Source organism: Myotis daubentonii, chromosome 13 (genome assembly GCF_963259705.1).
Source record: "Myotis daubentonii chromosome 13, mMyoDau2.1, whole genome shotgun sequence".
Classification (NCBI taxonomy): Eukaryota; Metazoa; Chordata; class Mammalia; order Chiroptera; family Vespertilionidae; genus Myotis; species Myotis daubentonii.
Genome location: NC_081852.1, coordinates 22,392,894 through 22,510,963, shown reverse-complemented (window position 1 = coordinate 22,510,963; position 118,070 = coordinate 22,392,894). Strand labels below are relative to the sequence as shown.

Sequence of the window (118,070 nt, the reverse complement as noted above, 5' to 3'; positions counted from 1 at the left end):
ATTTAAAGTGTTAAAAGAAAAAATAATGCCAACCTAGATTCTGTGCCCTGAAAAATTATACCTCAAAATACTTGCTCGGACCAAAAAACAAAACAAAAAAGATTAAAGGAACTTGTTGCCAGTAGACCTGCCTTGCCAAAAATTGTAAAAGTTCTTTCAGAGAGAAAGACAATGATATATGTCAGAAACTCAGACCTACATACAGAAAGGAAGAACATCAGAGAATGAATAAGAAAAGCTAAAATAAAAACTTTTATTTCTCTTATTCTTAATTGATATAACAGCTAACAGTTTATTCAATATAATAATACAATGTACTTGATTATGATAATTATATAGATAAATCCTTAAATTTGCTTATGTAGAAGTAAAATAAATGACTATCCATGAAGCTGTAGAGACCTATTTTAAAGTGGACTTGGATTAGTTGTAAATGTATATTGCAAACTTTAGAGCAACCACTATAAAAGGTTTTCTTGTAAAGTGTTATTGATGTACTAATAAAGGAGAGAAAATATCTATAATAATAAAAGCATAATATGCTAATTAGACGGGACAGCCAAACGACATTCTGGATGTCCTTCTGGACGACCTTCCGGATGACCTTCCAGATGAAGCCGGGGCTGCGAGGGCCAAGCCCCTTGCACGAATTTCGTGCATCGCTCCTCTAGTAATTATATAAAATGCTCAGTTGAAACCACAAAAAGCAGAAAGACAAAAACAGGAACAAAGAGCAAGGGCAGCCAAAAGAAAAACAGTACTAAACATAGTAGATATTGATCCAAATATATTATTATTTTTATTCTGCGTGGTCCTAAACAATAGGTACATGTCGTTATACATTTGCTGAAACCACTCCAAGAGTGAACCCCAGTGTAAACTATAGACTTTGGGTAACAACATGTCAAGGTGGTTTCGTCCATTGAAACAGATGTCCCCTTCCAGGACAGGATGTTGGTTATGTGCATGTAGCCGGGGAGAGGGGAGAAGAGGGAGGATGTGGGAACACGCTGTCCTTTCTACCCAATTTTGCTGTGACCTTAAAAATGCTCTAAAAAATAAAGTTTATTTAATAAAAGAAAGCAATTTCAGAAGTGTTTAAAGGAGATTAGAGAAAAGGTAACAAATACTGAATACAGGCAAAGAGGATTCAATATATAAGTATATAGGAGTCTCCAAAGAGGAAAACTAAAACAAGGAAACAGAATCAATGCCAAAAACTGCAATTCAAAAACATGTTTTTGAAATAAAGTAAGTTTTGAAACTACATTTTAAAAGAACACACCTTGTACCTAAGATTAACAATTCAGAATGACCCACATCACAAAGTATTCTAATGAAATCACTAAACTTTAAGAAAAAAATACTTTGAGCATATAGTTAAAACAGTAGGTGAGTTATAAGAGAAAAAATTATACTATCATAAAATATTTCTGCACTAATATTTCTCCAGAAGCAAATGGGAAGTATTTTTAAGATACTCAAAGATAGAAAATATGAGCCAAGGATTGTATAAGCACTAAAAGTGACTTTTAAGTATAAAGAGCAAAAAAATGTTATCCATATGCAAAAAGAGATAATTTTGGTCCCATGAGACCCTCCTTGAGAAATATACTAATGAATGAGCTTTAGTTAAGCAAAATGACTAAAGAAATATTTAATATAAGGACTAGTGATAAGTAATGAACAAGTAGTTATTTATAGAAATAACACTAAAAGGAAGAGATTTATGCAACGGCTTGCTGTGCAATTCAAACAAGGTAGATACAGTTAATTATTTTTAAATGGAGGTAGAATGGGGAGACGATATGCACAAAGGTATTTAACTGCTCTTAGTGATAACATTGGTTGTAGTAGTATTACAATTATTGTTCCAAGGGTGTTTTGTATGAGTGAGGGATAAAGTAAAATTATGGGTTATTCTAATTATATCATTTCTTGTGTCCTTGAGAATCAAAATTCCTGGTGCAGAAGAGAGGAGATACAGATGCAATATAGAAAAGGTTGAATTTTACAATTCCGTGGTTACGAATTACAAGTATCAAAATAAATTTATAAAATATTTTCTCTTCTAAAATAAAAAAGTACACACACATAGCCCTGGCCAGTGTGCTCAGTGGTTAGAGTGTTGGCCCACACACCAAAGGGTGGAGGGTTCGATTCCTAGTCAAGGGCATGTAACTGGATTGCGGGTCTGCTCCTTGACCCCAAGTGGGGCACTCATGGTAAGCAACCAATCAACATGTCTCTCTCACATCTATGTATCTCTCTCTCTCTCTCTCTCTCTCTCTCTCTCTCTCTCTCACACACACACACACACACACACACACACACACAATTTCCCTCCCTTCCACTCTCTCTGAAAAGCAATGGAAAAAATATCCTCAGAAGAGAATTAACAACAACAACAATAAAAACGTCCACACACAAGCACACACATAAAACTTAGTTCTGGGCCCTGGCCAGCTATCTCAGTCGGTGAGAATCATCCAGATACACCAAGGTTGGGGGTTCAATCCCCGGTCAGGGCACATGCAAGAGTCAACCAATAAATGTGTGAATGAGTGGAACAACAAATTGATGTTTCTTTCTCTCCCCCACCTTCTTCTCTCTCTAAAAAATCTATACAATTAAATTTTTTAAAAATAGCAGTGATCATCCATAGCACTCAGATTGTTTGTAATACCTTTTCCACAGAGAGAAATCAGGGTTTCTCGGGGAAGTTGCTGTTCCTGGTTTGGGGCTGTACAAAATGAGCCCAAAACATCGGTCACACTAGATAAAGAGGCAGCTATCAAGCTACTAAGCATTAGAAGGACTCAGAGCCAACTTGAAGAGGCTCCCCCAGCCAGAGAAGGGACAATTTGAGCTTCAAAAAGGATAATTATTGCAATTGATTAAAACCCACCAATCTATGAGTTAAAATATTTAAAATGATTTTTTTAAAAAACTAATAGGTCATCCTGAGAGAATAATATGAAACCAATTCATTATCTTAATGAATCATTTATTCTGCCTTCCCATATAAACTGTACCGTGGATAATCAAATAGTAATGAGGTCATGCGTCTCTTTATAAAGGTACTCCATCTAATGAATGAAAAAGAAATTAAAGAGTTAGAATATCACCATTTTATAATCCTCAATCAATTGATAAATTTTGCATTAAATATTAATGCTAACATCACAAAAAGAGAGTCAACCGACATTATGTGCCTCCTGGTTAAAGAGGACAGAAGCCCTGTAATCTCACCAAAGATATTGAACCCAAGTCCGATCAGACCTCTGGTGCTACCCCATGGCAGGAAACACAAAAGACGAGCGCCATGTGTGAAGGGACTGAACCACAGATATTCACCAGCTAAATCCAGAGCATGAGAAAGCACAGGTCAAACAGTCCAGTTCTTCCACAGATAACATGAAACGAAAGGAAGGGATGGAGAAGGATTCTGTATATTAAAACAGACTTAAAAGATGTATAATAATTTTTAATGAGCAAGACTAACCTATAGTTTCTAGAGATGTGCATGTGGGTGATAAAACTACAAAGTAACTTAAGGAAGTGATCGCTATAGAAGTTGGGATAGGGACCGCTGCTTCTGACCACAATGGAGTAACAGGGACCAGACTCACCCTCCTGCGTGCAATAACTAAAATACAAAACCAAATGTATTTTAAACACCTGGTTTCAGACATTGGCTATCTGACTGCACAAAACAGTGATCCCTGAGAGAGGGGAAACAGATGAGGCGGTTCTTAAATTGCCCCAGCTTGCTGAAGCCTGGAGAAAATACTCAGGCCAAAACAGAGAGAAGGAACGCAACTGTCTTCCTGAACTGAGACAAAACTCAGAATTCAAGGAGGCTGTGTGGCTAGAATCCACAGGGCAAAGGAGAGAGAGGAGCACACAGACAGAGCTCCAGAGCTCTGCAGAGGGCATCTCTTGAGTACTGATGAGCACGTGGACATAAGGAACTCCCCAAATCTGGAGAAAGAACCACTCAAAAGGAGCAAGGTGAAAAATACCTAGAGTTCACATAGAACCAGGTGACGTCTGTGGCTGCACCAACCAGAGTAGAGAAGGCTTGTCATTCCTGAGGCATTAGTGAGGCAAAATCAGCCCTAGAACAAAAGCTGCTCTAATCCCATCTGACAAGAGCTTAAAAGAAAGTCTCAAAGTAATCAAACTCTTTCCAATTAACTGAACCCCAGAAATGAACTCAAGAATATTTGTAGGAATGCAAAATATACAGCACCCACAATACCTGGAGCCAATTAAAAAGATTATCAGGAGCCAAGCCAGTGTGGCTCAGTGGTTGAGCATCGACCTATGAACCAGGAGGTCACGGTTCCATTCTCAATCAGAGCACATGCTCGGGTTGTTGGCTCGATCCCCAGTGTGGGGCATGTACGCAAGAAGCAACTGATCCATAATTCTCTCTCATCATTGATGTTTCTCTCTCTCTCTCTTCCTCTCTGAAATTAATAAAATATCTATATTAATAAAAGAATATTATTCTAATTAAACCAGGAGACCTTCCGGACACACCCATGGCAGTGTGGCTGAGGAGGAGGCGGTTAGGAGTGATCATTCCAGCAGGGGTTGGCGGGGGGAAAATGGGGGCAAGCAGGGTGGCATGGGGGGACAGTTGGGGGTGAGAAGGCCAGCAGGGGTGGGTAGTGGGGTGAGAAGGCCAGTGGTGGGGGGCAGTTGGGGGCGGGCAGGCCAGCATGCAGAGTGGTTAGGGGTGATCAAGCAGGCAGGCAGGAGAGCGGTTAGGAGCCAGCGGTCCCGGTTGCGAGAGGGACATCCCCCCAAGGGGTCCCAGATTGGAGAGGAGAGGCTGCAGACAGGCCTGAGGGACACCCCCCACCCCAGCCCAGCCTGAGTTTCATGCATCGGGCCACTAGCATTTAAAAAGAAGAAACTGCTGAACTGTTATATTTTTTAAATTACCAGGAAAATATGATCCATAATAAGAAGATGCAGCAATGATATGCATAGAATTAATCAAGGACATAAAATCAGTTATTATAATTACAGTCTATATATTCTATAAAACTGAGAAAAGATTGAGCAAGTGGAAATATGAAAAATATACTTTTAAAGATCCAAATGAACTAGAGGTGAAAACTGCAACATCTGATATTTTATAAACACACTGGATAGGAGGAACAGCATATTAGATATTGCAGAAGAAAAGATTAATAAACTTGAAGACACTGTAATAGAAATTATACAAAATGAAACATACAGAGAAAAAAAGACTGGATTATTTTTTAAAAACTAAAAACACAGAAACAAACAAAAACCAGAGCATCAGTGAGCAGTAGGAAAATTTCCGGCAGCCTAAAAATATGCAATTGGAGTCCCCAAAAGGGAGAAAAGAGGAGGGATGAGGCAAAAAAAAAAAAAAAAAAAACCCAAAAAAACAATTAAAGAAATAATGGCTGAAATTTTTCCAAATTTTATCAAAATTATTAAACCATAGATTCAAGAAGTGAACAGGAAGAAAACTCTACCAAGGCATATCATAATCAAATTGCTTAAAACCAGTGATTAAGATAAAATCTTAGTCCTGCCGGAGTGAACCAGAAGGACCCGGTGCGATTCCCGGTCAGGGCACGTGCCCGGGTTGCGCGCTGGATCCCTGGTGCGGGGCATGCAGGAGGCAGTTGATCAATGATTCTCTCTCATCATTGATGTTTCTATTTCTCTCTCCCTTTCCCTTCCTCTCTAAAATCAATAAAAAAAAATATTAAAAGATAAAAAAGACAGAAAGGATATGAAAAATTGTTAACAATGGTTATTTTATTGATGTTGAGATTAAGAATGATGTCTACTTCTGTTTTTTTCCAAAATGCCTACAATGAATATTATTCACTTTTGTAATCAGGAAAAAAGAAATAAAACCAAAAATACTTAGAATGGAAATACCTTACCCAGAAATTGTATAAATGGTCCTTGGGGACAAAATCCATACCTTTGGATCCATCTCACTGCCTTTGCGTCTTTGGATTGATTACGTTAGTCCTACCCATTCCTATCCAAATTGCTTCATGGTATGTGCTAACAACTGGAAGTAGGCATTCAAATAATTTAATATAGAGAACTGAATTAAAGACAGCTAAAACCACATTTTATGAATCTGTTGTTCTAATTAATAATAATATTTGGCTGAGAGTCAGGGGATGATGAACAGTTATTCCAAGGCCAGAGCTGACAATCAGCTACCCTGGAGGTTTCTCTATGAGGCTCTGATATTTTCCAAAAAATCTTGTGATTGTTTTGTAAACAGGGAGACTGCGCTATTGCATTTCAAATTTTGTAGAAAGACCCCTGTGTTCTCAGTATTCCAAACAGAAATATCACGTGCCTCTAAATTTCCTCTGACACAAACCGTATGCCTGAACTAGCAGCACCCCCAAACAAGAACAAGCCTGAATGAAGACAGCCACAAGCCTCGAACCGCACCCAAACTCTGTACACCACGGGCGGAGAATCAACACAAGGAAAATTCCAAGTTTGACTAGAAATCTGAGGCCCTGAAAAAGGCACAGCGTACTACACACTTAACTGCTCACAGAGCAAGCAAGAAAGTGAAAAACATACCATGAACATCTGTTGTTTGTGAATGACTGGAGTTGGGTCAAGTAAGATTAACCACATAGAATATCAGCCTTATAGTGTTTCCCAGGAAAACACCTCATGCATTCAAAAGAGTAGCAAAGGAACCACAGTACACTTTTTTTAAAAAAGGATGCCTAGTTTGAGTATTGATTTTTTTTTTTTTTTACATTTACAAACGTGAAAAAGAATGCATTGTGGCACATGGGATGTCTCACTAAGTATAATGCAGAGTTTAGTTCATGATCACGGAATTCAAAAAATTGGGATTTTATCTAACTTTGAAGCAATATAAGAAAATTTTAAATAGTCCCAGTTGAATTCAACTGATTCATTAATACCCATAACCATTTTAAGGCTACATAAGTGTGCGCTAACAGTAATCTGAACATTCACTCTGGCTTGGAAAATAGAAATATGTACATGTGGAGGTTCGACTACAGAATTTATTCTTTAAAGAATGAGAGCCTCTGAGAGGTGAACATTTGCTCCTGCGGGTTATGTACCATAATGTCCTGGACATCATTTTCATTACAAATGACCGTATGGGTTACCAACGCAAACATATATATCACGGCAACACTCTGCAGTAATGCATGCAGTCCCTTACGCCAGCGCAAAGATGGATAATGCGGTCCTGCAATCATTTCCTAGACAGAGGACCACTAGCAATAACCCTTCATAGCCCCGGTCCCCGGCGGCCCCTTTAGAGCAGGATTCCGAGAGCCTGCGTTTCAGCAGCCACTGTGGGAAGAAAGAAACACTCTGGAGCAGCGCAGGCAGCCCTGCGGTTCGGCACTGGCTGGTTCTGGGCCGGTGGTGTCTCATCCCGCGAGCAGCAGCTGCCAGGGCCGTTGGCAGGGCCGTTGTTCTGAAGGTTCCTCAGGATCTTAATGGTGACCACCCCTCTAGCTCTAAGTAAGCTTCTCCTTGCTTCCTTGTCCTATTATTTGAGAACACTGAGTTTTATGATCATCGGCACAGGACAGAGTGGCGCACACCCTCATGGCGTGAGCTGGGTGAAAGGAACGACCAGAGAGGCAGAACCGTGAGAGGCAGAACGGTGAGAGGCAGAACCGTGAGAGGCAGAACGGTGAGAGGCAGAATGGTGAGAGGCAGAATGGTGAGCCAGAAAGACAACGGGGCCTCCTGGAAAAACTGCTCTCCAAGGCCAGGCTGCTGCGACTTTGTACAGAGAGCTCCGTCAGCAAACAGTGATGACACAATCTGTCAGTCATAGCTCTATGAATATACCTGAAGAGTCTAGACAGGCCCATTTAATATGCCTCTTTAAAGAGTATCCTTTTATGAAAATAAATGTGCAAATAAAGACATTGGGCCATTTTTGTTTCTCCACATAAAACCAATTCCAAAAATTCTTATGTTGAAATATGTGGGAGTCTATTCTAGCCTGTGATGTGATATGCTACACACACACACACACACACACACACACACACACACACACACACACACACAGTGATGGAGAGTGATTAACTGGGCCAGTGAGGTGGAATGGAAAGAACTTAGAATCTCCGCCACAAAGCCCCAGTTCTGATGCCTGCCAGGCCACTAACCAGCTGTGTGACTCAGGGCCCGCAAGACAAGGTTAGAAGACAGGTCTGTCTGAGGCTGTGAAGTAAGTGTGCCTCTTGCCAGCGATATTCTCGGAGAAGGCTGGAGAGGGAAGGGAAGAAGGTGCCCCAGGTAAATTTCAGTGATTTTTGTGATGGGCTGTTCTTCATCTTTTCTCGTTCAAAATGCTGATTTCAATGCACATCCCTTAGTTTGAAAAATGTGATTGGCTCTCTTGGTATACAAGAGGGGAAATAATGCTGCCTCCCTGTAGAAAGGGAGAAGTGATTCCGCTGACAGTGGAGCTAAGGGGGGATCTGCTCCAGCAGGTGGGGAAGGGCCGGTCTTTCTGCTCCAGGGTCTCCCCACCACCATCCATAGAGCATGCACAGTTGTCAGGGGAATCTTCCAAAAATGTGGCTCTCAGACTGTCCACCGCCCTATCCATGGGAAGCTCCAAGATCTCACTGCTTACTGACGTCAGTACCAAGCCCTCACCCTTGTTTCAAGGCTCCCCGTATTAGGTCTTCCACCTACGGCAGTGGTCGGCAAACTCATTAGCCAACAGAGCCACGTATCAACAGTACAACGATTGAAATTTCTTTTGAGAGCCAAATTTTTTAAACTTAAACTATATAGGTAGGTACATTGTTATTAACTTAATTAGGGTACTCCTAAGGCTTAGGAAGAGCCACACTCAAGGGGCCAAAGAGCCGCATGTGGCTCGTGAGCCGCAGTTTGCCGATCACGGCCTTAGACCATCTACCTTCCCACCTTTTGATTTGTGTATCATAGTCAAGTACTGCCTATTTATAAATGTTTGAAAAATAATAAAAGTAAATAAAATTGGGGTGGGCGGGAGTACCTGGTTAAACTAGTTTTAAGAATACTTTGGAAAACCAAAATGTAAGAATCAGTGTTAACTTAAGAAAAGTGTTCAGTGATTACTCCTGACTCTTGTTAACTTTATTTTCATCCTCACCTGAAGATATTTTTTCCATTGATTTTTCGAGAGAGTAGAAGAGGGGGAGGAGGAAGGGGAGAGAGAGAAACATCGACATGACAGAGACACATGGATTGGTTGCCCCCCCTAAGCAAGCACTCTTGACCAGGAATTGAACCCACTACCCTGAGGTCTGTGAGCTGACGCTCTAACTACTGAGCAAAGCGGCCAAGGGTGTCTTGTTAACTATTTTTCATTATTAATTTCAAGGTGATTATTATACCGATTGCCATGTCCTGAGTTATCAGGTAGATTGCAAATTTCCTGAGAGACAAGAAAATGCCTCTTTGTACCTCTCATGTGACCTAGCCTGGTTTCTTGATGAGAGTACATATTAAGAAATATTATATTCCATTCCAAAATAAATAAAATGCCCTAGCTCGTTTTGCTCAGTGGATAGAGCACTGGTCTGCGAACTGAAGGGCACATGACGGGTTGTGGGATCACTCCCCAGTAGGGGAAGGGGCGTGTAGGAGGCAGCCAATCAATGATTCTCTCTCATCATCGATGTTTCTCTCTCTCTCTCCCTCTCCCCTTCTCTCTGAAATCAATAAAAATATACATAAAAAGAATATCTTGTGGGAAAACATATTTGCCAACGTAATATCTGATAAGGGCCTAATCTCCAAAATTTATAGGGAACTCATACAACTTAACAAAAGGAAGATAAACAATCCAATCAAAAAATGGGCAAAGGACCTAAATAGACACCTTTCAAAAGAGGACATTCAGAAAGCCAAGAGACATATGAAAACATGCTCAAAGTCACTAATCATCCGAGAAATGCAAATCAAAACAGCAATGAGGTACCATCTCACACCTGTCAGACTGGCTATCATCAACAAATCAACAAACAACAAGTGCTGGAAAGGATGTGGAGAAAAAGGAACACTCGTGCACTGCTGGTGGGAATGCAGACTGGTGCAGCCACTATGGAAGATAGTATGGAGTTTCCTCAAAAAACTAAAAATGGAACTCCCATTTGACCCTGTGATCCCACTTCTAGGAATATATCCCAAGAAACCAGAAACACCAATCAGAACGGATATGTGCACCCATATGTTCATAGCAGCACAATTCACCATAGCTAAGATCTGGAAACAGCCTAAGTGCCCATCTGTAGATGAATGGATTAGAAAAGTGTGGTACATCTACACGATGGAATACTATGCTGCTGTAAAAAAGAAGGAACTCTTACCATTTGCAATGGCATGGATGGAACTGGAGAGCATTCTGCTAAGTGAAATAAGCCAGTCAATGAAGGAAAAATACCACATGATCTAACTCATTCATGGATAATAAAGACCATCATAAACTTATGAACAATAATAGATACAGAGGCAGAGCTGCCTCAAACTGATTGTCAAACTGCAGCGGGAAGGCCAGGGAGGGTTGGGGGACAGAGGGAGTGGGTAAGAGATCAATCGAAGGACTTGTATGCATGCATATAAGCATAACCAATGGACATAAGACACTGGGTGATAGGGGAGGCCAGGGGATTGTCAAGGGTGGGGGAAAAAATAAGGACACATATGTAATACCCTTTGTAATACTTTAAGCAATAAAACAATAAAAAAAGAATATCTTTAATTAATTAAATAAATAAGCATTCACTCGAGTGTCTCCTTTGTGTGTAGGGGGACTGGAAGAGGGATCCTTCCCTTCTCTTCCATTTCTTTCTTTCAGCCTAGAGTCCTTTTTTTTAGTATCCTATATAATAAAAGGCTAATATGCAAATAGGCCAAACGGTGGAATAACAGGTCACTCTGACGCACACTGACCACCAGGGGGTAGACATTCAATGCAGGAGCTCCCGCCACCACCACTGCACTAAGGATGTCAGACTGATGGCTTAGGTCCGCTCCTAAGCCATCAGCTGGACATCCCCGAGGGCTCCTGGATTGCCATGCACCGGGCCTCTAGTTAATGATAAGATCTATTTTTTAAAAAATATATTTTTATTGATTTAAGAGAGGAAGAGGGAGAGATAGAAACATCAATGATGAGAGAGAATCATTGATCGTCTGCCTCCTGCACACCCCACACTGCAGATCGAGCTGCAACCCAGGCATGTGCCCTGATGCGGAATCAAACTGTGACCTCCTGATTCTTAGATTGATGCTCATCCACTGAGCCACGCCGGCTGGGCAAGATCTAATTTTTAATAAGGGCCATCAACGATGCCTAGAGATCAAGTGGCCATGGTCATTCAGTGATTTGTCCTCGGTCCTCCAGGAGAATTCAGGGCTTGAGTTCAAGTACACGGGCCTATGCCCACCCATCAGAGCACTGAGCTGTTGTGTGGCCAAAGTTCTCTGAATGCTTTTATTTAGATATACTTTCCAGAAGAAACATGTTTCTTGTGCAGCAATCTTAATAAATGCAACTGGGCTCTATGTCTTGGCTTTGAAGCAATGAAAAATTAATTACCATACTTTACAAGTAATAGTTTCCACTCACAGCACTCCCTCAGATGTAAATATATCATAAATAGTTACTATTACACAATGGCTGGTGGATTGGGCAGCCTGTCGTCCGTATCGTTTTTTCAACAGACATGTTATTTCTTCTGGGGAACAAACAGATTTGTTTTAGATCAGAGAGTCAACTGACAGATGGCCTTTGTAAAAACACACCACTTGTATAAATAAATTATAGTTTTACTATGGTATTCTGCTTTTGTAGACTTGGAAAATCAATGCCCCCATTCTCTGGAACTGATCTAAATTATAGAGAGCAATTTTGTTTAGGTGCGAGGCTACACTGCACAGATCTCCCAACACAGATGCAAAGGTCCAGGCTCCCCGGCTGCGTGCTGCCACTCCCCAGCGCAGTGCTGCAAAGAGCTCTGCCTAGAGTTTGATCTCCCAGAGAGCTCGGCACCCAACAGACCCAGGCACCAACTGGCACACTCCCCGTAGCTCCGGGTTCTGCTTCCATTAAATTTAATGACATTATGTGCCTTATTTTCCTAACCACAACTTTATGTAATTGGAGGTGACAATATATTTCTCTTAAAAACCTAAAACATGTCATTTTCCTTTGCAAAATAGTTCATGGGTTAAACACTAAACATTTGGCAGATTCCTTTAAAATCCAAATCAGCCTTAACTCTGAGCCTACTATAGTCTGAGTCACTACCCATCTTATAAAGTGCACACATGTAACACATACATCAAATATTTATTTATTCCTATACAGATGTATATACATAGATACACATCTATAAACACGTTCCCACTCATTTAAATCCCCTTTTCCAGGACCAAAGGGTCAGGACTTAGTATCCAAAGCGCTAGGAGCAGAAACTATTACTTGCAAAGTATGGTGATGTTGTAGTTGTTAGGACCAGGACTAGTAAAGTGCTTCCTTTGTTAGGGAGGAAGATGTTTGTTTTAGCCAGCCATACTAAGAATGGGCCTTGTTAGCATAATGATTGCCTGTTTCTTTAAGGACATTATTTCTTTCCACAAATGAGTAAGATCCTAATGCCACCGGTTCTGATCATGGAAATAAATGTTTAGCGTCAATCATGTTCGCTATTTAAAATATAACAGCAGGAGCCCTGGCCGGTGTAGTTCAGTTGGTTGGAGCATCCTCCGGTGCTCCAAAGCGTTGTGAGTTCGATTCCTGGTGATGGCACATACCCAGGTTGCGGGTTATGCTGCGGGTTCCACCCCTCTTTGGGGCATGTATGGGAGCAGCAAATCAATGTTTCTCTCTCCCGCCCTCTCTAAAATCAATAAAAAAGCGTATCTTCAGGTTAGAAAAGACTTTGCATATTTCTAGCTAATAAAAAATGTTAAGTCAGATTGCCTAGTATTTTCCAGGCTACAAGGTACATTTAGAAGCTGTACTTATGTCTTGGAATAAAAGAGTACCATTTAGCTAGGTGCTTTGTCTGCACGTATAACCTCAGGGCCCAACTTGCTATCTAGAGTTATGCCAGTTGGTGCCTTGATGGAATTAATATAACGTCTAGCATTGCCTAACTTTGGAGTTGGTGGAAACATTAGCTGCGTATATGGAAAAGCACCAGAGTCTCTGCCGCTAATTACCCAGGTGGCCTTGGGTGAGTCACTTCACCCACCTGAATACCAGACCTCTCCCTATAACATAAAGCGCTTGAACTCTGTGACCCCTTCTAAGAAGGAGAGGATCATGAACCTGACATTCTCCTTAATTCTTACATTCAAAGAAGAGCTTAAACCAATGATCCCCATCTGCTTTTATAATACTCCCAGGAAATCTCAGGTTACTTCAAAGAAGATGAGAAACCTCAAACAAAAAGACTCTGGATATGTAAATCGTGTACACATATGTCAGATATCAATACATACCCACATGGCATAGTCTTTCTGGAAGAGCCCAGGGTCAGGAAATTAATAGGCTGATTGCATAACAAGACTTCAGAAGGGTAAAATGATCGCCAATTATAATAGGTGCCATAAACTACATTAGGACTAATCATGGAAAATAAAAACCCACTCACTTCACACATCATAAATTTGGCTCATGAGAAATAAAAGGTTTGGGGGGGACAAAAATCATGAAGCTATTTTTAAATAGGTGATTTTGTGACTGAATTACGAGTAGACTTAATAGAATATGAATCTAATTGCATGGTTGATTAATTTGTTCAGTATCTAAATCATGCTACATGCCTGTCTCTAAGTGGAGAAGAAGTCCATCCTGCATCCCAGTAAAATGTTTACTAGACATCCTTGTTGCTAATGGAGTCAACACACAATCAATACATTTATTCATAATATTATCCACACATACAGGTCAAAGGTTAAGGAAGTATTTCCAGTGCAACAGTAATCAAGCAAACATCCTATAATTAGTCTTTCTGCTGACTGCTTGAGGATATGTATTGGGAAAGGTCCAAGGATATGTATATGTAATGGTTCAATAATGTGACTAATCACAAAATTCCTTTGTTGAAACAGAATAAACACATCCATACCACCAGACTAAGGCAGGGATTAAGAGCACGAACCTGCCACTTCCCAACTGTGAGCACGTTTCTCATCCGTTCTCTGCCTGTTCCTTCATCTGCCAAAGGGAGAAAATAGTGCCCACCCCATAGAGTTGTTGTAAGGATTAAATGAGCTGGTAAGGGGAAAGCTCAGTGCACATAGGAAGTATTCAATACGTGTTCATTATTGTCACAATTATTCACCTTGCCAGAGGTTCCCTGAGCTGGAAGCCACTACAAAACTCAAGATTACTGATGAGTTGATAGTCATGTTGACTATTTTTAATTTTAACTACACAATATTATCTGTGTTAAATTTGGTTCATGTGTCAAATGTTCAATATTAAATAGCTATAATTTAACTACATTTGCATATTAGGTTGCCTATTTGTCCCATATACATCCTGAGAAGTTTGGAGTTGGTGGAAACAACATTAGCTGCGTATATGGTAATGCACCAGAGTCTCTGCCGCTAATTACCCAGGTGGCCTTGGGTGAGTCACTTCACCCACCTGAATACCAGACCTCTCCCTATAACATAAAAAGCTTGAACTCTGTGACCCCTTCTAAGAACAACAGGATCATGAAGCTGACATTCTCCTTGATTCTCTGAGTTGCATAAATCACTATATCATCTATTTAAAGAAACTAACCTGTAGGACATGGGAGAATCCTGACAAGTTTCTTAGACCCAGGTTTTCTCAGAATAGCACTAAACAAAATGCTAGGATGAAACGAGATACATAATATGCACATAAAAATGACCACACCTGTCATTTGTATTGGGAAATTATAGGGAGAATGTGAATCTAATATACATTGATAAATTATTAAACGATATCTCAGTCAGCCTGGCTGATTGGATCATTTCTCCAGCACTCCCAAAAGGCTCCTGAACCCTCCTGAATGTTGGCCTGGAGGCTAATGATGATCAAGAATGGGCACCAGAAATCTCTGTAAGACGAGAGTGAGGCGCTTCCTATAGGAAGAGGAAGTTGAAACCATTATAAGATGCCCAGGGGATCATTTGAAACCCTTTAAATATAAGTCTTGGGCAAAGAGGGCTTTCTCCCGACTAGATTTCTGACCTAGAGAGTACCAGGTCAAAGACAAAGACAGTGAAGTCATCTAGAGAGAGGGTAAAGAGTAGGAAGGAGAGTGGAGGAAACCTCACTAAACTGAGTCCACTGAGTCCAGGAGAGTTTGAGAAACCAGATGAGATTTAAACAGTGTGAGGTTTACTTGTACCTTTATGATGCATCCATGATCTTTGGGGTAAGTCAGCTGACTTCCCAAACACTTGTTTAAAATGCACGTGGTCTAAAGCGCTATCTACTAAACACCTCAACAGCCCTGATCAACTAGTATGAATCCAGAAGGCAGTGGGCATTCGGGTTCTTCCCACTCAAGCAATTGGAGGCTCTCAGTCACCCCAAGATTCCCCATAGCCTAAACATTTACAAATTTATAGGGGCAAATATACACAATACTACCAAACGGGAGAAGCTTTAAAACACATACATTTGCTCAATGCTTAGAGAATTGTGGGTTTCTCTTTTATGGATAAACAAAAATTTTGCCTCTCACAGTCCTTTATTAAGAAGAAATCAGAGGAAGTGTGGATAGTCCATAGCAAGTTAGGATTTCCCACTGAAATTAAACAAATTCCTTTGACTCACCCCTCTAGCCATAGAGCCCTGGCCAACATCTCAGGTTACAAAGAAGAGACTGGCTTCCAGAAGAAACAAACCAACCACTAATCCCATTATCACACCTGATATTGTCAAAAACATATTTAAATCAAAATATATCAAAATATTTCCTAGAAACTAATAAAAATTGGTCCTTAGGACAATAGCCTTGTGTTAACACTTAGTAAGAGTTGAAATATTACAAATTGACATACTGTAAAGCAACTGAATTAAAAATCATGTCCATGCCGTTATAATCACCAAAACATACATCTGCTGCTCCAAATATGACGCAACGCTGGATTCTAAATCGGTCTTACTTTATAAAAAAGCCCACAGGCGTGGACATAAATTCTCAGTTCTTGTGGCTGTGGCCACCCTGGGCTGTCGTCCCAGTGATGGACACGAACGTTACTGTATTTATTATGACTAAAGGACACGAGCCCATCGAAGGTGGCAATTTTTGCTTTCATCTTCTCAGGCCTTCCCCAGAACTGCCCGTGATCGCCCACACCTTCTTCCACCCAAGGTGGATCCAGCAGCCTCTGGATCGCGACCACAGCGCCGGTCCCGGCTCTGGGAGAAGCCTGGTCCTAGCCAGGGGCCCTCCGAGCGCCCGGCAGGTCCGCCGGCGCCGCGGAGGCCGCGCGCTGCCCTCATTAATGCTCCTGCAGGACAATAGCTCATCAAGCCCCACGGAGAGCCCTGGACCCGTCGCGGAGCCTGGGCTGGCGGGGGATGAGGCAGAGCAACTCCTCCTAGAGGTGGTTATGTGGAGAAGGAGCAATCCCTTCTCCCTCCGCCTCCTCCCCCCGCTGCTATCCGCGGCCCGGAGAACTGCTGCTTGCCGCCATTGACACGCACAGATAGGACCTAAAGAAAGGCGAAGAGTCCTGCCCCGCACCGGCGCCGCGCGGGCCGAACCTGCGCGCGGGGAGGGCGCGCCGAGGGCACCGGCGCCCGGAGCAGGCGGCGCAGCACCAGGTGAGCCCGCCATGGCGATGGCATTATTGTTCGGGGGTCCTCGGGGTCTGGAAACAAAACCGGCCGCGGGAACCGTGCAGGGGCCGGAGAGAACCCCCCGCCTCTCCCCGCTGCCCAGCCCCTGCGGGTGCACCCGGGATAGTCGACTCTGCCCGCAAAAAGAAAAATGTATAAATCAAGCTGCCCAACTTGCTTCCCAGGAAATAAGGCGGGGGTGGGGGGCGGTCAAGAAGCGGTGAAATTCCTGCGGCCGGTGAGGAGCCGGGCATCGCGGGCGCAGAGGGAGGGCGGAGGAGGGATGCGCGTCCAGCGATGGGCCCCGGGCGAGGCTGGACGCGGAGGGCGCGGGCGGCTCCTGGGGATGCAGAGTTCGGGGCGCAGGAGGAGGAGGGAGGCGCCCCGCCACCGAGGGGACCGGCGCGCGGGCCGGGGGCTGCGCCGGGGCCGCGGGAGCCCGCAGGGCCGCTCGGGGGCCTCGGAGGGTGGCGGGCCGGGCGCCGGCTTTGCGGGCTGACAATGGACAGAGCGCGGAGGCGCCGGGCGGAGGGAAGGGACCGGAGCCCCGGGGGCGAGGACGCCAGAGCCGGGAGCCCGGCCGGCGCGGAGGAGGGCTCGGGGCCGGGCACTCCCCTCCGGTTCCCTTTCCGGGGCGCCCGGTGCCGACGCGCGACGCGCTTTCCCCGGGAAATGGCGGCTCCTGCGCGGTTCGCTGGGGCAGCCCCGGACTCCGGCTTTGCGCGGGAAAAGATGATAATAATAAGGAAAGGGGTTAAAAGTAAAGTGGCTGCGGTGCGATCGCGTGCGGGGGAGGGGGTGGGGCGGCCCGCGGCGGGCGCACCGGCCGGCCCCCCCTCCCCGGGCCCCCAGCCCTCTCGCCAGGAGCACCCCACTTCCAGCCTCGCCCGCCTGCTGCATCGTGCCCGCGGCGTCCTTTCCCGCCTTTCCTCGTGGGGGCGCCCTCCGCTCCTGCCCTCTTTGTTCCGCACAACAATGGCCAAAAGGGCATGGAGCGGCCAAAAGGGCATGGAGCCCCCAAAGGGCCACGTGCCCCTCCTCCAGGAGCTTCCAGTCGCTGATCCGGCCACCACGGGCTTGACTTAGGCCCGTTCGCTGCTGGGTTTATCGGTAACAGCCCATCGAAAGGGCAAGAGAAAGGGGCCGAGAACCCCAAGCGCGGTCCACGTGTGTTTGGGGGGTGCAGCGATGTGACGCCTCACAGGCCCGACGGCACAGGCAGCCCTGGTGCCCCAACAGCCCCGGGGGTCTGAGGTCTCCAGGGGATTCAAAGCAGGGCCCCCGGACCGCAGGCACCGGAGGGGTCGTCAGTCCCCCAGAGCACTTGCTTTCCACATTGGTGTTCATGCCGAAAGGCAGTTGTACCCTCGCTGGGCTGCGCAGTTGGTGAGAGAAAAAGAAACATTCCTAAGAGCGGAAATGTGTCTTCGCTTATGTTGTTTCTCGTCTAGAACCAGTTCCTTTGTGAAACACAAACTAAGCTACTCATAATTCTCCATTTGTTCATATTTTATTGAAAGATATCTCTTACCATTCTGGAAAACGCTCATTTCCATGTGACGTTCGGAGTGCCATCATTGGGAGTCGCGTTCATGGAGTTTTAGAAAGGCTTTGGCCCATGATTATCATATAAATAAACAAACAAACGCACTATCTGCCATTCACACCTTTAAAAACCTCTTTCCTCTCTCTAAACTTCCTTTAAAAATATGCCCAATTCTCCACTCCAGTGTTTCCTACCCTGTCACAGTTCCTCCTCACCTGGATCCATTTATTGCCATACTTTAGGCATTATTAATAGTTTCCTCTCTTTTGAAACTCTATAAAATAATTTATTTCCTTGGATCCAGAATGTTCCAAGATTCTGACCTGACTCCCTCATCCTGTCTTCTGTCTGGTTCCCAGGAATTCTAAGGCGCCTTCAGTCTGCTCTTTCCCAGTGGGTGGAACACCCTGCCATCTATTGTCTGAGAAAACCAGGTCTGTTTTCACTGCCTCCTGCCGGCAAAGCAGGAGGGAATCCTGTCTTAGGCAGCTTTAGATGAAAGATGTCTGTAACTTGTTCAGAGGGAAGTATGTACAGAAATCCAACCAACTTTCTTAAGAATGTTTTTGTGTGTATTGCACAGAGACGAGCAAAGAACTTACGGTTAGAGATCCTTCAACAAGCATTTATTGAACACCAATTACTCAACACCTCTGAATACGGGAAGATATGCAAATATGAAGTCATCATGGGTCTGCTCTCAGGGTTTTCAACCCCAAACCTAGGAGATAAAATATATATGCAGGGAAAACAAGGTCAAAAGTTATTAATATTGGCAAGCTGGTGGGAACACTGGTGCTTCATGTCCTGCTGACAGGCATGTAAATTGGTGTAGCTAAGTTGAAGGGCAGTTTGGCACCCTGAAAATCTATAACGTGCACATTCTGTGACCCAGCATTCCCATTTCTTGGTATGTACCCTAGAGAAGCAGGCACACACCAGCACGGATTATGTAATTCCCTGTCATTGCAGGGTTTTGCTAATTCTGAAATTGAAAACATCTAATGGCCAACGATAGGGAATGGCTACGTAACCTGGTCCATCTGTCTTCTGGAAAATTAGGCAGCAGGTAAAAAGAATGAAGTAAGTCTATCTATACAGAGACAGATAGATCACCAAGACATACAGTATTAATGGAGAAAAAAAAAACATTGCAGAACCATACATACTGTATAGTACCATTTTAAAAACAATGAAACTATGCATTTCTGTCAGTAAAAACGCATACATAAATGGAGAGGGAGTGTGTAGAATGAGACACCCACTCAGAGACAAGAATTGGAGGACTTGTCGAGGCATTTAGTCATATTCATACCCACCCATAACCATGATTAAAATATTGAAATTTGCATTAATTTATAAGTTGATTGGATAACAAAATACAATTAACAAGTTAAGAGTAACTAATGATGTGCAATAAAAGTCACAAGTGAGATGCTCCAACAATTTTGAAAGGGAGGGGAGAATGCTAGGCTGCAGGGGAGGGCTTGCACTAGGCTCCACAGAGAGTGCAGTGGGGTTGGGGGACAAGGCAGGTGAAAGGAAGCCTGGTGCAGACTCAGAGCTCCAGCTCGTTCCTCCTCTTTCTTCTCAGGTTTATATAAATCCCCTTGCAAGGCTGATTTCTGCCCTTCTAAGGTCCATATGGAGGAGTGAACTAAATGAACAGGTCACAGTTTCTTTCACTGCGATGGTTCTATGAATGTCTTCAATTAGATTTAGAAGAAAAGAACGAGCCAGTAGAATTCTAACAATGGTATTGGAAGGTGGTGATTTTTAAAAGGAAGGGATGGTGTGGCTCAGTGGTTGAGCATGGACCTATGAACCAGGAGGTCATGGTTTGATTCCTGGTCAGGGCACAAGCCCGGGTGAGGCAGCCAAACAATGTTTCTCTCTCATCATTGATGTTTCTATCTCTCTCCCTTTCCCTTCCTCTCTGAAGTCAATAAAAAATATATATATAATTTTTTTTAAGGAATGTAGTGAAAACTTTAGAATGGGGAGGTTTGTTTTCTCCTGGATGCACACTGGGATACATATTGGAAATTAGGCTGCAGAGAAAGATAAGGGTTGAGAAGGTAATACATTTTCCTAAAAAAAAAAAGTCTCAAAACTGCTTTTAAAACAAATATTTAAGGCTGGTTTCATTTATTCATTCACTCGCTTTAAGGAATATTTGTTGAACGTTGATTATGGACGTAACACTATGCTAGGTGCCACGGGTAGCAAAACCCACAGCAGAGGACAGGAAAACAGCCCCAGGCCTAGGGCGCTGGTTCTCGATCTATCTCACGCAGACTGTGTGGTGCTTTCCTGACCACCGCCCTCCCATGCCACACCTTTCATTGTGGCTAAAATTAGGAAGGGGAACCCACTGACCACTCAAGCCCCTTTCAATGTTAGATTATGATCTTGTGAAATCCCAGGATTCTAACATTGCAATGCTTGTGAATTCTCAGGCAGATGGAATTCGGGAAATATAGGATTAGACGAGGAAGGGCCCAACAGTGCCCAGCCTTAAGAAAAAAACAGAAATATTCGCTGTCATGATAGTTCTCAGTAGATTATGTGTGTCTCAGAGTTTTTCCAGGGTTAAAATTGCATTACCACCCCTTTTTGCCACTCCTAAGATCAGTGGTGTAGAAAGATATTGCTGAGTTTTAAGTCTCGTGTTCATACACATACTGTCAGGCACTGTAATATGATATATAGTACAGTTGACCCTTGAACAACACTGGTTCAAATCCTCTTATATGAGAATTTTTTTCAATAAATACTGTAAATGTATTTTCTCTGTTGACATAAGAATGTCCACAGCTGTAGAGAATTTTTATAAGAGTTTATTTGAGCCAAATAGAGGGCATGCCTGGAAGCAAGATCTCAACAGTCTGAGAAAATGCTCTGGTCCGACTTCCTTACGATTTTCTTAATAAAATGTTCTTTTCTCTCGCTTACTTTATTGTAAGGATATAGTATATACTACACATAACATACAAAACAGGTGTTAATCGGCTGCTTATGTTATCAGTAAGGCTTCCGGTCAACAGTAGGCTGTTAGTAGTTAAGTTTGGGGGAGTAAAAGTTATATGTGATTTTCGACTGTGCTGGGAGATTAGCACCCCTAACCCTGACATTTCAAGGGTCTACTGTAGTGGCTTTTGAAATGGAGGGACAATGTTAGCATTCCCTAAAAATTATTCGCTAAACCTTTATTTTGTGGAAATAAGTCATAATAGCCAGTGCTTATTAAATGCCTGCTACCTGCCAGGTACTGTTCCAAGCACTTTACATGTATTAACCTGCTTAATTCTTATTAAATGTATTACATAAGATACTTATTAAATAATACCTAGTCCTATAGGTATATACTGCTATACCCATTTTACAGAAAAGAGGTTAAGAATGTGCCCAAGGTCGCCCACTACACAACTGGTGGGTAGTGGAGGTAGGACTGCAGCCCAAGCACCCTTACTCCTCAGCCCTATGTCCTTCCGTCCAGGTGGTGAGAACAAGAAGCCGCCAGCATTCCAGTGACTCTCAAATGCTGTTTAATATTATGCAAATTTTATTTTAAAATTCCTTATTTGCATCTGTTTTGTCTGACTATGCCAAAAGAAAGATAAGGAGCATCAGATTGAGCCCCTAGCGCTGTGCTTTAAGCCGTCTTGTCACAAAGTATTAAATAAGATAAATTTGGTGGTTTCTCCGAAGCCTTTAATGTTCATTTATCCATCTCCCCATCCATCATACTTTGCCCGATTTCTTTGACTGACATTGCCAATTTGGACTTGGAATAGAGTAAGTAATTCAAGTCAGAATTCTCTCGCTTTGACAGAAGTGTGTGTGCAGTTACGGGCAGGGCCACCAGGCTCAGTACAGGGACGTTTACTTCAGCTGCGGATGTCGGGAGAATTAGCTGCAGCCACCATATTGTTTAGCCCAAAAGCGCCCGCCACACATGGCCTGACCAAATATTCGGGGGTTGTTTCCGGAGGAGAGGCAGTCCTCATGACATAGTTTAGGTGCCTAAGTTTGGGGTGTTTCCATGACAACAGGACAAAAATACAACAAAAATAAGACCAAACTTACCCTGGAAAACCCAGGCCCTGTGTTTACTGGCCCGCAAATGGTATATACACAGAATTATGTAACTGGGGTTTTGTGCTGCCTTCATTGCTCAATAAAACCATGAAAATTAAATAGTGGTGGTGGACTACAAAAAGGTGAATTCCAGCAGCTTATAAAATACAGAACATAAACTTTTAGATCAGATGATAATTCACTGGGTTCGACACCAAAGTGCTAAACTTCCACATGGATCAGTCTTCCCGAAATTCTTTGAACTCAAGTGTTGCCCCTTTGCAATTAACATGGATTTCCCCCCCACCCCCCACCCACCCCTGCTGCTATGGAGTAAACAATGTAGATCATTGTCTCCAGGTGGGAGGAGAAGCAGTCCCAGAACAAAATAAAGCCGTTTTCAGGCCCAGTTTTTCTTTTCCATGGTTATGGTGGGTGATGAAATAGTGACTTCAAAGGAAAGCTCACCTGGGTGTGACTGAATTCTACCCGTTGTTCCATCTCTGTGAATGTAGGTAACAGATGGGGGATCAGTAGGAGTGACAGTTTGAGCATCTTCATAGAAAAGCATCATTTTTCCTGTTGGAAGGGCCCTCCGAGGTCAGCTGGTGCAGCGGTTCTCAGGTGCAGCTCTGCAGAGCTCAGAGCTCCTCAGAGACTCAAGGCAGGAAATGTGGGGACCAAGCCACTGAGGTTCCCAGGCACCTCCCAGCTCCAACCAGCACAATCCCCTTCCTTCCATCTGCTTGATATATTAGAGCTCCTGGAAGGTTTTGTTTGAGCCAAAGGGAAGTTATGAAAAATCAGCTGATTTGCTGGTCAAGACAGAAATGGACCCCTTCCCCCTCCCACACATCCCCGCTCTGGTCCATGGCACCTTCCATTCCCCCACCATGATGCCCCCTAGACGACTAGCCAGATCCGCCCACAGGTGAAATGACGTGGTATGGCTAGTGGTTGCTTGGTGCAGCGGATTCAGTGAGCCAGGGCCCAGAGGCTCTTGGGATTCACACGGCCGTGACCAGGAGCAGCTCTGCCTGCCACTAGCATAAAACAGTGCAACTGAAGCCACAGTCCCCCAGCCACTTGTCTCCACAGTGCAACCACTGCCTGAGGACTGACAGGAAGGAAGGCAGCGTAGGGAAGAGCAGGCAGGTAGAGGGATGGAGAAAGGGGCAGCTGCCTCTGCTTAACCCAGAGCACAGTATGTTGTAGCTTTGAGAACCCAGATTTGCCCCACGCTTCCCCCCGCCCCATATACTCAGTTGCCCAGCAATCATGGGTGTCTCTGGACTGCTGCCTGGTACTGGTACCCCCACTCTCACCCCCAAAGGGCCCTCCCAGATCCCCTCACTCCCACCTGAGAAGCTCCTCTTGGCTCAGAGAAGCGAGACAGGCCGCCGTTTAGAACAGTAAACCTCACTGTTAATATGAAACTTTGATTTCGAGAAAACAGGTTGCTCACAGTTCCTATTTGCCAATTCCCAAAAAGCAAAAAGACAAGAGACCAGGCTGCACCTAGTGAAGGGTTTTGTTTTTATTTTTATTTTGTTTTCCATGAATAAATAGATTCAGGAAGGCAAACCAGTTCATTTTCTTCTGGGATGCATTACTATAACTCAGATTCAAGGAGCACTAAAGTTATTTTTATACAGTCATTTCTCATCCAGCTCTTACCACAAGTAGCCAAATATATTTATACTAGAGGCCTGGTGCACGAATTCATGCACATTAAAAGGAAATTAATTAGAAGAAATATTTTAGAGGCTGGGGAGGGACCACAGGAGGTTGGCTCCAGGGCGTGTCCAGCCTGTCTTGCCCATTCCCATTCGGGCTGATCAGGGCCAGCCAGTCAGGGACAGCCAGCCGGGGAGGGATTGCAGGAGGGCTCCAGGGCGTGTCCGGCCTATCTCGCCCAGTCCCAATCAGCCAGACCCCAGCAGCAAGCTAACCTTCCGGTTGGAGCCTCTGCCCCCTGGTGGTCAGTGCATGTCATAGCGACTGGTCTAGAGGTCGGCTGCTCAGTTGGACACTTAGCATATTAGGCTTTTATATAGAGAGAGTAGAAAATACTATAAGGCTAATAAAAAGGAAACAATGTATATCAACAATGTGTGCTTTTCTCCTAAGAAATAGCAACACACCAACGAAGACAAGACGTGTTAAAGTCACTGCATACTGCAGTAGCCGCAGACGCCTAAATCCACCCCGTATTGTAGGCTCCCACCCTCTGCTCTGCTGCCTCTAAAATGCCCCTCCCTCTAAAAGCCCGAGATAGCCACACATTCTCTGCCTCTGTGTTAGAAAGAATGTGTCGGCAGTTGAGCTTCCTACTAGATTATTCCAGGACATGACTTGAAATACTTTTTAAAAAGGGAATGATTTGTAATCCAATGGTATAATTTAAATAAATTGGGTTAATGCTTGGTTCTAACGTTCATGGATGGTTAATTTGGTTAATTTGATCCTCATGTCATTTTGATGAAATTGCATTTGATAGAGCTCTTTACATTATAAATTGTTAATGTGCTTTAACAGATAGGACGATAAAATTATTGACTGTTCTCATTCACTTAAAGGTGGCCTTGGAAGAAAATGGTTTGGAAAGGATCACTTGCGCAATAATGATTTGCCCTTGGAGTTCATAAATGGAAGTGTAATAGAGCAAGTGATTTAGCTAGTATTACTGCAAATGGTTTTTACAGCTACAAAATAATACTAACAAACTATTATTTTAATACAGCACTTAGGGTAACACACCAAAATACATTAGAATTCTATTAGTTGCAAGGCTAAGAGATTTTTTTTCGTACCCTTTAAAAATATATTTCTACATACAGTGAATATATTTATATTGAATTCCCTATATGTCCTACCGAGTTCTATTTCATCTCATTTTATTCTCCCTCAGGATAACTTCCAACTGACAAGAGTAAAGATGCTTCATTGCAGTGTCTACTTCGTTTTTTCATAAATATTTACAATATAAAATATTCTGAAGCACAATGTTATACAGATTAGGGAAATGTCATGGGGACTAAAAATGAATAAATTTCAACGATTTTAAAACAGTACACGAATCCATTAGGGGATGACACTATGAATTTCATGTTCGTATACATTTCAGAAAGCAGTAAAGTTCTTTTTAAATTACATCATTAAAAAGCCATAAGACCTGTTATTTCTAGATTTAAGACGATGTGTATATGAAAGCCTTTTGATTCGTTTACTTCTGAAGAGAATGATCTCAAAGAGAGCTTTCAAATAGCGCTCTCATAGTTCCAGGTCCTTTGTCAAGATGGACCATCAGCCCAACTACACCTCACCTGTGACTCGCGCGCCTATAAGCACGGCTCCCAGTCTCAAATGACTGACTGCTCTCTCTTTTTTAAAGTCGCTTTGCAGCCAGACCATTGTGGCTCAGCGGGCTGAGCATCATCCTGTGCACCGAAAGGTTGCTGGTTGGATTCCAGGTCAGGGCACATGCCTAGGTTTCAGGTCTGGTCCTTGGTCCGGGCACATGCGGAAGGCAACCGGTCGATGTTTCTCTCTCATCGATGTTTCTATCTCTCTCCCTCTCTCTTTCTGAAATCGATAAAAACACTTTAAAATAACAATAAATAAATAAATAAATAAATGAATAAATAAATAAATAAATAAATAAATAAATAAATAAATAAATAAATAAATACAGAAGCTTGACAGCAGAAAAATGGTCATTTAAATCAAGATTGCTGGCAACTTCCAATGAACCATCTTGCTGATTGGCTAGGGTTGTCACATTTCTCATCAGTTAAGATAGAATAAAAATTTCAAGAAGTTGTTTGAGAGGTTAAAAAAATAGTTTACTCTTTATCAGCTCTTTATGCTTGAGAAAGAATTTACTGAAATTAAAAGAAAACATGGGTCTAAAGAAACCAGACTGTTTTGTCTTTTCGTGCTGTTTCCCACCAACAGCAATTCATTCGATCATGGCAAATGCTTAAGAGTTTTGCTTTTTTTTCTCTCCTCCCTTCTGGGATTACAGTATAATTTTAAATATTGTTTACAATAAGACCATACGCTATCATCAGACAAATACAGAGACACTGAATTTGATTCCATTATATTAATGAGTCTTACATAATCTCTTGATACAAAATTTTATATTCCTCAATTATCTCAAGACCAATTAGTTTCCAGTGACTCACCTGGTAATGAAAGTGATCTAAATTTCTTAATATGACATTATTACTCAATTATAAAACAGTTGAGCGTTTTCTCTTTGCCAGCATACTCATTTCTAGGCTAATTCCCAAATGATGTTTGTTAAGATGTTAAATTAAAATGACACTTTCCGTTTCCAGTTCAAGAATGATGTACTGAACACATGTGCTTTCCATCTCTAGAGCCCGCCCTCAAAAAAAAAAATAATAATAATAATGGTAAAGAAGCACAAAGAAAATAAACACTTTAAAAGGGAGCAGGAACTGGTGTTCGTCAGCAGCAGATGGGAGATTTCAACGCATTCGTGGAAGACTGAAAGGGCACAGAACCATGTAGGCCAGTGGTTCTCAACCTTCCTAACGCCGGGACCCTTTAATACAGTTCCTCATGTAGTGGTGACCCCCAATTTCATTGTTACAAATAGAACATAACTAAAGCATAGTGATTCATCACAAAAACCATATGTAATTATATATGTGTTTTCCGATGGTCTTAGGCGACCCCTGCGAAAGGGTTGTTCGACCCCCAAAGGGGTCGCGACCCACAGGTTGAGAACCGCTGATTGTAGGCACGATCACAGGGAAGCCACAGCTAATATGAAAGCAGGAGGGTGCTGCACGGAGGGTGGGCAGAGTGGAAAATGGGGAGTCATTAAAGATCTGTCTCCAGAGCAGCCAGGTGAATTGGCCTCTCTCCCTCCCCTCCTCCTCGTTGGCCTTCTGACAGTCTGGCATGTCCGACATTTATCCCCCAAACTAACAATCTGAGGTTTCCTCTCTAAAGAAATTGGACAACTATAGAGCAGGTCTAGAGTTTCCAGGATGGATATGGCCCCACAAAGGAAGGCTCGCCATCCTGGCGTTCGGGGCTCTTGGTGCCTTCCTACGAGGGCACCCTAAGGTTGCGCCGGCACGTTGGCATGTCCTGTGAGAGCGCCCAGAGGCCCCACACAGGAGCCTGCCTACCGAACAGTAGCCGAGGACAGCTTTCCTATCTGCCTATGATAACCTTGCCTTTCATTCTTAAATATGCATGCATGACCAGAGGTCACCAGACGTTTAAGGAAAGCCAACATGAAAGAGAAAGATGAGACTACATAGGACAACTGACTGGATAAAATGATTTCGAGGACAGAAGATAACATAAACATAACCAGTTGCAGAGAGATTGGGAGATATGGTGCATTCATAAAAGAATAGGATGCTATGAAAGTGGAACAAAGAACAACAAAGAGTTCTTGGAAATTAATAATGTGATTACCAAAATTAGACATTCAAAGGACTGAAAAGGTAGAAGGAAAAGTATGAGATTTCGAGAAACGATCCAGAAGATCCAGCATCTGCCATACAGGCATCCTAGAGAGACAAGTAAAGAGAGAAGTGAGAGAAATCAAGAGATGAGGGAGCCTGGCCAGTGCGGCTCAATGGTTGAGCATCGACCTATGAACCAGGAGACCACAGTTTGATTCCCAGTCAGGACACATGCCTAGGTTTCGGGCTCAATCCCCGGTGTAGGCCATGCAGGAGGCAGCCGATCAATGATTCTCACCATTGGTGTTTCTATGCCTCTCTCCTTCTTTCCTCTCTGAAATCAATAAAATTATTCTTTTTAAGATGCGGGGAAATAAATACAAAAACAAAGTGTCAGGAGTTATGAAAGAAGTGAATCTTCAGATTAAACAGGCTTCTGGCCAAGTGCTGAGCAGGATGGGTGGGGTGGGGAGGACCCACACCTAGACGTAGCCTTGTGCAATTATAAACGTAAAGAGAAAATCCAAGTGGGTAAAAAAGCTACGGTCCATTTACACCACGGAATGTTGTGCAGCTGTAGGATCTCTTACCCTTTGAGACGGCATGGAGGGACCTGGAGAGCATTATGCTAAGCGAAATACGCTTCGGTCAGAGAAAGACAAATATCACATGATCTCACTCATGTGGAATATAATGAACAAGATAAACTGACAAACAAAACAGATCCAGAGACTTGAAAGTATGGAACAGACGGATGAATCTCAGAGGGAAGTGGCGTAAGGGGGTGGGGAGAGATTAACCAAAAAACTTCTATGCATAACCCATGGACACAGACAGTAGTGCAGGGGGGAGGGGGCAATGGGAGGAAAAAGAGGATGTCTGTAATACTTTCAACAATAAAGATAAATTTTTTAAAGAAAGATCTGGTAGCTTGGAGGGAGGGCACCAAACTTCTCCATAATGCAGGATACTAAAAGTAACGGACCAGTGGCTTCGCAAGGTTGAAACAGTATGATTTCGATGCTAAAAGTTATATACCCCACCAAAGGATAATCCAAAGGTCATTCAATAAAAACAGTTCCAACTTGTCAGAAAACTTGTCAGAAAACAAAGTTGACTTCTCTGGACTGACCGTCTCATGAAGTGGATCCCAAGGACACCAGGAGAAAGCCAAGACAGGCGGTCCCGGGACAGGCTGAGCAGGGAAGGCCGTTCCTCGAGGACCACAGGGTAGAACAACCATTCCACACGGGGCCCGAGGTCAGAGGGCGTCAGGATAAGTGTCCCTGGAAGAAAGTGGTCCCCAAGAACAATGTGCTTGAGAAGCTGGGCGAGACGGTAAAGGCACGTTTCTCTTTTGTCAACAGAACAAAGAAAGGACATCTGATCCTCATTATTCATGGGTTCCATAGTCTCACATCCCACCTACTCAATAAATGTGTCTGTAACCCCCAAACCAATACACTTCCCACGGTGCTTTTGCTGTCATTCAGGGATACGCACAGAGCAGAACGTCCATCGCGCACCTTCCCAGCTGAGGCCAGACAAGGCCACGCACTGTTTCTTGTTTCATCTCTCACCACGTAAACTAGAGTCCTTGTCATGGCTCATTTAGTGTCACGTTTTGCACGGCTTTGTGCTTCCTGTTGGTGATCTCGCTGTTTACAGTGGCCCCTGGTGTAGTGCTGACGAGCTGTGTAGGCTCCTGAGCACAGCAAGGCTGGGGTGTGCCTTCGGAGAAAACACGTGTTAGATAAGGTTTGCTCAGGCCTGAGTTCAATGTTAATGAATCAATAATACTTATTAAATAAGGTGTCCTTGTATAGAAACACACGTAAAACAAGGTTATGTATCGATCCATGGAGGAGGAGGTTGTGACCAGAGGCCCATAGCAACCTGCCCCTGTTTCCCCCAGGAGCAGTCAGCCGTTCACTGCTCACGGGCCCAGGGTTTCTGGCTGATGTGTAAACAGAACCACAGCAGTCCCCTCTTACCAACAGAAGATGCAATTTCAGGCACAGTAGATGCCTGACACCGCAGATAGTACTGAACCCTATATACATAGTAGGTCCCACATAACATCATCGATAGGTTCTTGGAAACTGCAACTTTAAGGGTGTGATGATAGGCTACTTGATACAAACGAGTTAAATTCCTACAACATCTTTTTAGTCACAAAAACATCACCAAACTTCTAAGTAAAGACCCAAACACTTCTAATATCAAACATTGGAATAAAAATGTGAGCTCTGTAGACATTTAAGAAAAATTAGTGAAAACAAGATCATTTTCCAACCTGCTTATTCCAGTTGAGGGTTGCAGGGGCAGAGGCTGTTCCGATAGCTCAGGGCACCAGGCAGGCACCTGCCATCACAAGACGCGGCACACCCCACTCGCTCACACTGGGACATTTAGATACGCCAGTTCGCCCCACGTGCACACTTTGGGGATGTGGGGAGAAACCAGAGTTCCCTGAGAAAATCCACGTAAAAAATGGGGAAAAAGTGCAAACTCCACACAGACAGGGGCCCAGGGCTGGGAATTGATTTTTTTCTCATCGGTGTTAACAGTGAAATGACTTCGAATGAAACGACATTATTCAAGGACCCGCTGTACTCTGTTTCCCTACACATTAATACCCTTGCTGAAGTCTTCGTAGAAGCTCAATGCTTTCTGACGCAACACGTTGCCATCGGTTGGGACATGTCTGTTCATATCTTCCACCCACATTTTTAAAAAATAATTCTTTATTGTTGAAAGTATCACATATGTCCCCTTCCTCCCCCATTGACCCTCTCCAGCCTGCTTCCCACCCCAGGCCCTCACCACCCCGTTGTCTGTGCCCGTGGGCCATTCATAAATGCATACAAGGTCCTTGGTTGATTACATCCCACCCTCCCCTGCCTTCCCTCCAGAGTTTCCGCACTCTGTCCCATGCTTCCATGTCACTGGGCCCACTCTGTTCATCAGTTTATTTTGTTACTTCGTTTCCACATGTGAGTGAGATTATGCGATACTTGTCTTTCTCTGACTGACTTATTTCACTTAGCATGATACTCTCCAGGTCCCTCTATGCTGACTCAAAGTCCACCCACAAATTTAATGCCTTTTCCATCTTAACTAAGTACTTATCACACACTGTGGCTATAACTTTTGCAGTTTGAGGTGCAACAGCAAAACTAACACAAATTTGTTTTTCCTTCACAATATCACCAATAGAAGGTTGATTCTTATCCTAGATCTTAGCAATTTCAACATACAATTTTTTTCCTTAAGATAAGAATTTTCACCTTTCCATTTAAAAGACCCAAACTTTAGCCCTGGCCGGTGTGGTTCAGTTGGTTGAGCGTCATCCCATGCACCAAAAGGCCTCTGGTTCCATTCCCAGGCAGGGCCAGTCAGGGCACATGCCTGGCTGTGGGCTTTATCCCCTGTAGGGGGGCATGCAGGAGGCAGCTAATCAGTGATTCTCATCATTGATGTTTCTCTCTCTCTCCCTCCCTCCCTCCCTTACTCTCTCCATCTCTCCTTCTTCCTCTCTCCCTAAAATCAATAAAAACATTTTTAAAAAAAGAAGCACTTTACAGCTTCTGTGGCATATCTGAATTACCAGCATCTCTACTCTTGTACGTTGGGCCATTATTAAGTAAAAGAAGAGGTACTTAACCGCAAGCCCTGCGATGCTGTGCCAGTGGATAGGATAACCGGGCTGGCAGCTTCTACATAACTAACAGGTGGGGAGCTGTGTATACACCATGGAGACGCTGAGAAAGGGATCATTCACGTCCCAGGCAGGAAGGCAAGAAACCTCGAGAGATTTCATCACTACTCAGAGCAGCACACAATTTAAAACCTATGAAATGTTTATCTCTGGAATTTTCCATTTAATATTGTCTATTTAATTGGGGGTCTTTTTAAGTCACAACTTTTTTTTTTTTAGTTAACCCTCACCCGAGGATATTTTTCCATTGATTTTTAGAGAGAGTGGAAGGGAAAGGGACAGAGAGAAACATCGATGTGAGAGAGACACATCGATTGGTTGCCTCCTGCAGGCAACACCCAACCAGGGCCGGGGATCCTGCAACCAAAGTACGTGCCCTTGTCTGGAATCGAACCTGGGACCCTTCAGTCCACAGGCCGACGCTCTATCCACTGAGCCAAACCAGCTAGGGCTCCATTTAATATATTGAGGTTGACCATGGGTAACTGAAATTTCTGAAAGAGAAACCAAGGGAGGTGGCCTCCTGTACTACAAATACTGTGTCAACTGTAACTAGTAACTCAGAGGCGGGGTGCTATACCAGGAAGATGTGAAGCCACGTAAAATGTGGAATGATTTTGCACAACATGTTTTCAGAATAAAGGGAATCCACTTCCTGATACTGAGACACAGGGTCCTAGTGTTGGACCACAGAGGAGGGAATGCGAGGCTAGCACCCGACTCAGTTCTGAAGGGCGCAGTATTTACAAAGTCCTAATCATGTAAGTGCTGCTTACGGGCATTGAATTTCCAAATTAAACCTAGAGACAAAAATGAAGATTTCATTATGATTACAGAACAAAATATAAATATTATGAACAATCAAAAGTATAGAAGACAGCCCAGCTGGCATGGCTCAGTGGTTGAGCATTGACCTATGAACCAGGAGGTCATGGTTCGATCCTGGTCAGGGCACATGCCTGGATTGCACACCACCAGGGGGCGTGCAGGAGGCAGCCGATCAATGATTCTCATCATTGATGTTTCTATCTCTCCCCGTCTGAAACCAATAAAAAATATATTCTTTAAAAAAGTATAGAAGACAGAGGTAGAAATGAGGTAGAGAGGAGTGAACCAGAGAAAGGTTAAGGGCACACACGTCCACATCTTATATAACAGTGGCTCATGAGATAATACCTAAAGTTGGTGGAGCCAGAGATAGAGATTGAAGTGTATGATTTGACATTTCCAAGGTAATCAGTGGAAGAAATAAAAATGAAAATATACTGTCAACAGTTGGAAAAGGGGGGAGAAAAGGGAGTTAAGTTCTCATCCTTAGCATTGATAGACGCTCTAAAAGTGAAACTTAGGAAGAAGAGGTATAACCATTAGAGTTTTGGAGATAACCACCAGAACTAAAATTAAAAATTGTTACATGAAATGGCCTCTGGAAGTGAGATTGGGGTAGAAAGAGTGAAATGAGAAATTGTTGCTTTTTATTTTATGCATTTCTTTTCCTTTTTTATTCACTTGGTTATGTGCAAATATTACTTAGATTTAAAGATGAAATCAACTCAAACATTTTAAATAACTTCTTGTTTTCCTTGCTTCGGGGTGACCTTAAGCAAGTCATAATTATATGTTTTAGTTTGTTGTTGGTGGGCACTAATAAAGAAGCTTCCAAACTTTCTCAGTCCACAGGGGACAGCGTGTCTGAGTCGTGCTTTCTGGGAGCTCCTAGGCCAGAAGAAATGCCTATTAGAAGTTCTGGTTATTTAGTGATTAGGTCCAAACAACTTAAAAAGTACATATGTCTTCACAACTTAGTAGCTGTTTAAAATAATATTAAACATGAACTAGAAGGAAAAAAAGAATATCTTTATCCCGCTCTTAAATAACCACAATGAATGACAAATAGGATGTGTGCACCCGTTGGACACAGCACGGTTTCTCAAGCCTGAGGATCAGCTTGGACCCTGCCACTCTCATTTCCTGTGCCATGTTGGTTTTCACCTGACACTTGCTCTTACTCAGAGTGGCGGCCCAAAACTCAGCTTTACGAAGGTATGGCACCATCAAAAGGAAGACAATGCAAACTACCACAAACCACTGGTAGAACCACCACGAGCTGGTAGTTGTGGGGTTCAGCAGAGGTCGAGTATCAGTGTATTTTCTTTGAAAGCTTAAGCACTCGCTGATGAGTCTCAGGGTGCCTTGTACACTGTTTGGGAACTGTGTCCCTCTCATCTACTTGAAATTGTGAAACTTTATTGAAAAACATTTGAGGACAAGGGCCATGGGTATTCTACAATATCTAATGTAGTTTCTTGTTCAATAAGTGCTCCAGCCCTAGCTGGTTTGGCTCAGTGGATAAGAGCATTGGCCTGTGGACCCAAGAGTCCCAGGTTCAATTCCGGTCAAGGGCATGTACCTTGGTTGCATGCTCCTCTCTGGCCCAGGCCCTGGTCAGGGTGTGTGCAGGAGGCAACCAATCGATGTATTTCTCTCACATCGATATTTCTCACTGTCTTTTTCTCTCTCTTCTACCCTAAAAAAATAAAACATAAAAAACCAATAGAAAAAAAATCCTCAGGTAAGGATAAAATAAATAAATAAATGCTCCATAGCCTGGCCAGTGTGGCTCAGTAGTTGAGCGTAGACTTATGAACCAGGAGGTCTCGATCCAATTCCCTGTCAGGACACATGTCTGGGTTATAGGCTCAATCTCCAGGAGAGGGCATGCAGGAGGCAGTGGATCAGTGATTCTCATCATTGATGTTTCTATCTCTCTTCCTTTCTCTCTGAAATTAATAAAAAAAACTTTAATAATAATAAAGGCTCCATAAATACTTTCATTTGAATCCATGATGTCATAGGTTATAAGACGCATACTGATTTCTAGAAATAGTAGAGTGCTAAAAAAAACATTATAAAATCAATAAAATACAGCAGTTACAGGCTGCTGTGAGTTTATTGCCCATGCCTGAGTCAGTGCTACAGTTTAATATTTACCCTTGTGATATCTGTCAAGTCAAACTCATCAGTGTCTCTGTGGGCTTAAAACCAATCATAGAAATAAACCCTAACACAATGGCGTTTGACTGTGTCTCCTTCCCCAGCACACTCAAAACCAATCTTGCTCTTCCAACTGCTGTCCTCTTGGCGGTGAAAGGGAATGAGCGGTCGGCACTGCTTTCTCCCCTGCTTTCCCTGAATTTTGAGTTTTATGTTCCTGTCCCCCGCTGTTAACATGTTTCAAACTCTCCCATTCACTTTGCAGGTAATTACAAAACTTGGTATTCTTGGCTCCTCGGATATGAAAGGACAGCTATTGCAGATCTAGGTTGTATTTTTCTGATCTTATTCCCAATTTCTCGTAAGAAGCCCAAAGTAGCCTGGAGGCTGGAGCCACCCAAGCATGGCCACATGGTCTCCAGGGGTGCCCACATAGTGCCTGTAACCACTCAGAGACCCTATTTTTCAAACATGAAAACAAACATAATGAGCTAGAGTCCTTACGCTTTGCTTAATTACAGTAAAACTTGCTGTAGAGCAGAAGGTAAATAAATGTAAACATTTAAATATTAATGTTTGGATGGAAAGGAAAGTCGGGTAGAAAGAAATTTCACACTGCAATAGTTCTTTTCTCTTTAGGTGGGTGGCCCCTCAAAGATTCAAATTCACAGGAAGCAGATCAAGTTTTTGTCACATGACCTCCCAAGAAAGGATAGAGTCCGGGGAAAGAGTGGCCAGAATAGAAGGATGCCAGAGATTACGATTTCTTACACCTCCAGGCAGAGTCCAGCTCAGGCTGGGGGCGGGGCGGTCTTCAGAAAGCAGGGTCTTCTCTCAAGGAGTTCGGGGAGGGAGGCGGAGAGGCAGACACTTCCTTCAATCTGTGGGATCCAGTAGGGGGATATGTCAGCTCCCTCCAGCCTCCTCCCTGCTGCCCTAGGATTCCTTTATATGGTCCAGTTTTTACAATTACGGGGACCGCCCAACCCTTGGGGCCTAGGAGTTAAGTGCCTGGTTGCTTAAACTCAGCACAATGTCTGAAAAGATGGGCTCCCCAGGTACAAAGAACTCTCCAGGTCTATTAAACTACATACAACAGCCCTGGCTGGCGTGGCTCAGTTGGTTGAGTGTCGTCCCATGCACCAAAAGGTCGCCAGTTTGATTCCTGGTCAGAGCACATGCTCAGGTTTCAGGCTCGATCCCCAGTAGGGGGCGTGCAGGAGGCAGCCATTCAGTGCTTCTCTCTCTTCCTCTCCCTTCCCCTCTCTAAAATCAATTTTTTAAAAATGCATTAAAAGCACATGCAACAGTCAGTGTCACACTTAGACTTCAAATGGAGCTGCATCTTCAACTCCGTTTTAAGGCGCTAACATAGAGGAGAGTCTGGGAGACAAAGAAAGAGTCTTGCTATCCATGCTATGTTGGGGGCGACCCCTACATGTAAATATTCAGCTTATCTGTTTGTCTATTGGGCCTAACCCTGGTTTTCCTTACTTGACTGTTTTGAAGTCATGAGTGTTTTTGGCATCAGTGCCCTGATGTCACCTGTTTTCTGTTGCTGGTCCCAGTTCCCAGCTGTTGAGGTCTGTGTGACTCCTCTGGCCTGGCACTGGGAAAGCCCCTCGCCTTATCCTGCACACCTGCTCATTCTCTGGCCATTTTCATTTGAGAAAAATGAAGGAGAGGGAGGGAGGTCCTGCCTTTGTGGCCTTGTCCCCTGTGCATGGTTCTCTGTTGGTAGGAGAGACCTGACCAGCCAGCACGCACCTATCCACAGGGCATGTCCACCTGGGATGGACTTTCTAGGTGGTTCCTTGGCAACCAGACCTACTGTCCTTCCCCCCCCCCCCCCCCCCCACTTATCAGTAACTAAAAAGAGCGCAAAATTGGCTTAGTGGAGCCACCAATACGAACACATTTTTATGAACATGCACAGTCTCTTTATGCTCATTTCTTTTCTTTCTTGTTTTTTGTTGGTGGTGGTGTTTTTTCTTTTGTGGGGTTTTGTTGTTGTTGTTGGTGGTGGTGGTGGTGGTGGTGGTGGTGGTGGTGGTGGTGGTGGTGTGTGTGTGTGTGTGTGTGTGTGTGTTTAAGAGGAAGGGAGAGGGGGAGAGAGAGAAGCATCAATGATGAAGAGAGAATCATTGATCTGCTACCTCCTGCACGCCCCCTACTGGGGATTGAGCCTGAAACCCAGGCATGTGCCCAAACCAGGAATCAAGCCATGATATAGTTCATACTTCAACCCTCAACCACTGAGCCACGCCAGCCGGGCTAGAACTCATTTCTTAAAGGGCCTACACTTCTTTTCCAGAACCATTTGAAAGTTGAAAAAAAAATAGGAACATTTAAGGCCAGAAAGACCTTCAGGATCTATTAGTCACTGTCCTATTTTACAGATGAGGCCCACACCGATGACACCCAGCGTGCGCATAGCTAGTTATTAGAAGTGGGACCACGCCCTGGGGTTCCTGTTCCCAGTCCTGGGCTCTTTCCACTGTACTGGGAGCCACCTCCATGTGGAACAGCACCACCAACTAGCAAACCTGCCAAGTAGCTCTCTCTGAGGGCAAGGACCATTCCACATTGCGTTATGGGTCCCCTGGCCCCGGGACAGTGATGACCAACAACAGGTACTCAGGACATTTACTGATGCCTGACCTAAGTTTCCGTAACTTAAATCGATGGTTAAAGTCCTAATATGCAGCTGATGGCTTCCTCCACGAAAGGACACCTATCTATAAGTCTACTTCTGAGAGTTAGCAGCCTTGGACAGCCGAGGCACGGACAATGTAGCTCTAAAAACGGTGATATTGCCAGAACCGGTTTAGCTCAGTGGATAGAGCGTCGGCCTGCAGACCAAGGGGTCCCGGGTTCGATTCCGGTCAAGGGCATGTACCTTGGTTGCGGGCACATCCCCAGTGGGGGGCGTGCAGGAGGCAGCTGATCCATGTTTCTCTCTCATGGATGTTTCTGGCTCTCTATCCCTCTCCCTTCCTCTCTGTAAGAAATCAATAAAATATATTTTTAAAAAAACGGTGATATTATGTTATTGCCGCGTCTTACTGTGAAAGAGATAATATTCTAAGACTGTTTGCTCATCTTAGAATGAATACCTACATCTTTTGGTGGCAAAATGACACATATAGTGGGAGCATAGTAAGTACACATGTGCATTTGAAATTAATGTATGTGAAATATGTAATAACATACCTCAAACTCTCATCCTTTAACTTGGGGATAGGAGGGTGTTGAGAATGGGGTTTGTTGCTGATTCCATAGTTTCATTTAAAACTCCTCAGTCATAACAGAGCAATCAGATACTTTAGAAAATTGAACACTATGTTCATTCTTCCATCCGGATTAAATAAATCCCCGTTTTGTGTCTTTGACACTAGCCATGCATTCATTTAGAACTTTCTTCCATCATATTCTTAGCCACTTTCTTAGGCCTTTTCGTTGCCATCTTGGTTGTCAGTAAGCTGACCTAACCAAAATTTGAAATGGCTGCCTCCACAGGTAGAACCAACTTCAGCTTCGTTTTGACTTTCTCATTGTCCGTCCCCAAACGAAATGGCCACAGAGGATGATGTTGCCTTTGGGGCAGAGAGCTTTGATTCATTAAAACATTTCCTACAAGTTTTCTGGCTTCTTTTCTTTGGTCCTGCTTGCTTGTCCTTTGTAATTTGCTTTTATTTATTCTGAATTATATTCTATTTTGGTCACGGTACTCCCTTGACCAACAAGTTAAGCTCTATCACAATTCTCTGAGTTAGTTTTAGCCTTTTAGAGACTCTTTCAGAAACATAGAATTGTTTTATCTTCACACAAAAATAGCTTCCTGAAATACACATGTCTCTGGAGGGCGGGGAGGAGGGGGCATTGTATTGAAGTCACCTCTTCCTGCTGATGCTGAAGTTTCTCCCCCAAATTCCAGGGAACAGAAGCTTGGACTGCATTCTCACTTTTCATTTGTGGCGTTTGGTTACTTTGCATTAACATATCCAATACAGTGGCCTCTTCTGGCATGTTTCGGTTTTTAAGAATTATTGGAAATCAGCCGTGAGCTGTAGGTCAAAGCTATGAATAAAGTACAGTGGGGCCTTGACTTACGAGTGTCACGACTAACGAGTTTTTTGAGATACCAGCTGTCTCTCTGCCGATTTTTTGCATTGAGTTGACAGAGTAATTTGAGTTAACGAGCTCCTTAACGAGCTCGGTCTCGGAACGAATTAAACTCGTAAGTGAAGGCCCCACTGTACTAATGTATTAAAGCAGGCCGAAGCAAATCGGAGAAAAGAGGACTGTGTTAGTTTAGTTATTGCTGCTGTAACAAGTCACCCTCAAATTTAGTGGCTTAGAACCAGACAGACTTACTCTCTCACAGCCTGGAGGTCAGAAGCCCTTATACTGGGCTAAAATGGCGCCGGCAGCTTCGGCCGGTTTGGCTCAGTGGGTAGAGCGTCAGCCTGCGTCCTGAAGAGTCCCGGGCTCAGTTCTGGTCAAGGGCACATGCCCGGGTTGCGTGCTCGATCCCCGTGGGGGCCAGGAGGCAGCCGATCAAAGATTCTTTCTCATCGTTGATGTTTCTACTCTCTCCCTCTCCCTTCCTCTCTGAAATCAATAAAAAAAAATTTTTTTTAAATTAAAATAAAATGGCGTCGGCAGGTCTGGTCCTTTCTGGAGACTCTGAGAGGAGAATTCGTTCCCTTCACTCATACCGCTCCTCACTCTCATCTGCTGCCCCCCTCATGGAAGAACCTTTGCAATTCCTTTAGACCTGCCCAGACCATCCAGGATACGCTCCCAGCTCAGGACCCTGAACTTAATCCCATCTGCAGAGTCCCTTCTGCCACATAAGGCGACACATCCCAAATGGTCTGGGGGTGACGAAGTGGACGTCGTTGGAAACCATTATTCGCTGACTGAAAGGCCTTGGCCTCTCTCTGGTGACAGTCTTTGGCCTCTCGTATTGCGGTTGGGCTGGCTTGATGGAGTGGGAGAGGTTTGTGGGTGGGCCTGCTGATGGCCTGCCTGCAGCACCCTGCGGTGACAGCCGGTCTCAGCCACCTCCCGGACCGTCAGGCACCTCACCTAGTGCTCTAGGACCGCTCACTGTTCCCAAGATGTTCTCCAGCCGCCCTCCTCACCCTGCTTTCTTTCCTTTCCAGCATTGCGCTAGCGCCAGGAAGCCACTGTGTCAGCAAGCTGAGAGGGAAACTGAGGCAAGATGTCGGGCCGGAGCGGGAAGAAGAAAATGTCCAAGCTGTCCCGGTCAGCCAGGGCCGGGGTCATCTTCCCGGTGGGGAGGCTGATGCGTTACCTGAAGAAAGGGACGTTCAAGTACCGGATCAGCGTGGGTGCTCCCGTGTACATGGCGGCAGTCATCGAGTACCTGGCAGGTAAGGTGCCTCGAGGGGCAGGTGGTCCGCTCGGCCCCTCACACAGGCTGGGAGGGTGCTGTCTCAAGGCTGCTGTGGGTGGCAGCGGGGTGGGGCTTGCCTGCTTGCTGATCAGTTTCTGCAGGCTCTAGGGGAGAGAAAAGGGCATAAGACGGACAGATGATCAGCACGGGAGGCAGAGAACCCCCAGGAAGGTGGCTTTTGCAGCCCAGCCCTGAAGAAGGTGTGTCTTGCGTAGGCAAATGCGATGTGTGAGAATCTAGGTTCCCAAAGAAGAGAACCTACGGGAGGAAGGGGGTGCTATTTGTTTTATAAACGGGGGTCTTCACTTTATAGAAAGTCCTCCTTAAACATCGGTTCTCCGGGGCATGAAACCAGGACTCGGTGTCCATAAATAACATTGACCAGAGCACCAAAGGCATCTTCAGTTGGTTCCATGACGCCAGCATTCTAATTTTGCTCCTTTACAGAGGTGGTTCTCTGTCTACAGTGATTATGTAGGAAATCGTTTCCCGTATTCGTTGTTAAAATTACTTTTTTACTAAGAGATGAGAGTTTTGCTGTATGGGTTCTTTATATATTTGAGAGCTTTCTACTTCGTTGTTGTTATTGTACTCTTATGTCATAAACAGAAGATATACCTCACAATTTCAAGGAGGCTTTAAAATATATATAGCCAGCCAGAGTGGCTCAGTGGGTTGGAACAGGAGGTCACAGTTCAATTCCGGCCTGGGCACACGCCCGGGTTGCATTCTTGATCCCCAGTAAGGGACATGCAGGAAGCAACTGATCAATGATTCTCTCTTGTCATTAATGTTTCTATCTCCCTCTCCTTTTCCCTCTCTGAAATCAATTTTAAATTTTTTTAATTTTTAAGATATATAAATATATAAATATACAAATCTATATAAATAAGTGTGGTTAGTTCATTGAAGGGGTCCTCTTAGCCACTGGCAATAATGTCTTGGACTCTGCCCATGGGGATTCCCTAGACACCAGATCCTTTGGAAAGTCCACCAGGGAGGAAAGCAAACTTCCCCAAGCCACCTACCTGGAAGCTGAGCCCCTTGCAGCCGCAGCATGAAAACCCCCAGGTGGGCAGGGCTGGACCCAGTTTCTCTCCCAGGTCCCTCTTCCCCTCCTGCCTCTCCCTCAAGCGCAGTCTCTTCCTCCTTAAATGTACGGTCCTGTTCTGCCCTCCTGGTCCCCATCACTCACTGAGCACCGTTACTGATGAAAGGTTTGCCTTGATCCCTTCGTGGAAACTTCTCCCCCTGACCTTCAGTCGGACACACCGACCGCAGCACCATGAGCCTGTCCCTTACTGGGCAATGAAAGCCCTCCTGGGCTAAAGGTTTTCCAGGAGGATCCTTCAGGAGGTGGGAGAGAGGCTGGAGGGCTCTGAAGGTCGACTGAGTCCAGGGAGATAGAGCAGTGCTGTTCAAGGTGGGATCACTGGGGATCTTGTTGACAAGGGCCGGGGGGGGGAGGGGGGGCTGGGGGGGGCGCCTGAGGCTCCGCCCTTCTAACGAGCTCCCAGGCGATGCCCATGCTGCTGGTTCCAGGGCTGCTCAGAGGAGCAAGGTGGCAGCCAGTCTCTCAGCAGCAGGCCTACAGGCGTGGGCGATGCTTGTTCAAAATGCAAGTTCCTGGCTGCACCCCTCCCGGTGGCCTGATTGCCTGGGTCTGGGGTAGAACCCAGAAGCCTGATGGGAAACCTGCTGGCTCTGGGATGCTGGCTTCGAGAAAGATGAATGAAACTTTAAAACAACCTGTTAAACTCGTGTCACCCACCGAGGCTGGAAACCACTTGGGTGACCCAGAGATCCCACAGCCTCCCAGCAGGAGCTGGGCTTCCCTGAGACCCTCCGATCCCAAGCTGTGCACTTTCCGCTACACCACCGTGACCCATTGTAATGTGTGTATAATCAAAGTAATTAAGTACTTTCTATGTCTCCACTTGGCAAAAGGCACACTTCGTGCATAATAAAACAAATGCGGCATCTCTGTTCGTCTTTGGTTCAGATAAAAGCTTACATTTTCCCATTTATTTATTCAACCAATGTCTGGTAAGCATCTACTTGTCAGTACACACACTAAGTCCTCAGGCTGCTCTCTGGTCATAGAATTGGACCGTTGCTAGGGTTTTTCATGTGTCTTGGATTAGAGCCCCCAGCCTCCACAGCAGTCACACTGAGCCAGCAGGTCTTTAAGGACTTATAGTACCTCCCAGAGTAGAGCGTCCTTCTGTTTCTCAGTGAATGGAGTTCTCAGAATCTTCCATTCACTCACAAAGTTACTGAGCACCTACTGTGGGCCAGGTGTGGATGCTGAGGATAGAGCCTAGACCAGGACAGGCAGGAATCCCTCCCTCCAGCAGAATGCATTCCCGAGGAAGGAGCAGGCAGACAAGTGGAGGGTGTGCTGCATCAGGCGTGCTAAGTGCTGGGGGACAAATAAAGTGGATACTACTGATAGGGTGCTCCAGAAAAGGGAAGGGGAGGGGAGTCGTAAATAGAGCCACCCCAGAAGGCCCATCTGAAGGAAACCAGGGAGTGGGCCTGCAGATGTCTGGGGGTGGGCACCCTAGCCTGGGGGAAGGCAGGTGCTGGGAGTGGGGGGAACAGCAGTGGGGCCAGAGGGCTACAGCTGGGGGCGGGGCTTGGGCTGTAAATGAGGCCCCAGGGAGAAGGGGCTGGAATTGGGGGAGGGGTGGGGATAAGAGCTAGCAATAGCAGCTCTGCAGGGTTTGGAGCAGAGGCGGGAGTGATCTGATCCTGGGGGAGGGTTACAGGGTGGAAGCAGGAGAAGCAGCTGGAAGGCTACGGCAGAGATCCAGTGAGTGGGCAGTGAAGGCACCGAGGAAGAGTAGAGCACTGATACTAGCCATTACTATCCGCCCCCTCTCTCCAGCCAGTCCCAGCATCCAGCATCTTCCTCAGTCAAATGGAGAAGGTGAGCCTGGCCCGTGGTGCTCAGTGGTTGAGCATAGACCTGTGAACCAGGAGGTCAAGGTTCAATTCCCGGTCAGGGCACATGCCCGGGTTGCGGGCTCGATCCCCAGTGGAGCACGTGTAGGAGGCAGCCAATCAATGATGTTTGCTCTCTCATCGATGTTTCTATCTCTCTATCCCTCTCCTTTCCTGATGCCTGAGTCTCACCCCCAGAAATTCTGTGGTATGTTCTGGGCATCGGGGTTTCTCAAAGCTCCCCGAAATGATCTGACGGGCAATAGAGTTGGGAATTAGTAGGAGTTACCAGATTCGGATGGGAGGGGTTGCGCAGGGGGAGATTGTCAGGTTGGGGAGGAACAAGGATGAAGGTTAGAGGAAGTATGTGGCACTTCCAGGAACTAGAGGAAGTTCCGTGTACCAGGAACAAGCTGGGAAATGGCAGGGCCGGGGGTTGGTGGTGGGAATGAGATGGAGTGGGGAGCAGGCCATTGAGGACCACGATGAGCTATTGAGAATAAATAATTTACCTTTTTTATGTTGAGAAAATGTTTCATAAAATATTTTTAATTGAGAGGACAAAGAAGTCTTAAAGCAGGGTTAAATTTCAGGTCACCTCCTGAAATCATTGTGTGACATAGGAACTCATCATTTACACATCATTTCCAGACAATTAGGTCTATCCATTTACCACCAAGCATTTTTACCTAATGATTCTCACTTATCACATTTGTGGTTTGAAGAGCTCACGTGGGCAGCCAGAGCCACACGCGTGGTTGTGCAGATTGTACACTGCGCAAGGACACACATTTAAGGGCGTGCCATTCACAGCGTGGCCCTCAGATAACTACCTTTACTATGAGCATTTCCAGCAGATGGCAGTAAAGGGTCTTGTTCAGATGAAATCGGGGCAGGACAGTGTCTTGAGGAAGAGGCATCTTTTTCTAATTTGCACAAAGGCGCCTTTGGCCTAGTGATGGCCCTGTTGGCACCGATCTGGAGGAGGACAAAACGGGGACAGGGAAACCATTTCGACAGTCACTAGTGTTTTCTGGGCCGGAAGAGAAGAGAGCCTTAACTCAGATCAAGGCAACAAGCGTGGGGAAGAGGGGCAAAGGCGTGTGAGCTTGAAGAGGCCGGGAGGAGGGAGGGCGGGGAGGAGGAGAGATGACTCTAAGGTCTGTGTGTGGATGGAGCTGCCAGTCCCAGGGGCTGTGGGAGGAGCAGGCTTGGGAAGGGGGTGATATGGATGTGGGGAGTTGGATTTACCTGTGGGACACCCAGGCGAGGAGGCCCAGGTGACATCTCAGCAGAGCTGGAGGTGCAGATCTGACCACACGGCAAGGTAGGTGGAAGCTGGAGCCAAAAGTGGATGGGGTTTCCCCAAAAGACTCATGGCCTAAGCAGAGCAAAGGGCCCAGACACAGCCCAGGGGCGCCATCATCTAGTGGGCAGGTGTACACGCAAGTTGGGGCCGGAGAAGGAGACGGTCTTGAAGGAGTGGCCACTCCGGGCCCTCTGTTCCAACCCTCCGTTTCATGTGCTATTTCCCATCTGCTGGGGTCGGGATGCCCGGTGTCGATTCAGTTCGTGTCCAAAATGAGAGGACACAGCTCTTCCAAAATAATTTCTTTTGGCTACAGAAATCTTTTTTTCTTTTACTACCAGATACTCAGGTGCATTCCAGATGGTTACTATTGCTGGAAACCAGACTTCCAAGAAGTTAGAGGTTTGCTATGAAAGTCTATAAACTTCCAGGGAAGTCGCCACCACTTAATGGAATAATGATCTCCCCACAGAATTTCCAGTGGAACAAATGTGTGCCATCTAAATCCAGTTTTCCTCCTGATGGCCAATAGAAGGAGACTTGTGTTTCCAAAATCAATAAAGTCACTCAAGGATGTAGCAACTATAACGTGGAAGAGATGTGAGAATGAATTTGCAGTGTTGTAGCACTTTTCATTATGGAAATGCCACATAAATATTTAATTTTAATGCTTATTTTATAATCCACTTGAATGCGTTTGTCGGAACAGCATTTGAAAATATTAATAATGATTATGTTGTTTCAAACATTTAAATCAGCGGTTCTCTACCTGTGGGTCGCGACCCCTTTGGCGGTCGAACGACCCTTTCACAGGGGTCGCCTAAGACCATCCTGCATATCAGATATTTACATTATGATTCATAACAGTAGCAATGCTACAGTTATGAAGTAGCAACGAAAATAATTTTATGGTTGGGTCACAACATGAGGAACTGTATTTAAAGGGCCAGAAGGTTGAGAACCACTGATTTACATGGTGGCATCTCTGTCCCAGGGAATGTTCAGATGAAACATTCAACAGAGAAAAGAACTCCTTGGTCTAGATTTTCTGGTGTATCATGAAGTTCTCCTCTTTAAAGAAAAAAGGAAGAAAAAGGAAGCTCTACCTTTGCTTTTTCACGAGAGCACATGGTCAAGGTTTTCTTTCTAGAATGGATTTTGGAAGGGCTGGTCCGGGAGCTCAGTCGCACGCTTCGTGCCGCCTGCTGAGTCATTGCGGTGACTCTCTCCTGTGCTGCACTTAATTCTGGCAGATTTCCCATCTGCGGGTCTCATGTCCGTGGTCTGTCCGTCAAGCTGAAAATAACCTGACCTTCAGGGGCTTCTTGCAGGCCCCAAGCATGGAGGGTTTCCCCATGAGCCCTGCTTCTCATGCTGACGACTGAGTTAATGAACTTGGGAGGGTGCTTAACTTCTTCCTCTAAATGCAGGGACAGAGGCAGGAGAGTGATGGGCCAAGATGCCAAATTACATTTGATTTCTCAGAAGCTTAACATTGGGAGGCTCCTTGGCCCCCACACCCATCTAGGAAAAAGGGGAGTGGAGTGCACCTTCTGCCCAGGCATGGGCCCCCGAGATGAGCAAGTGCAGGAAACTCCGTTTTATTGCGCACGGTGGGGTGCTGCCCATTTTAACCTAGAGTCATGCTGCAAGCCTATTTTTTTAAAATATGTTTTTACTGATTTCAGAGAGAAGAAGGGAGAGGGAAAGAGAGAAACATCAATGATGAGAATCATTGATTGGCTGCCTCCTGCACGCACCCTACTAGAGATCAAGCCCGGAACCTGGGCATGTGCCCTGATGGGGAATCGAACCGTGACTTCCTAGTTCATGGGTCAATGCTCAACCACTGAACCACACCGGCCAGGCCAGCAAGCCTATTAGTGAAAGCTTTGTGACTGCATTTCTTTTTGATGGGTACACTTTTTTAAATAAAGAAAGGGTTGGGCAGCAGTCTGAATGCAGCAAATCAGATTATCCAATATGACATTAATTTCAAATTCTCTGCCCCACTGTCTCAACAAATATGCTCATACTTCTCCAACTACAGTGCCCCCTCAATCTCTGATTCAGGAAACATGATCCCTGTATAAATGAATTGTTGGTAAACACAATATTCATTGCTTAATAACCTGGAAGGCATGCTATGAGATGAATTTGCAGTGATTTAGCACTTTTCATTATGGAAATGCCATATAAATATTTAACTCTAATGATTATTTTATTCTAATTTTTGTTAATTACATTTGCTTAGTTAATATGGCATACTTATGCAAAGTTTTTATTTTATTGCCATATATTTTATAAATGATGGGAATTTCATGTGCTATTTTATTTGAAATTAGGTTGATTGTAAAGACATACATAATCCCCTGTTAATTTTAAGATTTAATATTTATGCCATTATACCAGCAAATCCCCAACACACACACACACACACACACACACACACACCTGTGCAAACACCTCACAACAAATTTATGCGCACATGCACATACGCACACATTTCCCCCATGTGTTAGTGAAACAACTCAATGGCACATTGCTGTTAGCTTTCTAAGGGAAGGACTTTTTCTTTATAGGCTCATTCATTCTTTTAAAAGCAGACAAGTTTGATTTAGCAGAACATCCTAAAATTGAGGAAGAAGGAAAAATAACAAAATAAGAGGAGAAAGGAGAAAGCATACAGATGGTATCAGACAATTCTATAGATTTTTTTAAAAAAAAAAAACTTGACTCGAAAATTTGGTAGCAGGTGAAGTAGTATTAGGAAAATTCCTTTCTGTCACCTCTTTCACATTTACCACATAACATGTTCGTTAAACTCAGAGCTAGGCCAGGCTGTGAGGGGTATGAGGAAACCCCTGAGCCCCAACGTACCTTCCTTCGCAGGCCTCATAGGACTCCCCACTAGGAATTCACTTCTCGGGTTGAGCATTTCCTCATCCCGTAGTGTAAGTGAGCTCTTCCCATCCACTTTCCTTTAGGACAAGAGGGACCTGGGGCATCAGGTGAAGCAGAAAAGAGGATTCTGAAAGGGGTCCCACTGGGGACCAGAGACAGACTTCACCTACATCACTGTTCTCTTCAGAGATGCCCATGCTAGGGTTTAAACAAGAGTGTATTTCTCTCTCATAAAAGAAGTCTATAGAACAGTGATGGCGAACCTTTTGAGCTCAGCGTGTCAGCATTTTGAAAAACCCTAACTTAACTCTGGTGCCATGCCACATGTAGAAATTTTTTGATATTTGCAACCACAGTAAAACAAAGACTTATATGCTTGATAGTTATTTTATATATTTAAATGCCATTTAACAAAGAAAAATCAACCAAAAAAATGAGTTCGCGTGTCACCCCTGACACACGTGTCGTAGGTTCGCCATCACTGCTATAGAACATAGTCCAGGTTGGTAAGGAAGCTCCACAGCCATGAGATACCTCAGCTGCTTCTGTCTTATTACTCCATATCCACGGCTCTTTCTTGGTCAAATCCCAGCCATCACGTCCTCAGTCCAGCAATAGAAAAGGAAGGGGTACCATACAACACGACTGCTTGCCTTTCACTGGCCAGGGCTTAGTCACATGACCACCTCTATCAACAAGGGAGGTTGGGAAAAACTGTCTTCATTCCTTCCCATGGATATGGGCTCAGAAAAAAAAAAAAATCAGATCCATATACCAAGGAGAATGGGGAGGAATTAATGTCAAGGGACAACTAGAAGACTTTGTTCCAGGATCATAGGTCAGGTCTTGCTAACATATCTTACTTGTCTAAGACCTGAATTCTTTTCAGCTTTCTGGATTTCTCTCCAGGCCCAGACTTAAAAATCACAAGTGAATCAATGTGATCAAACTCAAAGACCACTCCCAAGGAAAAGCTTCAGGGAGCTCAGACCCCATTCTGTGACTGCCTATTAACTCCCCCTTGTCCTTTCAGCGGAGATTCTAGAATTGGCTGGCAATGCCGCGAGGGACAACAAAAAGGCCCGGATAGCCCCGAGACACATCCTGCTGGCCGTGGCCAACGATGAGGAGCTCAATCAGGTACCTCGGCCGCACGGACACGTGCCACCAAATGGGTTTGTCAAACACACGACTGCATGTGGACAAAGCTGGCTGCACATCATTCCTGCTCTAGTTCCCGACACATTTGCACCAAAATAGGGTCTTTTAGGTCCTAAAAGAGAAGAATCGATTCTTCTAGGGTATCATTCAGCTTCAAAATACAATTGCCTCTGGAGTAGATCCTGTTATATATTCTGGGTCTGGCCAGGCCTTCTTTTCCTCAAAGGAGTGCGGAGACCAGTGGTCCGCTGGGTCAGCCCCAGCTTTGACCTTTGAACCTCATTTTGTCAAGCTGCGCTCCCCATGTGTGAGGCTCTTTATCCTCTGTTATGTCTGGAATTCCAGAGCCCTGGGCAGCATTGCTGGTTTCAACCTCTCTACCCTTTCATTTTGCTTGGCTTGTTGTGTTTTCTGCACAAGATCACAGGAGGCCTTGACGCCTACAGAGATACTCTCTGCAAGAGAAACAGAAAAAGCCAGTTAGACGGTGTATTATGCAACTTAGGGGAAACAAAGGCCAGACTTAACCTTGTTTTGCCAACAGTTAGAACTGTATTAAACCCAGAATCAGCAAGCTCGTAGCTGACTGAACTGATGCGTTTCTCTCTTCAGCTGCTGAAAGGAGTGACCATTGCCAGCGGAGGCGTCCTGCCCAGAATCCATCCCGAACTGCTGGCCAAAAAGCGAGGGACCAAAGGCAAGTCGGAAACTATCCTCTCCCCTCCCCCGGAGAAAAGAGGAAGGAAGGCCACGTCGGGCAAGAAGGGGGGCAAGAAATCCAAGGCTGCCAAACCACGGACGTCCAAAAAGGTGAGCCAGGCTGCGTCCGTTAGCCAGGGACTCTGGGAACAGCAGGAAAGCTGAACCGTCGAAGATGAAGGTGTAGCCACATCTCCAGAAAACGGGGGACTCCACAGCGTGGTGCCGGGAGAAAGTGCCAAGCACGCGCTCCAATCACCAGGCAGGGTCTACCAGCGGTTTCCACAGCATGGGTGGTCCTCATGTTTCCAGATCCCTGCCGTTGCCCCCACTAAAACCTACGTGAGAGCCGACAGCCCGGCACGCTGCTCTTCACTTCTCTATCGCTCCATGTTGCCACTGAAATATCTATAGTCTCCCCTAGATAGTCCCCTAGGTCCGGCCGAGGGGGTTCCAGGTGTGGCGGAGAACCTGATGCGCTGAGCAGATACAGCCAGAGATGCCGTTTGCAGAGTAATACTTTCAGGCGCTGCCCAGCACAGTAACTGCTCTCCACGTGTGGTTCTTTCTATTTGAATTTAACTTAATTAAATCAAATTTAAAAGCATTTTCTCGGTTGCACGAGCTGAGTGCTCAGTTGCCCTGGCAGCACAGACGCAGGACGTCCCACAATCACAGGACGTTGGACATCGCAGCTTCAGAGGCTGTCCGTTGCCCTCCACAGGCCTCATGACAACACAGAGGTCATGTAAGCGCTCCCTGCGCTGCCTCGGTGTCCCAGGGGAAACCGGGGACAGGGGGTTGAGCAATGTGCTGGAATGACCCTCCCGGCTCTGATGCTTGTCATCGTAAGTGGAGAAGAGCAAGAATCACATGACTGTGCGGGTTTGAGTGAGAACTACAGGTGCGCGTGAACCCTTGAACGCGTCGCATTTTGGGCAGCACCCGTTTCTTTTCCTGATATTGCGACCCTTTGCTTCCCTCCATCAGGAGCAGTAGAACATAACGCTCACCACTGCCTTTCATGCCCACGGGGGTGGTGGCCATGGGAAGAGCTTTATTGAGCCACTTTGGGCCTTTTCTCCAATGACTTCCCACCTGTTCCTCTGATTTCTACCCACAGTCCAAACCAAAAGACAGTGATAAAGAAGGGACTTCGAATTCCACCTCTGAAGACGGGCCAGGAGATGGATTCACCATCTTGTCTTCTAAGAGCCTCGTTCTAGGGCAGAAGGTACTAAAGAGAATTGTGCTGTGCTGTGCTGTGCTGTGCTGTAGTAAAACATGATTGCATTTTCAAATCCTCACCTGAGGATATGTTTATTGATTTTTAGAGAAAGGAAGGAAGAGAGAGAGAGAGAGAGAGACATCTATCGATTGCCTCCCATACTCTCTGTGACCGGGGATGGAATCCACAACCTAGCTTTGTGTCCTGACCAGGGATCGAACCCGCAACCTTTCGGTGCATGGGATGACGTCACAACCAACTGAGCCTCCCCCAGGGCCATGGTTGCATTTTTATAACCTGCTGTTTACAAGCAGTGACGACTCCTTCATCTCTGGTTCCCCTAATATGACTTTCGCTCTGGCCTTGAATGATTCATTTTTGAACTAACGAGTAAACAAGATCTTTCGTGCTGAGAATTGTTCATGCTGATGTTGGCCGGCCAAAAGTAAGCATGGAGAGTGGATAGTTGGTCAGTAGATAGGATGGCATTACTGGGTTTGCTGGAAATGGCCCAGGCCCAGTTATTTCTGTGCTCACCGAAATGCTCAGAGCCAGCTTTCTCAAGCAGGCTTTGGGCGGTCCACGTCACATGGCTCACTGTAATTCATCAAAGAAAGAAAATAGAAAAATGTTTCCTGAAAACCCCTGGTGTTAGAAATGAATGATTTGCCAGTAATTTCGTCTGCCTGCCTTCCTCGGCTGCAGGAAGAAACAAACGGGCCAAACATTTGAACAGTCTCCAGCAGCACAACGGCGGCCCAGCCAGACCTGCAGATAATTCGTTCCCCCAGCATAAAAGTTTACCAAACAGACGATTATGTCAGATCAACTGGGGCTGACATAAGGTCCACAAGGAAACAGTTGATCGTATCTCTGGTAGCGCCGTGTTTGCAGCCTGACGGCAGTACAGTGTGAATCTCATTGACGCGGTTGGGACGAGCATGTTATGGGAAGAGTGTAAAAGTGGCAGGTTCCTGCGGCATCACTGATGGGAGCCCAGAGCGAAGAGGTGGAATTCATGTCCCCTCTGGGGGCCGTCCACAGTTACGAGGCGATGAGCTTTCTCTCACTTCTTTAGGGGATCGTGAAGTCCTCGCTCAGTGGGGAGGCGATGAATAATGCCTCCATCCCACTAAGCCCTGGGCACATAGGGCAGCATTTCACAAGTGTAGCCCCAAGGACGTGGTCCACTAAAGGCAAGGTGGCCAGACATACGCAGGTCAGGGTCCTGGAGGCCATCACTTCTCTCAAGCGAGGTCATCAGCTTTGCGGCCCTGCCCCGAAGGTCTGCATTGCTCTGGGAAGGATGCAGGAGAGAGAAGGTAGAGGAGAGAGTCGGGCTTCCCTTGCAGAAGCTACTCAGAGACTATGTCAACGACCAGCAAGGCTGCCAGGATGGGGAAAGGCAGGCATAGGCTGTAGGGAAAGGAGAAGAGGGGAGGGGGGTCCCGTTTCTGCTCCTGGGAGAGGAGATTTGTGCAAGCTGCTAACCTCAGAGCGAACATCAAATCCTCTGAGCTCAAAGCACCTGTTGAAAACCAAACACCGGGAAACTCGAGACGTTGCTCCGTGTACAGCCCTTTGTGTTGACATTCGGTGTTAGTAACTGAGAGAATTAACAGGTATGATGTGAAATATGAAGATGCTTAACAGGATCTAATCTTTCCCACACTCTCTGTCCTTTCTTCCTGACGCAGCTGTCCCTGACCCAGAGTGACATCAGCCACATTGGCTCCATGAGAGTGGAGGGCATTGTCCACCCAACCACGGCCGAAATTGACCTCAAGGAAGACATAGGTAAGGTCCCCAGACTTTGGTAGAGGCGCCGCGGTACAGCCCACTGTTCGGGCAAGCTCTTCTGAGGCTGGCCCTTGTCCGCTGGCTGTCCCCTGCTTCGGGTGCTTACCTTTATATGTAGCTGAACAGCATTACCAGAGAGTCACTAATTTTGTTTTAAATCTGCATATATTTTTGAAATTTTCATTGAAATGATAAAAACGGATCATTAGTGCACAGCTTGGTGAATTTTTCTTAAAGTGAATACATCTTTGCAACCGGCACCTTGATCATGAAGCAGAACCTTACCAGCACCTCAGAAGTCCCCTTCTCCCCTCTCCCAGTCACCATTCCCTCCAAGGTGACCACTATCTTGTCTTCTAACAGCACAGATGGCGTCATCTGTTTTTGGAGTCTTTATAAATGAAATCATGCAGTGCGTCTTCTTTTGTGTCTGCCTCCTTTTGCTCAACTTTGTATTTGTGAAGTTCACTCATGTTGTTGAGTATGGTTGTAGTCCATTCATTTTTCTTTGATGTATAGTATTCCACTGTAGGGATATATCCCAATTTGTTGATCCATTCTACCATTGGTGGCATTCAGGTGGTTTTTGGTTTAGATAATAATGAGTAATACTGGTACAAACATTGTTGTAGATGTTTTGGGTTAAATTCTACATATATTTTAAGCTTAAATATTGAGAAAACCATCAATAAAAATGAAATGGGCACCTAGGAAAAGTTCATTGTCTTAAGTCAGGAGATGTTACCAGGCTAGGTAGAAGAGCCTGGGAAGGGAAGCTAGGAAGGGCACTAGAAATAATAGCATACTCAGTGGTCACCATCTCAGCCCTGGCCGGTGTGGCTCAGTTGGTTGGGTGTTGTACCTTGTATCAAAAGGTTGCCAGCTCGATTCCCAGTCAGGACACATGCCCAGGTTGTGGGCTCAATCCCCAGTAGGTGGCCGTCCAATCAAGGCATTGAATTAAATGAACACAACAGGTACTGAGTCCAGAGAACAGAACACTGGAGCCTCAATTTAAAATAATAATAATAATAATAATCTTCAGGATTCCTGTCAGGAGACACGTTATGGTCAGGTCACCCCCTAAGAAGGTCCTTGAAGAGTCTGTTAGAATCCAAGTCCCGATGGACAGAAGCCAGACCCCTGCCACAGGTGACCACTGGCAAACCAGGATTTCGGTTGCAAAGTTTTATTCCGACGTTCCAAGTGCGGTTGGTTGGTGTTCTCTGGCCTCTGAAAGTGTGTCTGACAGTGTGATTGGCGGCGTTGAAAGAACAGCCACAGTGGCTCCGCTTGTTGTCCTCACAGGGAAGGCCTTGGAGAAGGCGGGGGGCAAAGAGTTCCTGGAGACGGTGAAGGAGCTGCGCAAGTCCCAGGGCCCCTTGGAAGTGGCCGAAGGTGAGTGTGGGCTGGGCACGTTCCCAGCACAGCCTCGCCCCTCCCTCTCCAGCGCCACAGGCTTCCCACACGCTCAGTTTGCAAAGTAACGTCTGCCGTGCCTAATCAGAGAGTTATTTTTTAATTTGAACAGTCCCAGGTGGATCCTGTCAGGTCCTTCGGGGGCTATAAAGTATTGGGATAGTTGAAGTCAGGGTGCTTCAGGTCACCCAAAAATGGTCCGGAGTTATTGGGTAACTCAGTCATTCTCCTCCCTTGGCCCCTGGTGACCATCAGTCTCCTCTTTCTGTGGATTTGCCTGTCCTGGACATGTCATATAAATGGAGTCATACAATATGGGACATTTTGTGTCTGGCTTCTTTCACAAATAATTTCTTTGAGGCTCATCATATTGTAGCATGTATCGGAACTTCATTCCTTTTTTATGGCTGAATAATACTCCATTTTGCTTATCCATTCATCACTGGGTGGTTTCCACCTTTAGCTGTTGTGAATAGAGCTGCTATAAACATTTGTGTGCAAGTTTTTGTTTGACACCTGTTTTCAAGACTATTGGATAATTTTTGATGGATGTGTTCAACTTCAGATCTGTGTGTGTCCCCCCCACTCCCCCACCCCGTGGCCATCTAGTCAGTACCAGGTGCTGCCCTGATGCCAGGGCCCCAAAGGCAATACGTCCCCCTCCTGCCCACAAGCACCGAACAGCCTAGGAGGCAAGACAGACTCAGTAGCGGGGCACAGAGAGATGGGAGCAGGACTGCAGAGCCCACCCTCTGCTTGGGGGAGAAGTGGAATCTCCATGAGGATATAAGACCCACTTGAGGGCAGGGACGTCATGGCTGTAAGGGTTGTGTGTGAGAAGGCTCGGGTCATGAGCCAGCAGGGAGCAGCAGATAGAAGGAGACCCAGTATGGGTGAGAGGGGTGCCTTTGACCGTTGAAGTGAGGGACTTGTGATCAGATTACTAGTAGATGCTGGAGAAGTAACAGGTCTTCCAGTCTAGAAAGAGTGTGAGTCCACCCTGTAGAGTCTGCACATGCCATTCCCCATTCATATAGCAATGATAGCATTTTTTTAAAAAATTTTGCCGAAACCGGTTTGGCTCGGTGGATAGAGCGTTGGCCTGCGGACTGAGAGGTCCCAGGTTCGATTCCGGTCAAGGGCATGTGCCTGGGTTGCGGGCATATCCCCAGTGGGAGATGTGCAGGAGGCAGCTGATCGGTGAGTCTCTCTCATCAATGTTTCTAGCTCTCTATCTCTCTCCCTTCCTCTCTGTAAAAAATCAATAAAACATATATTTTTTAAAAAAAATGTTAAGACAGAGCCACACTGAAATATAGAACAAACATACATGTGGGCAGGGGTAGGAGCGCTGCCTGGGGCAGCAGCAGGGAAGGGCTAAGCTGTGGGTGTGGGCTCAGGTCTGCAATATGCTGAACCATCAGGAGGTGGGCTCTTAGGTGGTGATGAGAACAGAGTCACCTCCTCCGTGGAGGGAACCAAAGCCAGACTCAGTACTGAAAGCAACGCCTGTGGCCTTTCACTCAGACCACCAGCAGGGCCTGGCTTGTGTGAAAGCTGTTTTCTAGGGGAGCCGATGGGAGTAGGGAGCCTCTCGCCCAGGCCACATGCCCACTGGCTCAGTGCGTGGACATACCACACCCCTGCCCGGTCATGAGACAGAGCCCTGAATTGGCCACAAAGACTGGATCTGAGCTGGGTGTCGAGGGAAGGCACCCAGCAGACTGCTTGTCAGGGTGGAAAAGAGGAAACAGCTGCTCTGCGTAGAATGAGAGGCTCCATCTTGCATCTGAAGTTCCAGAGGCAGAAGAGAGAAGGTAGAGAAGCCGTGTTTTAAAAGATCATTGCTGTGCGATTTCCAGAATGAAACCCTGTGTCCTCAGGTTGAAAATATTGAGGATAGCCCTAGTCCGTGTGGCTCAGTGGATAGAGCATCGGCCTGCAGACCAAAGGGTCCTAGGTTCAATTCCAGTCAAGGCACATACCTTGGTTGCAGGCTCTTCCCCAGCCACGGCCCTGGTCGGGGCACATTCAGGAGGCAACCAATCAATGAGTTTCTCTCACATCACTATTTATTTCTGTCTTTCCCACTCTCTCTAAAAATCAATGGAAACATATTCTCGGATGAGGATTAAAAATAAATAAATAAATAAATAAATAAATAAACAAGCCGTGTGAAGGCGCGCTCCCTGCAGGCTCCTCGGAGATGATCAGGAAGACAGTCACTGTGGGGGAGAGGAGGGCCAGGCGCGTGGCCTGACTTACGGAGGATCCGGTCACGAGCACAAGCCGCACCAGACCTGCTGAGTGGGGATCTCAGGGTGGGGATGGACACGTCTGTTGGTCAGTCTAAAAGCCATTGTATTGGTTTCCTGTCGCTGCTATAAAAAAATTACCACAAGCCCCAGCCGATGTGGCTCAGAAGATAAGAGCATCGGCCTGCGGACCAAAGGGTCCCAGGTTCGATTCCCGTCAAGGGCACATGCCCGGGTTGCGGACTCGATCCCCAGTGGGGGGCCTGCAGGAGGCAGCCAACCCATGATTCTCTCTCATCATTGATGTTTCTCTCCGTCTTCCCTTTTCTCTCTGAAATAAAAAATATATTTTTAAAAAGTACCACACATTTCGTGGCTTCAACCAACACAGATGTTTTCTCTCTGAGCTCTGGAGGTCAGAGGTCCACAGGCTCCTGCACCCAGGTGCTAGCAGTGCTGCTCCTGCTCAGAGGAACCAGCCTCTTCCAGTCCTGGCTGCCACGTCCCTGGCTCCTGGACGCAGCTCTCCCATCTCTGCTTCATCATCTCCTCCCGTGACCTTCCTGCTCCCTCTTCAGAGGACCGTGGTCCCACCTCAGCGTCCCTCCCTGACTCCCACCGCAAAGCCCCTTATGCCACGCGGGTAACAGGCACAGCCTCCCGGGATCCGGATGTGCACATCCGGGGAGGCCACTCCGCAGCCTCCCACCGCCCCAGGGATGACTGACGTGCACCTTCGAGCAGGGCCCCGGGGAATAGGTAGCTTCACCCGGTGACGAGTTGGCAGGGCACCGGCAGGTCACGTGGTGCCGCGTCAGCTTTAAAGGAAGCTGGTGCCGCTGTCAGAGCGATTCCGGCACAGCTCCCGCGCTGTGACCCTGCAGTCCCCTTCAGAGGCACAGGAGGTTGTCCAGTCGCCTTCTCTGTCGCCTCCTTGTCCCCACACACCTCACAGGTGTATGTGGGGCTCGGCCTAACCCCCCGGCTTAAGGTGAAGACCAGGGCCTAACTGCAGCGTTTCTCTCCCGCGTCCCAGCTGCCGTCAGCCAATCCAGCGGACTCGCGGCCAAGTTTGTCATCCACTGTCACATCCCTCAGTGGGGCTCGGACAAGTGTGAAGAGCAGCTTGAAGAGACGATCAAGAACTGCCTGTCGGCAGCCGAGGACAAGAAGCTAAAGTCTGTGGCCTTCCCACCCTTCCCCAGTGGCAGGTAGGAGGGGCTTCTCGGGGTGGGAGGCGGGGGGCACGGGCGGGGAGGTTCTGAGTCCAGCCTTCTCCCTGGGAGCCAGTGCTCTCTCCACTTACACATCCACTCTGGCCACTGCAGACATGACCAGAGGCTGCCAGCCTCCATCCTTCAGAACACTCGGAGGGAGGAGCTTTGGGGAGAAGCGAGAGGCAGAGAACACCAGGCTTTGAAGGCCTTGCTACTCACGGGGACCCTGTGCTGCTTGGGGGTGGGGGGGAGCGGGGGGAGGAGGGAGGGCGGAAGGAAGGCCAGGCCAAGGCTGTGACATGCACACCCAGAGAAATGAAAAGCTCTCACCTCGGGTTTGTTTTGGGGGTTAGCAGAGGGGAGGTCCCGTTTCTGTAAGTCACTGCTGCTGAAATGACATTCGCACATCTCTGTGTGTGGATGAGAGGAACCTCAAGTGCAGGAAAAGGAACTATGAACACAAGCTTTTGAGCATCTATCTTTGCCCTTTAATAAACAGTCTAAGACGTAAACTGGCTTTGAGGGAGCTAATGAAAGCTTTAGGTGCCGTTTTGAAGACCAGGTGTTTGAAATGCTGAGTTGGTAGTGTTTTCAAAGCCAAGTTTGACTGGAGTCGGGCTACGTATTCAAGCCCAGGGCACCGCTCGCCGGTCTGCCCTATGATCTTGGCTAAAACCACTGTGCCCGAGTCAGCGTGGCACCTGTGAGGTGATGATATGGGCCCCCTGCTTCCCCCACACACACCCCGGCTGTCGCTCTGACTGGCATCAAAGGAGGTGGGGCGAGGACCAGCCTGCCCGTGGGTTAGACCCCGTGCGATGGCAGTCAGGGCCCGGGGCCAAGGTAAGAAGGGCCCGCTTTGCCCCCGCCCCGGGCTGCACTCCAGGGTCCCAGGGGCCAGCGTGACACGGACTCTTCTTTTCCTCCGGCGCAGAAACTGCTTCCCCAAACAGACGGCTGCTCAGGTGACCCTCAAAGCCATCTCGGCCCACTTCGACGACTCGAGCGCGTCCTCGCTGAAGAACGTCTACTTCCTGCTCTTCGACAGCGAGAGCATCGGCATCTACGTGCAGGAGATGGCCAAGCTCGACACCAAGTAGCCCCGCGGCTGCGCTGGCCAACAGGAGCTGCCGGAGGCTCGGTCACAGGAGCAGGTTTTATTTTTTACACGGAGAGGAAGGGAGCGTTGGGCGGCTGGAGGGAAGTGGGTGGCAGAGGCTGCGGGAGCAGGTCCCGCCCACGGAAGGAGCCTCTGCGTGTTATATTCTCGTTACAAAGAGCCTCAGTCCTAAACACCAGGTCTCCACGAGGGGTTCTTTCCATGTGTTTTCTTCCTGTTGTTTTAGAACTTTTTGAAAAAAACAGACTTCATTTTAGATTTATAGCATTGACTTTTACACACACCGAGAAAATCCTTTCAAAACTCTTGTCTTCTGTTTCTCCTTTTGCAAGGGAGGAGGGCGTACAAGTGGCCCCGGGCTCTGCTCAGAGGCTCTGTGCTCCGTGATGAAGGAGAAAATTAGAAAGGCATCTCACTGGTGCTTTATCTTTCTTAGTGCCCCCGCCCCGCCCCTATATCTGTAACTACTCCTCAAAAGGATTTACTTCAGGCTTTTTTCTGTTTTGTTTTGTTTTTTAAAGAAAAAGAAAATGAAAGGAAAAAAAAATAAAAGATTCAGTGTCTTTCTTACAACATACTCTTTTATTGCAACATTTTCCTGTTTGGAAAACTGTCCCCATGGGTGTGGGCACGTCTAGAATGTTATGAACAGAACGAGCCTGTCTCCAACGGGCTTTGACTCCGCCGTGCTAGCTAGGAAGGCCCCAGGTCAGACAGCACGGAATGGTCTGCTTCTCAGGCATCGGTCCTGCTTCCAGAAGGGGGGCCTCGTTGGCCTTGGTCCATAGGAACTCAGCCCTGGGCGATGCCCCAATGGGGAAGCCATGCTTGGGGGAGAGGCCCATGTCTCATCAGCCCAGGCCGCAGCCCAGACGGGGTGGAGTAGGAGCCCCCATGAGGCTGGTGTCCAAGGACTCCGGTCAATATCCAGGGGCCACATCAAAGGGAAGCAGGGAGGGGCCGGCTGGGCAGGGCCAGAACCTGAGTTTATTCGGATGAACTGATCATCCACTTCTGCTGTCGTGTGAACTTGCGGGGTCCAAAATAGGCTCCTCCAGACTGACGTTCTCTCCCAAGCAGAGGAGTCAGTATAGCCTTAACATAGCTGCTGGCCGGCATCCTCACTACAGGGCCGGGTCCCCAGGTCAGTGACATTCGGGTTGGCCAAGAGACCAGAAGCACAAAACCACAGAGGAGTCTTTTCACTTGTAAATTTGCCCTGACAGCAGCCTGGAAGCACACAGGGCTCGTCTGCTCCCTGTTTGTTCACCGATGGGGACCCACCCAGCGGTCACGTAGCTCGGCTGCCCCCCCCCCCCTGTTAAACACCTCCAGCAGCTGGCAGGCCAGGTCTCGGTCATAACTTCCCTGAGCTCCCTAAAAACTCACTGTTAGCATGGACTAACCAACAGGGAAATTTTTATCTCTTTCTTCTTAAATATAACCTATGATATGTAATCATAGTATATATGGTATAAAAATTGAAATATAGAAAGTTTCGTTAAGATTAAAGACTGTAGGGACTAACAGTTTAAAATCAGCCTCCTACTGACAACTGGAGTATTGCAGGATGTGTGGGCTTCCCCACCCTCTGAACGACGGGCAAGACTGGGGTGCAGACCCCCTTCCTTAGCTGGTCTCACTTGGCAGGTCCTCCTTCCTGCCCTGCAGACAGGAAGCCAGCCCTCAGGAGACCCAGCGCCCGCACATGCACACACATCCAAGGGGAGCCTGTTATGCAGAAGGCTGGCTTCGCACTCCCAGGACCCAGTGCAGCATTCATTCAGCCTTGCCAAACCCAGAAAGAATCCTCTAGGGGGTGTCTTTTTAGTCTCTCTTCTCTCTCTCTCTCTCTCTCTCTCCCTCCTTCTCTGTTTTTCTCTCTCTCCTCTCCAGTCTTGCTTTTCTGTAAGTTGTGTTTCTGGTGAGTACATCAGTGGCATCTGACTCCAGAAAGAGTGCCCTTTGACAGCTGTCAGGCGGGTACCACTTGTCAGGCAATCCGTTCCCAGGTGTCGGTGGTACCTCGTCTCCCGCCCAGCCTCCTCCTCAGGGTGGAGACTGCCGCATGGTCTTCCAGCTCGTGGAGACGAACAGGTCCCGGCTCTTGGCCAGCCGAACCATGAAGCGCCCCACGTAGAAGCCGCTGATCTGGCCCACACCGTCATTTCTCCCCATGGCCAGGAGGAACGTCAGCGCACCTGTGGGGCAGAAGCACAAGCCAGGGTCCTGCTCACCGTCTGTGGCGGGCGATTCCCAGATTTATTTACTAATTACAAATGATTAAAGCGTTCTAGGGAGTGTTTCTGTCGCCGGCTTTAAAAGTTTGTCCTAGCCCTGGCCGTTGGGGCTGGACGTCGTCCTGTGCACCAAAAGGTTGCCGGTTCAATTCCTGGTCAGGGTACTTGCTGGGCTTTCGGGCTCAGTGCCTGGTAGGGTGAGTGCAGGAGGCAGCCAATCCATGTTTTGCTCTCACATTGATGTTTCTTTCTCTCTCTCCCTCTCCCATAATTAATAAAAAAATTTTTTAAAAAAAGTTGGTACTAGTGGTCATTCATCTCAAAGACTTTCACCATGTCTAACCCCTACTCTCTTAAAACTGTGAAGCAAAAGTTGCCCTAACTGGTTTGGCTCAGTGGATAGAGCGTGGGCCTGTGGACTGAAGGGTCCCAGGTATGATTCCAGTGAAGGGCACTTGCCTGGTTGTAGGCTCGATCCCCAGTAGGGGGCGTGCAGGAGGCAGCCAATCAATGATTCTCTCTCATCGTTGATGTGTCTATCTCTCCCTCTCCCTTCCTCTCTGAAATCAATAAAAAAGATTTTTTTTAAAAACTGTGAAGCACATGGGACTCCCTCACCTGGTTTATAGGCCTTGAAGGGCCTCTGTTTCATGGAGTTGACGATATTGGCCACGGCGATGTTGGCGTGGAGGCCAGCATGATAGGCCATCTTGGGCTCCTTCACGTCGGCACAGTCGCCGATGGCGTAGATGTGGTTGTAGCCCTCCACCTGGAGGTACTCGTTCACCTTCAGGGCACCATTGCTGGCCAGTCCACTATCTGCCAGGCAAAACCAACAGGAAACCAAAACCCTAAGCTGCCATGTTAAGTGGCCCCCAGAGCACAGAGAAGAGGAGCTCTGCCGGAGGCGGGCCGCCCACCCAGTTTATTTCCACTTGAAGCCCCCCCCAACTCCTCCTGCAGAGGCAAGAGTACCACTCCAGGGTGGAAACTGGTCAGAAAGACAGCAAGGGTCATTCTCTGTGCTGTGCGTGACTCTGGACGTTACCATGGTTAACACAGTGCTTACGTTCACAACTTGGTCAAGTCTTGAATTTTCTTTTGAACGTGGATCAGATTTTTAAAATAAATACAGGGCTTTAATAAATGATAAACTTTTCATTTTAAGGGACTTAAAAGCTTATCTTTGAAGTATATCATTAGGACAATTAGGTGTTCAGTTTTGGGCTCTCTGTCCATTAACCCTCAGTTCCACCCACATGCCTGGCCTGGACTAGCTTCCTTCCTCTGGGATTGGATAAGTCTTTCCTGCAGGCACAGAGGGGGAGCCCCGCGGGCAGGAATGGGACTCGGGCATACATGCGGGGAACCTGAGGACACAGCAACATGGGGCCTGACCAGGAGCACTGAGTCTCCATTCACACATGGAGGCAGGAGTCCACCTGCTCCATGTTTCCGTCAGCTCGATGGTCCAATATTGAGCTTTAAGGACACGAAGCCACGATATTGCCCCCACTCCCCAAATAGTCATCCCGGCTCAGTGGCCAAACACCTGGGTCAGGGTTTGGGGAGAGCAGCACACCTGTGAAGAGAGAAAGGCCTGACCCCAGGATTTCCTCTGCGTCCGTGATCCAAGGACAGGAACAGAAAGCAGATCTTTTCGGCTCTCTGACACCCGTTCTCATCTCTGCCGCTTGGGGGCGGGCCCCAATTTTGGAAGAGTCTCGTCACCTTGCACATCTTGGGCTGTGGTCGGCAAACTGCGGCTTGGCAAACCGCAGCTCGCGAGCCACATGCAGCTCTTTGGCCCCTTGAGTGTGGCTCTTCCACAAAATACCAGCTCTTCCACAAAATACCAACTTCTGCGCATGGGCCACTAAGTTTCAATCGCACTGTACATGTGCGCCCACACGTGGTATTTTGTGGAAGAGCCACATTCAAGGGGGCAAAGAGCCGCATGTGGCTCGTGAGCCGCGGTTTGCCGACCACGGGGCTAAGTCATCATTATCACAGCTGAGGAAAGGACAACAAGAGTGAACCTGAACTTAAATTTAAAGTTTGATGTCACCATTCAGAAGAGACAAAAGAGCTGCTGGGATGGAGGGGAAAGGTAGGGGGTGCCGATTCCTGGGGGAAAGGCCTGAGGGGCCTTGGACACTGGGCAGTGAGGAGGCAACCTGAGCAGTGGACAGTGGCTCTGCCACCTGCTTACCAAATGCACGGTGGTAGGCAAAGCTGTTGATCTTGATACCGTTGCAGACAATCACCAGGTTGGTGGCCACCTCAGTGCCTTTGTCCGTCTGTACACTGATGCACTCGCGATACTCATTGAAAGGCAAATCCGCCATGTTGCTCACCCGCTCACCTGTCAAGGGAGGCCTGTGACCAGGAGGCTGGCAGAGGGTGGACAAGGCTGGTCCACGCCAAAGCTGACCCGGGGGAGTCTGGAGACCCCTGAAGGCCCCAGGAAAGGACTGGATGCTGTGGCCCAAGTAGGCAATGATTCCACTCCCCCTTCCCGCCCTGCTCCTCTTCCAGTCCACCTGCTACCCCCACAAGCACAATCTGGACACCAGGCCCCCAGGGATACGATGGGAGGAAAGTTCCAAGAAGCAATCTGAGGCTGAGTTTCCCAAGTTCTGGGAAAAGCTATTTGAGGAAGATCTACAACATGCCTCCCCGACTGTGAGCTATGCCACCCTGCTCAGGCAGCACAGGCCCTCCAGGCACACTGGCAAAGGTGAAGCCACTTCCTAAAAGTAGAGGTGATCACAGTACTGCAGAGCCAGGAGCAAGGAGGCAGCCAGCCTGGGGTTTCAGAGAGCAGACACCCCCTGCCTGAAGAAAACAAAGAGGCTGAGCCCCACGAATTGTGGAGGACACCCCTGGGGTTAGAGCCCCACTCGCTAGCTGCTGGGTGGTTCTCTTCCCTCTTGCTCTGGACAAAAGCCACACTCCTCACCACCCTCAAGACACAAACCAAAAAGCCTATTCTCTCCACCAGAGACATCATAATTCAGGTCAAACCCTTTAGGTGATTTTTTAAAATCATTCAACAAATAGGTACCATCTGCACTTTGTCCAAACCAATAGCCAGGACAGTGCTGGTCCGTGACATGAAATCCTGTAAGTACGAGGGCCTCTCCCCTGCGAAGGGCAGACACAACCTCCGGCTGGACATCAGGGCTCAAATGGGCTTTGATGCTCAACCCCAGGACTCAGAGACTGTGGCCGCCCTCTAGCCGGGGGCAGTGACCAAGCCTCGAGCCCAATCTCCCCGGGCCAGGGAGCGGGCAGGGCCAGGGGAACGGCACGTACTCAGCAGCAGCTGCACGCCTTTCTGGAGCAGGATCTCCTTCGCCTCCTGCCGGACACAGGGCAGGAGCTCCTTGTCAGCCAGGGCCATTTGGGAGTGAATAAGAGTGACCTGGGGACAAACGACCATAGGACAGAGGAGCCACTGAGCCTCCTGCACACAATAAGAGGCTTAGAAACACCCAGTCTGCCTTCCCCTCCTCCCCCTACCTCAGGTCACAGCAATTTGCCCAACACTGGAACCAGCTCACGGCAAGCTGGGCTGGAGCCCACGTCCCCCGGTCCAGGACTCTCAGAACGGGCCAGCACGCCACAACCACACGGAGCGCCATGTGGAAAATCATTTCAAACATCCTTGGGCACTTACGGTCATACAGTCTATATACAAGCCATTGACATTGTACCTGACATTTCCATTAAAGCTGGTTCTAAAACTAGCACTTCCTGCCATGCGGGTCAGCACAGGGACGCGAGAGGCAGCCTGGAATGGTGTTCAAAGCCTGGACTTTGGAATCAGACTGCCTGGGTTGAAATCCCATCTTGGATACTCACTCGGACACTGCCTGACAACTACGGTAAGACAGATCGCAGTCCCATTCATAGAAATGTTGTAATGATGGGGGCAGGGGTGGGGGTTGAGGGGGTCAATGCGGGAAAAAAACCCAAAGGGGATATCTGTAATACTTTTGACAATAAAGATAAATTTAAGCCCTAGCCGGTTTGGCTCAGTGGATAGAGCATCGGCCTGCGGACTGAAGGTCCCCGGGTTAGATTCCAGTCAAGGGCACGTGCCTGGGTTTCAGGCTCCATCTCCAGTACGGAACGTGCAGGAGGCAGCCGATTAGTGATTCTCTCTCATCATTATGTTTCTATCTCTCTCTCTCCCTTTCTCTCTGAAATCAATAAAAAATATATATATCTTTTATAAAGATAAATTTTAAAAAAGAAATGTAATGATGAAACGAGCATGTGTGTATAAAGCACATATTACTCTTATGTGTCTACTGATCATAAACATATGGAAGTTTCCCTGAGTTACTTCCTACTTCAGACCGGTCTTTACCCCATAAATCAAAATTAATGAACTTTTACATCAATTATTCATAATAATTTCCAACAATTTGTCAGAGAACAACTGTATAATTAAATTAGCCCATATTGATCTCACTTTTCAAAACCAACGTGCCTTTCCCTCGGGAATGAGAAGCAGCCACGGGCTCCATGCGGCTCTCAGCTGATCTGGCATCAGCTGCAAGCGTGCTCTTGCCTCCGTAATTACCAATCATCGCTCAGCCCTCAGCTGAGCCTTCGCAGCTGCCTGGATGTGTGTTTTCTCTCCAGGGTGCCAGCCAGATGCTCTATCCCTCCATCATTCAAAGGGAACAGGGCCGGCCAGTCCTTAGTGAGGGGCTGCACCGCAGGCTCCCCCATGGGGCTGTCCAGGGCAAGGGCTGCCGTCTCTTAAAGACCAAAAAAAAACAACTAAGGGTGCTTTTGACCAAGCTAGTTGTCAGCAAAATCAGGCAATCAGCCGAAACCGGTTTGGCTCAGTGGATAGAGCGTCGGCCTGCGGACTGAAAGGTCCCAGGTTCGATTCCGGTCAAGGGCATGTACCTGGGTTGCGGGCACATCCCCAGGAGGAGATGTGCAGGAGGCAGCTGATCGATGTTTCTCTCTCATCGATGTTTCTAACTCTCTATCTCTCTCCCTTCCTCTCTGTAAAAAATCAATAAAATATATTTAAAAAAAAAAAATCAGGCAATCAAAGTCTACGTTCAGGTCACAGAGCTGGGACATTGAGGGGACACAGGCATTAATGTTCTGTAAGGGGTCTCCCCTGGCCTTGATTCTCCCGGTGGGACCAGAAGGCAAGACCCCACACTGAACCAGGACACACCCTGGCTGTCCAGAAAAAAATCCGTCAGAAAGGCACTTCAGGGGATCCCTCAGTGCAGAGAGCAGGAGATGGGAAACACGGGCCCCCACTGTGTGTTGGGGCTCTGCCTCCCAGGCCTTGAGCAAATTCCTGATTTTCCTTCGACAACACAGAAAGAAGCCGGCCACGGAGAGCTCAGAGCCAAGGCCGCCTGCCCACCTCTTTCTCGGGGTACTCGGTTTTAATCTCCGCTGCCATCTCCACTCCAGCAGAGCCTCCACCCACCACCACGATGGACTGTGAGCACTGGACCTGGAGCAGAAGCAAATGTGAAAACACCCTCAAGTTCACCCTGCCTCAAGGGGCAGCACTGGGGCGGTGGTGGTGGGGGGTGGGGGGTCCTTGCCAAAAGAGTAGAGAACTCTTTCCAAATGTGAGGTCTAACACTTGCTGGGTGTCTCCCTGCATTTTCCCATCTGATTCTCACAACAGCCCCAAGAGGCAGGTCTCACCCTGCCCGCCCTTCAGATGAGCATGGCCCAGGTCTGTCTGAGCTCAAAGCCGGGCTCCTAACCTCTACACTAGTGTCTTTCCTCCCGGCTTCTCAGAAGCTGTGCAGAGAGGGAAGACCTGGCCGAGCCATGCAGCAGCATTCACCTTGAGAGCCTTCCCTGGTCCCACTCCTCATCACTTCCAAGGGGACAGAGCCACCCGCCGGTTCTCAGGGCTGCTGTGAGAGCTGGCTGCGGGCATGGGTCCAAGCCTGCTCTATACATCACAGGCCCTGTGCAACCAGGAGCCGAGAGAGCGGAGCTGGGGTCCCCAATCGCTCCATGAGCAGGTCTGGGTGCTCATGTCCAGACATTGATGACAGATCCAAAGGTCTCCTCCCAGGAGTCTCTCTAATAACTCTCCATCTTTGCAGCCACTGTCACAGCCCTGAACACCTCCTAAGGGTCTCCCTGCTGTCCCCCCCAGTTGTTCTGCCCTCCAGGGGCCACCCAGTCTGCGCTCACTGCCCTGCCCGGGGCCAGGGGCGCTCACCTGCTTCACCATGTTCTCGTAGGCCTGAATGGCCTCCTGCTGGCTGAAAACCTGGTTCAGCTTGCCGGGGAAGAACCCAGTGCTGCCCGTGGCCAGGATAAGATGCGAGAAGGGCAGTGCCTGCCAGGGGCAAGGAAAAGAAAGGTGGGGGCAGGCCTGGGCTCTTCATCCAACCCCAGGCCCACGGGTACTGAGCCCTCTGAGGCAGCCCTCCTTGGAGGGGAGCAAAACCATCACATGGTTAAGCTGAGGGGTGGTGCTAGAACCCAGTAGAACCTAAAGAAGCAGACTTGCCTCCTGCCAGAGCCCCCAGCACGGAAATGAGAGGGCTGAGCTCCCCACAGTGGGGGGCAGTAAGCTGGAAACAGGAAACTGCATGTGGGGAATAAGCAGGATTCCAGCGTCCATGTGGAATTAGTTTAGACTCTCCTAGGTATTTTAGAAGAAATTGCCCCCTGCACCCCCAAAACAAAGGAAAGGGGGGAGGGGGGAGATCCTGCTTGGAGCCTAAATAGATCAAGTTGACAAAACCAGTGCTGCTCTGATGGGAGGAGGACGGGGGTCTGTGTTCCCGTGGACCCTCATGGACCCTCATGGACCCTCCAGGGCTCTGAACAGTCTGGCCCAAAACCACAGAACAAGGCGACTCTCAGCAATCTTTCCAACCGAGAGATTCCCGGCCCTAAATTAATGCAAGTGGGATTGATTCACACAAAATCGAAGACTCATTGAGGACAGAAATGGTGTCCCCTTTTTCTAATTCCCCTTTAGCTTTGGATAGAGTAGAGGGCAAGGCTAGAGGTGACCCTCAACATGACGACTGGGCTGGCCGCAGCTCATGGGTGGAGCTCACATTACTGTGGGCTGAGTATCTTCCTGGCTGTGGGATCCCGGGCGAGCCACTTTTCCCCACACGACAGGAGGCTACACCACCTCCCCGAGTCATGGCGGGCATCACAGGAGACCGTGTAAAGCTTAGGACAGTGCCCAGGGCACAGGAAAGGCTCAGGAAATGTCTGCCCCCACACTCATGGCTGCTGTCGTCAGGCCTCTGCTTAGGAGGAAGTGCTCTCAGCACCAGGCAGGGCTGGGGGCCAGAGGCCTCTCTCCCGCCGTGAGGCCTGCCAGGCAGACCTGCCAGGTTCCCCACCAGCAGCCGTCAGCCCTGCTCACCTCGCCATCCTCCAGCAGCACCGTCTGATTCTTCAGATCGATCTCAACCACCACGCCCTGCCGGAAGCTATTCTTGAAGCTCTTCGAGTAGGAGATGAATGTCTTTTTGGCAAACCCTGCAGAGCGGACAGAGGAGGTCACAGTGTAAAATTGGGCTGCCCACAGGAGACAGAATAACCCAGAACCTCTCCTGAACTGCATACCAACAGGGGTGCCCCTGACCAAACATCTGGGCCAGTGGCATACCCAGGGTATCCACCCACCCCCAAAGTGCCAGCTGGGCCCCGGGGCCTCAGGGAAGCTCAAGCTCTTACTCTAGGGCCTTGATGGTAGCTGCTTAAGGCCAATGACCTTTAGATTCTCCAGAATTTGTCTAGCTGTTGAACAGAGGTGCCTTGCCCTAAGTCCAGAAAACCACCCCCAGACCCACAGCGTGATAAGACCAAGAAAGCCCCAGAAAGGAGCCGTTACCGCTCTCCACGGAGGCCCGCAGGGCGGCCACATTGTGGTGGAAGGAGTCCTTCATGTCCACCAGCGTGAAGGAGATGTTCAGCGCCTGCAACTGGCCGGCGGCCGTGATCCCGCCAAAGCCCCCGCCGACGATCACCACATGCACACCTCTCGCTTCCATGGAGACCTGGGACCCCATCTCGAGCCGCCACTGCAGGGACAGAAGGAGAGACCACCTGGGAGTCAGGGGCAGCTCAAGGCTGGGAGGGCAGGGGTCAGCCCACAGCAAGAAGGGCCTCAAATGCCGAGACGTGACCTTTTTAATTTATGTCATCATTAAGATTTTAATTGTAAAATCTGAATTCCAGAGGCACAGGGGTGTCATTGTTCCATCCCATCGCCCAACCACCCAGTTCCATTCTCCACTGCATCCACGTTCCCAAGTTGATATGAATCCTTCAGAGGTGCTCTGTGTACCTACAATCGTAATTGTTTCTGCACACATTAAACTATCCTGCAGTTTCCCCACTCAATATGTTTGCTCGCTCGTCAACATAACGTAAATGAGCTCCTGCTCTTTGATGTGCCCTGTGCCGTGGCTCCTGGGGCCAGGGACAGACAGACAGATGTGGCCCCTGCCCTTGTAAAGGAGGGGCTCACAACCCGCAGGGCCGGGAGGAGGATGCGGACCTGGGAAGCTGGTCCGGTGCACATTTCTATGGTGGGCACACCTGTGGGGACCTGCAAGCACGGGCCACATCAAAGGAACGAAATAAAATTCTTAAGCCCCAAGCTAAGCAATCACTCTGACCAGATTCTGCCCACTCACAGGCCACCAGCTTGAGCCCCAGGTCTAAGGAGATGAATGGACAGGTTTTGACCATCAACCTGCAAAATAGGATGCGGTGTGACTGAGGCCGTGACAATGGGGCGGGGAGGAGAGGCCTGCAGCGGGAGGTCATTCTCCGAGCATTCTGGGACAGTGGATGTCCACCAGGACTGCTGGGCAGCCTCCCCAGGAGACATGGGGCAAGGAGAGACGTCTGCTGTGAGAAGAAACAGTGCTGGTTAAAGACTGCGAAGGAATGCCCGCCGGTAAGGACGGTAGGCAGCAGTGCTGATCGTGTGGGCTCCAGTGAGGGGGAGGGAGGAGCAAGCACCAGCTTGATGCCAGGGACAGTGTCTGCAGAGGGTGGAGGGCCAGCACTGCAGGCCACCTGTGCCCCAGGCCCACACTCACACCTGGGCTGGTGCAGCCGAGCAAACCTTGGTTGAGCTCCTGAGGAGCTGAAATTCAATAACCCTTAGCCCAGAGCATGACACTGGAGGACATCTGAGGCAGAGGACAGTCTTGGGCTGAGGCAGCACAGAGGGAGAAGGAAGAGGTGGCGAAGCTTGCCTGGGTGCCCCCAGCCAGCCCGAGAGGCAATCTACCAGGCTCACCCTCCAAAGAGCCCGGGTCACCTGGCGCATCCCAGAGTCTGTCCCTTTTGATGGCTGAGAAGCTGGCCTGGGGCTGCAGTCAGAGGCCTTACCCCAGTCCAGCTCAACCCCAGAGAAGGCTGCTCATGGTGCAGGGCCCCCGGGCTCTCCGGTGTGGGAGCCCAGCTACCTGGGGAGCGATCTTGACTGCAGCTAGCGCCTGAGAGCAGTGAGGGCTGTTGGGAGATGCTGGCGAGAGGCAACAGGCAGTCACACCTCCTCCTGGCCTGTGCCGGGCTCTAAGGAGAGGCAGAAATAAAGCAGGCTGCCAGGAGAGACAGTAAAGGATGGCGAAGCTGGCATGCACAGAAAGCAGCAAGAGGCCCAACAGCGGCTGCGGGCATCAGGGATGGAGGTTCACAGTGGGGGCGGCAGGGGGTGGCAAGGAGGAGGAAGTGGACTCGGGTCAACCTTGAAGGGCAGGCAGCGTGCTGCCCAAAGGCTTGATGGGGAAGGGAGTTCCAGCCGGCCTGGGCCCTCTCGGGCAGCACCCCGGCAGCTGGAAGACTACCCCACTGTCCTGCATCCTGTGTGGCCTGGGCACAACCCCTCCCCCGCTGGCCTCCATTTACCCCCTGTCATGTGAGGGGGCATCCTAAGATGTCCTTGCACACATAGGTTTCCAAGACATGGGGCCCCCAAAATGGTCCCCACACTTATAGGGGCAGCTTATGGTTGGAGCTCCAGGCACTGTTCTTGTTGGTATTCAAATGTCCACTGCCTAATTTCTCCTCTGGAGGAGGAAGAACCTGGTAAGGTTGGGAGTACCTGATGAAGGAGGGAGAACCTGGTAGGGGAGGAATAAGCTAGTGGGGCAGGGAGAATCTGATGGGGGAGGGAGAACCTGGTGAGGGAGGGAGAACCTGGTGGGGAGGGAGAACCTGGGGAGGGAGAGAGAACCTAATGAAGGAGGGAGAAACTGGAGGGGGAGGGAGAACCTGATAAGGGAGGGCGACTCTGGTGGGGGAGGGAGAACCTAGTGGGGAGGGAGAACCTAATGAAGGAGGGAGAAACTGGAGGGGGAGGGAGAACCTGATGAGGGAGGGAGAATCAAGAGGGGGAGGGAGAACCTGGTGGGGGAGGGCAAACCTGGTGAGGGAGGGAGAATCTGGTGGGGGAGGGAGAACCTGGTGGAAGAGGGAGAACCTGGTGGGGAGGGAGAACCTGGTGGGGAAGGGGGAACCTGGTGGGGGAGGTAGATCTGACAGAGAAGATTAGAAGGGATTTAACTGTTTCTCACTGGCTAAATGGTCCCCAATTCATTGAGGCCTGTGCATTCTACCCATTTACAGATGAGGAAAGAGCCCTCAGCAGGGCTGGGACCAGGAGGAATCCCCAGCAGGCAGTGCCACCTTCACTGCTCCAGGCCCTCAGAAAGGTCGTCCTGAGTGTTCATCGGGCGGAATCTGCCAACTGGGCCAGAAGGAGCATGTCTCCTGGGAGCCAAAACCGGAGAGGGCCCAGGGCCCAGCCCGAGGTCAGGAGTAAACACCCGGAGCTGAGCAGAGGCTGGGAATGAGGCAGGCGATGGAAGGGGTATGTTTCACCTCCCGCTTCAGCACGGCCCCCTCTGTGCCAACCTGCCTTTGGGGCCAGCAGCCGGCAAGGTCAGGGAAACCCCCAGAGCCCTGCTCCCAAGCTGGCTGGGCACAGGCCCAGAGAGGCTGCACAGCTGGTTAGGGAGAGGGGTCCACCTTGGGTCGGGTCACACTGGGCCACCTAGGGAAGCTCAAGGAGAGACTTAGAAAACACCTGGGACCTTCTCTGCAGAGGACAGTTTGGGCCAAGAGGTCCCGTGGCAGAAATGGAGGCTGAAGATGAGCTCGGGGAACAAGCTGGGGTGGCTAGGAGGGCAGGTGACAGGGGCCAGACACACAGGGTGCCTGTCACACCTACATGCTCACCAGTTCTAACCTCCAGGCCTGCCCTGGGCCCTTCCCGGGGAGGAGAGTAAGCCCAGCGACCCCAGTGCAGGCCTGAGGGGCAGTAAACTGGCCCAGGATCAACGGGCTTCCCCAAAGGGCAAACCCTGGCCCACCCAACCAGGCACACCCTCAGCGAAGGCAAACTGCTTCTCTGGAGTTCCAGCGTCTGGGGCCTGAGGGCTCCCCCACCACGAGGGGCTGGACGAGGACGCCCTGAAGCCCTCCTGGAATCTCTCCTCTCTCCTCCACTGACCTCTGACACTCACTGGGGGAATGGTGGGCTGGCGGCTCTCCAGCTGATTCCACCCTTCCTCCTCAGCGGCCTCCCTTACCCAACACTCTTGCACACCCGTGTCTTCCTTGGCCAATTCCTTTTTTTTTTTTTTAATCCTCACTGGAGGATGTTTACTGATTTGAGAGAGAGAGGAAGGGAGAGAGAAAGAAACATTGATGTGAGAGAGAAACATCGATCAGTTGCTTCCCATACATGGCCCGACCAAGGATTGAACCCACAACCTAGGTATGTATCCTAACCGGAAATCAAACCTGGAAACTTTCAGTGTATAGGACGATGCTCCAACCAACTCAGCCACCCAGCCACGGCCCAGTGCCAGTTCTTGCTTGGCCCCTGAGGACAGCTCCCCTACACTCGACCACGATCCACTTTGCCAGATACCTAAACCATGTACTTAAGCCACAGAGCTGCTTCCCAGCCACACACCCTACCTATCGGTGCTCAAAAAGCTCACAGGTTCGATTCCCCATCAAGGGCACATACCTGGGTTGCAGGTTCGATCCCCAGCCCTGGTCAGGGTGTGAAAGGCAACCAATTGGTGTGTTTCTCTTCTCTCTCTCTCTCTCTCTCTCTCTCTCTCTCTCTCTCTCTCTCTTCCTCTCTTTCTTTTTTCCCCCTCCCTCCCTTCCACTCTCTCTAAAAATCAATGGAAAAAATATCCAGCCTCAATCAATGGGAGACCCCATCAATGGAAGACTACAGGATACACTGTTATACTCCCATACAATGGAATATTCTGGAACCATTCGTTTTTAGAGTGGACGCTTTTTACATGAAATGTTTGTCCATGATTTGTCCACACCCATATGATGTACAAGACCACGAATAAATCTTAATGTAAATTATGGTCTTTGGGTGAATGTGTCAATGCATGTTCATCCACTGTAACAAGTGTACCCCTCTGGCGGGGGATGTTGATAATGGGGGAGGCTGTGCATGTGTGCGCACAGGGGACATATGAAAAGTCTTCTGTACCTTGCCCTCAATTTTGCTTTGAACTAAAACTACTCTACAAAAATAAAGTCCTTAAAAAACAAAGTTTGTTACCTGGCCAGTGTCGCTCAGTGGTTGAGTCAACCTATGAACCAGGAGGTCACTGCACAGTTTGATTCCCACTCAGGGCACATGCCTGGGTTGCGGGCGCAATCCCTAGTAGGGGGCGTGCAGGAGGCAACCAATCATTCTCATCATTGATGTATCTTTCTCTCTTCCTCTGCCTTCCTCTCTGAAATCAATAAACATATACTAAGAAAACAAAAAAAAAGTTTGTCCATGAAAAAGTCAGGTAATAGAACAGCCTAATCCCACTTATGGGCAATCAGACATGTGTACCTAGCTACATATATACACATACATGTAATAATGACAACAGCTAGCATTCATTGCATTTTTATCTGTATCTTTGCATTGAATAGTGTGAGTTTTTCTCTCTATTTTTGATAAAGTCAGGAACTTGCCCAAGGTCAATCCTCACAGTCTGATAGACCGGAGCTCTAAAGCAAAGCGCTCACAGTGGTCCCAGATGACGTTTCTACTTTCTTCTTTGAGTTGTTGTTTTTTTGTATCGTTTGAATATTTTTGTTTTTTTAAATATATTTGATTGATTTTTTACAGAGAGGAAGGGAGAGGGATAGAGAGTTAGAAACATCGATGAGAGAGAAACATCGATCAGCTGCCTCCTGCACACCCCCCACTGGGGATATGCCCACAACCAAGGTACATGCCCTTGACCGGAATCGAGCCTGGGACCCTTCAGTCCGCAGGCCAACGCTCTATCCACTGAGCCAAACCGGTTAGGGCTTGTTTGAATATTTTTAAATGAGTGTGTCATTTTTACAGAAATAATAAGGCTTTAAAAACAGGGCAGACCTCCTACCAACTAATTTTTAAAATTGAGATATTAGTCATATAAAATTCACTATTTTGAAGTGTACAATTCAGTGGTTCCTAGTACACTCATAAAATTGTACAACCATCACCACGATTTAATACCAGAACATTTTCAACGCGCCCCCCTCCCCCGAAAAAAGCGGGGGAAAGGAAAGAAAAAACTCATCCATTAGCAGTCATTCCCCATTCCCTCCTCCTGCAGCCCCTGGGAGCTACCAATCTTCTGTCAGTCTCTACACATTTGCCCATTCCATACCTTTTGTCTGGTTTCTTTCACTTAGCATAATGTTTTCAAGATTCATCCAAGCTGTAGCATGCATCAGTATTTCATTCCTTTTCATGGCTGAGTAACATTGCATTGTATGGAGAAACCTTTTGTTTATCCATCCGTCAGTTGATGTACATTTGGGTTGTTTCCAACTTTTGGCTATGGTGAATAATGCTGCTATGAACATTCATACACAAGTTTTTCTGTGAACGTATGTTTTTAATTCTCTTGAGCATATACCTAGGAGTGAAGTCGCTGGGGCCTATGGTAACTCTGTATTTAACTGTTTGAGGAACTGCAAAACCCACCATCTGATTCTGAACTGAACATCAAGCCAAAGGAGAGAGCACAGAGGGTCTTAACTCAGTCTGCCTACATTCAGGAAGGTTAGCTTAAGAGAAGGTCCAAGAGAACAAACCCTAATTGTCCAGGGACTCCTAAGGAAATTTACCTTTGCCCTTCCCCCAACACATTCGCGCACGCACACACACACACACACACACACATCTGGTGCACACTGGAATTTTCTCAGTAAATCCTGCTTCTACCAAGGATACCCAGCCTGACCCCCGGGGGAGTGGGGGAGGAGAGGTTAGTCTCTAATAATACAAACAGAGGCTTTGAGGAATCTACTGAAAAACAAGCCAGTTACATTTATGCCAACGTTGTAGAGCGATCACGCCTCAGAACACATACAGCAGGAACCACGTGGGTTCCAATCAACGCAAGGACATCGTCCAGGATCGCTTCACAGAGATTACAAATGAAACTAAGTCTGGAGTCCTCGGTGGCTATGCCCAGGGTAGATTTCTACAGCCACGGTTCCAGAGTGGCCATCCTGTCTGAGAGGGCTTCTGGGTGTGACTCCAAGCACCACGAATGTCCCCTATCCACCGGGGGACAGGCTGAGGGTAGGCCTTCCACGGCCCATTCCCCAGGGAATGCATGCTAAATATAACCCCAAAATACCACTTTCTGGAAGGGACTCAAAGTCTGACAAAGGAGCTATCCTTTCACGCCCCAGGAGAGGGCAGCTCTGGGCAGACAGGCTCATCCCAGTGTCCTACACGCTCCCCTACCACAACCGTGTACCTCCTCCTGGGAGCCAGTCGCCTTCCGGTTCCCGTAACACCCGTGGTCTGCTCACCTCCTGTGTCTGGATCCTCCTGGCTTTCTTATTTCACCACCAGCCAAACACCAGCCAGGCCCTGGAGCACACCAGCCCTGGTCAGCTCTACTGCTAAACTGCTGGGTGTCCCGAACAAGGGCAGGCCCAGCTGGGAGCAGTCTCCCCCAGAAATGGAGGCCCTCCAGATTTGGGGTTACACACAGTGCTCTTAAAGGGCTTCTCTCTAGGTGCTGGGTTGAGGGTGGGTGGGGTCTGCGAGCTTAGGGCTTGCACGGGGGCATGCTGGAGCGCGCACACAGAGGAATCTGAGCAGGACTCCTTGATAGTTTACACATTTACATATTTTACAAAGGCCTTCAACACAAGACACAGACCTGGGATGCCTGGTAAGTCCTCCCCAAACTATGTCTGCCCCCCAGCTCCGTGCCAGTCCTCCTGTGAGATCATCGGCTCCCCTCCCCACCCTCAGACACAGCCAGGGGTCAAAGGGTCGCTAGTTGGAGGGGACAGGCAGGGTGTGTTTAGGGGGTGGGGCTGGAAGGAAAGCGCGCACCGTCACCCACTACAAGCAGTTCCCCGGGAATTTGGGGCGTCCTGGGCGCCCCAGCCCCACCCGTAAGTTTGGAGCCCGCGGAAACCGGGCTTCGTGGAAAGGAGAGGTGGCCCTTCTCGTGTAACCCGGAGCCTGGGGCACTGAGCCCCCGGCATTTCCCTCTGGACCCGAGGCTTTCCTCCTTCCCTGTGACCCGGCTTCCAACCAGCGGCGACCCTGGGCCGGCGGGTGGGGGTTAGGGCTGAATGAGGGCACCCTTCTTACCTGGGAAGACTCGGCCGTCACTTCGGGGGCGGACGGAAAGGGGGTCAATGCCCCTCCCCCTGCCGCGGGTACCGTAAACCTCCCTGTTGTGTTTTGGGGAAAGTGGGGGGTGCAGCCCTCGCGTCCCAGACGATCGCCCTCCTCCCAAGGCCACAACTCCGCGCACCGACCTTCGCCGCTGTCCGTCCGTCTCCCAGGCCCCGGCGGGTCCCTGCTCTGGGTGTCTGCGGGGCCCTGCGGGCGCCGGGCAGCCCGAGAGCACGCCTCCCGCCTCGGCGGCGCGGCCGGTGCGGGTCGCCTCGGGCACCGCGGCCCCTCCCGGCCCACGTGACTCCGGGCGCCCTCCGGCCACGCCCCGGCCACGCCCCCGCGGTAGGATCTCTGCGGGCACTCCCCGCCCGCCTTCCCCCTCCCCCACGCCTCCCGCTAACGGGTGGGAACCCCTCCGTCACCCCCCACCGTGAAACTGACGGCCCCGAAGATCGACGTTGCCTGGCCCTGCGCGAGCACCTCGGACTCTGATCAAAGTTTGGCCCGAAGCTGCCGGACTTCAGAGCGCGGGCTCTCGGGCACCGGCTGTGCCGCCCGGGGCGGATGACCAACCTCCTGCCTTTACGCTTATAAGTCATAACCCGCAAACCCAGTGGAGCACCTCTGTATGCCTGGCCCTGTGCTAGGAGCTGGGAGATAAAATGGAGAACAAACTGGCCTGGTTTCTGCTCACCGTCCGATTGGGTGATAGTCTGGGGAAAGACAATATATTAAATATCTCTCTCTCATTGAAGGAAGAAAAACGGGGGGCAAAGGAAGGGTGCTGAGGCCTGTCTCCAAGGATGAGAAGGAGTTAGTCCTGGGCAGAGAGGAGGTGAGTGTGCTCTGGTGTGCAAATTGCTGGCGGTGATACAGGCCCGGAGGCCCTGGTGAAGACTGGCCCATCACCCCAAGGGCAGTGGGATTTGCCACTGCAGGGCTTTAAGCAGAAGAGTGACAGGACTGCGTCATGTTCTGTGGTGAAAGGATGGGGAAGTAGGAGGGCTGCTGAAAATGAGGGAACTGTTTAGGAAAAAAAAAAAAAAAGAGCTTGGACTAGGTAGGATATGTAAGGAAATGGACTGATGCAAGCTACAACCTGGCAGTCGGATCAAGCTAATTAGGTGACAGGTGACATCCATTTAAACAAACATTAGCACCTACCCTGAGAGATCCTTGATGTGAACTGTCTAGTGTGGTGTCTGGCACACAGCAGCCAGCGTGCCCAAGGCCACGCAGTGCCTGGCAGCCTCCTGGCTCCCACCCAGTGCTCCCTTGAATACTGCCCTTCACCTTCCCAGTGTTCACAAATGTTTATACTAGACGTGGCCTTTTCCGTACCTCTTCCAAAGGCCGTGGTCAAAGACTTTGTACCCAATACCACCAGCATAGGAGCGATGGGATCAACTCCATCTAGAACAGTGGTTCTCAACCTTCCTACTGCCGCGACCCTTTAATACAGTTCCTCATGTTGTGGTGACCTCCAATTCCATTGTTACAAATTGAACATAATTAAAGCATAGTGATTAATCACAAAAACAATATGTAATTATATATGTGTTTTCCGATGGTCTTAGGCTACCCCTGTGAAAGGGTCGTTTGACCCCCAAAGGGGTCGCGACCCACAGGTTGAGAACCTCTGATCTAGACGTTGGTGCTGATTCATCTGAGCTGGGAGAAAAGCTGGTGTGCTCCTGTGGGCACCACAGTCTCACCTACAAAGCCCAGACTGCACCTTCCTCTTCTCTGGCACCTTTGCCGCTCCTCCTCTCCCGCTGATATCTGCCCCATGAATGTAGGATGGAGGGGGGTACAGTGAGAGGTGTGGCAATCTCCACCTCCTTCTCGCAGCCAGAAGAGCAATGGTGCCAGAGTGTGGGTGCAGAGAGCCCAGGGCCCTGCCCAGCCTAAACCGTCTCATAGGGCCCTGCAAGCCTTGCATTTGTCCTGGACTCTGCAAACTTCCAAACAGTTTTTATCTCTTTTTTTTTCTCCTGAAACCCCACCAGGAAAGCAGGGTGGGGGTTAAACTCTGACCCCGAGGACAGCAACAACCACCCTTGACCAGCTCTTTGGGGCAGAGACCTCACTCTGCTGGACTTCGGGTCTCTACTCTCTGGCCCTGACCCAGCACTGGGTTCCTAGGAGTTCACAAATGTTTGTTTCCCATAAAATTCACTCTTCTAACATGTACAATTCAGTAATGTGAAGGTTGTGCAACCATCACCAATTTCTAACACCATTCTTTCTTGCATTTCTGATCCGGCCAGTAGTCTAGAAAAATAATAGCTAATAGTTATTGAAAACACACTGTTTTGGATAGCTTCTCAAAATGTATACGGGTCCTCCAAGGTAAGTTTTATTAATCTCCATTTCACAGATGAGCAAACTGAGGCTCATAGGCTAAGAATTTAGGCAAATTCACAGCCAGTAAAGCCAAGGAGCTGGAGGACCTTCACCCTGAAGCCAGGAAACCCCTCAGCAGGGCATCTTTCCTAAGGGGGCCAGAGGTCACAGCAGGCAAAGGAGAGTCTCAACTGTGAGTCAAACAAGCATCGGAAATTTACTGGGCACATGCCCTGCCCTGTGGGAGACAGAGAGCTACAGGGAGTGCTACAGCCTGCCCTGGGGCTTGGGAAGATCAAGGAAGATTGATTGAAAGCTCTAGGCCTCTACAGATGAATTCCAATGGGCAGGGTGCAAAGGCAGGACTGTAAAAATCACAGCACAAACCTGAAGCCAGGAGAGAGGAGAGGTGTATAGTGGCCCCACACTGGGCTTGGGGCATGGCTTCTCAGAGCTGGTGGCCCATCTCCAAAGATCTACCCCAAACCATGAATCAGGGAAGTGCCGGAAGCCGGTCCACCCTTGCTGCTTGACAGTCGCTGCAGGGAAGAAACATCTGCATAGCATGTTTCAAGGGACCTGGCTTATATAGCATACTGTTCTTAATATGTTTGCTCCCCTTCTTGGCGCTATGTGTTTTAACCAAGGTCACCTCTCCGAGAAAGGTTGTTTCCGCAGGTAGGGATTTTTCCCTGAAGTTAGGGAGGGAATAAAACCCCTTAACTAAGTGATTAACTAATTAATCACTTTAACTAAGAACAATCATGCTTAAGCTACATAATCTTTACTTAGGATAATCTCCTTCAGTTACTTCCTTGTAGCTTCATAGAACAATAGAGTAACCTTGGAATGAGCTGATAGGATTAAAATCAACTGGTATAAATACAGATTTAACAAGACAATAAAAACCGAACCTGGAGAATTTCGCTGTTCTGCTCCCGTCAATAGAATGGCTCTGGAGGTGGTGCCCAAGGACCTGCAGCGCCTGCGGGCTTGTTTGGTGTGATGGTTGTGACAATTGTGATGCAGACCTTCAGATGAAGGGTAACCGAGAGATGGTATATGACTGCACCAGCTCTTCCTTTGATGGAATCATTGCAGTGATGAGTCCAGAGGACAGCTGGGTCTCCAAGTGGCAGCGAGTCAGTAACTTTAAGCCTGGTGTGTATGCAGTGTCAGTCACTGGTCGCCTGCCCCAAGGAATCGTGAGGGAGCTGAAAAGTCGAGGAGTGGCCTACAAATCCAGAGACACAGCTATAAAGACCTAGCAAGATGTATGGCTGCCAATGTCTTTGCCACCGCCTCCTGCCCCTGCTTATTTATTGTTGTGAAACTAAATGGACAGAGCTTCAAATACTCCTCACTCTCCAATTCTGAGGCTCACCAGCCCGATGAGAGCAGCACAGGGTCTTCCTGGGCCATTTTATCTTCTTTGGACTACTAGTTGGGGTAGGAGTGGTGTGGGTTGATGGATTAATAGAGTGAATTGAATGTGGAGTAGGATGCTTTTTTCCTACCCACACCTATGGCTGCCTCCTTGCCTATGGGCAGGACTCTGTATCAAATGCCAAAAACGTGAACCCATAGCCCATAAAAAAAATAAAAATTAAAAAAAAAAATGAACCTGGCCCTGACCGGTTTGGCTCAGTGGATAGAGCGTTGGCCTGCGGACTGAGGGGTCCCAGGTTCAATTCCGGTCAAGGGCATGTACCTTGGTTGCGGGCACATCCCAGTGGGGGGTGTGCAGGAGGCGGCTGATCCATGTTCCTTTCTCATTGATGTTTCTGACTCTCTCCCTCTCCCTTCCACTCTGTGAAAAATCAATAAAATATATTAAAAAAAAAACACAACTGAACCTGGCTGGAGATCCTGGATAGAACCAGGCGAGAACCCAACCATGCTGATCATTCTGAACTGAACGCTGCCTCCGTCATTCCTTCTTCGCCGACTCCGTCCACACCTTTGGGAACCCCTGGACCTGCTGGGGCTGAACCCCAACAGGGAAGATGTCTGTCATTCAGCACTTTGGCAACCAGAGGACCTTGATCCAAGAGAGGGGAGCGGGGCTCGGTGCAACCCCCCTTGTGCCCTTTCCGAGGCAGTTCACCCACTCAACAGGGCCAATCGCTCTGGAAGTGAACTTCAGGGCTCCTTGCCCAACAAAGTTCTTTTGCCTGACTTTCCAGGGGCCAGAGGTGGTGGAAGGGCCAGTTGGGCATGAGAATATCCTGTGAGAGCAAATCGCACTGAGAAAGCCGGACAGAAAAGGTGCGTTTCTGTGCCTGGTGCTTGCTTACTCCCAATTCAACTCTCAACACAGAACGGGAAAAAAGGACTCTCATTCATAACAAGTATACAGTTCCTTCCATAGGTCCTGTTTATTCCCAAACCTCAACCGGACACCTGATAATCCTCTCTCCACCTCCCAAGATCCCTGAGACCCATTGTATGGGCTGGAAAACTAAGGCACTATGGCAGAGTGCCCCTGTGGGTCACGGACACGACAGATGAAGACCCAGGAGTCCTGACTTTCAGGGAATCTCTCTCCCCAAAGGTCTGGCAGAACAGGGAGTAGACGTCGCTTTCCTTCTCTCCGGTCTTCAGAGCAGAGCCTCTGTGCCGAGGTTTTCTGAGGAAGCGCCAGTGCTCTGTCAGCTGCTAATTCTGACGGAGAGCAGAGGAGCCAGTGGCCATCGCGAGACAGGGGAGACTCGAACCCAGGGCTGGGCCTGCCTTCCAGCCAACATGTCTGTCAGGACCAGGACTCTGTGCAGCTGTGCTGGGCCCCCAGATGGGGAACAACAGAGCTGTGTCTATGCCAGGGAGAGGAGAGGGGTGAAGGCTGGAGGGAGTACCCCAAAAGGGGCTACTGGCTTGGAGGCCCAGGGGGCTGAGGAGAAATTTGATCCAGACACCAGCGCCAAGCACGGCGGGTGCTGATGGGGGGCTGCCCAGCTGGGCTGCTGTGACAGGATCCCGAGGCTGCCATCACGTTCGCACTTCCCAGGGCATAAAATGTCGCTCTCCTCTCGAGGGTGACACAGGCTCAGAGCTTGCTCCGCGGGGCCTCTGCCAGGGGCCGCTGCAGCCGCCACACCACCCTCACTGGCTCGGCAGCGTGGTCCAGCGCCCGGAGGCCGCCCATGTCGCCCGTCTGACTGTACTGCTGCAGGGCCGGCTGGAGCACCGTGATGGGGATGCTGAAGTTCAGGTGCGGGTAGGTGGCCCCGGTGTTATTGTCCCGGGTGTTGCTGGCGACAATCCCTGTGGAGGAGTCAGACCGGAAAAGAGGGTGTGAGCCGGACACAGAGGGATGGGGAGGGAGGTCCTAGGCCTACGGTGGGCTTGAAGCCCCCAGAGTGACCGATGCCAGGTTTTCTTTCAGGGACACCAACTCCACAAACCCTGGTCCCCTTTCCTGCCTTAACTTTCTCCTTAACACTATCAGTACCTAACACTGTTTCACTTACTCTGTTATCTTTCTCTCCAACCAGTGTCGGGTCCACAGGGGCAGGACTTTTGTGTTTTGTTCACGCGGCCTCCCCAGACCCAGACAGTGCCCGGCACAGAGGCGGCTCTCATAAATACTTGCTGAGTGGGTGAATGAATGAATCAAACTCACAGACACATTTTGTTGGGCCTGCTTAGTGCGCACATGTGTGTGCATGTATTTTTTCAGACAATTTTAGACTTACAGAAGACTTGCCAAAATAGTACAAAGTTCCTGTATATCCCTCATCCGGCTTCCCTTTCTATTACTGTCTTATGTCACCACAGAACACTGACTAAGCCCTGGCCCGTCTGCTCGGTCGCGGGTTCCTTTCCTGGTCAAGGGCGTATACCTCAGTTGTAGGTTCCCCGGCCCAGGTAGGATGTGTGCAGGAGGCAACCAATTGAGGTGTCTCTCTCACATTGATGTTTCTCACTCACTCTCTTTCCCTCCCTTTCCTCCCTCCGTTCCACTCTCTCTAAAAATCAATGGAAAAATTATCCTTGGGTAAGAATTAAAAACAAAAGGGAAAAAAAAACACACTGATCAGAACCAACAAATTAACCAATGCTATTGACTGAAGCATAGAACTCATTTGGATTTCACCAATGTTTCCACCAATGTCCTCTTTCCGTTTTGGATGCGACCCCGTATCCCACACAGCATTTAGTTGTTGCCTCTCCTAAGTCTCCTCCAATCTGGGCCAGTTCCCCAGCCTGCCCTCATCTTTTGTGGCCTTGACACTTGGAAGAATGCAGGCCAGTTATTCTGTAGAATGTCCCTCAGTTAGGGTTTACCTGATGTTTTCTCAGGATCAGATCGAGGTTGTACATTATTGAGAATACGGTAGAAGCAAGGTGTCCTCAGTGCTTCCCAAGGAGGTGTATGATGTCTATAAGAATGACTGGGTCACTTGGCTATGGGTTATCTCCCAGGTTTCTCCACTGTAGACTTAGCATTTTCCCGTGTAAAGTACTAAATATCTGAGGGTGAGGCAAATATCCTATTTCTATTTAAACTATTGCCCGCTGGTTTTAGCATCCATCGGCGGATCCTGCCTGCAGCAATTCCTACTGTGGTGAGCCAGTAGTGATTTCCCATTTCCCTCATTTCTTCTGCTTTTACTAATTGCCAATCTTCTGTAAGAAAGAGCTGCGGCTTGTCTCCATGTTGAGGTTTGGTTATTCATCCGGACACAGGGTGTTCGTGCTTTCGCGGGGCTCACCCAATACTCTTGCGATTTGTTGTGTTGCTCCAGTTGCTCCCATGGGAGCTCCTTCAAGTCGGCTCTTAGTTCTTTCAACATCTGACAGGTCCCATCCCTGAGTTGTTTTGTTAGCATTTCCTTCCTTTTCAGCACCCTGAGAGCCGATTTTCCCGCCTGACCCTGGTACCAACCAGTTCCCGGTTCCTTTCATTAGAGATCGGGTTCTCGCTGTGCTCATTCATCAACTGGGTTGTCACAGCGGACAGAGCCAGGACATATATATTTACATTAATTACTGCATACATGTATATATATTTAAAGTCATGGTTGCTTGACTTTATTTGCACACTGCCGTTGAAGGAATAAGTAAATCTATTGTAGCAAGAAAGAGCAAGGTCTCTCACTACGGCAAAAAGCAGTCAGAAATAAGAGAAGGGGAGCCACACATGAACCCCATGTGCTGGACTACAGTTGGGCAGTTGGAGGTATCCATATGGATTCATGTTGTCTTGTGTGGGGTTTTTTAAATAAAATACTTTATAAAAAAATCCTGAGTTACCAAAAATTTTAAATTAAAAGATTTAACAACCACATATTTGGGGGGGGGGGGGAAAGAAAGGAAAAGAGGGTTCACAGCTTCTTGTGAAAAACTGAAGGTCAGCCAGTGTTAGCTCACATTCCTTCACGATGTGGCAACAATGGGCTGGAGCTGAGTGTTCACCCCGGCTCACCCTTGACCTCCCCCTGCATGCTGTCTCCACTCACTTATTCATCCCTCGACCTTCCAGCCTCTGTAAGCTATGGAGTCTGTGACCCCTGGACTAATCCAACGCCTGAGTCTCACAGGTTGACTGAGATGAGGGATTACCTACGGTTGCACTGTGGCTCAGGGGCAGAGAAGGAACCAGAACCCAGACGTCTTTCCTTGCAGCTCAGCCTCCGTCCCTTTCTACCCTCAGGAGCAGAACAAACCTGAAACGTTGGCTAACTACTTCCCGGGCACAGTGACACTACCTTCCCAGACGGGGTGAACACCAAGCCCTCAGTAGCTGGGACTGAGGCTCTAGCAAGGGGAAGGCTGGGAGAGGGCTAAGGCGCTGCTTACCCAGGAGGTCCCCTGAGCAGGTAGAGAAGAGGGGTCCCCCACTGGAGCCGCCATGCACAGCACATGTGGTCTGCAGCATCACCGGTGCGTCATCCACCTGCACCACAGCTGACAGGATGCCCGAGGTCACCGAGGGCCCACAAGCCTGGCCAAAAACGCCGAAGCCCACCACGCTGACAGCCTCGCCTGCCAAAAAGGAAAGGATGAAGCTGCAAAGCCTCTTCCTGTCTGGCAGGACTCATCCTCCCCAGCCCCAACCCTGCCCTCTCCAAAGCTCCCAGCACTCTGCCCTGGGAGTTTCTGCTCAGACACTCCTGCCTTCCGAGAGCCTCCCTAGGTCCCCACGGGAAGAGGCCAGGACCAGCACTGAGCTCCCAGCACTGCACCTGCTCAACCACTTCTCAGTCCCAGGCTGTTCCCCAGCCTCGTCCCCAGTAGAGTGGGTGGTCACTTTTTGGAGTTCCTAGCACCCAGCTAGGTGCTCAGTAAATGTTTAAGAATTAACACCCACCTCCTCCTGGGACTAATAAGTAGTCTCTTAGTAAAAAAAAAAAAAAAAAAAAAAGTGATGACGACCACAAAATCTTCCTTTACCAAGTGTTTGAATGCACAGGGCATGGGGCCGAGTGCTTGACAGGCAGCATGTCACCCGGGCCTCACACACCCAGGAGCAGGAAGGTGTCCAGTTATACATGTGGAGACCGAGGCAGAGAACATCACATTGCCTGTCCAAGGAAACGGGGCTCGTAAGTGGCAAGAGAGGCCAGCTGGGAGAGCCCGTGCTCTCTGTAGTGACATCACACCGCGTGCACAAAGTCGGCCGCCAGCGGCAACTTCTGTGGCGGCATCACAAAGCCTCCTGCTCAAATCACCCACTGCAGCCTTGCAGGAGCCCCTCTCTGACCAGCGGCCATGTTGTAAGGAGCCTGCCACAGGGTCGCAGGGAAGAGGCATGCCTCCTCCTTAGCTGGGGACCCCACCTGCCTCCCAGCACCTTGGGCATGTGGGCACAAGAAGGGAAGTGTCCAAGAGCAAAAGCACTGTACCCAGGATGGCTTCATGCCAGCTGGATGTCACCCTGACAGGAGTGGGAAGGGGGTTGGCCGGGGGCACTGGCTCCCTCATCTGCAGGGTTTGAGTGTCCAACTCTGACTTTCCTTCCCAAGGTCCAGCCCAGAGCAGAGGGCCCCTCTGCCCTTTACCTTCGTAGAAATGTTCAGTGGGCACCGGCACGGGGACACCCTCTAGTTCTTCCTCCAGGCTCACCACGGCTATGTCATACGGAGATGTCTCCTGAGTGGCAAACACCACGTGTCCCCAGATCTTGGCACTCCTAGGAGCAGGGAAACAAAAGGACAGGCTGGCTTTCTGACCCTGTAGTGCCGGGAGGAAGCAAATGGATGACAGTAAAAGTCATGGACGTGGGAGTGAAAAGACCTGGTGTCAGTCCCGAAACCTACCAGGCTGGCAGCTCTGGTCACGTCCCTTAACCGTTCTGCGGTGTTATTTCCAAACAGCTTTACCAATGGCAAAGCTTCCTGCACGTCACCGTGACCACCAACACCCGACACCTAGTGAGCACTGTGGGCCAGGCCCCGTGTTAACACTCTATGGGCGTCATTCATGAAGTCCTCACAGAATCCCTGTGAGCGAGGCACTGATATTTCCTCCATTTTAGGTGGGGCATTGGAGACCCAGAGAGGCTGAGTAACGTTCCCAAGATCACATAATGCGTGAGCGGCAGGAGCCAGAGCAAGCGTGCTCAGCTTTTTCCTTCAATGCCTCATTTAACAGGGATAATCCTGTGCAGGGGTGGGGCAGGCATGACAGGATTTCAACCCTCTGGATCCTTGTTTACATAAGTGCTAGCATTTCTACGACACTTACTATGTGCCAAGCTCTGCTCCAAGACTGCACATGCCACCTCAAGGCGAGGCAGCTCAGACACTTCCTGCTGCACACGGCAGGGTTGCTCCCAGCAGACCTGGTGGTTTTCTTAGGAGCAAGCGCGGGGTGGGGTGAGGTATCTGGGACCACAGGCAGGAAAATTCCCATCAGTCATGGTTGTCCCCAAGGCCACCAGTGCAACAGGCTGGGTTAGTCTCGGAAATGCAATAGGATTTTGAAAGGCCTGGGCTGCCAGGCTGCATGAGCCAGGTACAGGAGAACATCAGGCATTAACACCAAGGTGCTATTCTGCTTGGTTGTGGCTTAAGTTAAGCACCTGGAAACTACAGGGGAAATAGAAAGAACATGCACTAGAAAATCAAACCAGGAGGCCAAGGCCACTGTCCCCACTGCCAGAGCAAGTGCACGGAGGGCAAGTGCTTTTCCCTGCAGAGAGGGAACAAATGACTAAAGACCCAACCTGACTGCCCCACGCCCACATTCTCATTAGGTGGGACTCCACGTCTATCATTTTGACCCAGATGGGAAGCTCTGGTTAAGATCTACAAGATAAAGAAGATGAACAGGCCCAACTCATTATCCCAGGAGCACAGCATCCTGGGCCCTGAGGCTTCACTGCCACTGTCAGGGAAGTCTCCATTCCAAGGCCTAGGGGTGTGTGAGTGCAGAGAAGTTGCTCAGAAGGAAATCAGATGCCCAGGCAGGAAGGCGGGTGCAGCCTACAGTTCCCAAATCTGGAGTTGCTTGGCATCTTGCCCAAGCCTCACTCAGCCCCTGCCAGGAGGCCCAGCATCCCCGACACTGGAGTTCTGGGTGCCAAGGATGAGGGGAGGGCCCCAAATCATCCACGTGATGCCAAAAGGCCTCCATAATTCCAAGGATTAAGACCTGAGATTTAAGATCCAGATTTTAGACCTGGTGAAGGTGTGAAGTGGGCGCACCCATGCGGGTCTTACTTGGGGGTGGTGGGGCGCACCAGGACTCTGGCCGTCTCGCGGGGGGCCACATGCCGGCAGGTCACCACGAGGCGGGGCGCCACGACCACTCCGGAGCCCCAGACGGTGCCACACTCCACCAGCACGGCCGCGGCTGCCCACGGGGGCCCAGGGTCTCGGAGGGGCGGGCCCCACGGGGCGCCCACCTCGGGCGGCAGGAGAGCGGCCAGGGCAGCGGCATCCGGGCACAGGCGGCCGAGCCCCGCACGGGCGGCGCGGAGGAGAGGTGCGGCGGCGCAGAGCAGCGTGAGGCCCACCCACTCGCGGGCCTTCCAGCAGAGGGGCGCCGCCACCAGCGCCACCAGGGCCCCCGCGGGTCGCACGGCGAACACGCCGCCGCCCTCGGTACCAGGCAGGCAGCGCGCATCGGTGAGCAGGAGCGGGCCCGCCGCGTTGCTGAGGACGCCGCGGCTGAGCGTATTGAGGAAGATGTCGGGGCAGAAGGACCCGAACGGGGAGCCACAGGCCAGCAGCGACGCGCCCTTGGGCACGGCCCCGAGCGGCGCCACGGCCACTGCCGGCCCGCGCCAGTCCACCTCCTCCTCGGGGTCGTGCCTCACACGCAGCAGCGCAAACCAGCCCAGCGCTCGCAGCTGATCCTCCTCCTCGTCCTCCGACACCTCCTCGTCCGGCGCCGCGCTCGCGAAGCGCCACTGCTCGGCCGGCTCGCTCCCGAAGAGGCGCGCGAAGTGGGCCCGGAAGGCCGGGCAGCTCAGCAGCAGCAGCAGCTCGGCGGGGTGCGGGGGCCGCAGGGGCTGCCCGCGGGGCCGGGCGGGCGGGCCGGGCTCCAGGCCCGCACACTGGGGCGTGCACAGCCCAGGGCGGCCCCGCTCCGCGCGACCCGCGGGACTCGCGGCCGTTGGGCTCCACTGCACGTGCAGGCGCAGATCGTCGCTGCAACTGTCGCCGGGCAGGAAGGCGGCGCCGGCCGCGGTCAGCGCCCCGCTGCCGGCCCGCAGAAAGGGGGTGAAGATGCCCCCGTGGCACAGCACCAGGCCCGGGCTGCGGCTCAGGATCACCCCGCTGCAGCTCCAGGAGCCCGCCTCGGGCTGCCCGGCCCGGGAGGCACTCACCACGCAGCCCGCTTGCTCGGCTGCCCTCATGGCGGGCCGCCACTGTCGCCCCATGCCTCCGGGACCGTGCGCCCCGGCTTCCCGGAGAACCGGGGAGCTAGCTAGAACCCCGACCTGGACCTGCGGACCCCACGCAGCGCCGCCCCGGGCTGGGAGCGACCAGCGCAAACACGGACTCTGGCCTTCCGCGTCCGGCGCGATTGGCTGAGCCCCACTGGCCGGGATTGGCTGGACCCGAGGTCAAGCCCTGATTGGCTGGACCCGAGGCCAAGCCCTGATTGGCTGCTGGAGGCCGACGCTTCCCTTTCTCCTCCCCTGTTGGTCGTGCCACCCGAGCGGCACAGCAGTCCGGTAGGATGAGCCCCAGGAAAGTGACTGGCCTGCGGCTACACCGAGATTGCGGGAGGGGCAGGGGGCGGACCCTCGGAAGCCTAGTCTGGTCTCTCCGTTGGGCTTCAGGAAAGAGAATAGAAACGAGCGCTGACGTGGCTAGATTTTCCTAAGCCATGACAGCACCTGTCAGCATTTGCCTAGGTCGAGGTGACGTTCGACCACTGACGGGGATAATAAGGCAAAGAAATCCTTGGCCATTTCAATATTTTTAAATTTTTGTTACGTAAACCCTATAGCAATCCACTAGGGGGCATGGGGCTCACAATACTGCACATCGGGTCTTTTTAAAAATATATGTTTATTTTAGAGAGGAAGGGAGAGAGAAACATCAATGATGAGAATCACTGATCAGCTGCCTCCTGCATGCCCCACACTGGGGATTGAGCCGGCAACCTGGGCATGTGCCCTGACTGGGAATCAAACCCTGACCTGATTGATAGGTCAACGCTCAACCACTGAGCCACACTGCCTGGGCACATCTTGTGTCTTTTGATGACAAAGCCCAACACTACAAATCCCAGGAAAGCTGAATTTGCTACAAATAAAGTGCCCTTTAACATGGACTATGAACACTGGCTGAAGTAAAAAAATTTAATTTTATAAGCCTATATTTTACAGTATGCACATTTCACATAACCCCTAGAATTTATGTAGGTCAGGGGTCAAATGCCTTTTCTGTAAGGAGCCAGAGTGCAGTTCAGTTTTTGTGGGCCATACATTGTCTCAAATACTCAACTCTGCAGTCCTAGCATGCAAAACCCAAAGGAACGGATGTCTGTGTCCCAACAAACCTTATGGCCACTAAAATTTGAGTTTCATATAATTTTCATGTCACAAAATAACATTCTATTTTTCCTTCATAGACCAAAAATAGGCAGAAAGCCGGATTTAGCCCAGGACACATAGTTTGTCATCTTTGATCTAAGCAAACACAAAATATCCCTTCTTTTCCAAAGAAATATCTTTGAGGATAAGGAACATGCGTATGTTTGTGGGGAAAAGGTTCAGGATATCCCCATAGCAGCCACAAGCTAGACATTTATCACCGTATCTCTAAAATACACATTTTAATGTTTATTTCAGGACATATTTGTTAGCATTAATGAAAAGTATTCAATTACTAAAATACTACATTTCTGTCTCAAATTTTTGAATAAAACTAGTAACACGGGGTAATGCTCAGTGTTCCCAGTAACAAAGCTGTTTTGAGAACGGGAAATGATGATCCATTTTAGTATAAGGCAGGATTGAAATCAGCATCTTTTCTTTTTGGTTCTGTGACACACATGCTTGAGTGCAACAAAATCAGCTGTCCCAACTTCCTAGCAATTAAGTTTCTCTCTCTCTCGTCCAGTGATTCTTAGTCTCTCAAGCCTCCAGCATGTTCTATGTCAATTTTTTCTGTTGATGGCACATTACAGTAGAGTCCCAAGTCACAGCCAACAGTCAAGGTGAGACCCCCTCGGGTATTGGGCTCACTGACTCGGTCTTTACTTCTCATGTTCCACGCCATCTCAAACAACACAAATGCACAGGAACATAGAACCCATGGCCTCCTATCATAGGAACATGGACATCAGTTTCAATCGCAGGATGCCTCCCATTTGAATACTTGGTCAAAAAGAACCTGTTGAGCCCAACCAGCATGGCTCAGTGGTTGAATGTCGACCCTTGAACCAGGAGGTCATGGTTAGATTCCCAGTCAGGGCACAATACCTGGGTTGTGGGCTCCATCCCATGTGGGGCGTGCAGAAGGCAGCCGGTCAATGCTTCTCTCTCATCATTGGTGTTTCTCTCTCCCCCTCTCCCTTCCTCTCTGAAATCAGTATTTATTTTTTTTTAAAAAAGAACCTGTTGCATTTTGTTTCCCATTATATTCATACTGGCACGTTAGTTTTAGAATCTCATTTGGGTTTCTAAAAGCAGGTCATTCTACAAGCCTAGTAAATGCACAAGGTTTCATTTTTTCTATTTTGCCAAATGTAGCATTCAACTGGATCTTCCCAATTTTTTATAAAATGATGAAACACAGCTAAAGATGGATCCAGTCCATGCTAGCATATTAATACAAGATTTTGTTCAAAAGTCTGCCCTATCTATTCTGTCTCAAAGATTACCACCAATTCTGGGACCACCACATGTTCCAAGGCTCTCAAACAGTACTAAATTCATTATTTCTAGTGGAATGTGTAAATTGGCTTAGCCTTTTTCCCCCCCGGTAGCAAAATTTAAGTCTCTTACATCCATTGTATATATTTTTTCCCACAAGTAGGAAAGAACTTTGCTTTCCCCAGCACAAATATTGTGAAATGTTCAAACTCAAAACCACTGCAAAAAAAAAAAAAAAAAAGACAGCAAGTTTGTTTTAACTTTTTATTAAAATGCTTAGGATACAGACTGACTTTCTTTTGTAAATGACTGCTTTACTTTTCCTGAAATAGGACCTATATGCGCTCTGATAAAACAGAATGAAAAGTCGCAATTCATGGGAGTTCCTACCCAAAGCTCAGATCCTCACTGTTAGAGCCAAACTCCTCACAGCTGCTTCTTTCTGCTGTTACTACAGGAACAATGTTGTATGTGGGGCAACACACAGACGGGTGACACTTGGCTTTTCGACCCCCCCTTTCTCCAGTGGCCAAAATAAACCACTTTCACCGAGAGCCGCCCTGCCCAGAATCCATAGTTTTCTAGCTTGCTACAAAGTGAGTAGGGGGAAAGAAAAAAAACAAGAAAACTAACACTGAAGCGATCATACTCTCATGTCTCTGGATGGAGAAGAATAGATTACCTTTAGCCAAAGTAAATTAAAAGTATGCAAGTTAATTCACCATTAGCTAGATTTGTTCACTTAAGGCTTTAACCCCTTTCCAAACCAACAACTGTCTTAATCCAGCTATGCTTGCTCATAAACGAAAGTCATGCTCATTCCAGACTTATACTCCACTGAGCCTCCGCATTTGGTACCTGGCAGTGAAAAAGTATGCTCTTCTAATAGTATTGAAGACATTGTTAACGAGAAATCCAACTAAAGAACAATACTCTCTCACACTTTCCCTACCCTCTTATTGTAAGCAAGAATCCACTGAATTCAATCATCTGCGTATCGGCATCATCATCACAGTTTTTCAATTTTGAAGAAACTACCTCTAACTTTTCATTAAAGGAAAAAATGAATGAAGATATTCTCCCATTTTAAGACCACCTCCCATCCTGTCATCTTTTACTGCAAGGGTAGAAAATTGGTTAAGATCAAGAAAACCCAATTTCACCCATGGCATTAAGAAATGGAAAGCTATAAACACCCTCCTCATCACACTGCTGGGGATGTGGCGGCTTCTGCACTGAGTGCTTGCTGACAATAAGTGATGCTGGCTCAAAAGGGAAAGCTCTACACGAAGTTCTTGAATTCAAGTTTCCCCAGCTTATTCCTGGAATGGAGAAAGGCAATGCCATAAAAATAAAATTCTGGAAAAGATGTTAACCTTTAAACATCCTTAAACACCAAAAAAATTGGTAACTGATTTAAAAGGAAAAAAAAGCTCATGAAAAGTCCAGAGACCAAATGCTGCAAGTGGGAAATTTATAGTCCACTGAGTAAATCCTTCCCAGATTCAACCAAATGCTACAATACCAGATTTTTAAGTTCTCAAATCACAAAATTAAGAGCCCTTAAGCTGTTACCTGTGTCCTATGTGACTCTCCTATTCGGAAAAATTCCCCTAAAATCTGTGCAAAAGTAACTGACACACTTGCAGTACAGGACAACATGGGAGATGGTCTCAACTCTATTTTGAGGCAAAAGTCACTTGCTATAACTGGAGAAAAAATAAAGTGCTACAAAGAGAAATGAAACCACAATTCCAAGCAGAGACTGGCTGAAATTTGTAACTTTATAGGTAATGATAATAACAATGACCCACTGTATAATGACCTCCCCTGCAGTGAACAATCTGCTATGCACTCCGTGAGGCCGAAGAGCCCCAGCTTGCCACAGTGGGAACCTGCAACTTCGAGGCCAGGCCTGCCCTTTTCCGGTTCTCTGTGCACAAGGTGATGCCACCTACTCCAGGCAGTTAGGCAGGGGAGCTTCTTCCACCAACTGCTAACTCAACAGCAGTGAGTTCACTTGACTGAGCTCTGGCCTCCAACATGTACCTCTGTATAATTTTAGGAAGTATCTAAATGCCATTCACTAGATTTAAAAAAAAAAAAAGGAATAGAAAACTCTGGACCAAGTAAATTGTAAACTCAAAAGTTAGAAGGGAAACCAATTACATAAACACTTTCTTTAAAAAATAGAATTGCTTTCTTTTGAAATCAACCTCAGTGGTGAGACGTGTTTTTCTGTTCAGGTGCCCCATGATGGCGCACAGCTGTTCCCGGCAAATCCTGCCAGCTTCCAAGTCCTGGGATGCTGACCTGCACCAGCACATGGGGCAGCGTGACCTCCCGACAGTGTGAAGAGCACATGTCACCACTGGGAGAAGAGAGAGCTGACAGAGACTCTTGGCTTCTCAACGCCAGACATGGTTGTGGAGAGCTTTCCTTGTTCTATTAGAAAAGTTCATGAGGAGGCTGTGAATAGGATCAGTCCAGAGAAGTAAAACTCTTTTATTTTCACTGTCCACACATCAGTCAATATACTGGGAGAGCCAGCGGAAGCCCTCGCCGTAGCCTTGCCTCTTGAGCACGCTGCACATGAACACTTCCATGGGGCGGGCGTTCAGCTCCTTCAGGGTCACATTTCCCTAAGGGAGGCAAAGTCAAGAAAGGCCTGTTAGCACCTTCCTGGTGCAAAGTTTGAAAGGGTGATCACAAAAATCACTTTCCCCATTCCTCAAAACCAACTCTAAGGAGGGATTATTTTATTTTATTTTATTTTTTAATATATTTTATTGATTTTTTTACAGAGAGGAAGGGAGAGAGTTAGAAACATCGATGAGAGAGAAACATCGATCAGCTGCCTCCTGCACATCTCCCACTGGGGATGTGCCCTCAACCCAGGTACATGCCCTTGACCGGAATCGAACCTGGGACCTCTCAGTCCGCAGGCCGACGCTCCATCCACTGAGCCAAACCGGTTTTGGCAGGAGGGATTATTTTAAAAAGTGTGGTCCAGGCCATACAAATGACTTCCCCAGGGCTTCATACTTTCAGGATAGAGGAAGCAGCACAGTCCTACTCCCAGCCTCTCCCTAAGAAGTGCACCAACATTCACTGGCCAGCTATGGCAGCAAACCAAGAAAAAGGCCACTGGGACCCACAGAACCAGCATGCTCTTTGATGGACAAAAGAAGTCTGGGACTTTTTAGAAATATTCTCTGCCGTAACCGGTTTGGCTCAGTGGATATAGCATTGGCCTGCGGACTGAAAGGTCCCAGGTTCAATTCCGGTCAAGGGCATGTACCTTGGTTGTGGGCACATCCCCAGTAGGAGGTGTGCAGGAGGCAGCTGATCGATGTTTCTCTCTCATCAATGTTTCTAACTCTCTATCCCTCTCCCTTCCTCTCTGTAAAAAATCAATAAAATATATTTTAAAAAAAAGAAAGAAATATTCTCGTTAATGCAAACATTCAGAAAGATACACTAATAACAAGTTATACTGAAGAAATTAAGAATTCGTGTGTGTAATTCTCATGCAAGAGAGGGAAACTAAACAAATTAGAGAAAGCATTTCTGGAAAGAAATAGGTTACCAAGGGGCAAAAGAACCATCTAAAAAAGTAAAAAATCATTACAGATTCCAGAAAACAAAAATTTAAATGTTAAATATGCCAAAATCCTGAGCTGAAAAGGACAGGATTCATGCTTAATTATAGTTGATTTAAATTTTCTCTCTCAGGCATACTTTTCTTCTTTTAACTGGAGACAACATGATCTACTGATCTAGACTTGGGTCCTGCTCCTGCTTTTACTACTGACTTGCTGTGAGAACCTGAACAAACCACTGTCAGAGCTCCATCTTCAGAATGGGGATAACAGTCCAAGAATCCAATGCTTTGAATTCAACGCTTAGAAAGTGATACAGATAAATGAACACTCTTCTTCATAACCTGAAATCTCCAGTTAAAAAAAAATTGATTTCTGGCTTTAAAAGGTTCTTTCAAATGAGATTTCTAAAAATTGAATTTGAAAGAGAGTAAAAAAATACTTGCCCTACCGGTTTGGCTCCGTGGATAGAGCGTCAGCCTGTGGACTCAAGGGTCCCAGGTTCGATTCCGGTCAAGAGCCTGTACCTTGGTTGCGGGCACATCCCCAGTAGGGAGTGTGCAGGAGGCAGCTGATCGATGTTTCTAACTCTCTATCCCTCTCCCTTCCTGTGTGTAAAAAAATCAATAAAATATATATATTTTTAAAAATTCTTAAAATATTAAGTTTGCCATTTGCACCATTTTCCTTCATTCTCATGTATCACATTAGAAAATAGTTTTTTTTAAAAAAAGAACATGTTCCAGCCTTCATAGTCTACAAATTACCTGTAATGCAACAAATCCTAAGCCCCGTTAAACTTTAGAAAAACAAGTAAATTCTAGATAGCAAAGCGGTGAATTCCCCTTATATGTCCTCTAAAGATTTTTCTCTTACCTTCCCTGTGGTCTGTCCATAAAGCCCAAATATCTCACGGAGTTTTTCTTCACTAATTGCATCTGCTCTGTCAATTTTGTTACCCAAAATAAGGATTGGCACATTGGATATTGTTTCATCAGTCATTAAAGCCTGAAGACAAGATAAAAAAGAGTGAGGATCTAGAAAAGCCACCAGATAATGAAAATCACTTTGACTTTCATTTGTCTAAAAGGCAGCAAATGTAAAGTGAAAATCTAATCATCTTTACATTTGAGTGATTAACTCAAAGTTTATTCTGGACATTATCTACAACACTCTTAATATTAGGTAAAAAGCCCCTAAAAATACTTTGACATTAGGCAAAAATCCCCCGATGGCTTCAAACAATGGCAACTTAAGGCTGTGTCTGTTTACAAGGAGCAGAACTGCCCCAACCGTAGCTCTGAGTTAAGCCATTCACGCACAGACCATCCTTGGGCTATCCACTGAGCAGTCCTAGAAGCATGAATGCTCTGGCTATCGAGGCTCTAAAATGACAACAGGAACTCCCAGGTATTCACTGAGTGCCCAGTGTGTGCAAAATGCACTGACGGATACAAAAGGGAGGGTAAGACACGGCCCGCTAGCCAAGAAATCCTCACTCTATGTTCACACATCTGTCAACAAAGCAAGGCAAGTGCATGGTTAAGTGTCACAACGAATGGGGACAAACTATAAATACTGAAAGGCAATCAGGGAAATAAAATGCTGATGTGGGCTTGAGGAAAGTCTTAGCAAGGATGTAGAACCTAAACTAGGCTCTGAAGGAGGGACAGGAGCCCTAGCTGGTTTGGCTCAGTGAAGGAGGGACAGGACCAGAATAGGTGAAAAAGAGGAAGAAGAATATAAGCAATGGCTTTACAGTAGGAAAAGAACTCAGGAAGCTTTATGGAGTAGCATCTGGCTGGATTAACACATTTATGTTGACATGCAGTGACAGAGTAAACAGGATGACAAGGGATAGCCAACATTATGGTGCCAGTCTGAGAGGTTAACTGCAGTAGACTCTAAAGACCCCAAATCCAGAAGTTACAGAGAGAATCTATATACTTTTAGTGCAATGCATTCACAAACAGTATCTACCCATAGAGCTCAGGTAAGAGATAATGATCTAGCCTAAGGTGGCAGCATATAATGAATAGTGCAGCAGGAATTTTGGAGTAAAGCGGTAAAGAGACTGAAGTTTAAATGATAATAGACAAAAGAAGGGTCAAAGCTGGAAGAGATTTCAAGAATGGGTGAACGGGTCTTGTACCTAGTGCAATGTGAGGGGACATCATTTATTAGACTTGCTTAACACACAATTCTCAGTACACCAGCTGGGTGTCCTATAATTCAACTCAATTCTACACTATCTACCTGGAGATAAGCATCAGATTTCACAAGTTAAGGGTTCAGTCCTACAAGACTCCCACACCTCTTCAGACACCAGTAGCAAGTCCAGGTTATCACTTGTACTGACCAACTGGATATAAATCAGAGGTTCCCATAACCCCCCTCTTTGGGTTTAATTTGTTGGAAATGACTCACAGAACTCAGAGAACCATGTGACTTACTGGATTATTGGTTGACCATAAAAGGCCAGATAGAAGAGATGCACAGGGCAAGGCATGGGGAAAGGACATGGAACATCTGCGTCCTCGCCAGGTATACCACTCTCCCCAAATCTCCAAGTGTTCACCAACCCAGAAGCTCTCTGGGTTTTTATAGAGGCTTTATTACAAGGTCACGATTGATTAAATCCCTGGCCACTAGCAACTGATTCATCCTCCAGCCCCTCTCTCCTCCCTGGGGGTCAGGAGCTGGGGCTGAAAGTTCCCACCTCTGACTGGTTGGGTCTCCTGGCAACCAGCCTCATCCATCGGTGAGGTCTAAAATCTACCTCATTAACATAACTGAAGATATCTATGTGGCTCCCCTCACTTAGAAAATTCCAGGAACTGTATGCCAGGAACTATGGATAAAGGTCAAATATATATGAGAAACATATTTGGTCATTCAGATGATAAAAATATATTTCTTATAAATCACAACATTACACTGAGAGTCTAGTTCTTACTGAAAGGAAAAGCTAGGAAAGACTAGAGTTGAATGGATAAATGTGAACATGCTTTGACCATTTAAGTTCCAGGAAATGACAAAATCAGAGTAAGGAAGTCATTAATTCATGCTAACAAAGTGCCTATGTGTCCGATGTTTTGCTAGGTGCAAAGAAGTAAGACAAGGTGCCTACCATTTAAGTTCAAAGTCTGGTGGGAAAGACCAATTAAAAAAAAAAAAAAACCAGGACAACAGACACTAATGAGATGGAGAGTCTAATAATCTGAGAAGTAAAAGAAGAATTCCTAGAAGTGGTCATGCCTGAACTCTGAATGCTCTTCAAGGACATTTTCAAATTTACCAGCAAAAGGAGGTAGGGGGTCAGGTGAGAAAGCAGGCAGGATTGCCACTTCTGTATTCTGGAGAAAGGGCAAATTGTCTGAGATGTAGTTCAAGGTAAGCAACAGAAAAGCAGCTAGTGAAATAAACAGAAGCATGCTCTTGAAAGAGTTTATATGCTATGCAGATTTGTAGATTTTGTTTTGAAGATGATAGAGATCTATTAATGGATATTAAGTAAGGCAATGATAAGTCTTGAGAAAGTTCCTTCTAGCATTATTACAGTATATGGCAGGATGGTGGTGAAATCTACAGTAATTCACAGGGTTCTGGACTACATGTCCAGATAGATGGGGAGGAAGATCAATAGTTCCATTTCAGAAGAGAACTGTTAGGATGAGTTGTCTAATAGGCAGCATTATGTATGAGGCTGGAGCTCAAGAGAGGTATAGTCCAAAGATATCCATCTGGGAGTCACTGTAGCAAATAAAGGAATGGGAGTAGCCCGGAACAGCCTAGAAGCAAGTCTAGACCCTGGGAAAAAACCAAGAATGTAAAGAGGAGTTTAAAAAGAGAGAATGGCAGTACCAAGGAGTCAAGTAAGGGAAGGACTGCCCCGTAGGCAGTTCTACATGACACAAGAGTATAGATTCGAGAAACGTACTTACAAATAAACTTGAGACATGTTCAAATTGCCAGGAACAAGAATGCAAAGGGACAGTTCTAAATCAAAGAGAAAGAAGAGGCACAGGGCAAAGAAGGCAACATTATAGAAATTGTCAAGCCAAGAAAATGCAATATTGAGAAAGGAGAAAACTTGAAGTGAGTCCCTAATAGTATCAAACCCTGCACGTTACCAAAACTGAAGACTGAGAACAGGCTATTACGGTCTGGCAAGTCATTCGGTGCAAAGGTGGGTAGGCACAACCTGAGAAGGCAGACTCAAAATGTAAAGAACTAATGCTAATCCCTTTTAAGGTATCACTATGCCAATGCTTCATAAAGAGTGACCATATGTAGTATGTGAAAGGGAAAGGCATTAATTATGATGAGACAACAGGCATACACTGGGGAGTGTCCTGAGCAAATTGGACATAGTGTCACCCTATGAGAGATATAAACAAAATTAATTTACTCAAGTGCAAGCTGAGTGTCCTTAGGACATGGAAAAGCAATGTTGTAGATTTTAAAACACTTTCTTTCCTAACTAGGACCTTTATCAAATGTTAACTGGAAAGTTTAAGTATAGACACTACTGAGCTATATTCCTTAAAAGAAATACAGGCCACGAGAGGAAAAAAATATCAACATACATTAAGTTCAACTTTGGATTCCATGAGGCGAGGATGATCTGCACAATCCACCAGAAAGACAATCCCATTAATTGCTGGGAGATAATTTTTCCAAACCCGACGTGCTAAAAAGACAAAGTTCGTAGTTGCATCAATAAAAAATATCTATTTTGAAAATGAATAATCTAATGATCTATGAAATGGTCAAATCTTGGCCAGGTTTCAATAGCATTAAACTCCATATGATTTTCCAACTCTAGCCATTATTAAAAGTCAGAACAGAAGGTATAAACTGATGGTCCATGAACTAAATGATTTTAAAAGTCAAAAACTAGGGGTTTTTGCATAATTTTCTCCAACACTGCAACATCTGGCAACCCCATGCCCACCTACCCAATGACCCTTTGGATAAGGTCTGAGCTGTTGAGTTTGTCAAAGTTCCCACCATTCCTTACTGTCTTACACCAAGTTCACTTCACTCACTTAACTCACCTTCCTTGCCCCTGGAGCCATTTTCGTTTGCAGCCTCTGAGTTAAAATATCATAATGCCAATTACTTGTCCACATAACTTCAGTCTCAGGTTAGTTCCTAACCAACTGATGTGTAAGTGTAGTGACACACTCATCCGCTCAGCCCTCAGGGAGACTGGGCTGACAGGTGGTTCAAGTTTCCAGGCCAATCACCTCGGTCTCCCCTATTCAACCCAGGGTGCTTATAATTTTTTTTTTACTTGCTTATGATATGAAGTGATAATGGTTTAGGAAGCAATGCTTTAATTATGTTGTCATTTCTAAGCCATTCATTTCTGGTTCTTTCAATGGGATAACTAGGAAAGAATCTCTACATCAGTTAATTATGGTCGCCTCGGAAGAGGGGCTGGGAAGAAGTTTGGGGAAGCTTTCACTTTTACTCTCCATATGTGTATGCTGATTGTATACTAAATTTGTTACATTGAGTCTAGACTACTTTTATAATAGTTAGATTTCTAGGTACATATATATAAAGGAAACTTCCAAATGTACCGTATTTTAGTAACTTCTGTATAATAGTGGCTAGGTTATTATGAAAAACTGTTTCTGTTAAGTAAATTTTCCTCAGTCAAACAGACCTATCTACATGAACATATTTCCCTTCTTACTCTATCAAAACCTGAAAGCTAAATTATCACACCAAATAATACACAATTCCCACTTCAGGTGTCTAAGCACCTACTGTTCTGCATTCTCTAAATGGCCTCAGTTCAGCTTATAACTATTACCTAAGAATTTAAATTTGTAAACAGTTACAAATCTTTTTAAAAAGAAGCAGAAAATACACCATATACCCCTTCAAACCCAAATGAAAGTAATACAAGCTTATTGTAGGGGGAAAAAGCCCTGGCCGGTGCTCAGTGGTTAGTGTGTTGGTCTGCACATTGGTCTGAGTTTGATTCCCAGTCAAGGGCATGTACCTGGGTTACAGCCCAATTCCAGCCGGGGTTGAGGCGTATGCAAGAGGTAACTGATGGATGTCTCTCTCTCACACAGATGTGGGTTTTTTTTCTCTCTCTCTCCCCCTCCCTTCCTGCCACTCTCTCCAAAAACCAATGGGAAAAAAAAATATCCTCAGGTAATGATTAACCAAAAAAAAACACAAACCAAAAAACAAAAAACCCCCAAGATAATCTATAATCCTCCATCAAAACACATACACTGCTATTTTATATGATTGTGACCATACTACATATATGACTTGGTAGCATATAAGTAATAAATAAATAAAATACATGTAATTATATGCTAACGAAATCACTGACTATAAAATTATTTGGATCGCTTCCCAGCCTTTTGGCTAATATTTTTTGGCTGAACAATTAAAGTTACCAATGTTCTATTTATTTATCTGTTTTGGTTAATCCTCACCCAAGGAATTTTTTAAAAAATATATTTTATTGATTTTTTACAGGGAGGAAGGGTGAGGGATAGAGAGTTAGAAACATCAATGAGAAAGAAACATGGATCAGCTGCCTCCTGCACACCCCCCACTGGGGATGTGCCCACAACCAAATTACATGCCCTTGACCAGAATCGAACCTAGGACCCTTCAGTCCGCAGGCCAACGCTCTATCCACTGAGCCAAACCGGTTAGGGCAGGATATTTTTTCATTGCTTTTTAGAAAGTGTGGGAGAGAGGGAGGGAGGGGCAGAAAGAGAGAGAAAGGGAGAGAGAAAGTGCCGGGGGGGGGGGGGGGGGCACATCACATGGTTGCCTCACACACCCAGACAGAGGCCAAGGATCAAACCTGCAACCCAGGTACATGCCCTTGATCAGGAATAAAACCCATGCAAGAGGCAACCAATCGATGTTTCTACCCCCCCCCGCCCCTCCCCCCAGTTCCTTCCACTCTCTCTAAAAATCAATAGAAAAATAACCTCAGGTGAAGATTAACAATAGCAACAAAAAGACCTTGATGGACTCACAAACGGCTAAAGAAAAGTAAATATTAATATGTATTATATAGAGAGGGAGACAAATAAATCTGGACAAAAGGTATAAAGCAGTGGAGTTCTCTATTTTTGAAACTTTTCACAATTTGGAAATCACTTAAAAATAGTAAGGGACTAAACCAACTTCATTAAAGTAATAAGATTCCAATCCTAAATGCAAGCAATTTAAAAGGTAAAAATGACAAACTGCTTTTAAAAAAAGACGGGAACAAAATGAACCGTAAGTCAATACCATCTTTTCAGTGAATCATTTCTTACCTTGCTCATGCCCACCAAGGTCAAAAGTTGTAAAAGTCATTCCAGCAATTGTCAGCTCTTCTGATGCTGAAAAATTATCAAAAGAGAAGAAATAAACAAACTTCTCCATCCACACAAGGCCCAGCTATGAGTATTATAAGCCAATACAAAAGCAAAGCTTAATAAAGCTTTCACCTTGTAAAGAAAAGAATACAAGTGTGAAAACATTCTTAAATTAGTTTTAGAAGTCAAGTTTCTTTTTCTCCAATGTGTCTCCTACTGCTTAGAAGTAGATATGAGAGATGTGTCCCATTATAGGACTAGTGGGAATAGAGAGTGACCAAGTTCCAGAGGTTCAGATCTATAAAGTATGTGACCTGAGTGTGTCCTATAGGGAATTCTTTTTCAAGTGAGCTGTCTTTTGGGATCTCAGTTAAGAAAATAACTACATTGCCCAGCCGGTGTGGCTAAGTGGTTGAATGTCAATCCAGGAACCAAGAGGTCACCAGCTCGATTCTCGGTCAAGGCACATGCCCAGTAAGGGGTGTGCAGAAGGCAGCCGATCAATGATTCTCTCTCATGGATGTTTCTATCTCTTTATCCTTCTCCCTTCCTCTCTCTCAATAACATGTTTTAAAAAAAAGAATGAAGAACTACTTCAATTGGGGATTCATCCTCCAACCTTGATATTGACCTTTAAATATCAAAAGGTCATCTGGTATTTTCAAACCTACTCGGATGTAATGTTGGAACATGTTGGCCCAATCTGTCATCTTTGAGCATGTGTAGAAGAGTGGTTTTGCCTGCATTGTCCAAACCCAAGAATACAAGTTTCCCAGATTTCTTGTAGAGTCCTAAAAGAGAAAAAAAAACTTTAACATTTTGTTCTCTACATATGAAAGGCTGCTTGTACTTAAATTGCTGGAGGAAATGCAGAAATTTTGAAACCTATATTTCAAGGAAATTGACTTTACCTAGGAACTGGAGCACACTGCTGAAGCCATTGTAGATCCACTCAAAGATGAAAGACATTATTAATGCTTACTACCTGTATAAAATATGAAAACAGCAAACATTAGCTTTCTGAATGCCATATAGTTTTGGAGAAGTTAACTCTTATTCCCTGGCCCTGATGCATATTTACAGCCCCAAAAGAAAACAAAAGATTTTACACCCTGGAGGGAAGTCCCTACAGCAAGCACATAAATCTCGCAGCCCACAACGAATATTTTTGTGCCCACTCAAATATAACCATATGTAAGAAACGTTTTAATAAAAATCTTGTAACTTAATTTTTATAATATCCTGTTATACATAATTATTAATAACGAACTACAATGTTCACTAATGACTGATTTCTATAATCGTGTTGCATTCATTTCCAGGCACACCATTTCTCTCCACTAAGACCAGCAGCAAATATTTTAGCAGCCAACTGCCACTTCATTAGTCTGTAGTGACTTGTTTGGTGTGCGCAACAGATAATATTTTGCTGTCGGAGAACAAAAAAAATAGGCTTATTTGCATTACATTTATTAATTTGTGCAGTTATTCAGTGTCTGGTAAGTTAATGTTAAAAAAATTAATTTTTATTAAAATGTTCTATGAGTTTATGTTAACGATTAGTCATTTATTTCACCCCTTTGTATTCAGCATGTCTCTATTGAAACAAACCTACGTTTCTATGAAAATTGAAGCTTTTGTTTTTTGGCAGCCCACATAAACTTAACCTTATTTGGCCCGTTAGCCTTTGAGTTTGACATGCTTGCTCTGGGGTCTTCAAATCTGCATAAACCCCTGATTTTCTAACAGTTTTCAACCTACTAGTACAATATACTTTCCTCTTTTAGTGTTACTCACTCCTCCAGGAAGCTGCTCATTCCTATTCCCTAGGTACACCATTGCTGTCTACCAGTTAACAAAACCTGCAGGAAATCAGTCCCATCAATTATCTGTATCAAAACTTGACATCAATTCATTAAGTAGAAAATGAGGGGGGGGGGCATATTAACCAGAATGAAAAGCATATTAACCCTTCCTTGTAAACTGCTCTAAAAAACATAGTCAGGGCCCTGGCCAGGTAGTTCAGTTGGTTAGAGCATCATCCCAATATGCCAAGGTTGAAGGTTTGATCCCCTGTCAGGGCACATACAAGAAGGAACCAATGAATGCATAAGTAAGTAGAACAACTCTCTCTCTCAAATCAATCAATAATTTTTTTTTTTAATTTCTTAAACACACACAAACAGAACATAGTCACAATTTGCCCTGCTGCATTTATCAATGCTATCTCTTTTTTGTTTGTTTGGGGTTTTTTATCTTGTTTTCATTTTCTTTTCGCTATCTCTTCTTAAACAGTATTTGTTTAGCCTCTCTTGCAAATAAGTGTCTCAACTTAGAAGAGATACCACTATTTTGGAGAGCCATGTAGCAGTAAGAAGAGTGTAAGTATGGATTTTCCTAAAATGAGAATACTCATTGAGGACATTGTGGTAGGTTCCCAGCCAAGAACATACCTTAATTAGTACTGATATTAACATCACTTTTTCTACTGTTTCTCATAGGCCTAGACAAAGCTACAAGAAGGTCTACATACACTGATAATAAGCAAAAGGACCTCTGAGTGAAGTTAAGAGGACCTAGAGCAGCCGTGGGCAAACTACGGCCCGCGGGCGCCCGTTTGAAATGAATAAAACTATTGAAAAAAAAGACCGTACCCTTTTATGTAATGATGTTTACTTTGAATTTATATTAGTTCACACAAACACTCCATCCATGCTTTTGTTCCGGCCCTCCGGTCCAGTTTAAGAACCCATTGTGGCCCTCGAGTCAAAAAGTTTGCCCACCCCTGACCTAGAGTCAATGGTAGGTGTTAAGGTTTCTCCCTAGTCAGCATTTCCTGGTCACACTGAACTTTTGCCTCAATATCACAGATTTGGTAAAGAGAAAGATTCCCCATTTTCACTCCTGTCCATCATCAAAAGCATGTGAACACAAGGCTTTATACTAGCTGTGACTAACTGCTTTCAAATAACACTTTCATGAAATTTTATTTTATTTTATTTACTACTAACTTGTAAAAGGGTTACTCATAAAAACCTATCTATAGCCCTGGCCGGTTTGGTTCAGTGGATAGAGCGTCAGCCTGTAGACTCCATCCCCAGTAGGGGGTGTGCATGACATGGCCAATCAATGATTCTCTCTCATCATTGATGTTTCCATCTCTCTCCCTCTCCCTTCCTCTCTGAAATCAATTTAAAAATATTTCTAAAAAAAAAGCACAATTAAAAAAAAACACCCTATATATTCTTCAAAGAATGCTAGATGAAGAAATTGAAAAATTGAGATAATGTGTGTTAATTTTCTTTTTCATACAGTTACTGGTTTTTGTGTTTGTTTTAAAATGAAGCCGAGGCTTCACCTATAAACTGTAGGGACTGCTTAATGCTTATTTTCTATGGCTCTGGACATAAACGGCCAAATGAAGGGTGCGAGTGATTCAGGGTGGAGACTGAAGGCAAAAACTAAACATAAAAAGATACTAAGGTTTTTCCCCTTTCAGTAACATCAATATATATTTTGGCAGAAAGAACAAATTTAGCAGGTTAAGTGACAGTTTTGTCTGGAAACTTGTCCTGCACGTTAAGAAGTCCAGTGACTTAACACACGAAGACCCTGTGCTTAACTTTGCACTGCAGTCAGTAAAGAACAATGCGCCGCGCCTCTGCCGCCCCACAAACAGGCGTCCTCCCTACTGTCTGTCCACCACTTGGAGAAGCGCAGGTGGCCTTCGGAAAGCACCTCTCCTTAGGTCACTTCCACTCGGATCACTCCTTTACAACCCAGCGCATGCGGTCATTTGTACCACACTGGTTTACAGCCAGTACTTTACAAACTCTGTAAAGCTTTACCACATCATTTTCTATAGAACTCCCAACTAAATGAATTCTCAGAAGGTGACAAGGGGAAAACCCCTTCTTAAGGAATTTTTCATTTTAAATGAACTACTTTCATTTTCCAATTCATTTTCCCTTGACATAACCTGCTTTAAAAGTCCTATAATTCTTCCCATCAGAATGATCTATGGAAAGTGAAGACACCCTTTGGGTGATATTAAAAGGAAAAAAAACCTATTGGACACAAAGCATTGTGTTGCGTTACTCCTCTAATTTCATGGCACCTCCATTCTTGAGATCTTACTAGTAGGGTCTGCATCCCGCTGTGAGTAGCTGTATAGTTTATGCAATGCCTGCACATACTAGTCCGTCTCATTTCAACCTCACACCAATCCTACTGGGCAGGAATCCTTGGCCTCACTTCACACCATGAGGATGCGGACACTCCAAGGTTAGCTGGTTCAACAAAGGCTGCTCAGCTGGAAAAGTAACAGCGCCAGAACTTAAACCTTCCTCTTTTAATGCCAAAGTCACCGCTCTTCCTGTTAATAACTCATAAAATTCAAACTGAAATCACAAAACGCTTTTCAAAAAATCAAACTTCCTTAGCCCACCAATTACACTGCAGGTAATCTTCTAAAGTTTTCCTCCGTGCAATGCATCACACCTTCTGAATGGCATGTTAACTAGCACTGACCTATCCTTGATCCACTTTACCACCTACGGCATCTTATAGCAAATTAGAGTGCTCTACAACTTAAGGACTCTGAACCACCAACAAAAGCACTGCCAACGTACCCCACACTAAAATTTGAAAATTTCATTTACAATTAAAACTGAAAAAAAATAAAAATAAAATTTGCACATTTCAAGACTAATTGATCAAATAAATTTAAAAAAGGAAAGGCACAAGACTGACCATTAGCCAATAAAGAGTCTATGCAGCCCTCACTTCCCATACATACTCATTACTTGTACACATACTAAGAGCAACGTTGAAACACCGTTCCAAACAGATCTGGAGAAGCTAAGAGACCTGCTTGGCTGCAGGGGGTACGTGTCCAAGGCCAGACCCATTGCAAAGCTCCATAAGCCTGTCACCACCTCAGCAGGTAGGTCAGGTCAGGAGAAAAGACGAGAGCGAGAGAGAATACGAACAGGCAATTGGTATCGCGCTCACTAGAGGACCCCCGGCCGCTCAGCTAGAATCGTGAACTAAACATTCATCTACACCAAAGAAATGTGGAGAAATTTTGCCATGAAATGAAGGCAGAGGGGCGATAAAGGAGGGAGACATAAAGACATCAGATGGTAACAGAGCTGAGTGTATGGGGGGGAGGGGGGGGAGGGCCGGGACTGGGAGGCAGGAGAACAGGTTCCAGCGCTCACGCTCGCTCGCTCCGGGGCCTCGGCCAAAGCACTGAGCCCGGCGGGCCTCGGTCCCCGAGTCTGTGGACAAGGACCATCGTCAAGGTCTCTGGCCCGCCGCGCCGAGGCTGTAACGCAAGGCTCTTCTGAGACGGGGAGACGTGAAGCCGTTTCGTACACCAGAGCGCACAGCACAGACGAGAAAGCTGCCGCCCCGCCCAGCAGCTGCAAGACCCCCGAGCTGAATGCCGATCGACCGGACACCCCGAGAGGCAGGCACGGGACCGAGCGGACCCGGCCGAGTCGGCCCATCCCCGCCCAGAACCAGTCCCACGGCCCCACAGAACCGCCTGCGTGTCACTTCCCCCCCCCCTTCCCCGCCTGCGCCGGCCTCCGCCCCGACCCTGCAGTTGTCCGCCCCGACCTGTCCGAGCCCGGCTCCCTCCCTCGAGGCAGCCGCCAGACTTACGGCCCAACAGGCTCCTCCGGCGGCGGCGGCGGGCGGCTTCGACCCTCCTCTGAGCACACAGCCCAGCAGCACCCGGGACCGCCAGCTACTCGCCGGATATACGTCACACCCCTCCCCCGGGACTTCCGGGCGCGTGATTGCCCCGCCCCTTCGTAGCGTCGAGGAGCTCTGCAGCCGCGGGGCGCCCGACAGGCGCTTCCAGCGGCGGAGGGGCGGGCCTCAGGCGTGACGACACGCGCTCGGGGGCGGGCCAGACGTGGCCACGCCTCCCCCGTGAGGAGGGCGGCGAGACGTGGCAGCGCGGTGGCCCCGAGGGTGGGGGCGGTCTCCTGGCGGCTGGCCGTGGACCCAGACGCTCGGCGGCGCGGCTCCAATCCGACTCCTTCCCCGGGCGCCAGGGGGAGACTGAGAGGGGTGACGATTAGGCAGGTTCTCGGAAAGAAGAACGGCCTGGAGGCCTTGACCTCAGGTGGATCCCCGCAAGGTTAAGTCACTTTGCCCGGTGATAGCCCATCGTTTGGACGAGCCGCTAATGTTCTTGGGGAAGTTGTGTTCCAGGCCGTGCGCTGAGCACCTGGAACGCCTCCTCTCGTCCGACCCTCGCACAGTCCGATGGAGGAGACACCGTCGTTATCTCCAGCTCACAGAGGAGAGAACCGGAGTGACGAAGCCCAGTTCATACGCTAGGAAGCGGCAAGGCCACACGGTGACTCTGCTATCGCGTCCTTCATATGAATTTTCTCACTTAACTCTATGAGATTGGTATTATGACTCCCATTTTACAAATAGGGAAACTGAGTCAAGTGGGAAGATGAGTATTTTTGGATAGGGAAACTCGGTATCACAAAGATCTAAATTCTCTAAGTGAAATGATAAAGTTAACAAATTCACATAAACGTGCTAATAGAATGAATGGGTTGTGTGTGTGTTTTTTAAAGCACCTGTTTGTTCCTAAAATTCAAATGGAAAAATAACACTAGTCAAGAGGCAAGCTCTGAGGAACTAGCTACTAGCACTGTCAGATAGTAAAGCGGATTATAGGTCCTCAGTCATTAAAACAGTTTGGTACTAGTGCACAAAAAGCCAATCAGACCAATGGAACTAAGTACAGAAATAGACCCAAATACATACAGAAATAAAGTGGCAATACTCAGAGGGGGCTGGGTGGCAAGCTCACCACCTTCCCTCCCCTTTGGGTGTGCATCCTCCCAGACAGAGAAAGGGATCAGTCCCTGCTCTGAGCATTCTCACCTGCTTTGGCTAACCCAGGGCACTGTGTCCATAGGGCTTGGAACCCCGCTGCGTACATCCTGAAACAGCTGCCCCAGCACTAGCCAGTGCATTAGATTGCTGTCCCTGAGAGAAGTCTGGCTGCCAGAAGTGGGAGGTTCCCAAACCATAGGATGATTGGGCGGCTGGGGAGGAAGGAGCACACTGGCAGGTTCTCAGATCAGCAAACATCAGCTGGGCAGCCCTGGGCGAGTCCCCCCCTCTAAGGTGGGGGAAAGAGGCATTGTCCATGTTGGCAATTTTTCTAGAGTATCCTATGTAATAAAAGCCTAATATGCAAATTGTCCCCTCCTGCGGCCGTTCAATAGGGAGTTCGACCACTAGCTATGACGTGCGCTCACCACCAGGAGGCGGCATGGAACATGGTGGGCTTCGGCAACACGGTGCTGTCGGCCATAAGCAGGATGGTGGCGTGGGCGGTGCCAGGCCAAGGCGGGGTGCCAGGCGGGGCTTCGGGGCTGCAAGGCTGGGGACATGAGCTGGGACCTGATCTCCGCAGGCCACCCCTAGGGACCCCACCCGTGCACAAATTCGTGCACCGGTCCTCTAGTGTTTTCAATAAATGTTTCAATTATGTGTATAAAAATAAATAAATAATAAAAGGGTTGGGACAATTGGGTAGTCAAAAACCTAAATGGTGAATTTATAAATCCCATACTACACAAAGTAAGTTCCAAGTGATTAAAAGATTTGTATATTTTTAATTGACACCATTAAAGTACTAGAAAAATAGAAGAAAACATGGATGAGTTCCTTATATTCGTGGAATGGAGAAGACCTTTCTGGTTTGGATTGAAAATCCAGAAACCATAAAAGATTGACAAATGTAACTACAGAAATATAGGAAACTTTTATATTAAAACAACAATGATGCCACCATAAACTCAACAGATAACAATCTGAGAAAATATATATGTTATCACATCCAAGGCAAGTGAAAAATTAATATGAAAAAGACTATTGTTAGAAAATAGGCAAAGATTAGGACCAGACCATTTACAGGAAAGGAAGTATAAATGGCTCTTAAACACAATAAACTAATAATAGAAATATAGTAGAGATTATAGATGACCCGGTGGGGCAAAAGTAGGCTTACAGTTGTATGTGAAACACAGAGTTTATTCTTATATTATTATTTATTAATCATGTATTATTCTCCATATGAACAACTGTAAACCCACTTTTGCCCCACCCTGTATATACATATAGAAAATAATAAAAGATAAGTAAACTGAGATACCATTTTCATCCATCAGGTTGGCAAGCGCCCACCTGTTTACTGGTGACAAGGCTATGTTAAATAGAGTAGTCAAGGAAGACCCCACTAAGGTGGCATTTGGACAAGACCTGAAGGACATCTAGGGGTCAAGTGTTTCAGGCTGACGGCAGAGCCCTGTGCCAAGGCCCTGGGGCAGGAGTGTGCTGACAGGTTCCAGGAACAGCTGGGAGGCCAGTGTAGCTAGACAGATGGCAAGGGAAGGAATCGCAGATGAGGGGAGGAAGGGGAGGGGGCAGGCAGTTAAGAACTGGGAAGGTTCTGAGATTTTACCTCACTTGCAAGCTAATGACCTAGCCTAGTATGCTTCGTGGATGCTGACAGACACCCCATTCCTAGGGCAGAGACAAAGGATTTTATTACCTCAAGCATAGCAAGGGGCATGAGCTTCATGTTTGTGTCTTTTCCACTTGCCTCCCTGCCCACCCAAGTGCTTTGGGGGTGACACAGCGCAGCCCAGTGATGCTAACCCTCAGAGTTTAGGGAACTCAAGTCTTTCATAATGGACTGCAAGCCAAGCTGCCTGACCTTTGACCCAGAAGGAGACATGATTACACGGGACAGTAAACAAACCTGTCTCCATGCCCCAGACAGTCTGTCTTCCAAGACTGTTCCTAATTTATATAAACAGCCTTGAAAAGATAGTCCAAGTAAAGGCGGCCAGTACTTCTGCTCCAAGAAGAGCAGAAATGGAAGAGATTGTGGAGAATTGTCTCTCAATGGGGAGCAAAGCTTAGAGCCTTAGGCCACCGTGAGGACTTTGGCTTTCATTGGGAGTGCTCTGGAGAGCCAGCAGAGGGTCTGAGCAGAGGAGTTCTATGTAATGCTTCTCCCCACCCTATCGCCCTACACACGCTCAACATTAGCTCGACATGCGCTCAGGAATTAAAATGGAGACTGAAAAGCAACTGTGTTGGTCAGGGTTCTGCAGAGAAACAGAACCAATAGAATCTATGTGGATGTATCTAAGAGGAAATCTAGTAAAGGAATTGGCTCACAGGGTTATGGAGGCTAAAAGGTCCCATGGCCTGCCATCTGCAAGCTGGAGAACCAGGAAAGGCAGTGGTGATTTAGTGCTAGTCTGAAGTCCTGAGAACTGGGGGGCGGGGGGGGGGGGTTTCCTGGTATAAGTCCTGGGGTCAGAAGGCCTGAGAACCAGGAGCTCTGATGTCCAAGGGCAGGAAAGGTGAATGTCTCAGCTCAAAGAGAGAGAGAACTTGTGTTTTTGTTCCATTTGGGACCTTAATGGATTGGATGATGCCACCCCACATTGGTGAAGGCTGATCTCTTTACTCCAACTGAATCAAATGCTAAACTCTTCCAGAAACGCCCTCATACACCCCCCCAGAAATAATGTTTTACCGGGGTGTCCAGTATCTTTGCTGTACACATCTTGGTCACAGACATCTCTGCTACAAGCATTTTTGCCACATTTTCGCTGCATAACTAATTGGCTATAAGGCAATTTTGCCCTGAAAAAGATAAAAATCACAGAAATAAAAGAGGCATTAAAAAGGACATAGCAAAATTTAAGACTTTATTATAAAGTACAAAATATTTGAATTCATTTAAAATGTATGTAGCTTCATGGCACTACTACATGAATAGCTGATGTTATTTTGTGGATTGTACCCAAGCACGTGTCTTCATTCTGTGGGAAATGTGACTTCAGCTCTGCGTTCTCAAAGAGGGCCCTCTGCCCCTCTGCTCCCAAGGTAGTGTCTTTCAAAACAAGACAGCTCTTGGGGCAAAGCATCATCTTCTGGAAGAATTGCTAACTATTTTAAGACTAGCAGCACATCCGCTTGTCACTGTGCAGGCCATTATGAGGATTAGCTAAATGTATATGTAATATAAAACTGAAAACTGGCTTAATTAAATCCATTAAAGCAGCAGAAGGCAGCTGATGAGTCAGTGGAGAAATGAAACCAAACAAACAAAAAACCAAGCTGTCAGCCATTTATTTTACCATTTTTACAGCAAAATTGCCTCACGGCCAGTTAGTTACGCAGCTAAAAACGTCTGCTATGGTCAAAGTGCCTCTCAGCCAGGTGAGAGCTTAACATCCACAGTGACACATCACGTTGATAGTAGGCGCCCTGCATAAGATATGATGACAATGGCTCTTTTCCTGCGGGATCTTCCTCCCCTACATACATCACCCCAGTCTCATCACGAGAAAAACATCAGACAAATCCCCAGTGAGAGACATTCTACAAAATTCCTGACCAGTACTCCTCAAAACTGTCAAGGTCATGAAAACCAAGAAATGTCTGAGGAATTGTCACAGCCGAGAGGAATGAAGGAGACAGGACAGCTAAATGCACTATGGGATCCCTAGTGGGATCCTGAAACCAAAATATGTTTTTGGGTAAAAAGGAAATCTAAATAAAATGAGGGGTTTAGTGAATAATGTTTCAATATTGATTCATCAATTGTAACAAACATACTATAATAATGCAAGCTGTTAATAATATGGAAACGGTTGTAGGGTATATGTGATCCCCAGTAGGGGGGTGCACAGGAAGCAGCTGATCAATGATTCTCATCATTGATGTATCTATCTCTCTTTCCTTCTCCCTTCCTCTCTGAAATCAATAAAAATAATATTAAAAAAAAGACAGAAAGAAAGAAAAAAGAAAGAAAGAAAGAAGAAAGACACATTTTCAGGTTCCACTGCAGACCTAAGAAAGCAGGATCTCTGGGGGGTGGGACTAGCAGTTGGTTTTAAGCCCGCTGAAGTTTGAGAAACACAAAGTTTGAACATTCTTTTGAGGATTAATTAGACATTACTAGGAAGAAAGAGAGAACACATTTAATAAACTAAGAGATACTTTTTATTACATTAAAAAACATGAGATTTGCCGAAACCGGTTTGGCTCAGTGGATAGAGCATTGGCCTGGGGACTGAAGGGTCCCGGGTTCAATTCCGGTCAAGGGCATGTACCTGGGTTGCGGGCACATCCCCAGTGGGAGATGTGCAGGAGGCAGCTGATCGATGTTTCTCTCTCATCGATGTTTCTAACTCTCTATCTCTCTCCCTTCCTCTCTGTGAAGAATCAATAAAATATATTAAAAACAAAAACAAAAACCTGAGATTTGAGGCATTTTCATAAGCAGTGAGCAAGAAGGCAAATGCAAGATCTTTCTGGAGGGCAATTGAACACATATTCGAAATCTTTGGAAATCTGCATACTCATAGTTCCACTTCTAGGAATTTATCCTTAGGAAAAAATCATTTTCTGAGATTTATTTATGAAAACGTTCATTCATTGTAGCAATAATTTAAAATTGGAAGAAATTGGAAATAAACCAAAAGGCAAATCATAGGTAATTAGTGAACTATGATATATCTTCATTATGTAATTAAGTCATTTTATATTGTGTTGAATGTTTTTGTAAAAGGAGAAAAGTTTACATTAAGCTGAGGTAGCAGGTTACAAAGGTGTAAGTCAACTTCCCAATTTTGTTTTATAAATATACATATGTATATATACATATACATGTGTATGTATATTCAGCTGATTCTCATTATTCGCAGTAGTTATGTTCTATAAATTCACCCCAAACACTGAACTAGCCTATACTGACCCATTGCTGGTGGGAGAAATACAGAACCAAGTTCTTGCAATCCTCTGTTCACAGTGTTTTCAATACATAACCTTATTTTATGTGTGTTTCTGCTTAAAGACCGCTTATTTAATATATTTTGTTGATTCATTAACATTGAACTCATGGCCAACAGGAGTATAACTCATGTCTGTGCAAAGCTTATATAGTACATGTATTTTCTCCCTAAAACACATTACAGCCTTTGCTTAGGAACACTAGAGAGCACTGCACTGCACGTTGGGGCTATTTAAACAGTGAAATCACCAATATAAAGCACACAGAGGGGAAAAACTACACCCCAAGAGGACACCTGTTTACAGTATGAGAGCTGGAACAAGAAGGCAGTGTCCCCGTGTTTGACCTCCGCTGGGAATGCGCACATCAGGTGACAGATTTTTTGCCACTCTGCCTGTCTGTAAATGACCATAAAACACGGTAAGTGTTGAGTTTGGGGTTACAGGTAAATTTTAGAAAGTAGGCAATTCATAAAATTGGAATCTGCAAACAATGAGAAATAATGAGGACCAGCTAGCTACCATATATATGTGTATATGTATATATATATATGCATGTATATCACATATATATGTAATATGTGTATATGTACATGCATGTATATCGCATATTCATGTCCTTTTGTTCCACTGTTAAGAAGCACATTAAACCATCACTATATTTATTTGATTTTTTGTGTTTTCCAATTTTTCTAAAATAAATTAGTACTATTTATGGAATCCTCTTTCCCTAACTACTGCAGCACCATTATCACCACCCACCAAAAGAAAAGGAAAAAAGCCTAGTTATTATGTTTTTGAAATCTATGGTTTGAATGTGTTGCTTGCACACAAATACAGAAAGTGGTGTATAAAAGTTCACCGTTCTCCTCCTGGCTGCATCCCTAGGCCGTCAGTGCCTGGCACCTAGTGCTCGTGTGAAGCTTTGATGTAAAAGGGAAGAGGTCCATCTCTCCTCGTGACTCCCACTCAAATCCTTCCAGTAGATTCCTTTTTTAAAAATTTTTTTAGGACTCCTACTCTGTAATGATGGATGTGTTGGCAACAGTGAGAACGGCACCAGGTGTTAGGCTGGTGGAGTCAGACCTGACCTGGGCTCAGCAACCTCAGTGCTTAAGTTCTGGCTAAGAAAGAATTAAAAGGCAAGACTCAAAGTATAGGTACAAGTTGATTTAGAAAGTCACAGAGGTAGGAGAAGCGAGTGGTAGAAGAAATGGGCTCAGGAGACAAGTTATAGAAGTAAAAGAAGGACCCTTGGAGCTTAGGGGAGGGAGAGAGGAGAAAAGGCACCTGGGGGAGGGGGGGGGAGGCGCAGGTGAGCTCCCCTTTCCTGTTCCTCGGAGAGATGGCACAGCGGGCAAATGACAATAAAGCCCAAGCAGACTGGGTTTCCGAAGGTCCCCTCCTCAACCCCGAGGGCTCATTCTTGTGACTTCCTCCCGCAACCTTTAACTTTCTGTCACTGCAGACTCTCACCTTGGCAGGAAGTGGGGGGAAAGCCAAAGCCGGCCCAGCATACCATCTTAATGAGGCTGCACCTCAGGTTCCAACTTGTGTGCCACATCCTCCAAGAGAAGCTAAGACCGTATCCTAACACAGCAAACGCTCATGACCATGCTTTGTGGTCTGCAGGTTCAAGTTCAGAATCATGCACATGTGGCTTGAACTTTAGTATCAGTCTCCCAACCACCCACCTTGTTCCCTTCAGTCACAGAAAGGATTTTATTTTTCTACCTCATCCCTGATCAACTGGACTGTATCCGAATCATAGGGACATGTGGAAATATATGCTCACGGTCAGAGCCCACTACCTTATTTTACAAAATGAGCCAAGGGAGGCCTGGAAGGTGAAAAGGCATGACTCCCACCCAGCACAGAGCTGTTTCCTGCACCTGCACACCTCGCCTCTGGATTTACTTCAAAACCAGCAGAGACTCTACTTGGACTCCAGGGATCTGGTGGCACAGCCTTAAGGTGGAAGCCGCAAATAGCAAATTCATGGAACACTAGTGTTCAAAACCATTAACATACCTGAGATTTTAACCCACGTGTAACCTTGTGATTATTCTCTCTCTCGGGTAAAATGGAAGCCTCGGGGCTTGGCTTGGTGCCCGCCCGGTGGCTCTAGTTAGTGCCCCTTGGCACAGGCTGTGCTTCGTGGGCGCTGAGCCTCTGTGGAAAACCACGCATCTCTCCATGCTTTATAATGAAAAGGTTCTGAGTGCCGCCAGCATGGAGGGATGCTGCTTCTGTCAACGTGGTTGTTTCTGACTGTTAGAAAAGCCATTCGAGAAGCAATCAGAAGTTATTTACTGAACTCCTCCTACGGATCCAGTGCTAGCTGGGTGACAGGGTGTAAACATGCCCAGGGCATGGCCTCTGCCAGTATGGAGCTGGCAGGCTGTTTAGGGATCCAAGTTCCCTGCTCACCATGCATTTTCATGAGCTGGGGGGAGACAGCGATGCCAGGGAAATAGACTTAAGGCAGGAATACAGGACAGCGACTCCACCTGCGAAGGCTGGAGGATGACTCGGAGGCCTGGGTGCAGCAGCAAGTCCCAGGGGGACATGCACACTGTGCAGAGAGCAGCAGGGCCGCTTTACTTACTATGCTGGAGGCATGGCATCAGAGCTGGAAGAGGCCTTCCTGGGACCCAGGTGTGAAGGTTGTGTGCTGAAGGTGACTCAGCTGGTTAACGTGTTGAGACCACCTCATGAGGTGGCTTTGAAGCATGGTAGCAGTCATCTCAGGTAGAAACTGTGGTTTAACTTTAACCTGCTGTTTGGCTTCTGTACTTATTTGCTTTGTTTAACAATAGAAAAGTTACTTTGATTTTCTGAATTATATAAATCATCCCCTTTGATTGAATGCCTTATTGTCATGTGAATACCCCATTGATTGTGATCTTACTGGTTTTAGAAAGCAAATTCCTCTGTACCTGGGAACCAGGACAGCACAATTATCCCAAGACCCAAGGGTTCCAGATAATGTGTCCCTGTCGACTCAGTGGTCCCAAGACCCGAGGGCTCTAGATAATGTGTTTCTGTCAACTCAGTGGTCCAAAGACCCAGAACTATAATTAATCTTTGTAGATAACTAATTGGCTCAATCTTGCTTCTGTAACTGCTTTATGCAAACCAGGGTCCTCATTCCAAACCCTGGGATGTGATCAATACCTTTGTGATTTTTGCCTATATAAATCTGGTGTTGCAGCCATCTTATCACTATGAGATTTGGGAGAGCGAAATGCCCCCTCATAGTCCCGGATTTGCAATAAATTGACTCTTTAATTCAACTTCTTGAGGTGTCCTGTGATTCGCGGGGTACATTACAACAGCTTCACATGGCAACCTGCATTACATGGCTGCCAGGTGAAAGGGCTAACCTGTCACTGGGGGGAGGGCAGTGGCGCTGGGATGGTGTCTTTTCCTCCATATTCCCAGCCGGCAACAGGGTGCCCAGAGACCTCGGGCAGGTCATGAACCTCCCTAGCTCAGTGTTGCAGAATTAAATGAGACCAAGTCTATAAGGCCTGCAGCACAGGGCCTGGCATGGGAAGTGCTCACAGATGGGAGCTATTGTTGCTGCTGCTCCTGTGATAGTGTTAACGTAAAAAAACATTGAAAGAAACCTGTAAAGGATTTTGTGAGTTTATTTGAGTCAAACTGTTGACATATGCCAGGAAGCAGAACCTCAATGAATTGAGATAATGCTCGAGAATGGCAGGTTACATCTGTATTTATACATTGCAATCAAAGGAGGGACGTAGGTGGGTTACATGAAATCCATTGGTGATAGACTAGAGAGGGATAGACACATACTTAGGTGGGTGTGGGAACAATTAACATGTTAATGAAGGAATTTGTGATATCTGTCCTGCCGCCCAGCACATTAGGTTGTGCCCCAAGGGGTCCAGAAAAAGGGAAGTTACAAGTTTCCCAGACATTTCAAGGGTATGTTATTATAGATGCAAAAAGACAGATAGGCTCAGTTAAGGTAAAGGTTGACCTTGTCAGTGAAGATACCGGCCTAGGACATAACTACCCACCATGACTGCTTTCAGTTTCAGTTTAATTTCAGACCACCCTTTATGGTTACTTTAGGTCTCTGAGTTTGCAAGACCGCCACGAAGATCTCCCCTGAGCTTGTCAGGTTAGCATGTGGCCCCTTTTGTCCACAACAGTCACTATAGTATCTCATACTGATTATATTACAACCCTCTGAGAAACCTTTGGTGGATCTCTGAGATTTATGACTGGGACAGTGGTTTTAAACATCACTGTCACCAGATGGGGACCAGCCCGGAGCAGGTCTGCCCGAGGCTGGCCTGCAGTGTGTGGGTTCTTGACTTTGTGCAGGAAAGATCTCACAACGTGAGCCCAGGTGACATTGAGACAGGTACCTTTCTTAAAGCTGGGGACAGTGAGACAAGGAAGGAATTAGAGTAGAAGCAGCAACAGGAGAGCCAGCGACAGAAGGCAGCCCAGGGGCTCACTCCTCCCCTGTGGAGAATGGGGTCCCTCTGGTGAGCATG

The 118,070-nt window shown here is 47.2% G+C and overlaps 4 protein-coding genes and 1 pseudogene across 10 annotated transcripts; 2 read left to right on the top strand and 3 right to left on the bottom strand.

Moving 5' to 3' along the window:
* Positions 1-16,416: 16,416 nt before the first annotated feature.
* LOC132214877 (core histone macro-H2A.2) lies at positions 16,417-58,708 on the top strand. Its single transcript, XM_059662499.1, has 9 exons — positions 16,417-16,861; positions 39,845-40,075; positions 48,291-48,397; positions 49,031-49,228; positions 50,241-50,351; positions 52,043-52,142; positions 53,454-53,543; positions 56,856-57,030; positions 57,971-58,708. The coding sequence occupies exons 2-9, from the start codon at positions 39,904-39,906 to the stop codon at positions 58,134-58,136; spliced, it is 1,119 nt and encodes a 372-aa protein (XP_059518482.1). The 5' UTR covers positions 16,417-16,861; positions 39,845-39,903; the 3' UTR covers positions 58,137-58,708.
* Positions 58,709-58,715: 7 nt separating this feature from the next.
* Positions 58,716-76,385, bottom strand: AIFM2 (apoptosis inducing factor mitochondria associated 2). 4 transcript variants are annotated; one of them, XM_059662496.1, is made up of 10 exons: positions 76,061-76,380; positions 74,103-74,273; positions 68,276-68,465; positions 67,805-67,920; positions 66,632-66,751; positions 65,807-65,899; positions 63,715-63,823; positions 62,609-62,761; positions 61,015-61,215; positions 58,716-60,357 (listed from the first exon to the last, which is right to left on the bottom strand). In XM_059662496.1, the coding sequence occupies exons 3-10, from the start codon at positions 68,451-68,453 to the stop codon at positions 60,206-60,208; spliced, it is 1,122 nt and encodes a 373-aa protein (XP_059518479.1). In that variant the 5' UTR covers positions 68,454-68,465; positions 74,103-74,273; positions 76,061-76,380; the 3' UTR covers positions 58,716-60,205. The 4 variants fall into 4 exon arrangements, with proteins under 4 accessions (XP_059518479.1, XP_059518480.1, XP_059518478.1 ...); XM_059662497.1 differs by lacking the exon at positions 74,103-74,273 and having other exon boundaries at positions 76,231-76,385; XM_059662495.1 differs by lacking the exon at positions 74,103-74,273.
* Positions 76,386-79,360: 2,975 nt separating this feature from the next.
* On the top strand, positions 79,361-80,015 carry LOC132214523 (transcription elongation factor SPT4-A-like; annotated as a pseudogene).
* Positions 80,016-80,790: 775 nt separating this feature from the next.
* TYSND1 (trypsin like peroxisomal matrix peptidase 1) lies at positions 80,791-88,405 on the bottom strand. Of its 3 annotated transcripts, XM_059662492.1 has the most exons (4): positions 87,103-88,398; positions 85,441-85,571; positions 84,239-84,424; positions 80,791-81,700 (listed from the first exon to the last, which is right to left on the bottom strand). In XM_059662492.1, exons 1-4 carry the CDS (start codon positions 88,266-88,268, stop codon positions 81,483-81,485), a joined length of 1,701 nt encoding a protein of 566 aa, XP_059518475.1. In that variant the 5' UTR covers positions 88,269-88,398; the 3' UTR covers positions 80,791-81,482. The 3 variants fall into 3 exon arrangements, 1 of the variants encoding a protein (XP_059518475.1); XR_009448366.1 differs by lacking the exon at positions 85,441-85,571 and having other exon boundaries at positions 81,561-81,700; positions 87,103-88,404; XR_009448367.1 differs by lacking the exons at positions 80,791-81,700; positions 84,239-84,424 and adding an exon at positions 86,126-86,469 and having other exon boundaries at positions 85,453-85,571; positions 87,103-88,405.
* A 2,561-nt stretch (positions 88,406-90,966) lies between these two features.
* On the bottom strand, positions 90,967-107,477 carry SAR1A (secretion associated Ras related GTPase 1A). 2 transcript variants are annotated; one of them, XM_059662493.1, is made up of 7 exons: positions 107,344-107,477; positions 102,585-102,658; positions 102,345-102,464; positions 101,632-101,697; positions 98,908-99,011; positions 95,195-95,326; positions 90,967-93,358 (listed from the first exon to the last, which is right to left on the bottom strand). In XM_059662493.1, the coding sequence occupies exons 2-7, from the start codon at positions 102,640-102,642 to the stop codon at positions 93,242-93,244; spliced, it is 597 nt and encodes a 198-aa protein (XP_059518476.1). In that variant the 5' UTR covers positions 102,643-102,658; positions 107,344-107,477; the 3' UTR covers positions 90,967-93,241. The 2 variants fall into 2 exon arrangements, with proteins under 2 accessions (XP_059518476.1, XP_059518477.1); XM_059662494.1 differs by lacking the exon at positions 101,632-101,697.
* Between the last annotated feature and the right edge of the window lie 10,593 nt (positions 107,478-118,070).

Excerpts from the sequence above, each read along its gene's own strand:
- LOC132214877 (XM_059662499.1), top strand. The coding sequence starts at position 39,904 with ATGTCGGGCCGGAGCGGGAAGAAGAAAATGTCCAAGCTGTCCCGGTCA. Across the intron at positions 48,398-49,030 it reads ACGATGAGGAGCTCAATCAG|CTGCTGAAAGGAGTGACCAT; the intron begins GTACCTCGGCCG and ends TTCTCTCTTCAG. Across the intron at positions 53,544-56,855 it reads CCCCTTGGAAGTGGCCGAAG|CTGCCGTCAGCCAATCCAGC; the intron begins GTGAGTGTGGGC and ends CCCGCGTCCCAG.
- AIFM2 (XM_059662497.1), bottom strand. The coding sequence starts at position 68,453 with ATGGGGTCCCAGGTCTCCATGGAAGCGAGAGGTGTGCATGTGGTGATC. Across the intron at positions 63,824-65,806 it reads CCGAGTACCCCGAGAAAGAG|GTCACTCTTATTCACTCCCA; the intron begins GTGGGCAGGCGG and ends GTTTGTCCCCAG. Across the intron at positions 61,216-62,608 it reads TGCCTACCACCGTGCATTTG|ATAGTGGACTGGCCAGCAAT; the intron begins GTAAGCAGGTGG and ends TTTGCCTGGCAG.
- TYSND1 (XM_059662492.1), bottom strand. The coding sequence starts at position 88,268 with ATGGGGCGACAGTGGCGGCCCGCCATGAGGGCAGCCGAGCAAGCGGGC. Across the intron at positions 84,425-85,440 it reads CACTGAACATTTCTACGAAG|GCGAGGCTGTCAGCGTGGTG; the intron begins GTAAAGGGCAGA and ends CCTTTTTGGCAG. Across the intron at positions 81,701-84,238 it reads CTGCTCAGGGGACCTCCTGG|GGATTGTCGCCAGCAACACC; the intron begins GTAAGCAGCGCC and ends ACTCCTCCACAG.
- SAR1A (XM_059662493.1), bottom strand. The coding sequence starts at position 102,642 with ATGTCTTTCATCTTTGAGTGGATCTACAATGGCTTCAGCAGTGTGCTC. Across the intron at positions 102,465-102,584 it reads CAGTGTGCTCCAGTTCCTAG|GACTCTACAAGAAATCTGGG; the intron begins GTAAAGTCAATT and ends TTTCTCTTTTAG. Across the intron at positions 95,327-98,907 it reads AATCCAAAGTTGAACTTAAT|GCTTTAATGACTGATGAAAC; the intron begins GTATGTTGATAT and ends TCTTGTCTTCAG.